The following is a 144,179-nucleotide window of genomic DNA, read 5'->3' as shown; positions in this document are numbered from 1 at the left end:
AGTTGAAAGAGTGGTGGCCGGTAGTCATCAAGTTCACTGTGGCACCTTCCTGGCAAGTAAGGAGATGTGTGTCCAGGATAGGTCACTTGTTAAGTGGACACTCAGGAACTTGATGCACTCTACTCTCTCCTGAGTTATTAATGTGCATTGGAGGATGGTCGTTCCTGGTTCTCCTGAAGTCTACAATCATCTCCTTCATCTTGTCCGTGTTGAGACTCAGGTTGCCACTCTCGCACCATTTCCTGAGATTTCCCACCTCTTCTCTATTGTGCGACTCAGCGTTGTTGCTGGTGAGGCCGACGACGGTCATATCATCTGCAAATATGAGGACACAGTTAGAGCTGGATCTGGCGATCCAGGTGTGGGTCAGTAGTGTGAACAGGAGCAGGCTGAAGTGCACCAGTGTTCAACATGATGGTGCTCGACATTCTGCTGCCATCTGGATACGATCGAGATATTTTGAATATCCCTATTGTACCTCCCTCCACCACCGCCCTCAGCATTCCAGTCACCTTCCTCTCTCTGTCAAAAACCCTACCTCGAATGGCTCCCCGAAACATTTGTCCATTCACCCTAAACGATTTTCTCTGATACCTCCTATTGTCTTCCTAGGAAAAGCTGTTCACCCTTGTGATGTCCCTCGTAATTTTTATCAGACTTATTTCTTTGAAAGATACTAGTGAGTTGTAATGAAAAGCCGACACATTATTCTCACCGTGACTAATCAGTTCCCCTTTCAATTGACCTTAATTTAATTGTTGAATTTAATTTCCCCAGGTGGTCTCCAGATCAATATTTCCGAACTCAATGAATTGAGCAGCATCAGTGAAGAAAAAGAGTGATTGAGCTGAAACACATCATTGAGACTCAAAGCGTCGACCATTCTTACCCTCCCCCTTCCACCCCGATGCTGTTCGACCCACTATGTTCCTCCTGTGTAGAACTATAGAACACTACAACACATAAACCGGCACTTTGGCTCATCTAGTCCAGGCCATACTGTTATTCTGCCTTCTCCCATTGGCCTGCACCCTAAACATAACCATCCATGCTCCCATTTACCTATCTGTTTTTTTTCATATATGTCAAAATCAAGCTCGCATCCACCACTTCAGCTGGCAGCTTGTTCCACACTCTCGCCACTCTGCGTGAAAACAATCCCCTCAGTCTTCCCCTTAAACATTTCATCTTTCACCCTTAACCCATATCCTTTCATTCTTGTGTCGACTAACCTCGTTGGAAAAGCTTGCTTGCATTTAATCAATCAATACTTAATTTCAAGTACCTCAATCAAATCTCTCCTCATTCCCTAATGCACGAGGGCTTAAAGTAAAACCCTGTTTAACCTTTCCCTGTAACTCAGTTCCCGAAGTCCGGCCAACATCCTTGCAAATCTTCACCATACTCTTTCAATCTCTTTCCTGTATTTAGGTGTCTAAAACTGCGCACAATACTCCACATATAGCCTCACCAATGCCTTGTATAGCTTTAACTCCTAACTCCTATACTCAGTACTTTGATTTATGAAGACCAATGTACCAAAAGCTCTCTTTATGACCCTATTAACTTGTGATGATACTTTTAGGGAATTATGTACAGTGAAACCCCATTATAACACGATGGTTGGGGCCCATAAAATGTCATCGCGAAAAAAGCAGCGTCGTGCTAAATCTGTATTTCCCTGTTTAATTTGCACACCTACATCATTTCCATTTCTCCTTTATTTGGAACATCCCCCAGTTATTAAGTATGTTACTGCCATGAGCCCGGTGCCCCCACTCCTGCCAGGGGCCTGATGCCTGAGTCCAATGACTCATAGCGTTTTATCCAAATTTGCGTTAAATCATGGGTGCATAAAATAGGGGTTTCACTGTATCTGCTTTGCCTGATCCATCTGCTCTATTGCATTCCTCAGTTCTCTACCATTTACCTTGAACGTCCTACCTTGTTTTATCCTCCCAAGGTGCCGCACCCAACTCTCTTATTGGATGCAATGGGTCAGACGGTATTCTCCTTGTGGGTTATGGAGAACTGGCACACAATGTGGTGGAATTTCATTTGCCAGGCGCTGGCGACTCTGCAGAATTTGTTTCCACAGGCGTTTGTAGAGCCCAAGACATTGGGTGCATTTAAGGAAGTTTTCGATGAGCCAGGGTATCAAAGACGTCCTGCCTGGAGGTCAGTAAGTAATAGTGGAGTTCCACAAGGATCTGTTTTAGAACCTCTGCTCTTTGTGACCTGGATGAAGAAGCAGATAAATGGACCAGTAAGTTTGCGGATGATACAAAGGTTGGAGGAGATATCATTTTAGGGGAGACATTAGTCATATGTTTTTTAGATAGAGAGTTGTGGATGCCTGGAATGCTTTGCCAGGGATGGTGGTGGAGGCTGAAACATGAGGGGGATTTAAGAGTCGGGCACATAAATGGAAGAAAAATAGAGGGCTACTGGTAAGGAGGGCTTAGGATTTACTTTAAGGAATATACGGGTCTGCAGAAAATCAAGGGCTGAAGGGCCTGTACTGTGCTGTAGTGTTCTATGTTATGGAGAAGGCTGGTCTGTGGCACCGAATGGGAAAATGGATCAGCTCATGATTAAATGGTGGAGCAGAGTCAATGGGGTGAATAACCCTATTTCTGCTCCTCTGGTCTATCTATCCCCTTTGTAATTTTATTTACCTCTGTCAAATCTCCCCTCATTCTTCTGCACTTCAACAAATAAAGTCCTCACCTTTCCCTGTAACTCATTTCTTCAAGTTCCAGCAACATCCTTGTCAATTTTCTCTGCTCTCTTTGTCTTATTGATAACTTTTTTTGTCGGTGGGTGCACAAAACCACACACAAGACTCCAAATCTGGCATCACCAATGTCTTATACAATGGCGTTTAACTCTAGATTCCGGCATCTGCATCCTCCTGTGCAGACTTATTCACATCCTGCTTCTAATACTTTTTTACTGAACACTGCCAAACCTCTGGGTAAACAAGAGGGTTTCTCGCTTAATGGAAGGGTTGACAAGCAAGAGAAGACACCGAAACATTCACCCTTAACGCAGTGGTTCTCACCCTTTTTCTTTCCACTCACATATCATCTTACGTAATCCCTTACTAACCACAGAGCTCCTGTGGCATCCTATGACATGTCTAAAGATTTTTAGATACTGTACATACAACAACAAAAAATAAAGAGCGGCAAAGCACAGGAACAGGCCCATTGGACCTCAATCCTTGTACTAACTGTGATGACAACTTAATCAAATCCCGTCTGTCTGCACATGGTTCATTTCCTGCTTGTTCTATATTCCTCTTGAATACTTATGATTCTACCACTTCTCCTTGCAATATAAGGGGAAAAATTACAGTTAATCGCTGGAAAATATACACTTCCGGTCTCCTACAACTCTGGGTAAGAAAACTGAAGTCTAACTACCTCCCCTATCTGTGCTTCATTATTTTATAAACCTCCATTAGGTCACCCGTAACAACTGTGGGAATGGCCGGAATTCCGTTAATCAAACCTCTGTCAAAGAATGCCACCCTATCGCTAGGAGACAGCAGCATAGAGGAAGCTGTGATCATTTCTAAAACTACCCCTCCGCCCTCGCTGGGAAGACAAGCACTTTTCAAATTGGGAGCTACCATTTATTGCACTCCCCAAGGAATGTTTATGGACATGCCATCGTCATGTGCACCAGCTAGTTTCACGGCTCTATTTCCCTCCCCCCCCCACCACTGCGTGTGCTCCCCAGTTGGCCTCGATTCCCTATTCCCCCGAAAACAAAACCAAGCCCATACTGTATTGCTGGGAGCTGTTTAGTAACCTCTTCACTGAGCTAATACATTATATATAGCAAGAACTGAGCAACATGACGACATCACCTCCTGTGGAAGCCATGCGGGCCCTGCCGCAGGAAGTGTGGTATCACAAACTACTGCATTGCACAGCGTGGTATACCATGCAAGATGATCTCGGTTATCAGGAAAGGGTGTCTGTTTATGAGGGTCAGAAGTTGAAAATACACCCCGAACCCTCCCTCTATTACGGACCAATGGGACTCGCTATCCCAGTACACCTTTCCTTTCAGCAGTGGGAGCTGTATTGTTCAGAGGACATTGTGCCTCATTTAATACTTGCAATACGCCTCCCCTTTTCAAGCAAAACAGATGGGCTTAATAATTAAATAATTACAATCCAGCCCAATATTAGGGTGTGTTGGCAGTTTGCAGTGGTATGGGCCAGAAGAAGGCAGGAGCCTGCCCAAAATCTCCCAGTCACTGGAGGATCCCACAGCTGAGTTTCAGTGGCAACCCCCCCCCTTGCCATCTGATTGCATAGGGCCGGTGGCACTAGACATGGTGGCCACCCACTTATGGCACTCCACAAGACTCATGGAGGCTTTGCAACTTCTGCATAGGACCACAAAGTACAACTAAGGGAGAATTGCCCTGTGTCAGGCCCCAGAAGCAGAGAAAGGCATAACATCTGTGCTGGAGCAAGGGGTACCTAAGCCTACAGTCAGCCCTTGCAATACGCCAATATTGTCCATACCCAAGGTGGGCAGACCCAATGAATGGTGTTTTGTGCAGGACTTGCGGGCCATAAACAACATTGTTATTTCTATTGCCCCTATTGTACCGGATGTTAACAGGGTACTTTCCTCCATTCCATTGGATGCCATGTCATACATTGTGATCGACTTGTGTTCTGCATTCTTCTCTATACCTTTGCACCCAGACAGCCAGCACCTGTATGCATTCATCTACAGGGGGCAACAACACCACAAGGGTACTCTGAGAGCCTGGCGGTCTATGCTGCGGTCATCAAACCTAACCTGGATGAATGCCACCTCGAAGGAAGTTCAATAATAATAAGTATGTCGATGACCTGTTGGTAGCATCCCCCACCCTGGCTGAATGTATACAAGACTCTCTGGCAGTGCTCCATTTTCTAGTAGGATGAGGCCATCGTGTACCCAGAGCCAAGTTACAGTTCTGCCAGCCCCGTGTGCAGTATCTGGGTTTTGCATTGAAAGCAGGAATTCGAGAAATTGGACCAGACAGAGTAAAAGCCATTCTGCAGATGTCACCCCCGAAGACAAAGAACGAGGTTCTTTCCTTTCTGGGGATGGTGGGATACTGTTGGCAATGGATCAGTGAACATATGATGCCGTCCTGAGGTCTGCTGCCTCTAAGGAGGCACCCCTGCTGGTGGACTGGACTCCAGAATGGGAAGCTGCCTTCCAGGCTCTCAAAACCACTGTATAGCGGCCCCTGCACTGGGGCTCCCCAACTACGAACGTCCATTCCAGTTGCACGTTTGTGAGAAGAAGGGATTCGTCATGGGAGTCCTGACCCAGACCCACAGAGGAGGAAAAAGACCAGTTGCCTACGACTCTATCGCTTTACGTGCTGTCGTCGTAGGTACGCCTGCCTACTTTCGTGCAGTAGCGGCCACCGTTATCATATAGTGGAGAAATCCTTGCCGCTGGTTCTCGACCACCCGTGTGAGGTTCGTCTGCCCCATGCTGTGATGCAACTCTTGAACTCTACCACTACTCAGCACTTCACTGCCTCCCGCCGTATGTTCTATGAGGTGATCCTCATGTCAAACTCTAACTACACCTACCAATGTTCGCTGATGGTCAACCCCACCACCTTTGTTCCAGAACTGACGGAAGACTATGACCATGACTGCCTAATAACAGTTCAGCAGTCCACCCCTCCCAGAGTGGACCTACGATCTGACCCTCTGCCAAATCCAGGCCTGATTCTTTTCACCGACAGTTCCTCACATAGACCGCACGATGATCTGCTTCTGGCTGGCTATGCTATAGTGGACCCATATCAGATTGTGGAAGCCTTCGCCCTACCTCGAGGCACTTCAGCGCAAGCAGCCAAACTTTTTGCCTTGACGAGAGCCTGCATATTGGCAAAAGGAAAGTCAGCCAACATATACACAGACTCCTGATATGCCTTCGGTGTGGCGCATGATTTCGGACAGATAGGGAAGAACAAGGGGTTCATCGCCTCATTTTGGAAACCCATCAAACACTTCCAGCTGGTGCTGAATCTACTGGAGGCCATTTAGCAGCCTACTCAGATAGCCATTATTAAGTGTGAAGCGCACACAAACGCAGGCAGTACAGTGTCCTGAGGGAATGAAAGAGCAGATGAGGTTGCCCAATGCGTAGCTGCCACTCAAGATCCGATACTCCCAAATTTCCAAGCCCTTCGTACCCCCCCCCCACCTTGCAGACCCCTGCAAGCGCAGACCCCAACAAGCGCCACAGAATGCCTGCGCGCAAGAGAAATGCAGCTGGGAGCGCGCACAGTGTTCCTCCAAGGATGATTTTCTTTTTCGCCCAGATGGGCATGTGGTGTGTCCTAGAAGCCAGTTTTTGCCCCTTTGCTCACATGGGCAAAGGAGGGAGGCATCATCCAATCGAGCAGCAATGTTATCCCCCGGAATAACACCAATCATTCAAAAGATTGTGCGATCTTGCCCCGCGTGCTAGCAGCACCACAAAGGGAAAGGGGGAGCTGCATATGGATCACCTGCCAATGCCTGAATTACCCTTTGAAAATTTGCAAATTGATTTTGTACCCATGCCCTCAACTTTGGGATACAAGTATATGTTGGTGATAATGGACATGTTTACCCATTGGGTGGAAGCCGATCCTGCCCAGAGGGATGATGTGATAAAAATACTGTGGAAGGAAATAATACCCAGATACGGATACCCATGGGGTAAATAGTGACAGAGGCACCAATTTTACAGGAAAGATAGTAAAGGATTTAACACAGGCCTTGGGGTTCAAACGGAAGATGCATATTCCCTACCAGCCTCAATCCTCAGGGATAATGGAAAGACTAAACGGCGAATTGAAGAACGCCCTGTCTAAGGTATGTCAGGATAATAACTTGCCCTGGTCAGAGGCCCTCCCCATAGTACTATACATATTGCGAATCAGGAATAGCAGGGGTACGGGACTAACGCCCTACTAGGCTCTCATGGGGGATCCAATGACCACAGGGAATTAGCCCTCCAGTGTGCGGAAAAAAGTTGGCCCTGATTTGGAATGACGAACAAATTATGCCCAGGCCATATGCAAAAAGACTTCTGAGCTACATGAGAGAATGAGACAGGCTCACATCCCTCTGGGAAATACCCCTTTGCATGCATTCTGCTCAGGAGACCAGGTGTATGTATAAAGTTTAAGCAAAGACTCTTTTTCTCCTGGGTAGAAGGGACCATACACTGTGCTGCTGACCACCTGAACAGCCCTCAAAGTGGAAGGGAAAGATCAATATATGGAAGAAGATTCACTTAGAAAGGAAAAAAACAAATTACCAACTACCAAAATTATTATTGACGCAAAATCAATTAATCCCTTTCACAGTAGAGACCCTTTCCTTTAGAGAATGGGAGAGAAAAGGAATTAAAAAAATAGAAAATTGTTTTTTAGGGAAATATGAAGAAATGAAGGACATATATGGTATAACTCACGGTACAATGTTTGCATACCATCAACTGAAAACCTACTTAAAGGACAAATTGGAAAGCAGGCTGAGGTTACCAGAAGGAAGTAGCTTTGAATATGTGATTACAGACACAAAGATAATAAAAAGATTTATAACGAACATGTACATCAAGCTGCAGAGAAGGAAAATGATGAAATAAGCTATAAACCCAAACAAAAATGGGAACAAGATCTAAACATAAAGATAAAGAATGAAACATGGGAAAACTTATGCTCCGGAACTACGAGAAATACAATAAACACGAGGTTACGCATGATACAATATAATTGCTTACACAGGCTATATATCACGCCCCAAAAGTTAAATAAATGGGACCCAACATTATCAGATGTTTTCGCTGTAAGAAGGAAACGGGAACAACAGTACTTGCAATTTGGGCATGTGAGAAAGTGGAAACGTTTTGGGAAGATCTAAATCAGGAATTAAATAAAATCACAAAAAGCAACAAACCAAAAAAATCCAGAGATCTTCCTTCTAAGTAATACAAGAAGTAAGGAATTAGGCCTCAAACTGATGAAGCACAAAAAGATTTATTATGATAGCCTTAGCAGTAGCCAAAAAATGTATAATGTCAACTTGGAAATCGGAAGAGAGCCTGAGAGTACAGCAATGGTACATAGAAATGAATAAATGTATTCCATTGGAAAAAATAACATATAATTTAAGAAATAACGTCACATTATTTGAACTAATTTGGGAACCGTGCATGGAACATGACAGAGAGGGCCGACGCGGACCTCCATCCCCTAAAATGACAGAATGAGAAGATGATGAAATGAACTGACCCAGTGTGTAAAAGTAGATGACACAATTTTCTTGTTTATTTTCATTGTGTGATGACATTGTTTAATGGGTTTATTGTATTGTATATATTGAATGTTTAGTGGGTGTGGAGAGGGGTGGGAAGGAGGGAGGGAAGGGAGGCGGGAAAAGGGGAGAAAATAACACTGCGTATATTTAAGAGGGAAATGTTTATATGTATTTTGGTCAATATGGTTCATAGTGTGAAAAATTTAAAAAAAAATAAAAAGTGGAAGGGAAAGGCGACTGGGTCCACGTGGCAAGGTGTAAATGCCACAACCCACTGGAAACAGAGTTGAATTAATTCCCTTTTATGATCACCATATGGAAGAAAACTAAATATATTGTTTGGCCTTATGTCAGTGTGTATGATATTGTCCTCTGCGATATTGTCCTTTGCTCTAAATCTATTCTACCACTCGCATCAAAGACTACATAGAAATCGAACTGCATGCTTCCCATTAGCACAGTCGGTTGAGGCCTTGTTTGTAGTCTCCCCGGGATGGAACCCTAAACCTCTGTATAATCACTGACACTTCAGATGCCCCTTGTCAAGGGAGTACAGGCAAATTCATGCAAGGACTCATAGGACAGTGTGTGGAACTCAATATATAACAGGTGACATGAATCTCCTCGCCCCGACTGTCTCGGGTCTGTGCCCCTTCTGTGAACCAGGGTTGATTGCTCGGAAGCACGAAGCTACCCCTATTGCTTTAATGGGCAGGGGTCGGGATGTGTAATGGTCAAAATTCCCACCAACGCATCCTGTGCCACAACCGACAATGCAGCATAAAAAAATAACTGGTTTGAGTGCATTTGCACTGTACAATGTAGAGGAGGGACCACAAAAGATCTGTGGGGAGTGCAACGGCCCACATGTCACTTCTGGCCCCTTGGTATACCCATATAATACTTCAGATTTTGAACCTTATAAGGGAATGACCAATTGGCATAAAAAGCAAATGACAGGAACTGGAAGAACTAGGATAAAATGTTAAGGGCCAAGGAGGGATTTGTCTTCCATTTTAACGGGACCTATACCACCGCAACACCTACTCTACCAACCTTGCTTGCAGTGAGCATCAATGGACCATTTATGCTTCCCTGCCTAACTTATGTTAGGCGAAGGCTTGTGGCTCGAACTATAAGCCAAGAATTTGGTGCTGACTGGGAGAATCCAAAAGGTTCCCCTATTGGTTATGAGATTCTGAGCTCTCTCACATTAGGAGGTTCAGCAGGAGCCATAGCAACCAAAAATCGGAAATACCTTATTTGTGGCCTGATTATATTAGGAAATAACACCGTGGCAGGACGAGAGGCCATAAATAAGGAAGTGGGAGAGTTGTGCGTGTATGCTCAGCAAACCCGATATGCAGTAGACTACCAGTTAACTCAACAGGGAGGTGTGTGTGCCATAATAGGCGATCAGTGCATCACTCATGTGATAGATGAATCCTACAATATCGCTCATGCAATCTCAATCACATCTAGACAACTTCAAGTTATGAGTTACTGGGCAGGGAGGACGGATCTCTTGGCTCTCAAGGTGGACTTCTGGCTGGGGAGGCTGGATACTGCATGGATTAATCATAGTGGAAGCAGTATGAGTTTTGGGTGTTGTGCATGCAAGTGTACTAAAAGTATGTGGCAGTCAGTTAGTAAAAAAGGCCATGGGAGTTTCCGAAAACATCCCGATGATGTCCCGAATGGCCAGAGACACCACTAGCCAGGAACACTCGTGGGGAGAAAAGGTTTACCTCGCAAAAGAATGACCCTTTCCTGAAAATTACCATGGCCCATACGAAGAGGAGGAAGATATACTCTAGTAAAATGTGTTAATCTAGAAGATTAACAAGGAGGGATTGTGGAGGAAATTTTACGAATTAAAGCTTCACAATTTGCTTTTATTACTTAGTCTCTTACAACATTAAGTTTCACGCATAACTTTACTGACTTCCCAGAACAAAGGGCTAATTACTGTTCTAAAACCCCCACCCTGGCTCCTCAGTCCTGGTATATATCTCCTAGCTGTGAAGCTAGGAGATGGATGAGTTAGACAGTGTTATCTCTCTAACAGGGAGTATTGAATTATTGCCTGTAACTTTCTTTTTGGTTCTTTCTCTGTTTTGATAAGCTTTAAGGAACTTCAAGTTGATGGATGTCTGACACAATTTGTAAAGAGCTTTGTTTTTTCAGTTGCAAATGTTCCTGTTATCACATGTCTTCTGATTATAAATGTACCAATTTCTGTAGCTAAGCAGATACTTGATTCTTCGCTTTTAGATGACACTGGTACCAGGCTTTTTTAAAATAAAGGCTTCCTAACCAGTAATTCCTCTGTGCTTAAGTTTCTTTGTCTGCAACACCCCACAGCTTCCAACACTGCGTCAAGTGCATCTAACCTCTCTATATACTGTGTATACAAGTCGATTAGCAGATAAGTCGGGTCCCAATTTTCAGCTTCATTTTCAGGGTTTTATCATCTATCGGGCACATAAATCGATCCCCAAAAATAGCGGTGATGGAGTTGTTGGGCGTTGGCTGGGGATGCCTGTTATCATGGAGGCTGCAGCATAATGAGCAAAGTATGAAGCGAGTTTTAAGTAAAAAGTAATAGAAATGGCCAAGAAAACCAGCAACTGCGCTACTGCAAGAAGATCTGATGCATATGAGAAGCTGGTAAGAGACTGGAGGAAGAAAGAAGAGTCTTTAAGAAAAATACCAAAAAGGCGATGTTCGTTAAGAAGAGGAATCACTCGTTGGCCAGAGTTGGAAAATCACGTTGCAGAACAGGTACGTGAACAGAGGCGAGATTTCGACATAGTCACCCACAATAAAATAAGAACCTTTGCACTGCCGTGGGTCAAATCTCACTCAGAACCCAGTGGTGATTTTGAGGCTGGTCCAATCGTTTCATGAACAGGAAAATCTTCAACATAAAACAAAAAATTGCTCAGATCTTAATGTTGTAAATTTTCACCAGTTTATTATACGTAACCAGCAGAAACTCCAGTTTGCATTGGCAAATATTGGAAACGTGAATGAAACCCCCATCAGTTTTGACATGATGGGCAATGGAACAGTGGAATGGAAAGTGTGACAAGTTGGCAAACCACAGGTAGGAACAGGTGTTACTGTGCATAGCCAACGGGATGAAGTTAAGACCCATGGTAATCTTCAAACTCACACGCAAAACTAAAATAAAATTCCCAACAGGTATTTGTGTACATTTTCATGAAAAAGGATGGATGGATCAAAATGGGAGTTCACTCCCATCATCCTGGTTGCGGCATACATTCCACCTCAGGCTAACATCAGGCGGGCACTGGAGGGTCTGAGCACTCTGATTCACAGCCATAAGACGGCACATCCTGATGCCTTCCTAATCACTGTAGGGGACTTCAATCAGGCCACCCTGAAGAAGTCTCTGACAGACTATCTCCCACACGTCACATGAGAGACCGGGGAACCAACACACTCGACCACTGTTACATCACCATGAAAACACCCACCTGCAGAGCCAGACCACAAATGCACTTTGGCAAGTCTGATCACCTGGCTGTACTTCTACTCCCAGCATCCAAGCAGAGAGAGAGGACCGCAGCACCAGTGAAAGTATGCTCAAAGGAGGCAGGACTGCCTTGAATCAGTGGACTGGAAACTATTCAAGAACTCATCTACAGTCTTTTTATTACATATAAAACCATATAACCATATAACCACTTACAGCACAGAACAGGCCAGTTCGGCCCTACTAATCCATGCCGTAGCAAATCCCCACCCTCCTAGTCCCACTGACCAGCACCCGGTCCATACCCCTCCAGTCCTCTCCTCTCCATGTAACGATCCTTAAACGTAACCAATGATCCCGCCTCGACCACGTCTGTCGGAAGCTCATTCCACATCCCCACCACCCTCTGCGTAAAGAAATTTCCCCTCATGTTCCCCTTATAATTTTCCCCCTTCAATCTTAAACCATGTCCTCTAGTTTGAATCTCCCCCACTCTTAATTGAAAAAGCCTATCCACATTTACTCTGCCTGTCCCTTTTAAAATCTTAAACACCTCGATCAAGTCCCCTCTCAATCTTCTACGCTCCAGAGAAAAAAGCCCCAGTCTGCACAACCTTTCCCTGTAACTCAGACCGTGAAATTTAAAAGCACAAAATAAACATTTACAATATTTCAAATTCAACCCCAATACACATAAAAAGCAATAAAATTGTTAAAAAGAAACCCCCTACTACCCCCCCCCCACCCTCCTCCCTCTAAACCGTACAAACACAAGGAGGAAGAAAAGAAAAAAGAAAAAGACCAAGACAAGGAACCACATCAGGAATATTTCACTTTTCGATATCTTATGGAGACTTATAAGAGAAAGTTGATGTTTGAGATTCATTTAAATAAGTATATTTGTAAATATGGACACTAGATTTTCCAAAAATATATGGTTCTTATCTCTTAAATTAGAAATAATTTTCTCAAGTAGAATACAACTCCAAACTTCTACATGACATCCATCCATTACCTAATCAATATCCGATTTCCAAGCTGAGGGTCAGACTTGAGCTTAAAAGTCTGCCTCACCACAGGCCTACCCCTAAATATCATTGCGTCTTCCTCTTGTTGTTCCTCTTCCTCTTCCAATCCAGCGATGTCCTCATCCTCCTCCGTCGATACGGAGGTTGCCTCGACCCGACTATAGGCACAAACTCCCCCCCCTCCCCCCGTCAGTCCAGGATCACTGGACTGAGGTAGGTCAGGTCCCTCCGCAGCCTGGGCCGTTTCAAATGTAAGGCACCTGTGTGAAGTTTCGAGCACGTGCAGTTGTTCTTCTTGGTCAGAAGGAGATCGACTTCAGGGACCGGCGCCATCTTACGTAGCAGTACACGAAGTCAGCACCGGTGTAGTGCACACTTTGCCAATGGACTGGCTGTGTAGAAATCAATGCCAGAGGCTCCGTTTGCAAGGTAGGCCGAGATTCTTCAGTAGTTTAGTCGCCATTTTCTTTGCTGTTTGAGCTTTAGTTTTCCTCATCCCTGCTTGTTCAACAATGAAATCAACAGTTTTTTTTTTAATGTAAACTTTTAGATGGGTTTTGAATAGTTCTGCCAGGGGAGGTGTCTTCCCACGTCTTCTCCCTATGCTATCACACCTCGCCCAAGTTATAGGAATACTTTTTCTAGCTATTTCACTTGATAGATCATTAAGTTTTAATTTAGTTTTAACCCAGTAAAAATAGCATTGAATCTTGTTGGAATTTTACCCCATTATTCATTCTAATAAATGACCTATTTCACAACAAAAGGTTTTAATTGTGGAACACGGCCAAGTGGAATGCAGAAATGTATCGACTTCTTGTCCACATCTAAAACATTAATCTGAATAAGTATAGTTCGTTTTATATAACTTTTGTGGTGTCAAATATAACTGATGAATAAAATTATACTGAACTACCCGATATCTTGCATTTATTGCACTTTTCATACTTTCACTACATATCTCAGGTCCATTTATATTCATCTATCTGTTTATAATTCTACTTCCCATCTATAACTTAATTTATAAACCCTTCCTTCTGAGTTTTCTTTTGTAATAATTTATACATACTTGAAATAAATTTCAAGTCTACATCATCATTCATTTGGATCAGTACCTTCCTTCTCCCCATACCCCTTGATCCCCTTAGTCACAAGAGCCAAATCTAACTCCCTCTTAAATAAGGATCAGGAACCGGCTTCAACAACTTCCTGTGGCAAAGAATTCCACAGATTTACCACTCTTTGAGAGAAAAAAAAATCTCATCTCAGTTCTAAAATACTTCCCCCTTATCCTTAAACTGTGACCCCCTGGTTTTGGTTTTCCCCAATATTGGGAACAACCTTCCTACATCTAACCTGTCCAATCCCTTAAGAATTTTATATGTTTCTATAAAATATCCTTCAATCTTCTAAATTCCAGTGAGTATAAGCCTAGTCGCTCCAGCCTTTCTTCATATGTAAGTCCTGCCATCCCTGGTATCAATCTAGTAAACCTTCTTTGCACGTCCTCTATGGCCAGGATGTCTTTCCTCAGGTAAAGAGACCAAAACTAGACACATAACAAAAACTCTGCCCTCATTTCTGCTGGTAATACTAAAAGAGATGATTGTGGACTTCAGGAGGAAGTCAGGAGAACATGATCAAGTCCTCATTGAGGGCTCAGTAGTGGAGAGAGTCAAAAACTCTAAATTCCTGGGTATCAATTTCCCTGAGGATCCGTCCTGGAGCCTCCATGTCGATGCAATCAAAAAGAAGGCTCACCAGCAGCTATAGTTCGTGAGATGCTTGAGGAGATTTGGAATGTCACTGAAGACTCTCGAAAACTTCTACATGTGTACCGTGGAGAGCATTCTGGCGGGTCGCATCACTGTCTGGCATGGTGGCACCAAATCTCAGGACAAGAATAAACTCCAGAAGGTTGTTAACTCAGCCTGCAACATCACAGGCACCAGACTCCACTCCATCAAGATCATCTTGATAAAGCAGCCTCTATTCTCAAAGACCCCCACTACCCAGGCCATGCCCTCTTCCCCTCATACTGATACCATCAGGAATGAGGTACAGGAACCTAAAGACGAACACTCAACAGCACAAGGGCAGTTTCTTCCCCGCTACCATTAGATTCCTGAATTATCAATAAATAAAGACACGGCCTCACTTTATCAATAAATAAAGACACGGCCTCACTTTTCAAGCACTAATTTTATTTTTTGATACAATGTTGAAAGGTAGTTCAGAATATGAATGCTTGCACTGTGACGCTGCCGCAAAACACCGAATTTTGAGACTTGTTCATGACAAATTCTGATTCTGATGGTGTCGAACTATGGAGAGACAACGCGGCCAGGCAGTATATGCAAGTTTGCTGGTCTGGGATACATTTCGTAGCCACTTAACTGAGAACACTAAAAGTAGATTAGTACTAAATAATACTTCCATGGCGATGACCCCGGTTGGCTTGATGTCTCTACTGCAACTATTGAGGTCTCCTTGACCAAGCCATTCAAAGACCATGTGCATGAGGAATGGAATACATGACTGTCGAGTGCAAAAGAGACATTCACAAATGGCGGGGCAATGCGTGCTGCGTCACCTGATGTGCTGTGTGACTTGGTGCTCATGGCGTGGGATAAATTGAAAGTAGAGACTGATAAAATTGTTTAAAAAGTTCAGTATCTCTAGTACAAATGATGGTGTGGAAGATGATTTATTGTGGGACACTGAAAATGGAGCTGAAGCCACCTCATTAGATACAGACTGGGACCCGTGTAATGACTGTTTAAACAGTGAGAGTATGGATCTTTGCCTCAGACGATGATAGCGTGAGTGATTTTGAAGAATTCTAAATATAAGTCAATCGCTATTTCTTGAGAGATTTTTGAAGGTTTCAAGACTCGACATACACCAAAATATACGGTAAAGAAGATAAAGGTAAAATGTCTCAGCCTTGAGCCCTTTACCAAGATGTGAGGAGGTGTAGAGAGTCAGTCCAGCCGAGGGTCCAATCTCCCAAGGTAAAAAACACACAAGGCTGGAGAAACTTAGCAGGTTAACCAGTGTCCTTCACGTAGCAAAGGTAAAAATACATAACTGACGTTTCAGGCTTGAGCCCTTTATCAAGGTATGGAAAAATTTCGGAAGGTGTCCGAGTAAAAGAGTGGGGGGGAATTCATAGTCGCAAAGGCAGGAGGTGATAGGTGAAGAAGCGAGGGAGGGGACAGCAGCAAGCAAGGGGAGGAGGGACGGCTGGATGAATAGAGTGGGAATGGGGCAGGAGAACTAAAAGCGGGAAGATGAGACCAGGTTAACAGAAACCAGAAAATCCGATGTTAATGCCATCCAGCTGCAGGATGCAAGAGATAGAAAATCAGGTGTCGTTCCTCCAATTTACGGGTGATCTTGGTGGGATAGTGCATGAGGCCATGGACAGACATTTGAGTGTGGGAGCAGAATTGAAACGGTTAGCTATTGGGAGCCCAGGTGCTCAGCGAAGTGATCTCCCAGTCTGCGCCCAGTCTCTCCACTGTAGAGAAGGTCACAACGGGAGCTCTGGATGCAGTAAATCAGTCCTGCGGATACATAAATGAAGTGTTGCCTCACCTGGACTGGCACAAGTGTGGCCACAGGGGAAGGTGTTGGGGGTGTGGGGGTTGCGAGTGTTGGGGATGAGGGCACAAGGGAGTCACGGAGGGAGTGATTCCTTCTCCCTCCTTGACTCACTTGTGAGTAGGGACCGCTCCCTCCGTGACTCCCTCCTGCATGCATCCCTCCGCACCAATCACACCCCCCCACCTTGCACCTTCCCCTGTGGCCACAGGAAGTGCCAGACTTGAGCCCACACCTCCTCCCTCACCACGGTCTGCGGCCCAAAACAGACCTTTTAATGGAGGCAACTTTTCACTTATGTATCCACTGGACTCATTTGCTGCATCCGGTGCTCCCTTTGTGGCCTTCTCTACATTGGAGAGACTGGGTACAGACTGGGTGATCACTTCACCTGAGCACCTTCGTTCTGTTCTCCCAGAGACTGACCATTCTGTGTCACACTCCCATACTCACATATGTGCCAATGGCCTCTTGCACTGTCGGACCAAGACCACCCGCAAATTGGAGGAACAACATCTGATTTTCTTTCTGGACACTCTCCAGCCAGAAGGCATTAACATTGACTTTTCCGTTTTCTGCTAACCTATTCTCCTCTCTCCCCCTTGCAGTTCTCCTTACCCCTTCCCTCTTTATTCATCCAGCCGTCCCTCCTCCCCTTGATTGCTGCTGTCCTGCAACTTCCCACCTCCCTTCCCCCCTTCCAGTTCTTCTCCCTCATTTCCCTCTCTATTCACCTATCCATCCCTCCTCCCCTTGATCGCTGCTGTCCCCTCCTGCCCTTCTCCACCTAATACCTCCTGCCTTTGCGACCACCCCTCCCGCTACTCTTTTGCTCGGATGCCTGCCGACAGTTTTTTCCATACCTTGAAGAAGGTCTCAAGCCTGAAATGTCAGTGATGCAATTGTGCTTTTGCTGTGTAAAGGGGACATCGTTTCACCTGCTGAGCTTCTCTAGCATTGTGTGTTTTTACTTCAACGACGGTGTCGACAGATTTTTGTGTTTTGCTTCCAATCTTGCTGAAGACCCTAGTGGTGGAAATCAAGGGCGATGGTGTTTCAAATGGGGGATATACAATAATTTCAGAAAGTTGAAGGGGTCACAGGATATGAAAGTCTCACTAAGTCTTGGCTTTGAAAAGAGTGAATAAATTGGGATATTAATCTTAGACAAACTTTCGGACAATCAATGGAGAGTTTGGAAGATCAAATGTGATCTGATGACTGACTATTCAGTAACTTTCAAGTTCCTCTGACCCTCAAATGCAGTTAGCTATTTGATATTTAATTCCCCGAGGTTTATCTGGATTTCAGCGAGTTTCAGAATCAAAGGTCTGGCCTCTAAACATTTGTCCAATAACTTCATCGGGGTGCATTCAATAACCCGAGACGAGATGTTGCATTCTTTCAATGCTCCCTGCTTTTCGAGTGTGCAGGTCATAGTTTCCCCAAGTAAGAAAGATTAGAGATCTTTAAACTTGGCTGAACAATTAATTTTTGAGGCTCTTTCTGCTTTAAAAAAAAACGTACATACACGCATTCTGATAAAATAGCAACAAAATAACACACCAACATTTCTTCCTCCTTCACTTGAAGATTGTGATTTACCGTCTGCTTTATTTTCTTAACCTTGCGATCGAGCTCATCTTTTAAGACACAAACTGAAAGTATTTTCTTCCAAATAATTAAGGCGTTAAATTGAGAGATAATCTTGACTACATCGTGTTAGATGCTATGATAAATTACTATTTTTCCTCACGTGCACTTCATTTTATTATTAGTTTATCTTTTTAAAAAAACTGGTCTATAATTATGGGCTCATTATTCGTGGACTCTGCTTTATTCACAGAAATAAATAAATTCCTTTGACAGCTTGTTTCACTACAGGCCATGAAACTAGAGTTGATAAACACATTGAATCCTAGTAACACAGTGCTCAGTGCATTTCGCTATAGCAACTAAATCCACACCTAAAGAGAAATGCCCAGTCTCCAAGAGGAGGGAAGTTTAAAACAAGAGGACATGAGTTAAGAATTAAGGGGCAGAGGTTTAGAGGTAACATGAGGGGGAACTTCTTTACTCAGAGAGTGGTAGCTGTGTGGAATGAGCTTCCGGGAGAAATAGTGGCGGCGGAGTCAATTGTATTATTTAAGAAAAGGTTGGACAGGTATATGGATGAGAAGAAGATGGAGGGTTATGGGCATTGTGCAGGGAGGTGGGATTAGAAAGGGGTGTTTGGTTCGGTGCGGACTAGAAGGGCCTAATGGCCTGTTTCTGTGCTGTAATTGTTATGTTATGTTATGTTATGTTATGCCATCGGAATGGTGGGGTGGGGGGGTGGGGGGATGCGAATTGTGATAGGCAAGGGATGGGCTGCAATAATTGACCTTGGAGGTCCAGGCCAAGTGGCCATGGAATTATGGGTCAGATCGCAGTCCAAATGATCTACTAGGACTTGCCATCTAAGGTCTTTTCCAGATGCTGAGACCTTCTAATTTTTTGACAAGGTTATTGTCAGACACAAAATAACAATGTACAAAGGGACTGAAGTTCTTCTTGCATGTATTTGGGTACACAAGATACACGGATAAACAATAAGTATAAACTAAATCGCCTACATATAAATGGAATAAAGCAGACCCTCCTCCTGTCATAACCTTTTCGTGAGGCAGAGCATGTTCTGGCAGAAAGGAGACCTCTCCCAGTGCTGGGATGACCAGGACTCCCAAAAAATAACCTGTCCAGATGGATCAAAACATGGTACAGATCTGCCTAAGACTGCAAGGAACTGCAGCTGGGGTTGTAAACACAGCTCACAACATCATACACAGCGCCCTCTACTCGATCTCTATAAGACCTGAGTTGGAACCCCACTTAAAATATTGTGTACAGTTCTGGTCACCTGGCTGCAGAAAGAATGGACTCTGGCTATGGACAGGGTGCAGAGGAGATATACATGGCTGCTGCCTGGATTGGAGACCATGCCTTATGAGGATAGTTTGAGTGAGTTTAGTCTTGGAGCAATGAAGGATGAGGGGTGACTTGATAGAGGTGTACAAGAAGACAAGAGGCACTGATCAAATGGATGGCCAGAGGCTTTTACTCAGGGCTTAAATGGCCTACATGAGGGGTTATAGTTTTAAGGTGCTTGGGAGTAAGAACAGGGGGCATGTAAAAGGTGTTTTACACACAGAATATAGAACATAGAACACTACAGTGCAGTACAGGCCCTTTTGCCATCAATGTTGGGCTGACCCATATAACCATATAACCATTTAACAATTTACAGTAGGGAAATAGGCCATATCGGCCCTTCTAGCCCGTACCGATTTACGTGAAACTCCACTAATTCCACCTACCCACTCCTTTGTCCATAACCTTCCCACCCCCTCACACCAATGTACTCATCTAACCTCCTCTTAAATGCCAGAATTGACCCTGCCTCAACTACCTCTTCTGGAAGATCATTCCACTCAGCCACCACTCTCTGAGTGAAGAAGCATCCTCTTATATTACTCCTAATGTTTTGCCCCCCTAACACTTAACTTATGACCCCTTGTTCCAATCTCCCCTACTCTCAGGGGAATGAGCCTATTCACATCTACTCTATCTATTCCTTTCATAACTTTAAATACCTCTATCAAATTCCCTCTCAACCTTCTACTTTCCAACAAATAATGTCCCAGTCTACTCAATCAATATACTGCAATCCAGGCAACATTTTGTAAACCTTCTTTGCACCCTCTCTACCTTATTTATATCCTTCCTATAATTTGGAGACCAGAACTGCACACAATATTCGAAACTTGGCCTCACCAATGCCTTGAACGGTCTCAACATCACCTCCTGGCTCCTATATTCTATGCTATGATTTATAAAGGCCAGCATACCAAAAGCCTTCTTCACGACCCTATCTACATGGGAATCTACCTTTAAGAACGCTGAACCATTATTCCAAGATCTCTCTGTTCCTCTGCATTCCTCAATGCCCCCCTCCCCTTCACTGCTAACGTCCTGTTTTGGTTATTCTTCCAAAAATGAATCACTTCACACTTATCTACATTAAGCTCCATCGGCCACCTTTCAGCTCACTTTTCCAAACAGTCCAAATCCTTAAAAATATACTAAACCCTCCCTACCCTGTAACCCTCTATTTTACTTCCATCCACGTTTCTGTCCAAGAGTCTCTTAAATGCCCCTAAAGTTTCAGCCTCCACCACCATCCCTGGCAAGGCATTTCAGGCACCCACTACTCGGTGTGTAAAAAAAACTTACCATTGATGTCTCCCCTAAACATCCCTCCAATCACTTTGTACTCATGTCCTCTGGAGTTTGCCATTCCTGCCCTGGGAAACAGATGCTGGTTGTCCACCCTATCTAAGCCTCTTGTAATCTTGTAGACCACTATCGAGTCTCCTCTTTTCCTTCTGCGCTCCAAAGAGAAAATCCTCTGCTCTGCTAACCTTGCCTCATAAGACTTGTTTTCCAATCCAGGCAATATCCTGGTAAATCTCCTCTGCCCCCTCTCCATAGCAACCACATCCTTCCCACCATTCTATCATTTATCTACACCCTAAGGACCTAGTAAGCCTACCACCTGCATTTCTTTGAGATGTGGGAAGCAGCCAGAGTATTGTGAATAGTTCTGGGCTCCGCATCTGAAGAAGGTGTTGTTGGCATTGGAGAGGGTCTGGAGGAGGTTCACGAGAATGGAATGAAATGGCTGTCAGATGAGTTGCTCTGGGACTCTAATCACTGGAGTTTAAAAGAAAGAGCAGGGGAATCTCATTGGAACCCATCAAATACTGAAAGACTTGGATAGCTAGAGGTGTTTCCTGTGGGTGGGGCAGCCTGAGACCAGAGGGCACAGCCTCAGAATGGAAACAAGTCCCTTTAGATCAGAGACTGGGTGTTTCCCAAACAGGCAGTTGTGATGTTTTGCTCCTGTACAACCTCTTTGAAGGTAGTGTCTCAAAGATACTTCGAGCTGGGTGGGAAGGGTCCTCGACAATTCTCTGTCCCCTCTTAGAGGGGGCAGACTTCTTCAGGGTAATACAGATATAATGAGGTTAATATAGAAAACCTGCAGATGCTATGATTAAGTGCAATATACGGATGAACTGGAGAAATTCAGCACGTCATTAGATTTGCTGAGTTTCTCCAGCATGTTTGTATATTGAAGAGGTACAATTTAATTTATTTTTTAAATTCTTTTTTAAATTTGGACATACAGCATGGTAACAGGCCATTTCAGTCCATGAGCACACACCACACAACAACACCCAATTTATCTACAACCCCCAGTACATTTTGAATGGTGGGAGGAAACCGAAGCCGCCAGGGAAAACCCATGCAGACACGGGGATAAGGTACAAATGCCTCACAGTCAGTGCAGGATTCGAACCCCAGATGGTGTGAATCTGCAGAATTTGTTGCCATGGATAGCTTTTTAGTCCAAGTCGTTGGGGAGATATAAGATTGGGAGAGATAGGTTTTTGTTTAGGAAGGAATTCAAGGGTTACGGGAAGACAGCAGGAGAATGAGTTGAAATGGGTGAAGGACCATAACATATGAACATAAGAAATAGGAAGAGGAGAAGGCCTTTCTGCCCATCAAGACTACTCTGCCTTTCAAAAAGATCATGGCTGATTTGATCATTGACTAATTCTGCATCTAGTCATAGGAACATAGGAAGTAGGAACCGGAGTAGGCCTAAAATGGCCCATCGAGCCTGCTCCGCCATTCAATGAGATCATGGCTGATCTAATTTATGACCTAACTCCACCTACCTGCCTTCTCCCCATATCCCCTAATTCCTCTATCATGTAAAAATGTATCTCACCGAATTTTAAATATGTTTAACGAGGCAGCCTCAACCACTTCCCTGGTTAGAGTCAATCAGAGGAAGCCCATGCGGTCAAAGGGAGAACATGTAAACTCCACACAAGTGGAGTTTTCCATTTCTAACCCCCTCCTACCTGTATTTACCCATCGCCTATTAAACTAGAACCATAGAACACTCAGAACAGAAACAGGCCCCTTTGGCCCTTCTAATTTGTGCTGAAACATTTTTCTTGCCTAGTCCCACTGACCTGCACCCAGTCCATAGCCCTCCACACCTCTCCCATCCATGTACCTGTCCAAATTCCTCTTAAATGTTAAAATTGAGCCTGCATTTACCACCTCAGCAGGCAGCTCGTTCCACACTCCCACCACTCTCTGAGTGAATAAGTTCCCCTTCACATTCACTCTAAACTTTTTCCCCTTTCACTCTGATAAATATCTCACCTACCCTCAGTGGAAAATACCTATCTACATTTACTCTTGTCTATTCCCCTTCCTATATTTCTATCAAATCTCCCCTCATTCTTCTTTTCTACGTTCCAGGAATAATGTCCTAACCTGTTTCACTTTTCCCTGCAACTCTCTTGCTGAAGTCCAGGCAACATCCTTGTAAATCTTCTCTGGGTCTTTCAAACTTATTAATATCTTTCCTGTAGTTAGATGACAATAATTGCACACAATACTCCAAATTTGACTTCACCAATGTCTTATACAACTTTACCATAACATACCAACTCCTGAAATCAGTACTTAGATTTATGAAGGTCATTATGCCAAAAGCTTTCTTTACAACCCTATTCACCTATGACACCACATTCAGGGAATTATGTATCTGTATTTCCAGATCTCTGTTCTACCACACTCCTCAGTGCCCTGCCATTCACCGTGCACTTGTTCTCCTCCTTCTCCTCCCCACCCATCCTTTTATTTGGGTGCTTTGCCCAAACTGTTTACTGTCTATTGCCTTGCCAGGATGCTGCTCGACCCACTGAGATTCTCCAGAATTTTGGATATTGCTCCAGTTTTACAGCTTCTGGAGACTCTGCAACTCACGCAGGGCGTCGGGGAAGCAACACATCACACTTGTGTCAGGAATAGTTTGTTCAAGTCTGCTGTCATCTGATTGTACAGCACCCGAAGTCAAGAATGAACCAGGTGACTCTGGCCCTGTGAAGCAGTGGTTCTGTTAAAAGCAATATCTACCATCCCATGTCATGCCCAGAGAGAATGCTCCACTTACCGAATGAAACACTGATCTAAGGCTCATGGGATTCCACGCCACAAATTTTCACAAGAGCAGAGATTTGTCTCTGGTGGAAATGACGTCTGTGCCTCAGTCAACAACCACAAAAAATATAGTATGTGGAACCTTTGTAAATTGGCAGCTGTATCTCCCCACACTGGAAAAGTAACTACTGGACAGATGTGCAATGGTTTTGAAGAATTCAAATCAACTGCGTTCATTCAAATTATAAAAGGAGCCTCTATGATTGAGCTGAACTGATTCAGAAGGACTGGATCATTAGCTACTGATGGAGGCATGAGTCCCATCATTTCCTTTTGACCAGATAATGAAGAAGGCTTGCCAACAGCTATACATTCCGAGGTGCTTGAGGAGATTCTATAGGTCACCAAAGATTCTCGGAAACTTCTGGCTGGTTTCATCACTGTCTGGTAAAGAGGTGCCAACGCTCAAGTCAAGAAAAAATCTCCGGAGGGTTGTTAACTCGGCCTGTGACATCGCGGGCACCACACTTCACTCAATCAAGAACATCCACAAGAGGTGGTGTCTCCAGAAAGCTGCCCCCATCCTCAAGGATCCCCACCGCCCAGGCCATGTCTTCTTCACTACGCTACCATCGGGAAAAATGCACAGGATTCTGACGACGAGCGCTCAGCGGCACAAGGGCAGCTTCTTCCGCTGTCATCAGATTCCTGAATGATCGATGAGCCAAAGACACTGCCTTACTTTGACATTTTGAACAGTACTTTTATTTAATTTTGTTCGGTGGTTTATATGAATGTTTGCACTGCAAAGCTGCAACAGACCAATGAATTTCATGACTTGTTCATGACCGTAAATTCTGATTCTGATTGTTTCTCTCCCTTACCCTTTCCCCGCCCATAACCTGACCCCAATAACAGCCACACAGATAAAAACAGCTTCATTCGAAAATAAATCTCCATTTCCTGAGTAAGCCACATGTAGCAACAAATGATCAACACTCAACACAGCTGGGAAACACTAATCAGGCAAGCCAAAACCGTGTGCTGGTGTGTGCATAATGAGCACATTATAGAGAGTGAATATAATTCACGATCATCATTTTAAATATTTTACTTGCTGCTTATTAGCTGCCACTGAATACTTACATCCTGATACCTCCAGCCCTCACTGACTCCAATGCTATCTGGGTGGACTCTGCACGCCCCTGGTCAATGCAGTGCTCAGAAGTGTTGGGGGAACTCAGCGGGTCACGCAGTCAAAGTTTCAGGCCCAGAAAATCAGACAGCCACCCCAAATCGACCTCCTCCAGCCACAACCCCCTCCTTCTGCTTTCCCTAGTCTATCTGACTCCCTTCCTCCAGCTCCTCGCCCTCTTCCCTTCCTTTCTGCTGTCAGAGGGCATCTTTCTCGGCCCTCTTCCCCTCCCACTTGTAGACAACTCACAAGATTCACAAGACAAGGGACGGGAGCAGGCCACTAGGCCCATCGAGTCTGTTCCGTAAATCTACACTAAGCTACTCTACGCTAGTTCTAATTTCTGGCCTTTTCCCCAAATCCTTTGATGCCCTCTCTAATGAGATACTTGTCTATTTCTTGTTTAAATACGCCCAGTGATCTGGCAGTGAGTTCCACAGATCCACGACCCTCTGGCTAAAGAAGTTCTTCCTAATCTCCTCCCCCTTCCCTTCCTCCCCACTAACCCCCGTCTGATTTTCAGCGTTCCTGAAGAAGGGCTCAGGCCCGAAACTGCCTTTTGCTTCCCATGGATGGTACATGACCTGCTCAGTTTCTCCAGCACTTTTGTGTTCTGCACTCGACCCCAGCACCTGCAGACTTCTGGTTGAATTCTGTTTCTGGCCACTGGTGAGAGGAGTTCATTTTTCAACTTGATATTAGAATGTGGTAGGAAACGGGAGTGCCCGGAGGAAATCCACAGGGAGAGCGTACAAAACCCTTACACACAGCACTGCAATGGCATTGCACTAACCATCCCATTAACCGTGCCGCCCACCTTATCACCTGCCGTGGCCTACCGTGAACTGTGTTCAATGTGAATTCAACGTGATGCCAGAGTGTGATGATATCTTGCCAGCTGCCCATATCTCACAACACTATGTTTTTCACTGCTTCTCTCTAGGTGTGGCAGCAAATCCTCGTCCAGGCAGCACCGAAGGTCAGGATTGAACCCTGGTCTGTCGAGCTATGTGGCAACAGTGCCAACTCATCCACTTCCTTCTATTTCACTACACGACAGGGAGGTTATTACCAGCCTTCTGTCAATATTTATCCCTCAGCTTCCAAGGCTAAAAGAGATTACTTGGCGCTTTCCACCACTATTTGGGAGAACTTGCCTGCATGCCCATTGGCTGACCCTTGTCAGACAACAGTAACACAAATTCATGGATGAAACTTTCCACCTTGGTTCTTTGCTCCTTTATCTCATGGCCCATGCAACCCTGCTGTGCAAAAGAACTCCCTTTAACAAACTTGAATCAACTTGTCCGTGAACTGTGATGTACATTCAGGACATCCTGAGGACACATCCGATGCACGTGGAAGCATTGAGGCTCTCTTTCCAAGTGAGAATACTTCTGAAATTGGAAGATACAGCTCCAAAAATAATGAAGTTACTACCTCTGACTGGAGATGGTCAGAGGTTAGTGTGGAATGAAGCATGGTGAGCATTTTAATAAGCTTTGATGTATTAAAAAACTTGCGAGCAGGAGAAAACCATGGGAAACCAGTGCAAGAAACTTGGAGCCTTAATTAGACAAGGGACAAAATGAGAACGTGTATTTTTAAAAGAAGCACATGCTCACCATTTGCGCCACAGGCAGGTAAACTAAGCAGTAAAGGAATGATGTGCAATGGTTTCAACTGAAGAATACAAGTAGTCACTCACTGATAAATGTTTAACAGCTTCTTCTAATGGCCCTCGCCTTTTGTATTCGCATTCAAATCGGTTTCCAATGCCCATGAGGTGGAAGAATTTAGAGAGTTTTCCTCAGATGTGACCTGTATTGCACTTCCACATGGATTCTGAGGGGTGCAGAGGGCTTGTATGCACTCTTAGTTCTAGATTCCTGTAACAGCGGGAGGTCCCGGCTCTTTCATGGAGCAAACAAACTCGAGGTGAACATGAACTCAGCATGTCAGACAGCATCCGTAGAGAGAAATGGACAGTCAAGGTTTCGGGTTGCCACTCTGTATCAAAACCTTGATAAAGTATTGATCAGGGCTAACTAGTCTCATTAGAGGGTCCGGACCCGAAACCTTGACTGACCATTTCTCCCCATGGATGCTGTCTGGCCCACTGAAACCCTCCAGATTCTCTTGTTCCCTGCTGTGAGGTTTTTTTTCGTGTGTCTCGAGACCCCAATGCAAAATCTTAATATGACTTCCTTTGATTTTGTTTCAGCAAATGATAATGAACCACATATTAGTCCAAATGGAAATACCTGTTAACAGTGACAGACCTATTCTCCCTTGTCCCTCTCCCGTGTATTTTTTGTTTTGTGTCCTGGGAGGCATGGAGCAAGTGGTTATGCTTGCAATGTCCCTGTAGGAATGCAATGTAGATCATGGATAGTATAGGCCCTTCAGCTCATGATGTTGTGTAAACATTCTTCACAGCAATCTAACCCTTCCTTACCCCACATCCATAGCCCTCTATTTCTAGAGAACAGAGAGATCTTGGAATAGCAGTTAATCATTCTTTGAAAGTGGATTCTTATGTGGATAGGGTGGTGAAGGCGGCTTTTGGTATATAAATCATAGCATAGAATATAGGAGCCAGGAGGTGATGTTGAGACTATTCAAGGCATTGGTGAGGCTAAGTTTGGAATATTGTGTACAGTTCTGGTCTCCAAATTATAGGAAGGATATCAATAAAGTAGAGAGGGTGCAGATAAGATTTACTAAAACATTACCTGGATTGCAGGATCTAGAATTTAAGGAAAGATTGAATAGACTGGGTCTTTATTCATTGGAGGGTAGAAGGTTGAGGGGGGATTTGATAGACATGTTTAAAATTATGAGGGGAATAGATAGAGTAGATGTAAATAGGCTCTTCCCCTTGAGGGTAGGGGAGATTGGAACGAGGGGTCATAAGTTAAGGGTTGGGGGAAAAACTTTAGAAGTAACTTAAGAGGAAGCTTCTTCACTCAGAGGGTGGTGGCTGAGTGGAATGACCTTCTGGAAGAGGTGGTTGCAGCAGGGTCATTTAGGAGAAGGTTAGATGAGTACATAGATGTGAGAGGCTGGTAGAGTTATGGGCAAAGAGCAGATAAGTGGAACTAGTGGAGTTCACTTAAATTGGTGTGGACTAGAAGGGCCGATATGGCCTGGTTCCGTACTGTAATTGTTATATTACATCCATGATCCAGTCTTTTGATTGTCCCGCTAGTTCCAGCCTCCACCCCCACAACTCTCTGTGTAAAACAGAACTTTCGCCTACCATCTCCCTAAACTTTCTTCCCCTCACTTTGCAGAGATGTTCCCTGGTATTTGCTGTTGTCGACCCCCCCCCCCACCACAGGAAAAATGTGCTGGTTGTCCACCCTATCTTTGTTCTGAATATATGGATTTAAATTTAGACATACAGCACGATAACAGGTACTTCCAGCCCAGGTAATCAGAGCGCCCAAAGGAATCAGGTGGCACGGATGGTGTAGCGGTTAGCACAACAGCTTTACAATGCCAGCAATCGGGTCCGGGGTTCAAATCCCGTGCTCTGTCAGGAGATTCCCCCCCATATCTACATGGGTTTTCCCTGGGGACTCCAGTTTCATCCCACTGTTGGAAACGTACCAGGAGTTGTAGGTTAATTGGGTGCAAATTGGGTGGCACCATGCTGTATGTCTACGTTTAATTTAAAATCTAAAACTTAGAAACACACGCAGACACGGGGAGAACGTACACACTCCTTGCAGACAGCATTGAATTCGAACCCAAGTTATTCCTTGCAGACAGCGTCGGATTTGAACCCAGGTTGCAATGCGCCAACCGTGCCTCGAACCATCCTGAATATTATTTACACGTTTATATTTGTTATCTTTTGTTTCTCTGATGTGATAATTTAATTTATACTTCATGTTTCTCTAAGAATCTTACATACCTGCAGTTGGAAGAAGCAAACACTTCAGGGCATCTGTACTTGTGTAGATGACATTAACCCTCATCTCATTAGCAGATAACCCATCATCACAGGAAAGAGAGATTTCCCTCGCTCCGCCATCCTCCGAGCCTTGTTTTAACTCACTCAGCCACTGTGGCTGACCCTAACCCTGCCTGAACTGAGTTACTTACCAGGCCATTGCAGTAATTGTCTGCAGTCACAAAATGGGGAAGAAGAAAAGATTTTCCCACCTCCACACCCCATCCTCCATTGGAGGAATTAGTGGATGTTTTGTTTCTAAAACGACAACCCAATGGGCCCAGTTTTGCTGATGGCAGCCTCATTAAATCAGATGGTGTTAATTACTTACCTTTTCTTTGCTTGTTGCTGGTGGGATTTCATGCCGGGAATCCAGATTATTCACCCAGGATTACTTGCCTCCCAACAGAATCAGTATGGTCCTTTAAGCCATACAAGGCAATCCCATGATCTTCCTTCCATCATTCTCAATATTGCATTCTTGCCCTATGTTCCAGAAGCCAGGCCATTGACTACCCAATGTGATGTTAATGCAAAGCAACCAAAGCACCAGTGACCTGCGTTCAAACCTGGAGCTGTCTGTCATCACTTTGTACGTTCTCCCCATGACTGTGTGCGTTTTCCCCGGGTGCTCCAGTTTCCTAGTATGTTCCAAACAAATGTACAGGTTTGGTCTGTCACTGGGTTTCAATGGCTAGAATCAGTTTCTACTCTTCTGTAAACATTTTTAAAAATGTAGACATACAGCACGGAAACAGGCCATTTCGGCCCATGAGTCCTTCCCGCCCAATTTACACCCAATTGATCTCCACCCCTGCTATTTTTTGAATGGTGGGAAGAAAATGGAGCCCCCGGGTAAAACCCACGCATCCCTGGGGAGAATGCACAGATTCCTTACAGACAGTGCAGGATTTGAACCCCGGTCCAGATCCTCGGCATTGCACTAACCACTTCGTCAACCATGCCACTTAAAAAATTTTAAATTTAACTTGTTCAGTTTAAAACACGATCCCACTTCTAATTCCTCTTTTTTTATTGGTAATCTTTTCTCTCTTTCATGTCCTTCAACCCGCTTTAGATCCTTTTGCCAATAACCTCCACTAAGGGACAAGTCACAGAAGCCGATTAAGCTGGTGTGGGGATAAACTGGGACAACAGAGGAGACCCATATGGTCATGAGGGGAACATGCAAAGCTCACGGAGCCAACAGCGGGTCTTAGGATCGAAGCTGGCTCCCTGGAGATAGGAGGCAGTAGCAGTTGGCTGTGCTAATCTGGCGTCAACACCTTGCCACAAACTATGTTACCCCGTTAATTTCTCTATACGTTTCCCATCCTCATTTCGGACACTTCTTGAGATCTACCTTCTTCAACCAAGTCATGGCGCCATGCAGAATGGGAACTGGTCCTTCAGCCCAACCCTGACCAAGTTTCCTATCTGAGTTAATCCCATGCGCCTGCGCTTGCCTCAAACCCCACCATCCCTTACCCAACCAGACATCTGTCAAAATGTCACAATTGGACCATTTCCTTTCGGAGCTCGTTCCGTACACCCACCACCCTCTGTGTGTAAAAAATGCCCCTCAACTCCTCTTTAAATCTTTCCCCTTTCACCTTGAAACTGAACTCTTATATTTGAGACACCCCTATGCTGGAGAATAGGCTGGATTCATCTTATCCACTGTCCTCCTGATTTTGTATTCTTCGATAAGGTCAACCCCTCAGCTTCCAATGTTCCAGGGAAAAAAGATCTCAGCCTTTCTTACCAACTCATGCCCTGCAGTCCCCATCGCATCCTGATGAATCTATTTTTTTTGCACCCTTTCAATTTTCCATTTTTCCATTTTCTTTATGTCATGGTATTCTCAGGAGGGAGGGTAAGCCACCAGATGTCGTGGTTCATATAGGAACCAATGCCATGGGTAGGAAGGGTTAGGAAGTCCTGCAAGGAGAGTTCAGGGAGTTATGTGCTAGGTTGAAGGACAGGACCTCCAGAGTAGTGAGCTCAGGATTGCAAGCTGTGCCAGGTGCTAGAGGGGTTAGAACTAGGAGGATAATGCAGTTTAACATGTGGCTAAAGACATAATGTAGGAAGGAGGGATTCAGATTTCCGGCTCTTCCAGGGAAGGTTGGATCTGCTCCAAAGGGATAGTCTGCATCTGAACTTGAAGGGGACCAATATCCTTGTGGGAAGATTTGCTTGTGCTGCTCCAGTGGGTTTAAAATAATTTGTTTTAAAGGGTTTGTATGTGACCTACTCTAACAGACCTTTCCCAATTTATTGCCCAAAAACACAACTATATAATCTGTCACAAAAGGGACAGCCATTTTAAAATGATGGAAGAGGGGGGGACGGGGAGCAGAGTGGTAGTAGATAATTGTCTGTCAGGTTGGAGGCCAGCGACCAGTGGTGTGACTCAAGGATCTGTATTGGGCCCATTGTTGTTCGTTATATACATTAATGATCTAGATGATGGGGTGGTGAATTGGATTAGTAAATATGCAGACGATACTAAGATAGGTGGAATAGTGGATAATGAAGAAGGTTTTCAAGGATTGCAGAGGGATTTGGGCTGCTTAGAAAAGTGGGCTGAAAAATGGCAGATGGAATTTAATGCTGATAAGTGTGAGGTGCTTCATTTTGGTAAGAAGAATCAGAATAGGACATACGTGGTAAATGGGAGAGCATTGAGGAATACCGAAGAGCAGAAAGATTTAGGAGTGACGGTACATCGTTCCCTGAAGGTAGAAACTCATGTGAATAGGGTGGTGAAGAAGGCTTTTAGTATGCTGGCCTTTATCAATCATTGCATGGAATATAGGAGTTGGGAGGTGATGTTGAGATTGTATAAGACATTGGTGCGGCCTAATTTGGAGTTCTGTGTGCAGTTCTGGTCGCCTAATTATAGGAAGGATATAAACAGAGTGGAGAGAGTGCAGAGAAGGTTTACCAGAATGTTACCTGGGTTTAAGCATCTCGAGTACAGGGAGAGATTGGATAGATTAGGTCTTTATTCTTTGGAGCGTAGAAGGTTGAGAGGGGATTTGATAGAAGTATTTAAGATTATGAAAGGGATAGACAGAGTGGATGTGGATAGACTATTTCCGTTAAGAGTAGGAGAGATTAAAACAAGAGGACATGAGTTAAGAATTAAGGGGCAGAGGTTTAGAGGTAACATGAGGGGGAACTTCTTTACTCAGAGAGTGGAAGCCGTGTGGAATGATCTTCCGGGAGAAATAGTGGCGGCGGAGTCAATTGTATTATTTAAGAAAAGGTTGGACAGGTCTATGGATGAGAAGAAGATGGAGGGTTATGGGCATTGTGCAGGGAGGTGGGACTAGAAAGGGGTGGTTGGTTCGGTGTGGACTAGAAGGGCCTAATGGCCTATTTCCGTGCTGTAATTGTTATGTTATGTTATGTTATTATGACCTATAGTCCAACTGTTAGACGACAACAATTTATCCACTTTTTCTACTTATTATGAAGCGAGGGACAGCGCTTCGGTCTGTCATGTGGGTCCTTGCACCCAGGACAGCGGCTGTCACGTCAAAATAACCAACAAGGCATTGCAGGCGCTGGAGGCGCTGGAGGGTTACCAGCGCTTGGTAGTGAGTAAGCGGCAGTGGCGGACAGTGGGAGGGAACCTGTTGCTGAGCTCTTACGGGGCAGTGTTGGGGACCGGACCGTGAACCCCTCGTGATCCCTAATCACCCTCTGCTCCCGATCCCCCTCTTCAGCCTCGTCACCTCCACCTGGTTCCCCTTGCCCCTCCAGTTCTTTCCACCTGCCCCCGCCAACCCCCCCCCCCACATTCCCTGTTGTCAAGAAACAATTTCAGGCAGTGCTGCAATGCCGAGGGTTCAAGCTGTAGCTGATGGTGAGTGGTTGGGGAACCGGGCTAGCGCCGAATTGTAAGTGCCAAAAAGTCCAAAGGACTACAAAAGTCCTTTTTTTCACCAAAATGCAAGCACCAAAATGTCCGATTCCGAAGTGCAGGAACTTCAAAGGTAACATTTTGAGAGTACATAGTTTCTATGTTCCTGTCAGGATCAAAGGCGAGGTTAGAAGATATAGAAAACATTGGTTTTCAAAGGATATTGGAGATATGGTTCGGAAAAGACAGGGAACATGGAGCAAATGAGGAACTTGAGGAGTGTAAGAAAAATGAAAGAAAAACTTCAAGAAAGAAATCAGGAAAACTAAACGAAGGCAAGGTTGTGAAAGAAAATCCCAACTGTTTCTACAGGTATATTAAGAGCAAAGGGATAGTAAGGGAAAAAATTCAAAAGAGATGGGGGAGATCTTTTTTTAAAAAACAGTATTCACTCAGTTGTGAGAAGTAAGGAACACAAGCAATGAGGTAATGGAACCTATAGAGATTAAAGAGGAGGAAGTGCTTGCTGCCAAATAAGGGTGGATAAATCCCTAGGCCCTGAAAACATTTCCTTGGAGCTTGAGGGAGGGTAGTGTAGAAATTGCAGGGGCTCTGGCAGAAATATTTCAAATGTCCTGAGCCACAGGTGTGATGTTGGAGAATTGGAGGGTAAATCATGTTGTTCCATTGTTTAAAAAAGGATCCAAAAGTAATCCTGGTAATTATGGTCTGGTGATGTCAGTAGTAGGTAAATTATTGGAAGGTGTTCCTAGAGCTCAGATATACAATTATTTGGATTGCCAGAAACTGATTAGGAATAGTCAACATGGCTTTGTGCATGGTAGGTCATGTTTAACCAATTTTATAGATTTTTTGCAGGAGGTTACCAGGAAAGTTGACAAAGGAAAGGCTGTGGATGTTGTCTAATGGATTTCAGTAAGGCCTTTGATAAAGACCCACATGGAAGGTTAGTCAGGAAGGTTCAGATGCCAGGTATTCATGGTGAATTAGTGACCTGGATTCAACAATGGATAGATGGGAGAAACCAGAGAGTAGTGGTAGATGATTGCATCTTATACAGGAGGTCTGTTGGTGCTGGGAACATTGTTGTTTGTCATCTATATCAATGATCTGGATGATAATGTGGTAAATTGGATCAGCAAGTTTGCAGATGACACGAAGATTGGACGTGTTGTGGACAGTGAGGAAGGTTTTCAAAGATTGATGAGGGATTTGACCAGCTGGAAAAATTGGCTGAAAAATGGCAGGTGGAATTTAATACAGAGAAGTGAGAAGTGTTGCATTTTGGAAGGACAAACCAAGAAAAGACATATTTGGTAAATGCTAGGACACTGAGGAGTGTGATAGAACAAAGGGATCTGGGAAGACAGTTTCTTAATTCCCTGAAAGAGGCATCATAGGTAGACAGGGTTGGAAAGTAATCTTTTGGCATCTTGGCCTTCATAAATCAAAGTATTGATGTTATGTTAAAGTTGTATAATATATTGGGTGAGGCCAAATGTGGAGTATTGTGTGCAGTTTTAGTCACCTAACTACAGGAAAGATATCCTTACAGTAAGATAGAAAGAGGGCAGAGAAGATTTACTCTTCAGGGATTGAGTCAAACAATTTAGGAATTTATTCCCTGGAGTGTAGAAGAATGAGGGGAGATTTGATAGAGGTATTTAAAATTACGAGGGGGATAGACAGTGTAAATGTAGATAGGCTTTTTCCACTGAGGGTAGGTGAGATACAAACTAGAGGACATGGGTTAAGAGTGAAAGTGGAAAAGTTTAGGGGAAACATGAAGAAGAACTTCTTCACAAAGAAAGTGATGGGCTTGTGGAACGAGCTTCCAGCCGAAGTGGTGAATGCGAGCTCAATTTGGGCAGGTACGTGGATGGGAGTAGTATGGAGGGCTATGGACTGGGTGCAGGTCAGTGGGACAAGTCAAAAAAATGTTTTAGCACAGACTAGAAGGGCCAAAGAGACCTGTTTCTCTGCCATAATGTTCTACGGTTCTATGGTAAATTGAGTCAGCAAGTTTGCAGGTGACACAAAGATTGGACGTGTTGTGGGCAGTGAAGACATTTTTCAAAGCTTGTAGAGGGATCGGGACCAGCTGGAAAAATGGGCTGAAAAATGGCAGATGGAGTTTAATGCAGACAAGTGTAAGGTGTTGCATTTTGGAAGGGACAAACCTAGAATGGAGATATGGACATACCTGTACAGAGTAAATGGTTGGGCACTGAGGAGTGATTTGGAACAGAAGGACCTGGGAATACAGATACATAATTCCCTGCAAGTGGCGTCACAGATGATAGGGTCGCAAATGGAGCTTTTGGCATATTTGCCTTCATGAATCAAAGTATTGAGTATAGGTGTTGGGATGTTATGATGAAGTTGTATAAAACATTGGTGAGGCCAAATTTGGAGTATTGTGTGCAGTTCTGGTCACCAAACTACAAGAGAAGATATCAATAAGATAGAAAGAGTGCAGAGACGATTTAATAGGATGTTACAGGGAAAGGTTAAACAGCTAGGACCTTATTCCCTAGAGTATAGGGGAGATTTGATAGAGGTTTTTAAAATTATGAGGGGGATAGACAGAGTAAGTATACATAGGTTTTCTTTTCATTTGAGCATAGATGAGATACAAACCAGAGGATGTGGGTTAAGAGTGAAAGTGGAAAAGCTTAGGGGGAACATGAGGTGTAAATTCTTCACACAGAAAGTGGTGGAAGTATGGAACAAACTGCCAGCACAAGTGGTGAATGCAGGCTCAATTTTAACATAGAAGAGGAATTTTTAAAGCTACATGGATGGGAGAGGGCTATGGACTGGGTGCAGGTCATTGGGACTAGCCAAAAAAAATGGTTTGGCACAGACTAGAAGGACTGAAGGGGCCTATTTGTGTAATGTTCTATGGTTCTATGGAAGAGGCTGATTCCGGCCATTTACACCCAATGTAACCTACAACCCCCGTAAGTTTTAAATGGTAGGAGGAGTCCGGAGCCTCTGGAGGAAACCCATGCAATCACGGGGTAGAGCGTACAAGCTCCTTACAGATGCTGGGAGATTCTAACTGGAGTCGCTGGCACTGTGATAGCATCGTATGAACTGCTGTACCGACCTTTCTAAAGCAAGGTGACCAAGATTTTATGCAATCCTCCAAATGTAGCTTTACAAACATGCTGTTGTAAGCGCTATAAATTAGATCCGACAGACCAGGTTGAGATTAACAGACTTTAATCACTATAAACTTACAGGCAGCACTTACATGTTGTTGGCCCGATTCCAAACCAGTACCGAGGGAGGCGATGGATGGTACCTCCTTTATTAGGAATCCTGGAGGGGGAGGAGTTACAGTATCAGGGGCAGGCCAACCTGTACAATGCCTGTATTATAGTGTTTTATCACATTCGCCCCTTCTTTTAAAACGGTCCAGTGAGGTGACATGTCAGAGTCCATTCAGAGACCAGTGAACTGACCATCACAGTATCGGCCCTGGTGTAGCTGTTGACTCCTGGGCAGTGCTCTGTGTGATGGGCTGCAATTCAGATGACTGAACAGAATCAGTTTGGCTGGGTTGTGGGAGGGTTGTGGATTGGGATTGGGGCAGGACAACGTGTACCAATGGTGGGGTCAGATACCCAACTGTGTCCATGGTAGTTATGGGGGAAGGGGTGCTGGTCAGTTGACTGTCGAGGGGTCTAGTGAGTACTTCAGATGCGGGGGGGCCCTGCATGTACCAGGTCCCGGACAGAGACAGTGTCTCTCCACCCATCCTCCACAGCACATAGGCATACTGGGGATTCGCGTGGAGGAGTGAAACATCTCAACCAGCGCATCTGCTTTATGGGTTCTGGTGTGTCTCCAGAATAGCACAGGTACTGGCATCACCAGCCAAACTGGTAGCGTGGTTCCCAACACTTATCTCCTGGAGAAGGAGAATAATTTTTCATGGAGGGTACCATTTGGGTAACCCTAACCCTAACCCTAATGTGCACAGGAGGGACCTGGTAGCATGGAGCACCTCTTGAAGGAACTCTTGCCACTGGGAGACAGGCAGCCCTTTTTACTTGGTCAGAAGGTCTGCCCTTCAAATGGTGCTGTTGTCCCTTTCCACCTGGCCATTCCCTTGGGGGTTAGAGCTGGTAGTACTGCTGGTGGCCATGTCTTTGGCCAGCAGGTATTGGTGCAACTCCTCACTCATGAATGAGGACCTTTGGTCAATGTGGCTGCAACTAGTGTATCTGAGGGGTGTGAAGAGATTACCCAGGGATTAATAACTGTGGCCTTGGTCATATCTAGGCAGGGGATGGTGAATGGAAATCGTGAGTATTCACCAACAATGTTGAGAAAATACACATTCCAGTTCGTGGAGGGATGGAGGCATTTGAAGTCCATACTTGGTCTTTTGAAGGGGCGGGTGGCCTTGATCAGGTGAGCTTTCCCCAGACTGGGCAGCTGTGGGTCAGCTCCCTAACGTCCTCAACCGAGAATTGGCGGTTATGGGATCTCACAAAGTGATAAAGTCTGGTGACCCCAGAATGGCAGAGGCTTGGAGATAATCTGCTTGCACATTGGCGCAGATAACCTGGGACTAGGCATCGGGAGGTTCAATGAGCTTCTGGGGCCAGTACAAGATCTAGTAGTGGACAGTTCAATTCTCCTCCTCAGGATTTTGTCGTTCTTCATTTTTCCCTACTGTTTATTGTCAAATATGAATGCGACTGTACGTTGGTCAGTCAGCAGGGTGAACAGTTTGGCAGCTAGATAATTCTTCCAGTTGCGCACAGATTCCACTATAGTCTGGGCCTCTTTCTCAATGACTGGGTGCTGGAATTTGGGGCCCTGGAGGGTACAGGAGAAAAATGCCACTGGCTTGCCAGCCAGGGCGTGGTCAGGTGTATCGCTCTCCACCTGGAATGGGATGGATTTTTCTACCTCATGCATCATTGCCTTGGCAATGTCACCTTTGATGTGAGTGAAGGCCACTTGGGCTTCTGCTGACAAGTGGTAGTTTTTAACCAGTCCACATAATTAGGGACCCATTGTGCATAATATAAAAAGAACTGCAGGCATCTTTTTTGGGCCTTGAGGCTTTGGGAAAGGGGGAGCTCCTGCAGGGGTCACATACGCTCAGGGTCGGGTTCAATGACTCCATTCTCCACCATGCACCCTAGTATCGTAAGACGTGAAGTGCGGAACACACATTTCTTCTGGTTGTATGCAAGGTTTAGAACTTTAGCTGTCTGGAGGAAGTTTTCCAGGAAGTATCGTGATCCTGCTGTTCATGGCCATAGGTGATCATGTTCTCCATGTAAGGAAATGTGGCTTTCAGGTGGTGATTGTCCACCATTTGGTCCATCTCCCTCTGGAAGACCAAAACCCCATTTATGACTCCAAAGGGGACCCTGAGGAAATGTTAGAGATGGGCTTCCACCTCGAACGCCATGTATGGGATGTCCTCTGGCCAGATTGGAAGCTGGGGATAGTTCGACCTGAGGTCGATGGTGGAGAAGACCCGGTACTGGGCAATCTCATTCAGCATGTCGGCTATGCAGGGAAGGGGGTAGGCGTCTGAGAGGGTGAACTGGCTGCAGTCTATGACCATCCTGTGCTTCTCTCTGCTCTTCGCCACCGCAGCCTGTGCTGGGCTGTATGATACCCTCGACCAGGAATTGTTTAATCTCAGCCTTGATATAGGCTCTGTCTTTGGGGTGGTATCATCTGCTCTAAGTGGCCACAAGTTTATGGTCGGGAGTAATGTTTTCAAATGGGGGGAGAAGGATGCAGTGGGACCTGGAGGCGGTGACCAGTGGGCGGTGTTCAGGTCGTTGATTGGTGGTGTTCAGGGGATAGGCGTGTGTTTTAAATGTTGGTTATTACGGACCGTGACGGAGGGGTAGGGGCCATCACATTCTATCAGAACACTTTTAAATTGGCACTGGAAGTCCAGTCCTAGTCTGACCGGTGCACAGAGTTGTGGCATCACGAGCAATTTAAAATTCTTGTACTTGGTACCAGCCACGGTTAGCATTTTGGTTCAGTAGGACTTGGAGGCCAAGATTTTACACTGCACTGGGGCCACTGTGAGGGAGAAGCGCTGGACAGTGCCCGGGTGTATAAAACTTTTGGTGCTTCCCGTGTCGAACATGCGGTTTGTAATGCAGCCATTGACCTCGATGTCCATGATGGACCTTGTTAATTGATGAGAGTTGCTCTGGTCCAGAACGATAGATGCCAATGTCAGCTTATTGTCCGACTCACTGTTGCTGTATGTGTGCATCGATGACCTCCAAGAAGTCCATCCCGAAGATGGCTGCCCCCATGTTTCACACGCGGCTGCCGCTGGAAGTAAAGCCAGAAGTGACGCCAACCCATGCCGTCGTCCCCGGGTTCCCAGCACATTGTTCTTTGTGATGGGATGTGGAGCCGGAAATGACCCAGTCTTAGCTGATGATGGCTGCTGTCCGCACACAGAACTGCAGGGGGAAGGTTTGGACCTACATACCCTTGACTAGTGACATTTTTCTTCTGCAGCTGGAGCAGGTCGCACTTCTGGCAGAGCAGTTTTTCCACGGATGTTTCGTCTGGTCTCAGTAATAGCACTTTGAGTGGGGACCCTGCGTCAGGAAGATGAGTCACCTGATTAATATTGGGAATAAAATAAATGATGAAATTGGGACAAGGAGAGCTGTCTGATCTAAAATGTCTCTGATGCAAAATTGACTCATTCCATTTTCAATGAATAATCAAAGTTTAAATATTTGGTTTCAAAAAGGAATTAGATATGTGGAAGATTGCTATGACCAATTAAAAAATAAAAATGGGATACAAAATTATACCTATTTTCGTTTCTCTCAATTACAGGCTTACTTAAGAGATAAACCGGGTCCAACAATGTTATTACCAAAATGTGGTGATGTAGAAATATTAATATGAAGTAGATATAGAAAGACATTAATGTCAGCCATTGAAGAAAGGAATTGTTAAACAGGGGATTCATGTCTAGACAAAGTTGGGAGACAGATTTGAATGTTAATATTGATGAAACTAATTGGTGAGAGTTGTGTCGGGATAGTATGACCAATACTATAAATGTTAGATATAGATTAGCTCAATATAATTTCTTACATCAGTGATATCTTACTCCACAAAAGCTAAATAAACTGAAGTCAGATTTATCCGATCAATGTCTTAGATGCGATCAGGAGGTAGGAACTTATTTTCACTTTACACTTGGCTCCTGCTCCAAAGTGAGACTTTTTGGTCAAATTTGGCAGTTAATCTAGAACGGGTTATGGGCATTAAATTTACAAAAACTCCAATTTAATTTTTATTAGGGAATATTGAAGGGATAAGACCAAAATTGAAATGATTTACATTTCAGAAACATTTTTTTTAAAGATCGCCTTAGCAGTAGCAAGATAATGTATAGCAGCGACATGGAAATCAGGTACGTTGGAATGCAGAAATGCATAGTTGTGTTCTTCTGGAGAAGATCACCTATAATTTGAGAAATAAACACAATATATTTTTGAAATCTTGGCGCCCGTACTTAAGAATTGATGGGATGAATTTATAAATCTCTTCCTTAAGCCTCAAACTTCATTAACCTCCTTGAAAGTATTAGAAGTTAAAATGATTAATTCCATATGGTGAGGGGGCCCTTCTGACAACCAAGTTTCTTTCCTTTCCTTATTTTTATGTTTTATTACGTATTTCATTTATTTTCTCTTTCTTTTTCCTCTTTTGGGGTTAGTTTAGTTGGGGGAGTGGGTTGTAATCGGCTTGATATTAATAATAGACTGTCATACTTTGTACTTGGATATTATTACGTGCATGGACCCCACCACCCCCCCCCCCACCTCCCACCAATTTCAAGAAAAGCTTATGAGGCAAGGTGAGCAGAGCTGGGACTTTTGCTTTAGAGCGTAGAAGGATGAGAGGAGACTTGATAGGACTCTACAAGATTATGATAAACATGGATCGCCAGCACCTGTTTCCCAGGGCGGGGTCAGCAAACACCAGAGGTCATATGCGCAAATTTAATGGAGGGAAGTTTTGAGGCTAAGAGATTCTGAGGCAGGAACATGGATGAAAGAAAAATTGAAGGTTACAGGGTAGGGTGGGTTTAGTATATTTTTATAAGGAGTATAAGGGTTCAGAACAACATAGGCTGAAGGGCCTGTACTGTGCTGTGCTGTTCTATGTTCTATATTTATTTCCTACTGTTCTCAGACTCTAGAAAGAACCCCACTCCAGTAAGATGATGCTGCTCTTGCTCTGCTCTGACTTATCTCTCTCTGTAGCTCTGCACTCTGCCCCACAGAGTGATGCACCCTAACTGGTTTCTTTCCTTGGGAAAGGCACAAATGGAGAGCCAAAACTGTGGTGTTTTATTACTGTACTATTGATGGGTAGACAAGGTGGAATGCTCACCAGACTTTCTCGCCACACCTCTCTGCCTATGACATTGAACCTGAACCTGAACTTGAACTGAGTTTGCTTCAAGATGAGGTGTGAGGGTCAATCTAGCTTTAATGATAGTTATGTGTTATCAGATGCCTGCAACTTTAAGGCAAACAGAAGTGTGAAGTGATGGGATTGTTCACATCCTCTCGATGAGTTGGGAGCTTAATTTTGATGGAATTTGAAAGTAAATTATAAATCTTGATTGGGAGAAGCTGTTTACAGATAAATGGAATTGTGTTTGAGAGTGTTTAGGGCCAAAATATTGAAATTCAGTCTGTTTCATGACCTAACACAATGAGTTACACTGTCATGACAGAACCATAGAACCCCGGAACATTACAGCACAGAAAACCGGTCCTTTGGCCCTTCTCTGTGCGATATCTATAATTTAGACTAATTCCACTGACCTGCACCCAGTCCATACCCCTCCCATCCATGTATCTGTCCAAATTTTTATTAAAAGTTAAAATTGAACCCACATTCACTACTTCAGCTGGCAGCTCGCTTCACACTCCCACCACTCTGTGTGAAGAAATCCCTCCCCCCTTGTAAAGCGCTGTAAAGGTGTCCCCCTGCTGTAAAGGCTTTGCGCTAAATGCTACACCAACCGTGCTGGGCGGCCATAGCAGTTAGCATGATGCCTTTTCAGTGGGAGTGATTGGGACCAGGTTTCGAATCCCGCACTGTCTGTACATACTCCCCATGACTGCGCTCTCCCATTTTCCTCCCACTGTTCAAAACGTACCAAGGGTGAAGATTGATTGGGTGCAAATTGAATGCCACAAACTCGTGTGCTGAATGTCTAAATTAAAAAAAATAAAAAATAAAATTTTAATTTTAAAAATTGAATATTTAAATTTAAACTTCTCTCTCACCCTTACCTCGTGTCCTCTGGTTTGTATCTCACCTAACCTCAGTGGAAAAGCCTATCTACGTTTACTGTATTCCTCATAATTTTGTAAACGTCTATCAAATCTCCCTTCATTATTCACAGTAGGGAATAAAGTCCTAACATTTTCAACCTTCCCCTGTCACTCAAGTTTCTCAAGCCTTGAGAATATCCCAGTAAATCTTCTCTGCCCTCTGTCTATCTTATTGATATCTTTCCTGTATTTAGATGACAAAACTGCATGCAATACTCCAAATTTGGCCTCAACAATGTCTTATACAACTTTACCATAACATCCCAACACCTGTACTCAATACTTTGATTTATGAAGGCTAATATGCCAAAAGCTCTCTTTACAACCCTATCTACCTGTGGCACCACTTTCAAGGAATTATGCATCTGTCTTCCCAGATGCCTCTGTTCTACTTCACTTGTCAGTGCCCAACCATTTACCATGTATGCCCTTTCTTCCAAAATGCACCTCCCACTGGTCTGCATTCGATTCCATCTGCCATTGTGCAGGTCACATTTCCAGCTGGTCCAAGCCCCTCTGCAAGCTTTGAAAGCCTTTGCTCTCCACAATACCTCCAATCTTTGGGTCATCTTCAAACTTGCTGATCCAGTTCACCAGATGATCACCAGGTTACAGAAATGCTAACTGTAAGTCTGTACTGTTCGTGTGCAAAGTAACTCAAAGATGGAATTGCAGAATTGATACAACACAGATGGAGGCCATTTAGACCATCTGATCTCCTTGAGATCCCTTCAGTCACATTTCCCCATATCCCTGCGCTTTATTCTTCATTCAATTTGCTATTAAAATCTCTTTTTGAAACAACACTTCCATCTTACATCCTTGCTCTTCCACTTTGTATGGCTGTGCAGATGTTAGACTTGCAGAAGAAGTGGGAGTAAAACACTGTGACTGAAGTAAAAACACAATGAAGCAGAATTCGAATTCAAGTCATGAAATTTTGTTTTGCTGCAGCGTTATAGTGGAAATATTCATATTATTACCATCTTATGACATTACTATATTAAAAAAATATATAAAAGTGCATGAAAAGTAAGGCAGCATCTTTGGTTCGTTGATTATTCAGGAATCTGCCGGTGGGGGCAAGAAGCTCCCCTTGTGCCACTGAGTGCTCGTCTTTAGGCTCCTTTACCTTTTTCCTGATGGTAGCGGAGTGAAAAGGACATGGACTGGGTCTTTGAGGGTAGAGGCTGCATTTTTAAGACACCGCCTCATGTAGATGTCCTCGATGGAGTGAGGTCTGGTGCCTGTGATGTCGCAGGCTGACTTAAACAAGTTCATTCTTGTCCTGAGAGTTGGCGCCTCCGTACCAGGCAGTGATGCAACCAGCCAGAATGCTCTCCACGGTCCACCTGTAGAAGATTAAGAGAGTCTTCAGGGACGTCGAATCTCCTCAGACACCTCACAAAGTATAGCCACTGGCGAGCCTTTTTTGTGAGTGCTTCAACATGGGGGCTCCAGGACAGATCCTTGGTGATGTTGACACCCAGGAATTTGAAGTCCTTGACCCTCTCCACTACTGAGCCCTCGAGGAGGACTGGGTCATGTTCCCCTGACTTCCTCCTGAAGTCCACAATGCTGGAGAAACTTACCAGGTTGAACAGCGTACTTTATATAGCAAAAATAGATGTATAACCAACAGTTTGGTCTTGAGCCCTTCTCCAAGGTATGAGCAAACTGTAGACAGGTACGTGAAAGTATAGTGTAGAATACAACCCTTCTCCTCCCTCTCCAGCTTCCTTCAGGATCACTCCCTTGTCCACTCATCCCTACCCACTAATCACGCCCTTGGCACCTTCCCATGTCTGCCATGGTTTCATGAACTGTCAAATCAAGCCACCCATAAATTTGAGAAGGGACACCTAATATTCTGACTGGGCACTCTCCAACCAGATGCCATTAACCAGATGAGTTTCTCCAGCATTGTGTTATTGCTCGCAGAAGAACCCTTCACGCTGTACTAGGTATAATGTGATATCAACCCTGAAACTTGAACTTGAATGTGAGAAAGATTGTCCTCACACCAGGAGCTATAGACCATAAGATATAGGAGCAGAAGTTCTATTTGGCCCATGAGGTTCGCTCCACTATCCCAGTCGGTCCCACTCAGCCACACTCACCTGACTTCTCCCCATAACCTTAGATACCCTGAATATTCTGATACCTATAAATTTTTGTCTTTAATACACCCAATGACCTGATCTCCACAGCCACCCATGGTTTCAAATTCTAGAGATTTATCTCTCCCTGACTAAAGAAATTCCTCCACATCCTTATTTTAAATGGACTCCCTTCAATACTGAAGTTGTGCCCTTTTGTTCTGGACTCCTCTGATCAAGAGATACAATCTGGCTGCATCTACTCTGCCCAGGCCTTTCAATGTTCAAAATGCCTCCCTCGTTCTTCTGAACTCCAGGGAATCCAGTCCAAGAGCCATCAAACATTCCTCATATGCCAATCCATTCATTCCAGAAATCATTCTTGTGAATCTTCTCTGAAATCTCTCCAAAGCCAGCACATCCTTTCCTAAATAAGGAGCCCAAAACTGTACCCCGCACTCCAGGTGAGGCCTCACCAGTGCCTTATTAAGCCTCTATATCACATCCCTGCTCTTATATCCTATATCATTACATACGAACGCCAACATTGCCTTCACCTTCTTCACCACCAACTCAGCCTGGAGATTAACCTTTCGGGCATTTCTGAATGACTCTCAAGTTGGTGGAATTATGTTGCCTTTTCTCCTCACAAAAGAGCATTGCAGCAGAGAAAACAGGCCCTTCAGGTCTTCTCATCTGTGCCAAATTATTATTCTGCCTAGTAGTCCCACTGACCAGTCCACAGCCCTTGAAACACCTCCCATCTATGTACCTGTCCAAATTTTTCTTAAATGTTAAAATTGAGCCTGCATTCATTAACTCAGTGTTTCTCAATTGCTTTTTTTCTTTCCACTCACATCCCACGTTAAGTAATCCCTATGCCAATGGTGCTCTGTGATTAGTAAGGGATTGCTTAAGGTGGTCTATGGGTGGAAAGAAAAAGTTTGAACACCACTGATTTAATCGTCCCTAATTGACTCGTAATGTGCTTGGTTTCATAACTCCAAAGGAAAGGGCCAATAACAATATTTCAGCAACAATTGGTTCTTAACCTTACTCTGGGGGCTCCACTTTCCTCCCACCCTTCAAAAATGTACCAGGGATTGTAAGTCAATTGGGTGTAATTGGACAGTATGGGCTTGTGGCTGCAAGGGCCCATTACCATGCTGTATGTCCAAATTTTAAAATTTATATTTGTACTGCATAGTGTGACAGAATATAGATATGTTTTGGGAGATAAATTGGGGCAGGGTATTTTGTGTAGGTCGCATAAAAACACTTTAAAAAAGATCTTTTTTAAAATACTGGAACTCTGTTCATGCTAGACATATTCGGGCCAACAGTCTTTGCAGAAGCTTTGGAGAGTGCCCAAGAGACTTAACTAATGGAATGTTGTTTACAAAAAGGCAACAGATGAAAGAACTTGTCATAACTGCATTCTGACTGGAGTGGAACTTGCTGTTCTGAGAGGTTTACATGGTTTTGCAAGCAGAGAGAGTCAAACAGGCTTTTTCTGTGTGTGTGTGTGTGTGTGTGTGTGTGTGTGTGTGTGTGTGTGTGTGTGTGTGTGTGTGTGTGTGTGTGTGTGTGTGTGTGAGAGAGAGAGAGAGAGAGAGAGAGAGAGAGAGAGAGAGAGATCAGTTCTACAGTTTTACAGTCAACTGGAACTGGAAAAGGGCAAGCTGGCAAGCTTGTGGAAAACCCCATTTGGAAGACAGATTGTGAGTGCTTAGTTCAGCCTGGTCAAAGCCCTTGTGGTTGATGCAAGAGGAGAGGTCTGGCTGTCTAATGTTTCTCTTAAAATAAGTGAAAAAGAAAGGAACTCTGTGGTGACCTGAAAGAAAGACGTTACCATCTGGAGAACCCTGAGGGGCCAAGTTTCTTTGGCAAGACACTGAAGTGGCTGATTAAAAAAAAGAATCAGTTGTGGGTGTCAACTTACAATGAATCTTACAAATCTACAAGAACCTTCCTGAGCGGTAACCTTTTACCTTTCAAGCACCAAAGCCTGGCGAACTTTATAAATGTTAAATTCTGTGCACAGTCTAAGAATGGCCTGCAACCAGTGAACTTGGATGTATGACAAGTGAGATTGGACTGTGAACTCAAGAACTTTTCTGAACCTACTCACACATTACATACACAAGCGCTTAGAATTAGAAGGGGGTTAAGTTAGGTTAGTTAAGTCAATAGTGATAAGTTAAAGTGTGATTCTGTTTTCATGCTTCAAGATCATTAAAAACAACTTTTGTTTAAGAAACCATTTGCCTTGGTGAATATCTATTGCTGCTGGGTTTTGGGGTCCTCTGTGCTCATAACAATAGGTAATTTTTGTCTGTACGTGTGTTATATTTATGTGGATGAGTGCTTTGCCCCTGTTATGTCAGATTGTACTTGACCAATCAGATGATAATAAACTTGAACCAGTTAATGGTCTGTGGAATTGGAAGAACACAGAAGTCTTAAAAGTTTGTGACTCTGGAAGCAGAAATAAAGGAAGAGCATAATAAATCCAGGGAAGGGATTTAAAACACCGGCACACAATTTGTATTGAAGAAGTTTACCTCTTTCAGGTCTTGTTTACTACTCATCACTAGCAGTGTTATTTATTTCCACAATGCCATGATGAATTCTGTGCCCATATCACCCAAGGGCAATGTTCTCAGACACTGTGTATAACTGTGAACCAATGGTCTTCAGTGTTTCTGTTAACCTGCTGCACGCCTGTTATACAGATGCTTGGCATTAAAAAGAAAATTATCATCCGGCACTGTCAAAATGTCCACTAATGAACAAAGAACAAGGCTTTTACAAATATCCAGTCAAAGTAAGATGTTCTGTCATCGCAGTCAGAGCTAATCCATTGCAAACAGGAGTCGGTAACAATTCAAACCTGCAGTTCATTATTCCTTAATTAATCCACTTTGAACGCATTTGAAATGTTATCAAATGGCTACTGCAGAGGGTATGGATTTTTCTTGTGCCTTGATTATAGCTTAATAGCTACTAGTGAGGGTTTGGTTTAAACTTTGCCAGGGTGGAATGGCCCTTCTTTGTAAAAAGCTGAAATGTTTGCGATCGGGTGGACAGCCAGCACCTTTTTTTCCCGGGATGAGAGTAGCAAACACCGGAGGATATTCGTTTAAGGTGAGTGGAAGAACATTTAGGGGAGGCTTTGGAGGTAGGTTTTTTTTCATTTACACAGAGGGTGGTGGGTGCTTGGAATGCATTGCCAGTGGTCATGGTGGAGGCTGGTTCAATAGGGGACATTTAAAAGATTCTTAAACCACTTTTCACACTTGCATCCCAGTAAATCAGTGTCCCGGGATAGGAATGGGGGTTTTGGCCTTTCACACTAGACCACTACTAACTGGGAACACTGAATGCTTTCACACTTGCAAGGGTCTCTCCCTGGCATTCTACCTTTAATAGGAAGTGCCTGCAATGTTGCTGTCTGTTTCACACTTGCCTGATCTCAATACCGGTGTCTGCAGATGCCGGGGATTGTGCTAGGGCCCAAGGCTGTCAATCCCCGGCGTGAGATGGCGTCATCTGGCGTTGAGTAGAATTTGCTTTCACACTTGGTTCTTTAAAGGGCGATTGGTGTTTGATTCTTGGGATCACTAGCAAGTGTAAAAGGGGCTTTAGATTGGCAAGTGGGTGCAGGAAAATTAGCGGGTTATGGGGTGGCATAGGGAAGGTTTAAATTGCTAAGTAGGTTCATGTGGGACAGCATAACATTGAGGGCTACTGTGATGGAATCAGAATCAGAATTAATTCTCATGAACGTGAGTCATGAAATTTGTTGTTTTGTACCAGCATTTAAATTAAATTGCTTTAAATTACACTTAAAATGAACATGAATAAATTAATGTAGAAGAAGAGAAAAAGGCAGGTAATGTCTGTGGTTCATTGACCATTTCATCTGACGGAGGAGGGGAAGAAACTGATATTTTTTTAATCGCTGATCTTCAGGCTCCTGTACCTCCTTCCTGATGGTAGCAGTGAGAAGAGGGCACGGCCTGGCTGGTGAGCTCCCTGAGGATAGAGGTTGCTTTCTTGAGGCATCAATGATGTCCTTAATGGAGTGAAAACTGGTGCCCATGATGGCACCGGCCGAGTTCACAACTCTCTGTAGTTTTTTCTATGTCCTATGTTATTACAATATAAGGCACAATTTTGTTGTTTTTTTTCCCTTTTCTCTTTTTTCATTTAACCAGCAACTAAAGTGGATTACAAGATGGAGAACCCAGGACTGAATCTTAAACACAAGGAGGAGATTTAGGGTGAGTCGCCATAACACTACTGATGGGAGGGGACTGGCTGGATATCATTTGTTCTGGTCGACTTCAAATGCAGGAGTCTTCAGTTAAATCTGCTGAGTAGGTGATCTGATGGCGATTACCAATAACATGAGCACGTGTGGAGTTATGGGTGACAAAGGTGACTAGAAATTTGGGTGGAGATTTGGCGGATGGAAGAACAAGGGTGAGGTGATTGATTTTAGGTCAAATGCAAGAGCAAAGTACAGAGTAAATGTCAGATTCCATGAACAATGTTGCACAGGGTGCAAGTCTATATCCCCGAAAGCAGTAGTAAAGAGGGTATTTCAGTAACAGTTGGGTCTAGACCAGTGATTCTCAACCTTTTTTTTTCCACTCACATCCCACTCTAAGTAATCCCTATGCCATCGGTCCTCTGTGATTAGTAAGGGATTGCTTAAGGTGGTATGTGAGAGGAAAGAAAAGGTTTGAAAACCACTGTTTTAATCGTACCTCATTGACTCATTATGTGCATGGAGTGTCTGGGGAGGGGGGGGTAATCTCTCAGCATTTTGCTGCAGGGTCTGCGGAGGGGGAAGATCCCTCAGCACTGTGCTGGAGTGTCTGCAGAGGGGGAAGGTCCCTCAACACTGCACTGGAGTGTTCGCGGAGGGAGCAGATCCCTCAGCACTCTTCTGGAGTGTCCGCGGAGGGGGAAGATCCCTCAGCACTGTGCTGGAGTGTCAGTGAAGGGGAAAGATCCCTCAACACTCCACGGAGATTTTTCTATGGCATCCAGCCTGAACCCAGAACCTTTTGATTCAAAGGTGGAAAACCTTAGGAAATGGGGAGGGTTGTTGATGCAGTTCAAGCCATCACACAGACCAACCTCTTCTCTCTCAAATCCTTCTGTACCTGCCACTGTCTTGAGAAAGCCACCAACATATGAAAGGTTCCATCCTCCACAATCACACTCTTTGCTCCCCATCTTCTCGCTCCTGCTAAGCAGAAAATAAGTGTGCACGAAAACACTCACCTTCTTTCCTGCTGTTGTCAGATCCTTGAATGGACCTCTCACTTGGCAAAAGATTACGCCCCAATGCTGTTTTCACTCTACACAGCACCTCTTCATTTATTGTAACACGATTCCTTTCACTGTTGATTATTATAATTTTTTAAAAATTTAGATATCCTGCATGGTAACCAGCAAGTTCAGCCCACAACCCTCTGCCGCCCAATTTACACCCAATTAACCTACACCCCCGGTGCATTTCAAGCGGTGGGAGGAAACTGGATCCCCCAGAGAAAATGCACGCAGACACAGGGAGAACGTACAAACTCCTTACTGACAGCACGGGGCTTGAACCCCAGTCCGGTCCCAATCACTGGCGCTGTAGAGTTGTTGTGCAAACTATGCGCCAACCGTTCTAAAATTTCTTTTAAATTTAGAGAGAGAGCTCAGTGACAGGCCCTGTGAGCCTGTGTCGCCCAGATATGCCTGGGTTTGCCTTCGAACCCCGTCTGTCTTTGGCGAGTGGGAGGAAGCCGAAGCAGCCAGAGGAAACCCATACAGATGCAGGGGGAATTGTGCAAACTCCTGACAGACAGGTTAGTGTAGGGGTTAGTAGCGCAACACTGTTGTAGTGCCAGCGCCCCGACTTCGAACCTGGCATGGTCTGTATGGAGTTTGCATGTTTTCCCCATGTCTGCATGGGTTTCCTCTAGGAGCTTCGGATTCCTCCCACCCTTCACAACATACTGTGGTTTTAGCTAAACTGGATGTAATTAGGCCGAAAGGGCCTGTTACCGTGCTGTATATCTAAATTTAATTAAAAAATTAAATTTTAAAGTGCCAGATTTGAACCTGGGTCACTGCTGCCCATTTACTACTGCACTACCTGCCTGGATAGCAGGCAAAACAATGTCTTGGCACACCTAACAATATGATGACTTAGTTCAATGTGGCTGAGTGTTGGTGGAGCAACTTTTGGAGATGTGGAAGGCTTTGTTTTTGTGTTTCCTTTGACCCTTCACATAGCTAATGCCACCGAGCATCGGACTCCAGCTTGACGGAGATTGCAGTTGTACCTCCACATCAACATCAGGCTGAATAGCAGTCATCATACTCAGGGTTCATTTTCTCCGCTAGATTCTGATTGCATCCAAAGGCAATTAATAATGAGTGCACATCTGTTTCTCTGATTTGTTTTTTTTTTGCCAAAACAGGAAGAACTCTAAGTAAACCCAGCTGTTCTCCTATTAACAAAAAAACTTTATAAATAAAAAAAATGGTCCCTGCAATAAAGGCAATTGCATTTCGTTTTCTGTTCTTTCCGGTGCATGCCTCCTTGCGCCAGTGCATGCATTCAGCATCTCTGCATCAGCATGTGTGGTGTGCACCTTTCCCTATTGGTCCGAGCTGTCTCCTTCTTCACAAGAACGAAATGAGACTTCCTCAATGCAAGGCATGTACGCATCTCTTCAAAGAGGTAAACCTTAAGCTCGTTTGCGAATTGTGATCTGCTTGTGTTTATTCACGTGTGAATACATATTTGTGTGTGTGTGTGTGTGTGTGTGTGTGTGTGTGTGTGTGTGTGTGTGTGTGTGTGTGTGTGTGTGTGTGCGTGTGTGTGTGTGTTTTGTGTGTGTGTGTGTGTGTGTGTGTGTGTGTGTGTGTGTGTTTTGTGTGTGTGTGTGTGTTTTTCAACTTGTGTACTGCTTCATTTATTTAGTTTAAGGGTTTATCTGGTTTATCTTGTTTGTTAGTTGTCTATTCCCTGAAATTGTCAGACCCCTTGCCCAGAATCCAAAGTGGAATGATCTTTCATTCTATCATGAGAAATACTGAATAGGCTTGAAGTCTGAATGAGTTTTGCGGTTTGCAGGAGTTTGTGAAGGTTTGGTATGACCTCAGAAGCCCTGCCAGGTTCCTCTATGGCAGCACGGTCTACTATGGGGACACCAACACCCCTGAATGGAAAGCCCTGCTCAAGGTAGTAGACCCAGGTAAAACCCTCCCCACCACTGAGAACATCTACAGGGAACATTGCCATCGGAAAGCAGTAGCAATCATCAAGGATCCCCGCCTCCCAGAACACATTCTGTTCTCTCTGATGCCATCAGGAAAAAGGAATAGGTGCACAAGACTCATGCCCCCAGGTTCATGAACCCCTCCACCATCAGACTCCTCAATGACAAACTCAAAGCCCCATTGAAGGACTCTTGATGTTTTTCTCTGTGTTGCAGTCAGTTTGTTTATATTTCTTTATTTGTTTACATGTTTATGTAAAATTCAGTTTTTTTGCACTACAAATAATTGGTAATTCTGCCTGACCCATAGGAAAAAGATCCTTGGGTTGTATGTGAAGCCATGTATGTACTCTGACAATAAATCTGAACTTTGGTCACCAACTTCCTTTTTTCTTTCTGCCCTCTCGCCATGACTGCTTCCTGCACATCAACCTGATTCCCCTGACCAATTGATGCTCGCGGGCCAGAAGAGATGGTGGAAGTCGTTGACCTATTCAAACCTCGACCAGCTGTTGCACCTTCTACTCTTCGCACAGGCTACCTGCTTTCACCTGCGTGATGTTTCCCCCCAAGTTGGAGAGTTGTAAAGCACGGAAACAGGTCCCACCAAGGTCCAAGGTGCCTTTCTGTACTAGCCCCATATCAAGACTGAAAACTTGGTTTTCCTTTGATTACCCCAGGAAGGCACGGAGAGAGGTGCCACAGCTCACAGAACATTGGGCATTTTAGCACAGGTCCTTCAGTCCGTGATGCAAATCAGAGGACATGGGTTCAGGGTGAAAAGGGAACAGCTTTGGGGGAACATGAGAGTGAACTTCTTCACACAGAGAGTGTGGAATGAGCTGCCAGCTGAAGAGGTGAATTTGGGCTCCATTTTGAGTAGAGTTTGGACAGGTACATGAATGGGAGGGGTATGGAGGGCTGGGTGCAGGTCAGAGGGACTAGGAAAAAAAATGGTTTGGCACAGACTAGAAGGGGCTTATTTCTGTGCTGTAATGTTCTGTGGTGCCATGGTTCTATGTTGTATGTAAGCCCACTCCACAACAATCTCATCCTTCCCAAACCCGCATTCATTGCGGGGATAATGGAGGAGGCTGGTGCAGAGAAGACATTTAAAAACCTCTTAGATGGTCGCGTGGATATATGAAAAATAGAGGATTATGGGTGAGGAGTAGGGAAGGGTTAGATCTAGTGAGACCTCACAGTATTGTGAGCAGTTTTGGGCTCTTCATCGAAGAAGGGATGTGGTGACATCAGAGAGGGTTCAGAGGAAGTTCATGAGGAGGATTCTGGGAATGAAAGGGTTATCATATGAGGAGCATTTGACAGCTCTAGGCCCGTACTTGTTGGAATTGAGGAGGAGGAAGAGGGATCTTATAGAAACATTTTGAATGTTGAAAGGCAAGGACAGAATAGATGTAGAAAGGTTGTTTCCCAGGCTGGGAGAGTCCATGACAACAGGGCACAACTTCAAGATTGAAGGGCATCAACTTCGAACAGAGATACGGAAGAATTTATTTAGTCAGTGAGTGCTAAATCTATGCAATTTGTTGCCACAGGCAGTTGTGGAGTCCAAGTCATGGGATGTATTAGAAGGCAGAAATTGACAATTCTTGATTAGCCAGGGCATCAAAGATTCTGGGAGGGAAGGGTGGACAGTGGGGTTGAGTGGGAAAATGGATCAGCTCATGATTGAATAGTAGGGCAGACTCGATGGGCTGAATAGCCTATTTCTGCTCCTATGTCCTCCGATCTCTATAGATCACTGTGGTTTACATAGCACGGAACCACATTGTGGGCTGAAGAGCCTGCGCTGTGCTGCAACATTCTATGTACCAGTTTGGCTGCAGCAAGCAAGATCTTTGGTGCACCTGCAGGTTGCTTGACAATATGATCGTTGAGATCAGCCCAAATTGAGAAGGAGCTCCCTCCGATATGTCTTTCCTTTTCATTCCCTTTTTTTCGGAAGCTACCAGACCCTGGAAGGCAAAAGAAAGCTTGACACTGTATCTTGGTACATGCGGCCATAATAGGCAAATAAATCTAAATGCATGTGTGATTGTCAGTCAGGAGAAGATGGGCGGAAGAGCCTGTTTCTAGGCCGTATCATTCGGATTCTGTAGAGCACCCAATATGCACCAAATCTTTTCAACTCGTCCTTTAATTTTGACAAGTTCTTGAAAACTCGTCTCCTTATCCTAAAACAAGTTCGGCTGTCATCTTTTGTTTCTTAACACTCGAATAATGTTCAGCTCTGTTAGAGGTCCAGTGTAATTGCAAATTGTTGCCTGCCTACATTGTATCCATGGGGATGAATGTGTATGTAGCGTTGGTATGTGCTTGCCTTCAGCGATATTCAGGAAAGGAAAGGAAAGGCCCAACTTTCAGACTAAAGAGCTGATCAGGAACTGTTTCAGTCGTTTGCGAGGAGATGCTGTAAATCAAACGCAGAAGGAGATTGATGATGTTTGTGGAGCTAACTCTCAGGATACCACCAAGGTGTTTGTTCCAGAGGCATAAGAATTACTTCTGTGGAAGGTGTTTATCATTAAGGTTGATGATGTGCCTGCATTCAGGAAAAAGAGCAGTGTTAGCAGGAGGAAAGTGAATTATATTCTGAACCCTGACAAAAAAACTTTCATCATCCATCCCCTGTGACAACTGTGATTTGGTGGAAGTTTCCTTCAGGGTATTTGAAACAAAAGGTTTTGATTTATTGTTTTGCTGTTTTTGCATCTTTATTTCCATCCCAAATACACCCTGTACTTAAATTGTTAGATATTCATGAACAGCGTGCTGTACATCAAAGAGTCATCCACCTCAGTTATTTCAAGAAGAAAAATCCATTCTACAAGCAGTCCCTGGGTTACGAACATCTGACGTACGGACAACTCGTATTTACGAACAAATTGCACCCCCCAATTTGCACATGTGCATGATGTGGCCTCACGCATGCCCCGTCCAGTACGCAAGACATCAATGGATCGAGAGCAGGCGTTAACTTTTGATCATGATCTTTTTTCTTTTTCTATCTAAACTGTTTCTTTATTTTTGTTTTACAGTACTGACAAATATTTGACTAACTGAAGCTAAATATGAACCGTTTGTACCTGTTCTGACTGATCTACAATTTCGACTTTAAGACAGACGTAGGAACGGATCTCGTTCCTGGGGACTTCCTGTAACAAACAAGGATCGTTATTTACACGCGGGACAAGTAACCACAGGGATCACATTCACACACACAGGCGTAGACACTGCACACAATTGATGCGCTTTGGACGTGGGTTAATCACTGATAATCGGACCTCCTGATAAATCACTTCCAATCGTGGAACAAGGATTAAACAAACAGTACCCAATATCCACATGCACGGTATCTCATTTTTCTAAATGAGGGTTAAAGAAAAAGTGGTCACCACCCACAGACACGGTATCCCTCTTAACTAAACGAAGATTAAACATACTGTGCCCACTACCCACAGGCATAGGTTCCCACTAACTAGTTGAGGGTTAAACAAACAGTACCCACCACCTACAGGCATGGTATCCCACTGAACTAAACGAGGGTGAAACAAACAGTGCCCATCACCCACAGACATGGTATTTAACTAAGATATTTATTCTATTGTAGATCAATAGGAGAGAGAAGTTATGGTATGTATGATCGTCTGATAGTTACTGGAAATTGACGGAATGTCTTGCTCAGTATTAATGCAAGACGGGTGTTCTGCCCTGTTCAGCATTTGCTAATAAACATTGAATGTTACAGCACAATACTGGCTGTCCACCCTATCTCTGCCTCTCATAATCTTGTGGACCTCTATTAAGTCTCCTCTCATCTTTCTACGCTTCAAAGAGAAAAGTCCCAGCTCCGCTAACCTTGCCTCATAAGATATGTTCTCCAATCCAGGCAACATCCTGGTAAATTTCCTCTGCTCCCTCTCCACAGCTTCCACATCCTTCCTGTGATAAGGCAACCAGAACAGAACACAATATTCCAAGTTAGGTATCAGGTATCATTTATTTTGTCTCAATAAACACCATGCAGCATTAAAAACGAGATAATGTCCCTCAACCTGGTACAAAAAGCTGCCTAATGATACAATGCAACATACCATCAATTTTCATAAACAAGACAATGGTACAAGGAGACAGGTTACATCTAGATGTTATAAAATCTCCGCCAGTTTTGAGCGAAGAAGAATATTCCCCGAGCCTGAAGGACAACTGTGGGGTCTGTTCGTGCACCCTTCAACAGGTTGGGTTTCCGACTCTCTCACAGAGGTTAAGTTCACCAGCGGCAAGGAAACCAACTACCACCCAGTCATAAGTTCCCACATCCTGATCCCTTTGGCGTCGTCCTTCCCATGAGGCCCAGATATCAAAGCCTCAAGTCCTCCATTTGTATGATGCTTAGGCACGTCTCTCCTGAACTCTAAGCCCAGCATGACTCCACCACACACGTCCCATCGGATGCCGTCTCTGACTCTGAGGCTCGTCCTTCCACTCATCCCGACAGTAGGCCTCTCCGACAACGCTTCCAAAGAGTAGAAGAACCGCTGACCTCCAATGACACAGCGGCTTGTCTTCCCCTTCTCGGCCACATCTGAAGCTCCATACCTCTGCCAGGTGAGTTCCCCAACTTTGCAGCATTCGCTTGCATGCTCTCCCATTCAGCGCGTTCCACTGGCAACACACAACTTCCTGCAGTTCAATGTCCCCTTTCCTCCAATTACAAGTTGTTCATCAGAGCTTTATAAAGTTGCAACATTACCTCATGAACTCAATCCCCTGACTATTGAAGGCCAGCATCCCATAGGCCTTCTTAACCACACACGGCAACCTTGAGAGAGCTATAGATTTGGAACAAAGATCCCTCAGTGGTTTCACACTGTTAAGTATCCTGCCTTCAAGTTTGACCCTCCAAGAGGCAGACCATTCAGCCCACCATGTCTGTAACAACTATTCATGCTACCTTCATTTACCAGTACTTGGTCCATAGCCTTCTATTACCAAGCAACTCAAGTACTCAACCAGAGACACATCAAATGTTGCGACAGTCTGTTTCTTCCACCTTGTCAGCCAGACCGTTCCAGTTTACAAGCACCTCTGGGTGATTTTTTTTTTAAAAAAGCCTCTGATTCACACGTTCTCCTTAGTTAGAACCTATGTTTTCTTCTTTCCATTGGAAAAGGATTCCCACTATCGACCGTACCTGATCTTTGCCCCTCATAATTACCTCAACAATATGTGTTTAGCACTTTGAATTCTCTGCCGGAGGGAGTGGTTGAAGCAGAAGCAGATTGAAGTGTCGGGACAAACACATCAATTATTCAGGCATGGAAGGCCACAGAACAATTCCTGGAAGGTGGAATTGGAACGTTGTTCACATAGACATGATGGGATGAATGGCCTGCTTCCCTGCTGTATGATTCGAAGACATCTGTGATCATGAGCTTTCTATTTTAACCTCTTTGCATTTCCCAACTAGATGTGGCCTCCTTGGAGTGGTGAATCTTCGGAATCCCCTGTGCGGAGGGCTCATGGAATCTGGGTTTCCATTACTTCCCCCCTCCGCCTCTCTCATTCCCTATCCCTATCTCTCTCATTTCCTCATCCCTTTCTCTATCTCTCTGTTTCCTCCAGTTCTGCATTCACAGAGCTACAATCACTGCCTCTGGCCTCTGGCCTCTTGGCTGTTGCCCCGTTCTCCTGCTTCCCCCTAGCTTTTCACTGCCTGTTCTCTGCTCATACCTTGACGAAAGGCTGAAACGCCAGTTATATATATTTGCCTCCTGTGGGCGATACAGGACCTGCTAATTTACTCTAGCACTTCTGTGTATTTACCAGAATGTTCCTGACTGATGAAGCAGACACGAGGCAACAAATCGCTAACTCCTGCTCCCTTTTCCTATGCGCCTGTAAGTTATCATGCATTTATAGCTCCTACCTATTGAATTGCCTGCAAGGAGCAATATTTCCTCCTTCCAGTGAAAATTTTAATGAACTTCAAGATTTACATTAAGATTGTAGATTCTTCTGCAGGGTGCACAGCTTTTTTTAAACAGTAGCAATGTCAGATACTTTCCTTAACCAAGGCACAAAATAGAAGAATGGGAAGAATGAAACACGATAACAGTGGCCCTTTGGCCCACAATGTTGCGCCGACCCACTCGACAGACCACAGCATACTGGGGATGTTGCAGTCACCACAGTTCAGAAATCCGGCTGATCCAAAGGGTATCCGGTAGGTCTCCCAGATCCAAAATGTTGGTTACCCCTTCCTTCCTACTGGTGCTGTGTGACTTGCTGAGTTTCTCCTGCACTGCTCTCAACCCCAGAATCCAGGGAATCCCGGCCATGGGGAAGATGTACAAACTCCGCACTCTCCTCGAGGGTCAGGATCGGGGCTGGGTCGCTGTCGATAGCTGCACCCACTGCAGTGCTCGGTACAAAGGAGGAGTTGGATAGGCTGGTATGTCTCCTTAGCAAGGAAGACGATCAAGGGGAACAGCAAAGTGGGGTGTGCAAAGAAGTGAGGTGCTTGAAGTTGGGAGATGGAGATTGAGTAAATTCTTCCAGAATATTAATACATATTTATTTTATTTTATATTCTCATGTATATGTGTGATTATTATGAGCTGGGTGAAAAATCTATTATGTCTGTGCTGTGGTCTGGAATAAAAACTGTTTCATTTGGTCGTACATGTACAGTCAGATGATAATGATCTTGAACTGAGGTTTATATATTTGTGAATAGTGAAGGTTAGTGGGAGAAGGCAGGAGAATGGGATTGAAAGGAAAAATATATCAGCACCGATTTGAATGGCAAAAAAGACTTGATGGGCTGAACGGCCTTATTCTGCACCAAAGTCTTATTGCGTAAGGCAGGAATGTGTTGTTTGGCCCAGTGAGGGGTGGGTTAAAATGGTATTGAAGGCGAATGGTAGAATGGACTCAAATGAGTCTTCCCGTGATGCTCTAATTAAAAAGTCCAACAAAACTGGGGACCAATAACTGGAAAAATTGCATATCAGATTTAAGTGACCAGCCTGGATCCCCAAGGATTGAATGAAGTCTTTCTGTGCCTCAGCCTTCTAGGATGGCACGGTTAGCATAGCAATTAGTACCACGCTTTTACAGGCCAGCAACCCAGGTTCGAATCCACCACTGTCTGTAAGGACTTTGTACGTTCTCTTTGTGTCCACGCGTTTCCTCCGGCTGCTCCGGGTTCATCCCACCCTCAAAAGCATACGGGGTGGGGGTACTGCTGGTCAATTGGGTGTAATTGGGTGGCACGGGCTTGGGCCTGTGACTGTACTGTATGTCTAAATTTCAATTGGATAAATTGGCAACAAATGAGCAAAAATTAAACAATGCACTGGGGAGCACTCTGCGGATCGAGATGCGCCTGTGGGAGGAAAAGAACGATCGATGTTCCGGGATCCCTGCACCCAAGCCTCGGACCTTGGAGTCGGAGATCGGCAGTTTTTAAAAGAAGTGTGTCTTACGGCAGCGTCAGACTTTGAGGAGACAGGTGTTGCTCAACGCATTAAGCTTGCTTGCTGACCTCATTGTTGTCTTCTGCTCAGTACCTTGAAAGTAGCCACGAGACAAAGCAATGCATCAGACGCTGCCGACAAAATCCTGCGTCCAACCCCCTTTGAAATAATAAACACAAGTAAAATAAATATACCTCTCCCGCAGCACGGACTTGTTGAAGGGAGATGAGAAGGCTGTTTCTTTTATATGTTATTGTCGACCTCGTGAGAGATTGTAAAAATGATGGATCTGTGAAGGGTGGTGCAGCCCGTGTCATCTAAACTACCTTACAATCAGTGATTAATATCATTCTGCTGTTTTCAACCATGTACAATCATTTAGGGTATTTCAACGTGCTTGTTCTTTGTCAATAAGAAATATCATTGCTATAATAAGTCATTTATTTTATTACAACTATATCATTTCACTGGAGCTATTGATGCATTAACATTTCGTGCTCCTGGCTGCTTTTAAGTTTTCATTTTTGACAGCTCTATGCCATATTTGGAAAACATTTTTTTTTGTGTGGCTCTTTTTATTTTGGTGGATGGCGTTGTTTATGATGGAAACGCTAGGTGAATAACTGATGGGAGTGTGCTTCTCAGGTTGTATTGCTCAGCTCCAGGGTGTGCTAAGAGGCAGGGCTTCAAGCCGGAAGGCAGCTCCTCACCAGCTCGGTCTCATCTCTTCCCCTTTGAGCCTACCCAAGTGAGAGCCCATAGCGGGAGCGAGAAACAGGACAGTCAGCCCCTTCAAGATAACCCTTGATTTCTCCACTTCTCCAGCCAGACCGCATCAACATCGACTTCTCCAATAGAAATGACACCCTGTATTCCATCTGGGCATTTTCCGGCCAGAAAGCATTGGCAATTGACCTCCACTTTCCATTAACACCCCCCTCCCTCCCTAGTCTCTCTCTTTCCTTACCCTACTGTGTCCTTTCCTCCAGTTTCACACCCCCTACCCTTCTCTCCTATCATGGAGCTACCCTTTCCCGCTCTCTCTCCTCCACTTTGTTCTCTCTTCAATCTGCCCTCTTACCTCTTACCCTGTGCTACTCCCCATTCCCCTCCCATCTCCACCACCCCCTCCACCAACCTGCCTCTTTTTGCTCCTGCCAGTTGAAGGGCTCATGCCCGAAACCTTGCTATCCTTTACTTCCTGTCGATGATGTGTGACCTGCTGAGTTGCTCCACTACATTTTTGCACTGCACACAGCACCTGTGGATTTTCCGGTTCACCTTTATAACACTTGATCTGTCTTGGATCCAAAATTCTATCCTCTGCCTTGAAAATATTCAATGGCATGGCATCTATAATCCCATGAAGTCCAAGATTCCTACAAAGGTCGACAATTTCTCATTGGTTTCCTAAATTAATATAATGAATTTCACCTGATTCTCGATTGGCCCCTTGGATGCAAACAACCTCATTGGATACCCCACCTTCAGAAGCCCCTTCAGTTTGATCACTATTTGTTTCTAACCACCAGGCCATAACCCATTTTGCTTCATGTTTCCATGTATTAAACCCCTTTACATCGAGAATCCATGTTTTGAGTCTTTAGGCAGTTTTCCAACCAAGAAGACCTTTCCTCAACAATTAAGGTTTTGTCCAACAATCATGAAGTCTTCGTCTGCAAGATTATGAGAGGCAGAGATAGGGTGGACAGTCATCTCCTGTTCCCCAGGGCAGGAATAGCAAACACCAGAGGGCAAGAGTACAAAGTGAAGGGAGGGAAATTTAGGGGAGACATCAGGGGTAAGTTTTATATGCAGAGAGTTGTGGGCACCTGGGATGCCTTGGTGGTGGAGGCTAAAACATTAGGGGAATTTAATAGCCTCTTAGTCATGGATGGAAGAAAAATAGAGAGTTATAGGGTAAGGAGCATTTAGTACTATTTTTAAGGGTTGGCACAACATCAAGGGCCGAAGGGCCTGTACCGTGCTGTAGTGATCTATGTTCTTTTGGAGATTCATAGAGTTCTCCAGTCTAGAAAAGGCTCTTTGACCCAACTTCAACCATCAGAGCTAATCCTATTTGTCCACATTTGGCCCAAAGCCGTCTAAAACATTCTAATCATATATTTGGTTGCATCACAGTCTGGTTTGCCCAGGAAAGCTATGGAATGTACCAAACATAGCCAAGTCCTTCATTATCCTCCCATCTGTATCCACCTGTCAGCTACAAGCCTCCCTTCTCTCTCCCTTCCCCCCCACCACTCCCCACCCCCACCACCCGCACAATTATTTCAGCATTTATCCTATTTTCAGCTTAACTGTTGAAGGGCTCAGACCATAAACATTAACCGGAAATTCCTTTCCATGCATGCTGTGTGATCTGTTTGAGTATCAGAACATAGAGCATGACTGCACAATGCAGGCCCTCCAGCCCATGATGCTGTGATGACCTACATAAACCTACCCCACAAACATCTAAACTCCTCCCTCAGAGCTTAAACCCTCTATTTATCTTACATTCATGGGCCTATCAAATATTATTTAAAAATATCCCTATTGTCGCAGCCTCCACTACCACCCCAGCAATGCATTCGAGGCGAGGTTCCCCTTGTCTTCACCTGCCACCCCACTGGCCCCTGGATCCAACATTTCTGTCACCTATGGTCCCTTCACCAGACAGGTATTCCAATCTCTTCCCCTCTCCACCAACCGTAAAGATTTCTCCCTCCATGGCTCCCTTGTTCACTCATCCCTTCCTACCTTGGGATCGACCCCTGCGACCACAGATGATGCTCCACTTGCGCCCACACCTCCTCCCTCTCCACCATTCTGGGCCCCAAAGAGTCCTTCCAAGCAGAGCAACACTTAACTTGTGAATCTGCAGGAGTCTGCATCTGGTATTCCCGTTGTGGCCTTCTCTTCATTGAGAGACTGGACGCAGACTGGAAGATCATTCTGTTGAGTGGCTTCACTCTGTCTGCTGCAATGTTTGGGATCTCCCAATGGCCATGCATTTCAATTCCACGCCCCATTTTCATACCAACGTGTCTGTCTGCAATCTCATGTACTGCCAAACCAAGGCCACATGGAAAATTGGAAAAGCAGCACCTAAGATTCACCCTGGGCGCTGTCCAAGCAGATGGCATTAACACTGATTTCTCCAGTTTCTGTTAGGCCCTTCCACATCTCCTCCATCACTCCATCTCATTTCTTCTCCATTAAGAGAGCTATCCCCCCTCCCCCATCACCTTTTTCCTCTTCTGCCCTCCCACTCATCCACGTATGACCTCATGCCTGTGGGTCTACACTTTCCCCCTGCCCCTCCCCCCACCATTTTATTCAGGCACCTGCCTGGATTGTGCCCATACCTTGAGGAAGGGCTCAGGCCTGAAACACTGGTTATGTTTGCTACATAAAGAATGCTGCATGACCTGCTGAGTTTCTCCAGCATTTTTCTGTGTAAACTACAATCTTAGCATCTGCAGATTTTCTTCTTTAAGTGCATTCTCGGCACACACAATTCTCTGTCTTAAAAATAAAATACCTCGGACATCTCCCCTACACTTTTGCCCACTCACTTTAAACAAATGTCCTCTGACATTTCCTATTGTTGCTCCAGGAAAAGTGTGCTCATTGTCCATTTATCTATGCCTCTCTTAATCTTAAAGATCTTGATTATCATCTCTTATCCTTCCTCGTTCCAAAGAGCAAAGCCCTAGCTTGGCCAATCTTGCATCATAAGACTTGTTCTCCAATCTAGGCCACATCCCAGTTTATCTCCCAGGCACCCTCTCTCAAGCTTACACATCCTTCCTGTAATGAGGCAACCAGAACTGAAGGCAATGGTCCGAGTGTGGTCTAACCAGCGTTTTATAGAGCTGCAATATCATCTCACAGCTCTTGAACTCAATCCCCCTGACTAATGAGGATCGGAACTCCATACTCCTTCTTAGCCACCCTTTCAACCTGTGCACCAACCTTGAGAGATCCCTCTGTTTATCCACACTGTTAAGAATCCTGCCATTGAACATGTACTCTGTCATCAAGTTTGATCTTCCACTTGGTATTAATGGAAATTCTGTATTATTAATTATGATTTTTTTTGTATAACAGATATATGATTTTAATATTTGAACTTAGTTTTAAAGTGGATTTCATTTGTTAAATACATGTATTATGTTTGATTTAAATATATGCTTAAGGGTATTATTTTAGTATTGATATTTTTTTTTGTTGTTAAGTTTTATCCTTTTTTTGTAAATGGGGTTTTTTCTATTTTATTTACAACATTGTTAATTAATTCTTCACTCTTTATTTTGGGGGGGAGGGTTGGACTAATTTTAAATTAGACGATTAATGTTGTGTTATAATTATTGGGGGGGTTAATTTGTGTAGTTTAATGATGTAGTATTCTAATTTTTATTATCTTATTTTTTATTATTTCTTTAAATGTAATTTTTATTTTATTCATGTCATAAAATTTTAAATAAAGTTTAAAAAAAAAGTTTGATCTTCCAAAGTGTGTACTCAATGTCACCAAAACTAAGAATTATTGACCTCAGGGAAGGAAAGCCAGAGGTTTACGATCCAGTGATCACTGGGGGATCAGAGATGAAGAGGGTGAGCAAATTTAAGTTCTGTGGAGTCACTATATTGGAGGATCTTTCCTGGACCCATGAAGACAGCATCATGAAGACAGCACATCAGCACCTCTACTTCCTCGAGTGTTTCCAGAAGTTTGGTACAACACCAGAAACCCTGGCAAATTTCTACAGAGGTATGGTAGAAAGTGTGCTGTACCTGGCTGCATCACGCTCTGGTATGGAAAGAAACACCAATACCCCTGAGCGTAAAGCCCTCCAAAAAGTATTGGACACAGCCCAGGATATCACCCTCACCACTATTGAGTACATCTACAGGGAACGCTGCCGTCAGAGAGAAGCAGCAATCATGCTCTGTTCTTGCTGCTGCCAACAGGAAAGAGGTATGGGTAGCACAAGACTCGTCCCACCAGGTTCAGGACCAGCTGCTCCCCCTCCACCATCAGTCTCCTCAACGACAAACTCATTCAGAGACTCATTAAAGGACTCGTACTTGTGCACTTTACTGATTTTCTTTTGGTTCTCTCTGTAATGCACAGGCGGTTTGTTTACAGTTCTTTACAGTTAGATGTTTTATGCTGTGTACAGTTTTTTTCTTATACTACCAATAAGCGGTAATTCTGCCTGTCCCACAGGATAAAGGAATCTTGGGGTTGTACGTGATGTCATGTATGTACTCTGACAATAAATCTGAAATATTGAATCTTTCCCAGTGTTTGACGGCTGACTGCCCACTCACCCCTCCCCAAGCTTTCTCACTCCAAAATTTTTCCCTGTCAAACCTTTGAAGTCTTATCTTAATTCCTTTGTTTCCATGCTTGTTGTTCTCAGGAATTCTGAAAAAAATAGGCTTCAAAAAAGTATCTCAATTGCTTTTGTTGTTATCCAGTTCTAGTTCCCATGAAATCTGCCCACAGTCCCCTGATCTTTGCCAAGCTCAAGCTTTTTCCTAATGTTTCATGTTTACGACTTGAATAAAATTCAAAATGTTCAACCATCCGAAAGTGTTTGTACAGTGGACCAATTCCTTTTTTGGTTCTGGTCCACCTGTATTTTTTTAGACATACAGTATGGTAACGGGCCATTTTGACCCAAGAGTCCGTGCCACCTGATTTACACCCCTTTAACTTACATTTCAAATGGTGGGAGGAAACCGAAGCCCCCGGGGAAAACCCACACTGACACGGGAAGAACGTGCACACTACTTACGGACTGCCTGGGATTAAAACCCCAGTCCCGATCGCAGGTGTTGTCAAGGCATGGCGGAAACCTCTATGCCAAATGTGCCGTCCTCTGGCTGCAGACTTCCAGCTGACAATGGACCAAGAGGTGGGAAGAGTGAGTAATGATAAAGCTTCATCCCACACAGGATGAAAATGATGGCTTTAATGTCCTATTAAATCGTCCCCTTCTCCACAGGAAGTGTTAGACTAACACCCACACCCCCTCCCTCCCCAAACACTCCTTCCAAGTGAAACTACACTTTGCTTGTGTATCCATGGGATTAATCTACCGCAGCTGGTGTTCCCATTGAGGCTTTCCCTGCATTGGAGAGACTGGAGGCAGACTGGGAGATCGCTTCGCTGAGCACCTTCACTCTGTCTGCATCAGTAACAGGGACCTCTCAGTGGCCAACCATTTCAATTCTGCACCCCACTTCAGCCTTGGTACGTCTGTCCGTGCTCTCATTTAGCATCAAGCAAAGAACGCATGTAATTTGGAGGACCAATACCCTATTATTCCTTTGGGCACTCTCCAAACAGATGCTATTAACATCGACCTCTGGTTTCTGCTAGCCTGTTCTCCCTCTGTTCCCCATCCCTCTGCCTTCTTTACTCCAGCTCTCCACACCCTTCCCTCTCCATTCACAGAGCCATTCATCCTCATTTGCTGGTATGAGCTCCGTCCCTTACGACAGTACCTACTGCCTGTGGAACTGTGCTCCTCCTCCTGCCCCTCCCCACCCACTACTTTGATCTGGAACCTGCCGACATTTTGCTCATTCCTTGATGAAGGGTTCAAGCCTGAAAAAAAGATGTGTCCGGCAGATCGCAGCACTTGGAGGTCCCCCGCCGTGGTCACCTATTGCTATTTCTGATGTCCTCGGTTGGGCTGCTGCAGCCCGGAGTCTGCAAACTCTCGAGGCTGAGCACGGGCACCTCCATCCTGAGGACATACCCTGCCATTGCAGAGTCACACTCAAAAACAATGTCACCTGCTTTAACAGGCCACTTAGAGCCTATGCCAACCTGCAGGCATTAGGACTAGGTGGTTGAACCCTTTGGAGCAGCACTGTGTCTCCGCTCCCCGCTCTCCCGGATCCATGCCAACGGCAGCACTGCTGTTATGGCATTGCCGGCATTGCCTCCCCAAGACAGGCCTTTCGACCTACAATGTTGTGCAGACCTATGTAAACCTAACCCTTCCCTACCTAACAGCCCATAACCCTGTAACATCCATGTGCCTATCTTAGAGTTTTACACCAGCCTCTACCATCTTCCCCACCAATGCATTCCAGGCACCCATCACTCTCTGTGTTAAAATCTTAACCCTGATGTCTCTCCGAAACTTTCCTCCACTCACCTTGAACAGATGCCACCCTGGGAAAAATGTGCTGGATATTTATATTCTATTTATATGTAATATTATGCACCTCTATTAATTCTCCTCTCATTGCTCTAAAGCAATCGTTTCAAACTGCCCCCCTAAACTTACATTCCACCTTAAACAATCTTTCTGCCATAAGCTCTCTGTGATCAGTAAGGGATTGCTTAAGGTGGGATGTGGGTTGAGAATCACTGCTCCGGACCCAATTGTTACTGAAATAGTTGGCTTGAGAAAAATTGTCATTTTGCCCCTTTCCTTTGGAGTTCTGAAACCGTGCACATAACGAGAGGATTAAAACAGGGGTTTTCAAACCTTTTTCTTTCCTCTCACATACCACTTTAAGTAATCCCTATGCCATCACTACTCTGTCATTATTAAGAGGTTGCTTAAGGTGGGATGTGGGTGGAAGGAAAAAGTTTGAAAACCCCTGTTTTAATCATCCCTCATTGACTCACGTGCACAGTTTCAGAACTCCAAAGGAAAAGGGCGAAATGACCATTTTTCTCAAGCCAACTATTTCAGTAACAATTGGGTCTGGAGCAGTGATTCCCACCCACATCCCACCTTAAGCAATCCCTTACTAATCACAGAGCACCGATGGCATAGGGATTACTTAAAGTGGGATGTGAGTGGAAGAAAATAGATTGAGAATCTCTGCTCTCGAAAGAAAAGTCCAGGATCCACCTTTACAAGGTGTTAATTTTTTTTAAATTCTAATTTTATTTACATCATGGTAGAAGTCGATTTGGCCCATTTGTATCTTTGCTGCCCAAATGTTCTCTTATCCCTGTAGCATCCTGGTAAATACATCCTGTTGTACTGGTGTGTGGTCCAACGGGTTGGGTAGTGTGTGGAAAGAAACCTTTTCACAATACCTCAGTACCCGTGATAACAAACTTGTCCTTTATCCCAGTATGAGACATTGAAACTGAGATCTCCTCTCCCATCTCTGTCAGATGTGAAGAATGACATGGCAAAGTTGAAAGAATAGCAAGGGCAGATCTCCCTAGTTGATATATTTTTTTCTGACTCAAAATCACCAAGAGAGATTATCTGATCATTTATCATACTGATTTTCTTTCGATTTAGCTGCACAAAATAAATAGCTGTCACATCTCCCACATCTCCACAGTAAATTCATTGTGCTTTGAGGCCATGGAAGAACTGGTATAATTGCGGATTTACTGCCTTTCTCTCATTTGATTACACTTCCAATACACACACTGGGACATCCTAGTTTAAATGCCTGAAAAGCGCTATTGCCTTCGGTGGAAAGGTGTGTGTGTATTTGAATGAGATACTGTTCTGATGTAGCAGGGAGATTGTCATGGGAGCGCACGTCAGACGGAACGGGACAAGAGAACCTCTCTGCAATGCAGACCATAATGATATAAATAATACAAGAGGTAATTTGACAGTGCTTTCTTACCAGCACAGAATCTCACTAACATCAAAGAATGGACCAGCAGGATAACCTGCATCTCGTGAGAGTGTAAACCACTGCGCCCTCCTCAAAAATGAACCGCTAATCACGTCTGAGCTGGAATCAGCATCGCTCAATGGATATTAAAATGAAATATCCTTTCTCGTTTATTCACTCACTTCATGTAGTCTTTGTTCTTCAGTCTGCAGCAATTTCCCAATTCTGAAGCAGGAGATCTCAGAGTAGTTTGACTCTCAAGATGTCTTGCTACCGACTCATATGTCGGATGTGGTGTAGAACAGAGGGAGCTTTCCAGTGCCAGATATCCTATCTTTTGGGGAGATATTCAACTATTAGTCCATTGGAAGGACATTCTTTCCATGGGGGGGGGGGTGGGTGGGAGGTGAAGCGAAGGTTCACCAGAGAGATCCCTGGGATGGAAGGGCTGACATACGAAGAAAGACAGGATGGACTAGGATTACACTCACTGGGATTTGTAAGAATGGGAGGGGGTCTCATTGAAACAGATAAAATTCTGACGGGACTGTATAGATTAGATGCAGGAAGAATGTTCCTGATGATTGGGTCAACGGATCACAATCTAAGGTGAAGGGGGAAGCCATTTAGGACTTGAGATGAAAAGAAACTTCTTCACTCAGAGAGCTGTGAACTTGTGGAACTCCTGACCACAGAAGGTTGTTGAGGCCGGTTCATTAGAGCTATTCAAAAGGGATTTCGATGTGGCTCCATAGGGCTAAAGGGATCAAGGGGTCTGGACAAAAAGAAGGAAAAGGGTACAGTGGTCACATGAGCAGCCATGATCGTACTGTGCAGTGGTACAGGCTCGAAGGGCTGAATGGACTTCTCCTACACCTATATTCTATGCTTCTAGGAATGGCTCTAAAGGTTGTCATAGCCAAAGGGTGGTAATGGGGATGAGCTCTCACAAATGCTCTACAAGGCGTGCGTCTTAAACAGCCTATGACAATCAAGTCCAACCCCTGGCCTTCACATTCTTATGCCCAGCAGAACTGTTCTCACTCACAGGATAAGGGGCAAAGGTGGGCCACTGACACCTCAAAGCCAGTTGCTCTGGGCAGATGGCCCTTGTTAACCATGGATGGCAACTCATCTAGGAGAGGGGAAAACTTCAATTTCAAACCTCCGCTGCCTTGTAGCTATACCTGTTCACAGGAAAGGCTTTGGGAGTAAACCCCAAGGAAAAATCTGAATTGAAGTCCCAAAGTCAGCTGACTGGTGGACCCCTGCAGTGTTGCTGGAACCAAACTGTATCAACGTTCGTCATTCCTTTGGACCTGCCATTAGCATGGAGAGGTGAGGTTTCCCACTGTAAGGCAACAGACAGATCTCCATATCAACTCTGGCTTGTGCCCTGGAGAGGCCATTCCAGCTTCGCTTCCGTGACTATCAGAGGTGCAGTACCCATGATCAACCACGACTGATGGATGCCCACACACACACACACACACACACACACACACACACACACACACACACACACACACACACACACACACACACACACACACACACACACACACACACACACACACGTCTGGTCAGTGATGTGTTACCATTCAATGAGCTGCTTGTGTTTGCAATTTAGCTGCAACAACAATTTCCTCCTTCAAAATTTAACAAGGAGCTGATTGATATGTTCTTGACTAGCCAGTGGATCAAAGGTTATGGGAAGAAGGATGGGCAGTGGGACTCAGTGGCAAAATGGATTGAATGGCAGGACAGATTCGATGGGCTGAATGGACTATTTCTGCTCCCATGCCTTATGGATCGGTGCAATGCAGGGACTCTTCCAGGTAAAGGTACATAACCAATGTTTCGGGCTGGAACTGTTCATCAAGTTGGTTACATATCTTTCGGGTCACCGCCGGATCGAGTGTTAAAGGGGGGCATTAGGGTAACAGTAGGGGGTACACAATGTGACTCTTGGTGGCGGAAGGGTGCTGGTGGATGCTGTTACCTACCTGCCGGATGGATGTAAGCCTCCTCTGTCCCTCCGACAAAACAGCCGAAAGCGCTGCTTTTAATGTGTGGAGAGCACGTGCCAAGCTAGACACTAGTGACACTTGATGCACGCTAGGGATGTGGGAGGGGAGCAGGTCTGAAGGCAAGCAATGGCCACGAGCATATGGAGCCCCCCCCCCCCCACCTTGGCACCACCCCTGCATATCTTTATCTTCGCTGCATTAAGTACTCTGGTAGACCTCTAAATTCAAATAGAAGTTGGATGTGGCCCTTTATAGCTAAAGGGATCAAGGGGTTTGTGGAGAAAGCAGGAATAGGAATGATGGTAACATGCAAAGAGGTTCCCCTACTCATACAATCTATGGGATACCCATGGGATGCTCGGATTCATTAATAGGGGGATTGAATTCAGGAAAAGAGGGGTCATGTTACAAGTCTGCAAATCTCTGGTAAGATCACCTTGGAGTATTGTGTTCAATTCTGGTCACCTCATTATAGGAAGGATGTTATAGAGAAGGTGCAGAGGAGATTTACCAGGATGTTTTCTGGATTGGGAAACAAGTTTTATGAGAAGATAAGCAGAGTTGGAACTTTTCTTTTTGGAGTGTGGAAGGATAAGAGGAGATTTGATAGAGGTCCACAAGATTCTGAAGCATAGATAGGGCAGACAGCAGCCCCTGTTTCCCAGGGCAGGAATAGCAAATACCAGAGGACATGAGTACAATGTGAAGGGGAGAGAGTTGTGGGTGCCTGGAATGCCTTGCCACGGATGGTGGTCGAGACTGAAACATTGGGGGCATTTAAGATATTCTTAGGCACATGGATGAAAGAAAAATAGAGGGTTATGGGGTAGGTTTAGTACTTTTTTAAAGGAATATATGGGCCAGCCCAACATCAAGGGCTGAAGGGTCTGTGCTGTGCTGCAATGTTCTATGTTCTGCATTCATCTACAGGGGCTTCCTTTAATTTCTCTGCCAGAATTTTCACATTTCAGTTTCCACCATGCCGATCTCTGTTAAATAGCTTGTAACCTATCAAAAGTACCAAGCAAATTATAATGGCACCCCACAGAGCAAGGTAGCCTGAGTTGTCTTCGATAAACTCACAACAATTATTTGTCTCTGTCCCAAGATCCTGACATAAATTGGTTTAAAGTGTTGTCAATTTGTCTTGTGCCGTGAAGATTAATCCCCTAACGAAAGCTCCAGTGCAATTGGCAAGAGTTAAATTGAAGAGGGGGGAAAAAAAAATCTCCCGATTGGAGAATGGTTCAGAAGGCACCAGAACGGCTGGTCGGAAAGCCAACCCGTTTGACTGTCAGGGAGAGGGTCATTATTCTGCCCACTGTCCAGTCCTTTCATTGCTTCCCTGTAGATGAGAGGCTGCATCGTAGATGCCCCTCAAAGCGCAATGACACATGGTGACTGGAAGCATTTGCTAAGTGACAGCTGAGGAGGAATTGCACTCTTCGACAAATTTCCACTTCCCTTATGCCATCGCACTCCCTCTTTTTTTAAAATGTATATTTGATCAGCAGCGTGGTGTGGAGGCGGAAGGGAATGAATAATGGAAGGGAGTTAGGCTTGTTAAAATAGCTGTGCTCTTTACACCCCCAGTGTTTCCCTGTCCGGCTGCCGTCAGTTTCCACATGATGAGGTGTCCAAGGTGTGGCGATATGTATACACTGCTGTGGACGAGTGGCTGGCCCGTCCACTGATAACGCACCCCAGTCGTTCCTCCCCTTGTGACCTGGCCATAAAGGTTAGCCTCCCTCCCCCCCTCTCCATTTACATGGAGTCGGGCCAGCTACAATGTATTAAAGCGTAATCGTCTCCCTCTCAGTCTTCGGAGTCATTGATGGAGCATATCACAAGGTTACGGGAAGAAAGCAGGAGAATGGAGCAGAAAAGATACACCTGCCATGATTTGACTTACTCAATGGCCTAATTCTGCCTCAAAGGCTTACGGTCTTGAGGTTTAATTTGAGTCTTGATACTGGAAACATTGACAAAAGAACATAAAAATAAGAGCAGGAGACGGCCATACGGCCATTAAACAAGATCACAGCCGATCTGATGTTAGGCTCATCTCTACTAACCTGCCTTTTCCCCTTAATTCCCCACTAGGTAAATATCTATCCAACCTTGTCAATATATTTACTGAGTTTGCCTCCACTGCTTTGATGGGAAGCAAATCTCCCCCCCCTCCCCACCGCCATCACCCCTTATTCTTCCCTCATCATCTTTCCCTAAGGTCTGTCTGTTTCTCTCTCTCTCTCTCTCTCTCTCTCTCTCTTTCTCTCTCTCTTCCCTCTGTCTCCCTTCACAGAGCCAAAATCATTTCTCATCTCTCCTCTAATCATACCCTATTAAAACTTTTTAATGGTCTAGACTCCTCCCCCGGCTAGTCTTCAGACTTTATTGTGACGCCTTTCCTGTTCTTTGCTTACACCTTGAAGAAGAAGGACTCAGGCCCGACAACATTGGGCAGATCTTTACCTGCTAGGAACGCTGTGACAACGTCTGAGTTCCTCCACTGTTTCACTACAATCACATCGTCTGCAGTCTTTCGTGTTTCACCATGAAGTTTGAAACTGATAGCCCTGGGTCAGCTGCAGGTGACGAGATTGCAAATTGGTTCCGCGTTCACGAGCTTGGTTTGATAATGAGCTGAGAGGGCAAAAGGAAAATCTGTTTCAGCTGGCAGCTGCAATAGATTTCCCCTTGCAATAAATTCTGGCATGTTAAATCCAGTTGATTGTAGGCTATAACACAAAAAGCACCCTTGGTCCAGGCTGTACATTTTGCCTTGGCAAGAGATATCAAGTGGAATGTATCCACTGCAATTACAGCACTCAAGAGACTTTTGAACAAGTATATGGATAGGAAGGGTGTCGACCAAGTGCAGGCAAATGGGACGAGCCCAGAAGGCCACTTTGGTCAGCATGGAATCTGAAGGATCTGTTCCACACTGTAACGTTCTATGACAATGAGGTCATAGAATCTAAGAGCCTGAGAAGGTTCCTATGAGGAGAAGAGCACTTCTGGGTGATAGGACCTTCTAATTTATGGTCATTGTTGACGTCAACATAATATGGAGTTACAGCCTGGGGTGCATTCGAGAATGCAAAGGGAAAAACAAATTTGTGTACGAAATGATAAAAATGACATCAATATGTCCAGATTATCCAACCCACTGGGTCACCCTCAATCACTGGAAGGGTATTTGCAACGGCTGTCTTGCTTACTGAAAGCATCTCTGTCAAGTCATTGCCCATCTCACATTATCTGGCAACAACTTGGAATAAAATGCAAAAAAGTGCTGGAGAAACTCACCCCATCAAACAGCCCCCATAGGACAAAGGGCTTAGGCCCAAACAATTGATTACCCTTTAGTTCCTATGACTGCTGTGTCACCTGCTGAATTTCCCCAGCACTTTTGAGCATTGGACTACAAACACAAGAGTATGCAAACTTTCCTGTTTAAGAACATAAGGAATGGGAGCAGGAGTCAGGCATCCTACCCGTTGAGACTGGTCCATCATTCATTGAGACCATGGCTGATCTAATGAGGGGCTCATTTTCACCTACTGTGACAGAGTATCTAGTGGTGTTTGGGAGATAAATTGGGAAAGGTTTGTTGGAGCACACAAACACTTTAAAACACAGAATTTTTGCAGGAGATTTTGCAATAGAGCTCACAGACTCATGATAGACTGTTATTTGCAAAAGACATAAGACATCAAATGTAACAACAGGCAGTGGCAGCTCTGTCTGGAAAAGAGAACTTGCTGTCTGGAAGGTCATGTGATCTTTGCAGGCGTTGAAAAAAAAAGAGAGAGAGAGAGAGAGATAAAGATTGGTTCCAGAGGGAGAATCTTACAAGTTTTGGAAGACAGCCTGGTCAAAGGAGAGGACTGGCTGTTCGGTGTCTCCCTTGGAATAGGAGAAACAGAAAGGAAATCTGTGGTGACCTGAAAGAAAGAGGTTATCATCTGGAAAACCCTGAATGGGGCAAGTTTCGTCAGCAAGACACAGGAGTGGCTGATTAAAAAGGAATCAGTTGTAGATGTTCTGGAACAAAAAAAACTCTCTCTCTGAAAACCAACAAGAATCCTCTGAGTGGTAACCATTTACCTGTTAAGCACCAAAGCCTGGTGAACTTTATTAATGTTAACTTCTGAGCACAGTACAACTATTGCCTACAACCAGTGAGATTGGACTGTAAACTAAAGAACTTACACATACATTACATACACATGCGCATAGAGTAAGAAGGGGGTTAAGTAGGTTAAGTGAATCAATAGAGATGTTAAAGTTTGATTCTATTTTCATGTTCAAAGATAAATAAAAGCAACTTTTGATTAAGTGACCCTTTATCATGGTGCATGTCTATTGCTGCTGGATTTTGAGGTCCTCTGGACTCATAAACACTACCCTGCCTTTGCCCCATATCCCTTAATTCTCCTACTATGTAGAAATCTACCCAACCTTGTCTTAAATATATTTACTGAGGTCGTCTCCACTGCTTCAATGGGCAGTGAATTCCACCGATTCACCCCCCTCAGGGAAAAACAGTTCCTCCTCATCTCCATCCTAAATTTACTACCCTGAATCCTGAGGTTATTTCTCCTAGTTCTTACCTCTGCCACCAATGGAAACATCTGACCTACCTCTTCCTTATGCCTTTCATAATTTTGTACGTCTCCTCTAAATTCCATGAGTACAGTCCCAGACGACTCAATCTCTCCTCACAGGCTCACCTCTAATCTCTGGAATCAACCTGGTGAACCTCCTCTGCACCGCCTCTAAAGCCAGTACTTTCTTCCTTAATTAAGGAGATAGAGCTGCCAGCAGTACTCCAGATGCAGCCTCACCGGTATCCTGTGCAATTGCCGTAAAACCTCCTTACTCCTAAATTCAATCCTTCTAACGACGAAGGCCAACATTCCAATTGGCTTTTTGATAGGGGCACCTGCAAACAAACCTTTTATGATCTATACAACTCCCAACTCCTTCTGAATGGCAGCACACTGCAATTGCTGGCTATTGAAATAATAATCTGATCTTCCACTTTTCCTTCCAAAGTGGATAACCTCAGTTTAAGAGAATACCTTGTCGTGTGGTACAAAGCATCAGAGTGACCAATTGCATCATCAAAAGATTGGATGAGTGTAAAGTTGATCAGTATTTACAGGAATGAGAATGATTCCACGAGATCTGAGCCAGGGCCACCCCATTTTATTTGCGAAGACTTCAGCCAACTCAGAAGCACGCAGACAATATTGGAGCAACACCCAAAGTGCTGGAGCAACTCAGCACACTCAGCCCATGGAAGACAAAAGACAGCCGCCATTTTGGGCTGAAATCCTTAATTGGGAATAGAAAAACATAGAAACATAGAAAATAGATGCAGGAGGAGGCCATTTGGCCCTTCAAGCCTACACTGCCATTCAATTTGATCATGGCTGATAAGTACCTGATTCCTGCCTTCTCCCCATACCCCTTGATCCCCTTAGCCACAAGGGCCAAATCTAACCAACTCTTAAATATTGTCGAGGAACCGGCCCAAATAAAAGGGTGGGGGTTCAGGAGTGCAGGTAATGAAGGTGGGAGGGGGAAGAAATTGGGAAAAAAAGGTATTTTTTTTATATGTAAGGACATTGGAAAGACTTTTAAATAGGCATATGGAAGTAAGAAAAATAGGGGGGGGGTAATGTATTGTGATGGAAGGAAGGGTTAATTTGATGTTGGAGTTGGATTTTATGGGTTGGCTCAACAATGTGGAAAGAAGGCTCCAAAAGTTGCTGCACTGATTTTTGTAAGTTCAAGGCGAAAAGAGGAAGAGGGTGAGGATGAGCATGAGGGAAGGTTAGGGGGTGCGGGAAGGAAGGGGCGGCCTCTCCGCTCTGGAGTTTCCAGCCTCCTGTTGCACAAGGGAGATTGTTCTTGGCAACGGCCCAACCTAGGGTCTGGTCTTCACCCACCAAAATACGCTTACCTCGGACTGCATAGCTGTGATCTATTTCGAGGCATTGTTTATTCTTCTACCTTGCCCTGCCAGGTTCGGGCAGATTTCCGTATCACGCACATCTCCCTAATCCCAGTATCGCTCTTACCCACACATACATCTCCCTCAGGTTGAAGCAGAGCTGATGTGGAATGACTGAAGAGCCAAGAAAGTCAGTTTTTAGCTTTCTATCTGCAAGCAACTGTTAGAAAATTGTCCAGGTGCCTGTTTTTGAAGTTGTAATGTAAAAGGCCCTCAGTGAATTCAGCCAATATATTGTCTCTCCTTGGAAAAAAAAGGGATGGGAGCATCTTAATTGAATCAATACAGTCCATTTTGTGAAGGTACTCACATAGCGCTGTTCAGATTTATCTGATTCCTTCTTTGATGCTCCAATTAACCTGACTATAAATACACTTGTTTGGTCATGCAATCTATATCCTGCTGCCTTCTGCATGAAACCTGCTTATATTTTTATCTTTTGCAATGTCCCCGATTTTCACAGAGCAGTGAATAATTATTGGTTTTGGAATGCCCACCAAATAGAAAGACCATGTGTTCTTCGCATTACAGGAAGAAAATAATCCAAATCGTAAATGGTCCTGCACAGATTTGAAATATCCATTGTGGTCACCAGTTAAATTGCAATTTAATTGGCTCAGGTTTGATTGGTGGGGAAGAAATGCTTCACAACCTGTTTTTTTTTCCCCAAATGCAGCTCTCATTAGATTCCCAGTTTCTAATTGCATGCTTGTTTATCTCCCATGGAGCTTTACTGTTGGGAAAAAAAAGTTTCGATATTTCATTTTATTGTTCTCTAACCGGAAACTAATTTGGCTCATTATCCAAAAGCAGTGCCTCAGATATTATAATAAAGCTCAATATGAGATGATAATCCAAAATGAAAGTGGACTCTTGCTATCGAATTCAATTAATCTGAAGGGTTGTAAATGTGCAGGAGCCTCGGTGGTTCACCAGCTGAATCCCTCTTGTGTTTTGTTGCCGTCTAAAAAAATCACTGAGGACTCAAAGCTCCATTCATAACCAAGCAACCAGAGTTTAACAAAGCATTATGGTGTGGAATCTCCAAAATTCCCAATGATCTTATTTTATTATTCCGCTACCAGCCAGTCTCTGGAGAACAAATTAGGGAGCTTGCTGTGAAGAGAGCATGTTTAGGGATTGCGGGAGTATTGTTTAAGCAGCTTTGTTGTGTGGTGAAAAGTTATGCTTCTTTTATTTAACATATAGGTAGCAGAACATTACCCAGTAATTGGATTAACAACTCTCTCTTAAAATCATCCACCCTTCATTAATTTTTACACATCTCTGTTGTGTTTCTGGGCTGCTGTGATTCCTGGAGTAACAATGTTGATGGAGACTTGCACATGTTGAGTCCTTTCTCTGTCTTCACTCTACTTGTCGAATGCCTGTCTCTTATTCAAATCCCCCTCTCCCACCTGCTGACCTCTCTCCCTCCCTCTCTTGTTCTCTCATTTCTCTCTTCATCTCTTGCCCTCTCTTCTCCCTCCCCTTTTTTCATCTCACTTTCTCTTCTCCGTCTCCTTCCCTCTCTTTCCTCCTCCTTCTTCCCTCTCTTTCCTCCTCCTTCTTTCCTCTCTAATCCTCCTCCCATCTCCCTCTCACACCTCCTTCTCTCCTCACTTTCCTCCCCTCCTTACTTTCCTCTTCCCTCCTCTTACTTCTTCCCTTCTATTGCCTCGTTCATCCACTCCTTACTTCTCTCTCTCTCTCTCTGTCTCTCTCTCTCTCTCTCTCTCTCTCTCTCTCTCTCTCTCTCTTCCTCTCTCTTCCCCTTCATCCAGTTGGATAATTCAATCCTCTGCATTGGTCTCATTAGAAGTAAATGATCCGATGACAATTTTTCTGCATGAACTGCTGAGAAGTTCATCTGATGACCTGGCCAACAATTATATCTCAACCGGCATCGTTAACGCAGCTGATCTGGAGCACAAGAAGGACGCTGTGTTTCCGACGTTACGGCGAAGATGATGCCCATAAAAGGGCTTTATCAGCTGGTAAACATTTTGAGAAATCCTGAAACTCGTCCTTTTTAGATCACATTGTAATCGACCTCTGTAAAGAAATCCAGTAAAACATTATCAAATGAGAGGAGTGAGAGCTGACGAGGAGAGATCCAACAAACGAGTTTCATTTACACAGCACCTTTTATGACTTTGGAAGCTATTTATCTCTTTTTCTTGGTTGAAAAATTTATTTATTGAATCATGACGTTTTATATTAATGATTAAAACTTAAAACTGATCCCCTACAACACCCCCCCTGCCCTCCTTCCCTAGCCCACCCATCCCAACCCAACCACCCCAATCTACCCCAACAAAAAAAGGAAGAGGAGATCTCATAACATCAAAATTTGTCAGTTAATTACCATAGTTTGGAGCAACACCACTAACGTGCAGGGCAGGGATTTAATCATTCAACCCCATATAATCCAAATGTGGGCTTCAAGTTTTACTATAAAAAAAGATAATTATCATGTAAAAATTAAGGAAATATAATTTTTTTTCTTCGGATTTATGTTTTAGATGTCATAAGGAGGTAGGTTCCTTTCTACATTCTACTTGGTCATGTGAGACAGTGCAATCCTTTTGGAATAAACTTAAGGAATTTCTCGAAGTAATTTTGAAAGTGAAATTTCTATTGATTTCAAATCACTATTTTGAGATCGGCTTGAGCTGTGGCCAGAATATGTTTGGCAATTACTTGGAAAAATGAGACTGGTTTGAGTATTCTGAGATGGCATATGGAGTTGAGGTCTTGTATTCCATTGGAAATGATAACATTTAACCTGTTTTAACCAATAAAACTCAGCCACCTCCCCCAAAAGGTCAGTCCGCTGTTACTTCGGCCGAGTTTCCAGAAATGCTCTTCATTTAGTGTGATTCTTCCACAGGACGCAGTGGTTCAGGGTAGATGGGAATGGATGTGGTTGGCTGGGGTGCCCTGACACTATAGGTGCCTGGCACAGGATGCCAAGAGCAGTAGTGCAAGCAGATACAGTAGCAGTGATAGCTTATTCCTGCAGGCTGTAAGAATGATGAACAGTATCCTGAAGGCTTGGGTCTCCATGTTGGGCGCTATCAGTAGCCCCAATAATGACTCAGACAGAAGACTGAGGGGAACGGTAGACTTTATTGAGCTAGAGACTGCTGGCCCAGGTCCAGGCTAAGAAAATGAGTGGGAAGGAGAGGGGACTCGACCTTTATGGCCCGGGGTCACATGGGCAGAATTAAGGGAAGAGCTAAGGCAGGGAGACACCCAGAGGCCGGGCCAGCCAGTACATACAATCATATCACCACATTCCAAGATACATTTTAAAATTTAGACACACAGGACAGTAACAGGCCCTTCCAGCCCTCAAGCCCGTGCCACCAAAATACACAATTAACCTACAAACCCAGTATGTTTTGGAAGAGTGAGAGGAAACTGAAGCTCCCAGAAAAAAGCCACACAAACACGGGGAAAACCCAGGTCACTGGCATAGTAACAGCGTTACGCTAACTACTATGTTAACCGTGCTGCGTTTTTGTTTGCATCCGATATACATCATTATTTTTAATTATATTTTATGTATGTACATGCAGTGGCACAAAATTTAAATTAAATTTAAATTTAGGCAATACTGCACGGTAACAGGCTTATTCGGCCCTGTGCCCGTGCTACCCAATTTACACCCAATTAACCTTCAACTCCTGTTTTGAAGAGCGGGTGGAAACTGGGCCCCCCTGGAGGAAATCCATGCACACACGGGGAGAACATGCAAACTCCTTATGGACAGCGTGGGATTCTAACCCCTGTCGCAGGCATCGTAACAGCAGCGCATTAACGGCTACGCTAACTGTCCCGCATCTTTGTATGTCTGATAGGCATCTTTATTTTATATGACATTTTACCTATGGATGCTGTGCGAGAAATATTTTGTGTGTGTGTAGGTGTGGTCTATTGAAACCCTTTATTATCCAGTTGTGTAAGTATAGATGGACGGGTGGTCAGCGACAACACCGGCTCCCCGACCCGGCTTTCCTGGTGCGGAGGGTGGCTAGATGCCCTGCAGGATGAAAAACCAGATCCATCAAAGGGTGGACAAACCCTCTCGTAGGGTCACAGCCATCTAGCAAACACGTGCCATGAAGTGCGGAATGGGCAGCCCTTGCATCAAAACTTAGTCTGGCAACTCACTGCAACAGAACATTCCCCAGCCATCTTGGACCTCACCATGCCCCTGGATCCAGGAGGGGATATCAAGAGGGTGGGTCTCGACCTGTACATTCATGCACACACTATTCCTTTCTGAGGAGTGTAATATCCTCATATCAAACCCCACAAACCGACTGAAAGGAACCTATGGGATGGATCGCCAGAAGAATATGTATAGTCTGAAGGTATTTTAAAAATGAACTTGAGAGACTTTCAGACAGAGACCTGAATACGCAGGGAAATGAGGGATATGAATCAGGGGAAAGCAGCAGATGGTTTCTTCCACTTGGGCATCATGTTCAGATCAGACATGTGGGCTAGTTCCTGTGCTATTTGTGCTACTTTCTATGAATCCGTCACATCAGGAGATAAGGTTCAAGGTTCACATTCCTTTCCTTGTCACTTAATGAAGCACTGAATATGCAACACACTGTATCATAATTCATTGAAGCGAACATGTCACGAAATTTTGTGGTTCTGCGCAGCATCTGTAAACCACATTTTGAAATAAAGAGAGTGCAAGAAAAAGAAAAGAGACTAAGCAAAGCAGTGACTACCATCCGCAGTTTATTTTCCTCTGAGTGAGAGCTGAAGCATCCCAGAGCCAGGATGAGTTCAGCAGGATGACGTGGCCAATGTCAGCGAATCAATGAGATTGTTACCCGATCACAGCACTTCCCCCAACAGCTCTCAAGAGATCACGATTACCACCTTCTCTTCTTAGCCTCTACTTACACACTGGACATCAAATTTGTTCGAAAGGTTTGCTTCTTGAGAATAAACTAGGGATTACGATAGACAATTTCAAGCTGAACACGAAGATCATTTCAGATTTTCTGTGTCATGTAGGAGGTTGGAGAAACATTAAGTTAACTTTTATTGAATTTAGAATTTAGCATCTTGATGCTGACACGTTGCGTAAGTTCAACAGACTAAAAATATTTTGCCGCTGGCTCTCACTTGTACTCAGCATCTGATGCCTCTCATGTGAGTGTCCAACAATAGTCGGCCAACACTGAGGGATTCCAGTTGTCCTGATACTCCATGGTTGCAATGTCCTGGTGAAACCTTTCACCGTGTTCGTCACTGACCGCACCAGGATCAGCGGGGAAGACGTCCAAGTGTAAATGTAGAATATGATTTTTCAGTGACATGCTGCACTTCATAGTTTTGTCTGCTTGAAGTAGACTTAAAATATGACAGGAAATCACAAAAATTAGTTCTACCTAAAACAACGATGCATGTTAGGAAATGTTTTCAGGTGATTTTCGAGATCAGCAGCCCACGGCCCAAAAGTTTTCAGGAAGCAAAATCTTCATCGTCATCTCTCGGATCAAACTCTGTGCCTCATCTTCCACCCGATCCCTTTATTTGTCCCAATCAACCGTCTCCATCCGTCAACCTTCATTCCTCTCTGGTTCACCAAACCCCACTGTACCCTGTCAAAATCCTTCCACTCTGTCAGAATCAGAATGAGAATTTCCTTTCATGAACCTGTCACAAAATATGTTGTTTTGCAGTAGCATTACTGGCTGAAATATTGCTATAGATAACATTTTTTTTTTAATAAACTAAATTAGTGTGAAAGAAGTGTAAATTTATTGTCCATTCAGAAATCTGATGGCAGAGGCGGGAAACCTGCTTTTGTACCATTGGGAGCTGATCTTCAGGCTCCTGTACCTCCTTCCTGACTGTAGCAGTGTGAAGTGGGCATAGCCTGGGTGGTGAGGGTCCTTTAGGACAGAGGCTGCTTTCTTGAGACCTCACTCCATGTAGATGTCCTCGATTAATTGAAGTCTGGTGCCCGTTATACCCACTCTCTTCCCTCTGCATGCTTAGCCCTGATGAAGGTTTCTGCCCAAAAACGTTGGCCGTTCTTTGTCTCCAGGAGCTCCTCCGACAGACAGCGTGTGGCTATGCGAAACCCGATCGGCCGCAGTCACTGTGATTATAGTAAAATCATTGAAATGATGGAGGAACTCAGCTGGTCTATTCAGCAAAAAATAAGTACCGCACGGGGAGTGGGCCGACAATGTCTACGTGGACGCCCTCGGATCTGCGTTGCATCAGCTTGAAAGCCTGGAGTGCGGCTTTCGCATGCTGGTGTAACTTGGTGCACTGGCACTGTGAGCAGGTTCAGGCCTACGGGGTCACGTCTCGGCGGAGGCCAAGCCACACAAACTTGTCGGACAGCAGGTGGACCGTGGACCATATGCAGGGGTGGGATAGGCCGTGGATTTGGTCGAAATCCCCTGTCGCCAGGTCACGGGTAGGATGGGTCTGGGAAACCCTGGGGAGACATCGCACAGCAGGGATGGTGAGGGACAGAAAACGGTGACCTTCAGGCTGGTGATGGTCATCCTGTAGGCCTGGACCCCCCCCCCAGTCCTCCATCTGGTCCTTGGTAATCTGGGTGACGTCGAGCCCTCCTGAGATTGCGGCGATCTTGGTTGTGGACAACACATCGGCCACCACGTTGGACTTGCCTGCCACGTAACGAATGTCCGTGGTACACTCTGGAATGAGAACTGGCTGACAGAGAGTTGGGATAAATGGCTCATTTTCTGAGTGGCAGGCGGTGACCAGTGGGGTGCCACAGGGATCTGTACTGGGACCCCAGCTTTTCATAATTTACATTAATGATCTGGATGAGGGGATTGGATGTAATATCTCCAAATTTGCAGATGACACTAAGCTAGGAGGGGTTGTGTGCACGGAAGAGGGGGTCAGGAAGCTCCAGTGTGATTTGGATCAATTGGGGGACTGGGCAGATCCATGGCAAATGCACTACAATGTGGATAAATGTGAGGTTCGCCACTTTGGTAATACAAACCGGAGGATAGATTACTATTTGAATGGCAAAAGATTGGGAGATGGGCAAGTGCAGAGAGACCTAGGGGTTCTTGTGCATCAGTCTCTGAAGGCGAGCATGCAGATACAGCAGGCGGTTAAAAAGGCAAATGGTATGTTGGCCTTCATATCAAGAGGGTTTGAGTCTAGGAACAAGGATACCTTACTGCAGCTGTACAGGGCCTTGGTGAGACCCCACCTGGAGTATTGTGTGCAGTTTTGGTCACCTTATCTAAGGAAGGATGTTCTTGCAATGGAGGGAGTGCAGAGGCGATTCACCAGGCTGATACCTGGAATGGCAGGAATGACTTATGAGGAAAGATTGGGCAAATTGGGATTGTACTCGCTGGAGTTGAGAAGATTGAGAGGGGATCTCATAGAGACCTATAAAATTCTGGCAGGACTGGACAGAATGGATGCAGATGGGATGTTTCCAATGGTGGCCATGGTTCGAGGATAATAGGCAAACCATTTAGGACCGAGATGAGGAGGAGTTTCTTGACCCAGAGGGTGGTGAATCTGTGGAATTCATTGCCACAGAGGGCAGTAGAGGCAGGTTCATTAAATCTATTTAAGAGGGAATTAGATCTATTTCTTCAGTATAAGGGTATTAAAGGTTACGGAGAGAAAGCGGGGACGGGGTACTGAACTTTAAGATCAGCCATGATCTCGTTGAATGGCGGAGCAGGCTCGAAGGGTCGAATGTCCTACTCCTGCTCCTATCTTCTGTGTTTCTATGTTTCTATGGATTGTGAGCAGGCGGGTCCCATAGCTTGGGATGGAGGATCCATTAGCTTCTTGGAAGGGGAGGCCCTTGGGGTTGTGTCTGGCCTCAAAATACATTGGCAGGATGAGGCTGATGTCTGCGCTTATGTCGACGAGGAAGTCCTTCTTTGTCCGTTGGTCTCTGAGGTAGAGTAGGCCTTTCAGAGAACCAACCCCCGAGGCCAGTATCAGCAGCCTGGTTTTCCCATTTCCTGTCGCCGTGTTACGTTTGATAGTGGGGTATGAGCACGGGGGTGTGGGGTGCACCGCTAGGCATTCCGGCCCCATCAGCCGTGCTTCTCTGTGAGCCCAACACATTGCTGCTGTGCCACGACAACTGTTGGGCTTTCCAGTGGGCTGGTCATGATGGTGGTGCTGACGCGTAGATGGGCTGCATGAGGAGCGAGCTCTGTTGTGCAGTGCAAAAGATCCTGTCTGTTTCCTTGGCTCCCAGGTGTGGGGCACTGAAACCCATGTCCAAAACCGCCGAAGAAATGTGTACTGGCAGCTTGGAGATGAACAGGGCCTCAAAGAGGAAACAGTCTGTCTCCCCATTCACTAGGGCCACCATCTCGTGCATGAGCTTGCAGGGATTCCTGTTGCCCAGGCACTGCATGTTTAAGATCCGAACAGCACACTTGTGCTGGCTGAGTTCTAGGGAGTCAAGGAGGCTCCACTGGAACTGTTCGTATTTACACTCCATAGGCCAGTTCTCCATGAAAAAGCTTACCTTGGCAGCAGTGGTGGCATCCAGATAGGCCAGAACTTGGCATCCTCTGAGACAATTCCCAGATGTGGAACTGGGACTCAGCCTGTAACAGCCAGATCCTGGGCTGGTTTGCCCAGAAGGTCAGCAAATGCACGCCCACCACATTGGTCGCAGCTGTTGCGTCTGTAGTAGCAGCGGATTTTGATGCATTTTGGTGCATTCGATGCGGGTTCCAAGGCATTGGAACCATCGGGGGTCACCACTGTAGCGACTATTGCGGCCGCGCTACGGAATGAAGGGACATCCACACAGTACAAGGGTGAACCAAAAATTGTCTTTGCTATTTGAATTCACCGCCTTGCTCCATGGGGAATGCCCACTTCCGCCGACGTGTGTGCCTGCTTCCGAAAGTGATGTCAGTGTGCTGCTATGTCACCCCTCATCCGGCAATGCACAACATAGAAGTGTAGACAGGAGGGTTCCCTTAGCTCGCACGTGACGTCAACCGCAAGCTTCACTTTGGGAGTGAAGGAGGGCCCGCGCCATCTTTGGACTGCTGGCTGTGGCGGCCCCTCCATCCACCCGGGGTCGCTCGGCCCGCTGCCATCTCTCCATTACAACGAGCCAATGCTTTCTTTGCCCTTGGCATCGATTCGTTGCAGCAAGGGATGTTTGACACAAAGGGTTTTTTTTCAATTGATGCTCGGCCAAAGACGGCGCTTCAAGAATGGAAGGTCGACAAATGAAACAAACCTCACACCGTTCTAAGTGTGATGTCAAAATTGCTTGTATGATGTAGAGATTTCAACAATGCCTTTCAGTTGCTCCAGGGATCTGGCATTAAAAGTCAGATATATTTATACAACAGATTGAGAACCAGGTGTGGCTCATTGTAGTGTTTTGCCGGAAGGTTAGTGACATTCAATTGACTTGTGGGAAGCATATGGCTTACTGCCTTTGACTGTGGCTCTCCAATTACAGTCATCAACAGCGAAGAGTTTATAATGACTTGCACTATCTGTGTTCTAGCTTCAGTTCCATTAGAACGTCATTTCATTCTCGTCAGAGAGCTCTGTTTGTAGTTAAGAGCACCATTGTTCTCTTTTCACAGGAGCCTCAGCTGATGCAGTTTGAGTTGTGTTGTGTCTGCGACAGTGTTCTGCAGAAAAATCTGAAGGAACTAAGAAAGATAATGGCTCGGGGTATCAAGACATTGGTTAAACATGGCGTCAGATTGCCGGGGGTGCTGTAAACATAGCAAGGGATGAGTAACAGAAAAGGCTGCAAGATCACACTTCATCCTGCAATTAAATTGTGTTATGACTAACTTGAAAGGCTTCTCATCAAATAAGCTGTGTCCAAAAATGAACCCTCTTGCAATCCAGACAGTCACCCCTGCTGCTGGAGACTGGCTCATGCGAACCAAGTGTCGGAGACAGGATTCGACGGGAGTCGGGAAGGTGGGGGGATGAGTGCGAGAAGGGGTCCCCAAGGTTCTTGGGCGCTGAAGGCTTCCTGATCGTGTCGGAGGTTTGGACCTGGAGCTTGGGTGGCCGATGGATCGAACAGGAGTCTGTGCAACTGCATAGGCCGTGGAGAACTGGAGGTGAATCCACGGACACCCAGCATCTCTGAAGGGGCGCTCTTTTGCTTCTCTTTCTCCTATAGTTAGGGGCGCCGGGCAATGCTCACGGTGAGTCTTTTATGTTTTTTACATAGGCTTCACAGGATTTCACCATTAGGAAGAGTCTCCCGACATCCCAGCAGTGGTCGTTCACACAGGAGCGACCAGAATTTCAAATGTCCGATTCTGTCCGTGAGTTTGGATGGCATCCCGGCAGTGTATTATTGCCACAGTTCAGTTTAGACAGCAGGAGTTCCAGTAAAATGTCTGAGCAGGAATGACACCCTCATTCCCGTTCTGAGCTTTTTTAACATAGCATGCCTTGTGGGAAAATGGGAATATATTTGTTTGCCTAAGGGAGACCAAAGTTAATCATGTATGTCTCACTCCATTGAAGATATCTAGAAGAGGTGGTGTCTTAAAAAAGCAGCCTCTATCCTCAAGGACCCCCACCACTCTCATTCTGCCACCATCGGGGATAAAAGTACAGGATCTTGAAGACTCACCACCACAAAAACAATGTCCTCCCCTCCGACAGAAGATTCCTGAATGAACAATGAACCACGAGCCCCTTTCACACTTGCAGGTGATCCCAAGAATTAACTGCCAGTCGGCCTTTAAAGTGTGAAAGCAAAATCAGTTCAATGCCGGCATCAGATGACATCATCTCACGCCGGTATTGACGGCCTTCACCCCAGCCCCTTTCACACTAGTGTCCGTTCAGTGTCCCGGGATAGGAATGGGGATTTGACAAATGTAATAGGGCAACTGCACACAGATAAGGCTGAGCCAGTTTTGTACAGCTGAATCCTGCATTTTATACTCAATACTTCAATCAACAAATACAGATTTCAGGTTCATTGTGAGAGAACATACATGATGTCACGTACAACCCTGAGATTCATTTTTTTCTTTTTCCTGGGAGCGCGGTAGAATTACCACTAATTGGTAGTGAAAAAGTTAACTGCACATGGCGGAAACATGTAAATGACCAAAAGAACAGGTAACAAATCTAAACAAACTGACTGTTCAATACAGGAAGAGCAAAGAAAATCAATAAAGTGCTCAGTGAAGTGTCCTTAAATGAGTCCTTGATTGAGTTTGTCATTGAGGAGTCTGAAGGTGGAGGGGGAGCAGCTCTTCCTGAGTCTTGTGGCCCCTACACCTCTTTCTTGATGGCAGCAGCAAGAACAGAGCAAGTGCTGGGTGGTGAGGGTCTTTGATGATGGCTGCTGCTCTCTAGCGGCAGCGTTCCCCATAGACGTACTCGGTAGTGGGGAGGGTTTTGCCTGTGATGTCCTGGGCTGTGTCCACTACCTTTTGCAGGGCTTTACACTCAGGGATATTGGTGTCCCCAGACCAGACAGATGCAGCCGGACAGCACACTTTCTGCCATACATCTGTAGAAGTTTGCCAGGGTTTATGATATCATACCAAACCGCCACAAACTCCTGAGGAAGTAGAAGTATTGTCGTGTCTTCTTCATGATGCCATTAGTGTGTTCGGTCCAGGAAAGATCCTCTGAGATAGTGACGCTCAAGAACCTAAATTTGCTCACCCTCTCCACCTCTAATCTCCCAATGATCATTGGATTGTCAACCTCTGGCTTTCCTTTCCTGAAGTCAACAATCAAGTCCTTAGCTTTGGTGACATCGAGTACAAGGTGGTTGTTGGTACACCATTCAGCCAAGTTTTCAATCTCTATCCTGTGTGCTTACTTATCCCCTTCCTTTATACAATCCACTACCATGGTATTGTCGACAAATTTGTAGATGGCGTTATTGTCAAACCAAGCTACACATAGACATAAAGTGAGTAGAGCAGGGGGATAAGAACACAGCCCTGTGGTGCTCCGGTACTGATGGAGATTGTGGAGGAGAAGTTCTTACCAATCTTCACTGATTGTGGTCTGGAGGTGAGAAAATCCATGATCCAATTGCAGGACTTGGAGTTTGCTGATCAATTTTGAGGGGATGATGGTGTTAAATGCCGAACTGTAGTCAATAAAGAGCATCCTGTTGCATGTTTGCTGTCCAGAGGTTCCAGTAAAAAACATAATGCTGGAGAAACTCAGCAGGTCAAACAGTGTCCTTTATATAGCTAAGATAAAAACACATCACCAACGTTTTGGGCTTGAGCCTTTCATCAAGGTATGGAAAAATGTCGGGAGGTATCTGAATAAAAAGGTAAAAGGCGTAAGATAGTTTGGAGGCAGCAGGGTTGGTGTAGCAGTTAGTGCAACGCCAGCGATCGGAACTATGGCTTGAATCCCGTGCGGTCCGTCAGGAGTTTGTACATTCTCCCCGTGCCTGCGTGGGTTTCCTCCGGACATTCAGGTTCACTCCCGCTGTTCGAAACGTACCAGGTGTTGTAGGTCAATTGGGTGTAAATTGGGCCACACGGACTCTTGGGTCAAAATGGCCTGTTACTGTGCTGTATGTTTAAATTTCTTTGAAAAATTTAGTGGCAATGTTGCGATCCTCGTAAGACCACAAGCTCTCAGGAGCAGAAGTAGGCCATGCTTCTTGTGGAATCCACTCATGAGCTGATCCTTTCTCTCACTCAGCCTCACTCTTCCACCTTCTCCCCATAACCTTTGATACCCTGACTATTCAGATGCCTTTCAATCTAGCAAATTCTAGAGATTCACCACTCCCTGGCTAAGAAATCCCTCCACATCTGTTTTAGATGGGTGCCCTTCAAACCTGCCGTTGTTCCCTCTTGTCCTTGATGCCACCTCCCTGGGAAACAACTTTGCCATATCTACTCTGTTCAGGCCTTTCAACATTCAAAATGCTTCTATGAGGAAATCCTCATTCTTCTGAACTCCAAGGAGTACAGTCCAAGTACAGCCGTCAAATGTTCCTCATACGCTAATTCCTTCATTCTCTATTTTGTCCATCCCTTAATTTCCTTCATGAGTCTGGAGTCACATTAAAGCATTATGCGTAAAATTGACAGAGTGAGGGAAATTTTACATTACAATCCAGTTACTTTAGCTTTATCATTGATCCTATTCTCTCACCACCATTCAGGGCTCCAAACGTCCTCCTCTTGTGAATCTTCAGGGGTTATCTACTACATCTGGTACTCCCATTTTGGTCTCCTCTACGTTGGCGAGACTGGATGCAGGCTGGAAGATCGCTTCATTGAGCACCTTGGCTGTGTCTGCCGCAATAGTGGCCATCTCCTAGCGGCCTTTAGCTCCAGCATTGTGTTCACGGTGGTGGTGCGCTGTTTGACAGAATCAGACACACACAAAGATAAAGACTGTACAACAGGCTTTAATCCACAAAGTCTTCCACAGAGCCAGGCTGGCTGTAGCTGCAGCAACTCTGAGAGAGACCCCGGGAGGCCGGCGCATGCTTATATCCCGGAAGGTGATTGACACCCGACCGGGTGGGGCTTGAACCCTTCAGGCCGACTGATTGACAGCCGGCCAGGTGTTGTCCTGTCCCCTTACACTCTTGCAGATACAGAAGTTTCCCCCTGAAGAAGGCTGGTGGTGTACCACCACAACGGTGTCTACAGGTTTTCATCTTTTAGATCTCCCAGTGGCCACCCGTTTCAATTTTCTGCTCTATTTCCACACCAACATGTCTCTCCATGGTCTCGTGTACTCCCAGAATTTGTGTCCTGAACATTTGACTTCACTCTACTCCATTCTGTTTTAGATTTTGTTTCCCATTCTTCTTGCAAGGATCACCACCCTCCATTTCTTTTTGATCCCTCCCCCAATATCCCCAGGAAACAAATCTACCGAGGACATTGACGTGAATCTCTCAGAATTCTTCACGCCTGCGAGCGTAATAACTTCATCTGGGTACATGTAACATGGGAAGCCCTGAGCACCTCAAATCCTGCTCTCCCTTGTGATTTAGCCAAAGTCAAGAACAAACCTATTTTTTTAGTCATTGTTTAAATCTGTAGACCTTGTCATCTGAGATGGAGTAACTGAACTGTAGCTCCAGCTGCTCTGAGGCCAGGTGCAATAGGGTTACCTTCTGTGACCCATCCTTCCACCTCATGATCCAAGTCACTTATAAAAATGGCAAAGAGCAGGGGTCCCAGAACAGATCCTTGTGGCGTTCCACTAGCCATAAACCTCCTTCCACACTACTCTCTGCTTTCTTCCTGCAAGCCAATTTTTTACCCATACAACCAAGGTTCCACTGATCCCCTGCCTCATCATTTTCTGGAGGAGTCTCTCAAGGGGGAATGTTGTCAAATGCTTTGCTAAAATCCATGTAGATCACATCTACCACCTTACCCTCATCATTTGTTACCTCCTCAAAAAACTCATGAGGCAAGACCTTCCCTTCCACTTCTCCAAATTCTCAAAAAATCCTCTCCACTAGTTGGCACACCACTGAAGTAAGACTCACCAGTCTATAATTCCCAAGATTCTCCCTATTACCTTTTTTAAACAAGGGGCTACACAGTTGCCCCAGTGGCTAGCGCAGGACCTTGATAGCGCCGGCGATCGGGACCAGGGTTCAAATCCCCTGCTCTCTGTAAGGAGTTTGTATCTTCTCCCCATGTCTGCATGGGTTTTCCCCGGGGGCTCCGGTTACCTCCCACCATTCGAAATGTGACGGAGGTGTAGGTGGATTGGGTGTAAATTGGGCGGCATGGACTCGTGGGCCAAAATCTTCAAGTCAGCCATTATTTGTCATTTTAAGACCCCAGTTAAAAACAGGACAACATTCCTCCAAAATCAGTGGTGCTACATTTAAATGGCACATGACTGCACAAAACAGCATTTGACTACAATAGGGTAACACTGTTTCCACACAAGACAAAGCTGCATAAAGCGAATACAAAGAAACTGTGCAACAGTATAGTCATTAACAAAAAAAACTAGACAATAGGGCACAGTAGAAACAATCTGCAAAATAATATGCTCTGGATATTAAGAGTCTGTTAGCTCGAATAAATAATCTGTCTCCAGGACAGAAGAGGTCGCTGTGGGATGTTGCTGTACCGCCATCTTGAACCAGGCTTGCAGGAATTCTACTAGACTCTAGATTTTAAAGCTCTGATCGCTAAATGAAGAAACCACCACACAGTTCACAATCCATAGGAGCTCAAAAGCCTTGGCACCATCTGTCACAGGGCTCCTTGATCCAAGACAGCGCAACTTCCAGGACCCCTGAACTGGACGCAGAGTGCCGCTGCTCCGGACACCATGGCACACCTTCCGCAGAACACACCACGACATCCCCTGCCTTGGCCACCAGCAACAAGTGATGCCACAGATTGGAGGCCTTGTCCCTGCAACAGAGGCTCTTCCCCACAACAGAGGGTGGGGCCACTGAAGGATAAAGGAAGCAACATGTGCCTGGAGACAGAGGAGGTCCTAAATGAATACTTAGCTTCAGTATTCACAAAAGGGTGAGGTCGGAATAGAACAGGCCTGTGGGATGGACAATGTGGAGATTAAGAAGAGGAAGTGTTGGATTTTCTTAAAAACATCAAGATCGATAAGCCAGGTTGCTGAGGCAGTAGCTATTATCTCTAAATTCTCTTTGGCTGCAGGGGCGGTACCAAAGGATTGGATAATGGCAAATGTAGTCCCTTGTATAAATAAGGTAATAGTTAGAATCTTGGGAAGTACAGACCAGTGAGTATTACGTCAGTGGCGTGCCAATTATATAACCATATAAACATTTACAGCACAGATACAGGCCAATTTGGCCCTACAAGTCCGTGCCAAACATCATCTCCCACCTAGTCCCATTGACCTGCATTTGGCCCTTTACCCTCCACACCTTCTCCCATCTATAAACCTATCAACCTATCCTTGAATATTAACATCGATTTTGCTTCTTCCACAATTGCCGGAAATTCATTCCATACCCCCACCACCCTTGACGTGAAGAAATTTCCCCTTATGTTTCCATTAAACTTTTCCCCTTTTACTCTCAATCTATTCCCCCTTGTTTGAATCTCTCCCATTCTCAGGGAAAAAGTCTATCCACATTAACTCTATCCATCAAATAACCATATAACCATTTAACAATTACAGTACAGAAACAGGGCATCTCGGCCCCTCTAGGCCTTAAGTGATCTCCTCTAGTCCCACTTAGAAGCACTTTACCCATAACCGTCCAATCCCCTCACATCCAACTTGTCCTTAAATGACAACATTGACCCTGCTGCATCCATCACTTCCGAAAGGTCATTCAACTCAGCCACCACTCTCTGATTGAAGAAGCTCCCTCTCATGTTACTTCTAAACTTTTGCCCCCTAACCCTTAACTCATGACCTCTAATTTCAATCTCATCTACCCACAAGGGGAAGAGCCTATTCACATCTACTGTATCAATCCCTCTCATAATTTTAAATACCTCTATCAAATCTCCCCTTAACTTTCTATGCTCCAATGAATAAAGACCCAATCTAATCAATCTTTCTTTGTATTCTAGATACCCCGTAATCCAGGCAACATTTTAGTAAATATTCTCTGCACCCTCTCTACCTTATTGATATCCTTCCTATAATTTGGAGACTAGAACTGCATGCAATATTCCGAACTTGGCCTCAACTTCACTTCCCAACTCCTATATTCTATGCTTTGATTTATGAAGGCTAGCATACCAAAAGCCGCCTTCACCACCCTATCTACATGAGAATCCACTTTCATAGAACGCTGAACCATTATTCCAAGATCTCTCTGTTCCTCTGCATTCCTCAATGCCCTGAATACATCCTATTCTTCCCAAAATGAAGCACCTCACGATTATCTACATTAAACTCTATCTGCCACCTTTCAGCCTTCTAAGCAGTCCAAATCCTTCTGCAGTCCACGAAAACCCTCCTCACTATCCACAACTCCCCCTATTTTTGTATCATCTGCATATTTACTAACCCAATTTACCACCCCATCATCCAAATCATTAATGTAAATGACAAACAACAAGGGACCCAACACCAATCCCTGAACCACACCGCTCATCACTGGCTTTCATCCTCACAGACAATTATCCACCATGACACTTTGGCATCTACCTTCTAGCCACTGTTGAACCCATTTGACTATCTCAACATTAATACATAGCTCCTGAACCTTCCTTACCAACCTTCCATGTGGAACCTTATCGAAGGCCTTACTGAAATCCATATAGACAACATCTACTGTTCTAACCTCATCAACCTTCCTAGTTACTTCCTCAAAAAATTCAACAAGATTTGTCAAACATGACCTTCCCCTCACAAACCCATGTTGAGTGTTCCTAATCAGTCCCTGCCTCTCTAGATACTTATACATATTATCTCTAAGAATACTTTACATTAAATCAAACCTAAAGGCCTTTCATTGGTATGCCTCCACCTGGAGTCCTTTTTAAACAGAGGAACTATGTTTGCGATACGTCAATCCTGCGGCACCATGCCCCCCTCTGTTGAAAAATCACTGTCAGAGCCTCTGCTATTTCCTCCCTGACTTCCCTCAAGGTCCTGGAGAAAATCCCATCAGGACCCAGAGACTTATGCACCTTTATATGCCTCAAAAGTTCCAACATCCCCTCTTTCCTAATCCCTACATTTTCCTTAATTATGCCTTTTGCTTTTCTTATCCTACACGATTCCATATCCTTTTCCCTAGTGAATAACAAAGAGAAGAACTTGATCAATAATAATTTTGAATACCTCTATCAAATCACCCCTCAACCTTTTATGGTCCAGAGAATAAAATCCCAGCCTGCTCAACCGTTCCCTGCAACTCAAATCTTGAAACCCTGACAACATTTTGTTAAATCTCCTCTGAATTCTCTCAATACTGTTAATATCCTTCCTGAAATTTAGCGACCAAAACTGCACATAATATTCCAAATTTGGCGTCACCAATTTCAACATTACATCCCAACTCCTATGTTCTGTACCCTGATTTATAAAAGCCAACATACAAAATGCCTTCTTCATCACCCTATCCACGTGATTCAACGTTCAGAGAATTATGACCCTAAATCTCTTTGTTCCACTGCACTCCTCAATTGTCGACCATTTAAAGTGTATGTCCTATTTTGATTAGTCCTGCCAAAATGTGGAACCAAACATTTATCAGTATTAAACTCCATCTGCCATCTTTCAGCCCATTCTTCTAACTGCCCTATATCACCCTGTAAGCTTTGATCATTTTCATCACCGTCCACAACACCGTCAACTTTTGCATCAAATGTACTAATCCAGTTTGCCACCCTATCATCTAGATTGTTAATATATATGACAAACAGCTGTAATGGAGATGATTCATAAGAATAGGATCTGTGAACATTTGGAGAAGTCCAGTCTACTCAAGGATATTCAGCATGGCTTTATGAAGGGAATGTTGAGCTTCATGAGTCTAATTGAGTTTTTTGAGGAGGTACCAAAAGAAATTGATGAGGTAGGATGGCCTACATGGATCTTAGTAAGGAATTTAGTAAGGCGGGAAAAGTTTAAAAAGAAGACCGCCATATCCAGTGGGCAGTGATCAGAGCAGGTAGTGGAGTGAGTGGGTAGCACAGTGGTACGGCTTTGGCTTGATGGGCTTAGGCGGTAACAAGGCAAAGTAGGTTTGCCTGTGTTAATTGCAGACAGGACGTACGTGTATCAGGCCAGTGATCTGCGCTCGGTGTCAGATGTGGGAGGTCCTGGAGTCTCCAAGCCATCCGGACGGCCATATCTGCACCCGGTGTGCCGAGCTGCAGCCTCTAAGGACCGCTTTAGGGAACTGGAGTTATAGCTCGATGACCTACATCTGGTCAGGGAGAGTGAGGAGGTGATATAGAGGAGTTATAGGTAGGTGGTCATACTGGAGCCATGGTAGACAGACAAGGAGGGAGAAGGGGAAGAGTCAGGTATTAGAGTGTACCCCTGTGGCTATACCCCTTCACAATAAGTACTCCTGTTTGAGTACTGTTGTTGGGGGGGGGGGGAGGAACAGCCTATCTGGGAGAAGCAATAGTGGCCATGCCTATGGCACAGAGTCCAGCCCTGTGGCTCAGAAGGATAGGGAAAGGAAGAACAAGGCAGTAGTGATAGGGGACTCTATAGTTAGGGGGTCAGACAGGCGATTCTGTGGATGTAGGAAAGAAACTCAGATGGTAGTTTGCCTCCCAGATGCCATGGTCCGGATGTTTCTGATCGTGTCCAAGATATGTGGACGGTACAAAACTAGGGGGAGTGGTGGATAGTGAGGTAGATTTTCTTGGATTACAGAAGGATTTAGTTTGTTTGGAAGAGTGGGCTAAAAGATGGCAGATGGAATTCAATGTAGACAAGTGCGAGGTGTTGCATTTCGGTAACAATAACCAGAATAAGACATATACAGTTAAGGGGAGGGCATTGAGGCACCCAGAGGAGCAGAGGGACCTGGGGTTTACGGTACAGAGTTCACTGAAGGTGGATTCCCATGTAGACAGGGTGGTTTAGAAGGCATATGGTATGCTGGCCTTCATAAATCATACTATAGAGTATAGGAGCTGGGAGGTGATGCTGCAGCTGTTTAAGGCATTGGTGAGGCCAGGTTTGGAGTATTGTGCTCAGTTCTGGTCTCCAAATTATAGAAAGGATATAGATAAGGTGGAGAGGGTGCAGAGAAGGTTTACAAGGATGTTGCCTGGCTTACAGCATCTGGATTAGAGGGAGAGATTAAGGAGACTGGGACTTTATTCGCTGGAACATAGACGACTGAGAGGGAACTTGATAGAGGTATTTAAAATTATGAAAGGAATAGATAGAATAGACATAAACAGAGTCTTTCCCCAGAGGGCAGGGGAGGTTGGAACAAGAGGCCATGAGTTAAGGGTAAGGGGGCAACACTTTAGGAGAAATATTTGAGGTGGCTTTTTCACTCAACGAATGGTGGCAGAATGGAATGATCTTCCGAATGAGATAGTTGCGGCAGGGTCCCTTCTGTCATTTAAGAGAAGGTTGGATGTGTACATGGAGGTGAGGGGGGGGGGGGTCGGATGGTTATGGGCAGAGTGTGGGAGGGTTGAGCTGGTAGAGTTGTTCTAGTGAACCGGTGCAGACTCGAAATGCCGACATGGCCTGTTTCCTCTCCGTATATGGTTATATGGTTATATCCCGCAGTGAGAAGGAGAACAGCTAGAGGTTGTGATACATATTGGTACCAATAACATAGGTAGGAAAAGGGAAGAATATCTGAAAAAAGACTAGAGGGAGTTAGGAAAGAAGTTGAGAAGCAGGACGGCAAAGATAGTAATCTCAGGATCACTGCTTGTGCCAAGCGACAGTGAGTATAGGAATAGAATGAGGTGGAGGATAATCATGTGGCTGAGGGATTGGAGCAAGGGCCAGGGATTCCGATTTCTGGACTATTGGGGCCAGTTTGACCTGTACAAAAAGGACAGGTTGCACTTGAATCCCTGGGGGACCAATATCCTGGTGGGGAGGTTTGCTAAGGCTCCTGGGGAGAGTTTAAACTAAGATTGTTGGATGGTGGGAACTGAACTGAAGAGATTGGGAAAGAGATGATTGGCTCACAAATAGAGAAAGCTTGGAGACAGCGGATGAGGGAGGAGAGGCAGGTGATAGAGAAGGAATGTGCTCAGATGGACGCTTTGAGATGTGTCTACTTTAGCACAAGCAGTATTATGAACAAAGTGGATGAGCTTATAGCGTGGATCATTTCTTGGAGCTATGATGTGGTGACTTGGATGGCTCAGGGATGGGAATGGTTATTTCAAGTGCCGGGACAGGGAGGAAGCCAAAAGAGTGGGGTCTCAGCGCTGTTGATCAGAGATAGTGTCACGGATGCAGAAAATGGAGGTCTAGGGAGGCTCTGTGGGTATTTTTTTATAGGCCGCCCAATAGGAACAGGGATATCAAGGAGCAAATGGGGAAACAGATCCTTATTATCTGCAATAATAACAGAGTTAATTTCCCAAAAATCGATGGACTTCTCCTTGGAGCAAGGGGTTTAGATGGGGTGGAGTTGGTTAGGTCTGTTCAGGAAGGTTTCTTGACACAATATGTCAATAGGTCTACATGAAAGAGACTGTACTTGATTTTGTATTGGGAAATGAACCTGGTCAGGTGTCAGATCTCTCAATGGGTGAGCATTTTGTAGATAGTGATCATAATTCTATCTCCTTTACAATAGCATTGGAGAGAGAGAGAAAGAGAGAGAGAGAGAGAGGAAGAGACAAGTTAGAAAAGTGTTTAATTGGAGTAAGGGGAATTGTGAGGCTATCAGGCAGGAAATTGGGATCAGGTGTTCTCAGGGAGAAGTACGAGAGAAATGTGGCAAATATTCAGGTGATATTTGTGTGAAGATCTGAATAGGTATGTTCCAGTGAGACAGAGAAATTATGGTAGGGTGTAGGAACCGTGGTGGTACAAATGCAGTAATAAATCTAGTGAAGAAGAAAATAAAAGCTTACAGAAGGTTCCGAGTCCTAGGTAATGTTTGAGGCTAACAGGAAGGAGCTTAAAAAAGAAATTAGGAAAGCCAGAAGGGGCCATGAGAAGGCCTTGTTGGAAGGACTAAGAAAAACCCCAAGGCAGTCTACAAGTATGTGAAGAACAAATGGATTCAATGTGAAAGAATAGGAATATCAAATATGACAGTGGGAAAGTGTGTATGGAACTGGAAGAATTAACAGAGGGACTTAATGAATACTTTACCTCAGTCTCTTTTGGCTTGGCTTCGTGGAAGAAGATTTATGGAGGGGTAATGTCCACGTCAGCTGCAGGCTCGTTTGTGGCTGACAAGTCCGATGTGGGACAGGCAGACACGGTTGCAGCGGTTGCAGGGGAAAATTGGTTGGTTGGGGTTGGGTGTTGGGTTTTTCCTCCTTTGTCTTTTGTCAGTGAGGTGGGCTCTGCGGTCTTCTTCAAAGGAGGTTGCTGCCCGCCGAACTGTGAGGTGCCAAGGTGCACAGTTTGAGACGATATCAGCCCACTGGTGGTGATCAATGTGGCAGGCACCAAGAAATTTCTTTAGGCAGTCCTTGTACCTCTTCTTTGGTGCACCTCTGTCTCGGTGGCCAGTGGAGAGCTCGCCATATAACATGATCTCGGGAAGGCGATGGTCCTCCATTCTGGAGACGTGACCTACCCAGCACAGCTGGATCTTCAGCAGCGTGGATTCGATGCTGACGGCCTCTGCCATCTCGAGTACTTCGATGTTGGAGATGAAGTCGCTCCAATGAATGTTGAGGATGGAGCGGAGACAACGCTGGTGGAAGCGTTCTAGGAGCCATAGGTGATGCCGGTAGAGGACCCATGATTCGGAGCCGAACAGGAGTGTGGGTATGACAACAGCTCTGTATACGCTAATCCTTGTGAGGTTTTTCAGCTGGTTGTTATTCCAGTCTCTTTTGTGTAGTCTTCCAAAGGCGCTATTTGCCTTGGCGAGTCTGTTGTCTATCTCGTTGTCGATCCTTGCATCCGATGAAATGGTGCAGCCGAGATAGGTAAACTGGTTGACCGTTTTGAGTTTTGTGTGCCCGATGGAGATGTGGGGGGGCTGGTAGTCATGGTGGGGAGCTGGCTGATGGAGGACCTCAGTTTTCTTCAGGCTGACTTCCAGGCCAAACATTTTGGCAGTTTCCGCAAAACAGGACGTCAAGCGCTGAAGAGCTGGCTCTGAATGGGCAACTAAAGCGGCATCGTCTGCAAAGAGTAGTTCACGGACAAGTTGCTCTTGTGTCTTGGTGTGAGCTTGCAGGCGCCTCAGATTGAAGAGACTGCCATCCGTGCGGTACCGGATGTAAACAGCGTCTTCATTGTTGAGGTCTTTCATGGCTTGTTTCAGCATCACGCTGAAGAAGATTCTTCAGTATTAATGACGGAAAAGGATCTTGGTGTTTGTAGTGATGACTTGCAGCGGACTGAAAAGCTTGAGCATGGAGAAATTAAGAGAGAGGATGTGTTGGAGGATTTTTTAAAATTTAGATATACAGCACAGTAACAGGCCATTTCAGCCCATGAGTCCATGCTGTCCAATTAATCTACACCATTTCAAATGGTGGGAAGAAACCGGAATCCCCTGGGAAAACCCACACAGACATGGGGTGAATGTGCAAACTCCTTACATAGAGCATGGGATTCAAACTCTGGTCCTGATCACTCTAACCGCTACACCAACCCTACTGCCACTTTTGGATAGCATCAAGTTGGGTAAGTAGCTGGGACCGGATGAGATGTACCCTAGGCTACTGTGAGAGGCGAGGGAGGAGATTGCTAAACCTCTGGCGATGATCTTTGAACTATCAATGGGGATGGGAGAAGTTCTGGAGGATTGGAGGGTTGAGAATGTTTTCCTTAATTCAAGAAAGGGAGTAGAGAGAGGCCAGGAAATTATACACCAGTGAGTCTTACTTCAGTGGTTGGTAAGTTGATGGTAAGTTGAGAGAGAGGATTTATGAACATTAGGAAAGATGCAATATGATTAGAAAGAATCAGCATAGCTTTTTCAATGTCTTATGAGAATGACTGAAAGTTTTGAAGATGTAACTAAACACATTGATGAAGGAAGAGCAGTAGATGTTGTGTATATGGACTTCAGCAAGGCATTTGATAAGGTCCTGTTTCGAGCCCAGAGGACCCCAAAACCCAGCAGCAATAGATATTCACCAAGATAAATGGTTACTTAAACAAAAGTTGCTTTTAATATTTTTAAACATGAAAACAGGATCAAACTTTAACTTATTACTATTAACTTAACTAACCCAACTTAACCCCCTTTTAACTCCAAGTGCACATATATGTAATTTGTGGGGAGCAGGCCTTATGAAATCTGATTGAGAAAACTTGGCCTTTTCTCCTTGGAGCTACAAAGGTTGAGAGGTGACCTGATAGAGATGCATAAGATGATGAGACGCATTGATTGTGCGGATAGTCAGAGGATTTTTCCCAAGGCTGAAATGGTTGCCACAAGAGGACACAGGTTTAAGGTGCTCAGGGGTAGGTACAGAGGAGATGTCAGGGGTCGATATTTTACACAGAAGTTGGTCATTAGGCCCATCAAGTCTGCTCTGTCATTCCATCATTAGCTGATCCATTCTCCCACTCAGTCCCACTCCCCTGCTTCTCCTCATAGGCTTGGCACCCTTACTATTCAGATAACTGGGAGTGGGAGAACATGCCAGGGCTGCTGTAACAACAGCACTGTTGCAGGTCCAGACCCACGGGGAGCAGAGAGTGGAGACACAGCACTTCTCCACGAGGTCCTACCACCGCATCTAACTGCTGTCAGCTTTAAATGACCTGTAAATTGAGCCGACAGTGGTTTTATTTGAAAATACTCCAACCTTGGGGTCCGCCTCTATGATTGGCAGCAGGCACGAGAGGTTACAGACTCCAGAGAAGCAGATGACTGGCACGGGGCACCAGAAAATGGGGAGATCACCCTGCGTTTGAGAAAAAGAAACAGAGGAGATGAGCCACAGGATGGTGCCCACACTGGTGGACCAGTGTGGGGTTCTGCGGTTGAACACACAGGAAGCGGACAGTTGGCGATTCGAGGCAAGGAAACTACTCAGGCTGTGGGAACCAGGCGACCGTGGTCAAGGGATTCACACCAGGCCATGGACAGCAGGAGACTGGCTCAAGACTGGCTGAAAGGGTACATGGAATGCGAGAGGGTCTCACCTCCCCTGTCACTAGCAGGGCCATATTAATGAAGTGGAAAGATGCTGTCGCTCCCACTGCCACTCAGTGGTCATCCGATACGAAGTGATGTCCGACTCTGGAAGAATTTAGATGTTCCACTACTGAAATGAATGTTTCCTTATGGGGTTCATTTCTTATGACTTGCAAAATTTGCAAGATGAACTCGTTTTTTTGGTTTTTGAACCAAATGTTTACCTTTTTTTTAATATTAGTAGTGGATTGTTTATGTTGGTCAGTCACCTCCGAAGGGAAAAACCCTACAGTGTTTTTCTTTTTATCTCAACATGGGGCTCAGTACTATTTGTACTGCTGTACAAGATTTGTTAATACTTTATTGTTATGTACCTACGGAACATTAATTTAACAAAACCAATAAAAATATTGAAGAAGAAGAAGATTGTTATGGTGGCGGTCAGAACAATCGTGGGATGAAGGCTGTAATGATCTGTGTTCAGTGCTGTCGGACTCATGAGGGCAATTCCAACAGTCCCAGTCTGGATGGTGACAAAGATGGGGGCAGATGTGAGCTTTGCTGAGGCCCCCTGCTTCAGCTCCAACTCCTCCCAAAAAGGCTTGCGCGTGACGTACATGGCTTAATGTTCTCTCATGGTTTTGTATTTACTTACGACATGAAAGGAGGGGTCTTGAGCTCTGCTTCCCTATTCTCTCCTAACAACTGATCATATTTGCTGAACCATTGTAATTCAACCCAGTTTTTATTTCCAGAATCTACTATGGCGTTTTCCAAAAAACAAAATTATTTCCTGCTACTCAGATCTTTTCATAAAGTGTCCCAATGTGGAAACAGGCTCTTTGGGCCAACTTCAGATTTCAGATTTGTTGTCAAGAGTACATCACATACAACGCTGAGATCCTGTTTCCTGTGGGCGCGGCAGAATTACCACTTATTGGTAATGCAAAAAAGAGCTGTAAACTCAACGCACACATGTAAACGAATAAAGAATTGGAAACAAACTGTGCAATACAGATTCAGGTTTATTGTCAGGTACACACATGACATCACATAAAACCACAAGATTCAAATTTTCTTGTGGGCCAGGCAGAATTACCACTAATTGGCAATGCAAAACAAAAAAATTAAACGTAAACAATGTACAATACAGTAAAAATAAAGTGCAAACGTAAGAATCCTCAAATAAATTCCAATTGGGTTTGTGTTGAGGAGGATTATCAGCTCTTCCTGAACCTGGTGGTGCGAGTCTTGTGGCACCGACACCTCTTTCCCGATGGCAGCAGCGAGAAGAGAGCATGTGTTGAGTGGGGTGGATCCATGATGATTGACAGCAGCGTTCCCTGTAGATGATCTCAATGATGGGGAGAGTTTTACCTGTGCAATCCTGGGCTGTCTCCACTACCTCTTGCAGGGCTTTACGTTCAGAGATATTTGTGTCCCCATACCAGTCCGTGATGGAGCCAGTCAGCTCACTTTCCACCACACATCCAGGGTTTCTGGTTTCATACCGAACCACCGCAAACTCTATGCGTCTTTGCTTTACAGGTGTTCCAGGACTGGTATAATTGATCCCTGTTTGAAACAGGAGGGTAACCTGTTCAGCCAGAGTGAATGTCCGTGAATACATTGGCACGTTGGTAAGTTCAGAGCTTTAACACTCAGCCGGGTACTCCATCCGGACTGGATGCTTTCCTCGGATCGGATTTACTGTCCTGAAGGCAGCCCAGATGTCATAGAGAGGAGAGGATCATCAGGGGAGCACGCTGTGGTTGTTCTTCCTTGTTCTTTTAGTCAAATCTGGCATAGAAGGCATCAGGTTCAACTGGGAATGAAGCTTTGCTGTTTCCCGACTGCACTGGATGTGGGTTTGCATTTACACCCTGCCAAAGCTGTCAGGCATCCTTCAATGGTTTCCGTTTTTGTCCAGAAACTCTACCTCACCCAGCTCATACAAGCCCTTTCTATATTTTTCTGGATCTCCAGAAAATGCCTCAGCAGGTCCCAGATTTCATTGTTCATCCAGGGCTTCTGGTTGGGGAAAACTCCAAGTGATTTAGTAGGGACACCATCAGCCACAATTGTTTTGATAAAGTCTGTTTATCTTGACATGACCATTGACTGCCCAAAGTATATCTTCCTCTACAGTAAAAACAGATAAGTACTCATTAAGGACGTTGCTGGTGGCTCCACACAGATTATTGCCCACATTGATTCCTGGGGAGGTGGGGGGGGTCTTATTTTTTCATCTGGTTACCATTTTTCCAATTCCGTTCCTACAAAATCTCTTGGGATTATTTTGCGATGTTATCTGCCATTTTGGCTCTCCTGATTTCCTTTTTTAACTTGCTCCTCAGTTCCTGAAACTCCTCCAGGTATACACTTGATCCCAGCAGCTTTTATCTGCCCCATGCTCTTGACCAGGGCCGGAATTACCCCCATCATCTATGCTGCCTGATGCTTGCATGTCTGACCCTTCACTCTAACAGGAATGCAAATATCCTGGACTCTTGTCAAAGCCCCTCCTGATCCCAATTCCTGATGTTCCGCTTCCTTCTAATAATCTGTTCCATCAAACAGCAAGATTTTGTCTTATACATTGGCCTTGCTCCAATTCTAAATATTAAGTTGTGGCCTTGCCCTGTCTCCTTCCATAGCTTTCTTTAACCTCATTGAACAATGGTCACTGGTACCCAAAGGCTCCTCCACATAGACTTCATCGACTTTCCCAATTCCTCAGGACTAGATTGATCACTCCTCTTTCCCATGTGGCAACCCTTATCAGTGGTTCTCAACCTTTACCTTCCAATGCACATACCACTTAAAGTAATCCCTATGCCATCGGTGCTCTGAGATTAGGAACGGACTACTTAAGGTGGGATGTGACTGCTCTACACCAATTGTTACTGAAATCTTCTGTTTGAGAAAAATTGAAATTGGCCCATTTCCTTTGGCGTTATGACGAGTCAATGAGGGACAATTAAAACAGTGGTTTTCAAACTTTTTCTTTCCATCCACATCCCACTTTAAGCAATCCCTTACTAATCACAGAGCTCCGATGGCCTAGGGATTACTTAAAGTGTTATATGTGTGCAAGGAAATAGGTTGAGAACCACTGCTCTACATATATTCCTGAACACATTTGACAAATTCAACACCATTGGAACTTTTCACATTGACTTTTCCGGTCAATATTTGGAATGCTAAAAACCTCAACTATGACATCCCCTACTAATTTGATTTGCATCGCCTGTGCCTTTCTTGTTCCCCAGCTCCACTCATGCAGCTTCACCAGCTTTGATCACAGCCGTGACATTCTCCCTAACCAATAATGTGACTTCCCTGTCTTTCCTGAAGCAACTGTACCCTGGAATGTGGAGCTACCAGACCTGCCCCCCAGATTTCAGATTTGTTATCAGCGTACATACATGACATCACATACAACCCTGAGGTTCTTTTTTCTGGGGCCAGGCAGAATTACACTTATTAGCAGTGCAGAATTAAACTGTAGGCAATGTCTACATGTAAACAAATAAATGTAAACAAACTGAAATACAGAGAGAGAAAAAAAAACAATAATGTAAAAGTCATTAAATGATTGAGTTTGTCGTTGAGGAGTCTGATGGTGGAGGGGGAGCAGCTGTTCCTGAACCTGGGGGTGCGAGTCTTGTGGCACCTACCCTTTCTTGATGGCAGCAGCGAGAACAGAGCGAGGTTGGGGGTGGTGAGGACCTTTGATGGTCGCTGCTGCTCTCTGACGGCAGCGTTCCTTTTAGATGTACTCAATAGTGGGGAAGGTTTTGCCTGTGATGTCCTGAGTTGTGTCCATTACTGATTTCAGGGCTTTACGCTGGTATGGTAATCCCATACCATCAGCATATTTGTAGATGGTGTCGTCATTCAGAGCCAGACAGTCATTGGTGTTCAGCGAGTAGAGCAGGAGGCTACGAAATCAGCCCCGTGGTTCTCCGATGCTGATAGAGATTGTGGAGGAGAAGGATCTGACTAAACCTCACTGATTGTGGTCTGGAGGTGAGGAAAATCCAGGATTCAGTTACACGTTAGGGTGTTGAGTCTCAGGTCTTGGAGTTTGTTGATCAGGTGGTTATACCTGACCTCAGTTTATCTGTCTTACCCTCTCACATTAAACTAAGCACAAGTGATACCAACAATCCTTCCTCATACCCTGCAATTCTCCTCCCAATTAAACTTTCTATCATCACCCACCAGGCCAACTTCTAACTCCTCTCCTACAAAGGATCCCATCCCCTGCTAATCTCATTATAACTCATCTGTGCAGCAGCCATCGATCTGTCGGAGGCACCTGCGGAGAGAAAGGTCCATCCATGAAGTTCTCAGCATCCTGAAAAATGCTAAGTATAGGTGACACTTTCCAGCTTCTAGTATTTCCTAATTTCAAAACATGTCATCTTCAAGGAAACATGAAGACAATATTCCGAATTACTCCCTTATTAATCCAAAAAACCAAACTTTGTAGATGCAGCTTTATGTAGCTTTAATTCGCTGACAAAACTGATGTGGACTGGGCCTTTAATGCATAATTTCGCATTAAAGTTATTTATTTTCAGAACATTGAATAACAAAGCATTCGGCTATATTTAAAGACTGAATTATATTCAAATTTAAAAAGATATACAAAAGAAATAAGACAAAATAAGATGAAATAAGACTAATTCAAAGAAGATTATCTCAAGCTCATGTCTCCTTCATGGTTTGTCAAATGAGCTGCAAGCTCTTAGTCTGCACGGATATTACAGCAGATTACGTCATAAGTCACTCTGGTAACACACAAACGATACCTTTATTATTAAAGAGATAGGTACAAAATTAACTAAGAATCAAAAATACAATGTTTTAACCTTTACACTAAATGAATCCAATTGTAGCTCCATTTCCTTGACCCAATATGTCAAGAGCTGGAACAGGGTACATTTCGCAGACGTTGACAGCGGGGAGAATCCCTGACTTCCAAATCCAGCAGGATCAACAATCCGACAGGAGGCCCATTCCACATCTGGCAGGAGACCCATTGCACAACCAGAAGATGTCCATTCTACATCCACCAAGACGTCTATTCAAATCCGACAGGAGGTCCATTCCACATCTGGCAGGAGTCCCATTCCACAGCCAGCAGGAGATTTATTTCACATCAGGCAGGAGATCCATCACACATCCAGCAGTTGCCCATTCTACATCCACCAAGACCTCTATTCAAATCCGGCAGGAGGTCCATTACACATCTGGCAGGAGGTCCATTCCACAACCAGCAGGAGATTAAATTCACATCAGGCAGGAGACCCATTGCACAACCAGAAGATGTCCATTCTACATCCACCAAGACATCTATTTAAATCCGACAAGAGGTCCATTCCACATCTGGCAGGAGTCCCATTCCACAGCCAGCAGGAGATTCAATTCACATCAGGCAGGAGACCCATTGCACATCCAACAGATGCCCATTCTACATCCACCAAGATGTCTATTCAAATCCGACAGGAGGTTCATTCCACATCTGGCAGGAGGTCCATTCCACATCCGGCAGGAGGCCCTTTCCACATCCGGCAGGGGGCCCATTCGACTTCCAGCAGGAGATGCATTCCACTGCCCTGATTGCAGGCAATGCTTCAGGAATCTATCTCCATCTCTGCTTGCTCAAGCTCCTTGTACCAAAGCCTTCCAGTTGAATTCATGCATTGAACCATCCAGCATTGGCCACTTCTCTGTTGACTCCATTTTATTGGCTGCAGGGCCAGCTCACCTCCTTTTGTTACTCCAACAGTGATTTTTACCATTCTGATTAGACTTAGACGTAATTTTCCTGTTGTGTAGAGTGGACGTGATGATGAAGAGATTTGGGGTGATTTTCATCAGAAAGCTCCATAAATCAGCTCCAAAATTAATGATCAAAGAGTCTGGATCACAAGTCCTAGGAGCAGAAATAGACCCATTAACCCATCGAGTCTGCTCTGCCATTCTGGTCATGAGCCAATCCATCCACCCACTCAGCCCACTCCCTGGCCTTTTTCCATTACCCTTGATGCTCTGACTGATCAAATACATGTCAATCTCTGCTTTAAATGGCAACAAGTTCCACAGTCTTGAAAATTTTCCGCATCTCTGTAGTAAATTGATACTCTTTTATCATGAAATTATGCCCTCTTGTCCTGGAATCCTCTTACATGGGAAACATCCTTGTCACATCTACACTGTCCAGGCCTTTCTATCTTGATGAGATCCCCTTCTCATCCAACAAGTATAGTCATGAGCTGACAATCCTCAAATACTAACACTTTAATTCCTGGTGTTATTCTAGTCAATCTTCTCTGAATTCTCCCCAACGCCAACACATATTTTCTCAAATAAGGTGCACAAAAATGTACACAATACTCCAAGTGAGGTCTCACTAGTGCTTGTATTCTGTCCGTCTAGAAGTGATCACATCAGCATTGCATTCGCCTTCTTTACAACTGAATGGGTTGTTGTAGAACTCATCGAGATGACAGATGATCTTCATCACAATCCCTCAACTCCTGATGGTGACTTGAGGTGGGATTGCGATGAAGAAATCAGAACATCCATGTTGTCTTTTGAATGTCTCTATTGTTCCAGGTTCCATCACTACCCTCTGCAATGCATTCCATGCACGCACCACTTGCTGTGTAGAATAAAAACTTATTTCTGGATATCTCCACTAAACTTTCCTCCACTCGCCTTCAACAGGTGTCCTCTCATATGTTGCCCCTGTATACATCTTGATAATTTAAAATTTTAATGTCTTTAACTTCTATTCTAACTGCTATTTGTAACCGACACACACACACACACACACACACACACACACACAGACACACACACACACACACACACACACACACACACACACACACACACACACACACACACACACACACACACACACACACACACACACACACAGTGTGGCAGGTTAAGCTTACTCCTTTATTAGGGCTGTAAAGACTGTTTTTATACTGTTCACGTTCCCGCCGTTTTTGCTGATCGATTGAGTCATCCACATGAATAACCATAGCGGACAGGAATGTCCATGCATATGAATGCCCTTCTTCCCCAGCCTGTTTCTGCTGAGTTAGCTGGGCAGCTTGACCAATGCCAGTTTATGGCTGTTGGTCTGATGCTGCCCCAGCTTCTACCCCCACCCGTTCATTGTCCTGGGAGTCACTCTAGCGATATCTGTCCACATCCACTGCTGCGCGATGTGCTAGCCCGATCTCTGCAATTGCGGAACACCACATATTCTTATATTTATGCAAATATGCTCTGTAGTCCTGGAGAAATGTTATTTTTCCGTCCAAATAAGGTATGAATGATAAATAAAGGTGACGACTTGACTTGAAAGGGATGTTGGCTCCCCACTCCATCAAAGCCCTTCATAATCTTGTATACCTCTGTTAAGTCTCCTCTCGTCCTCTGTGGTGCACAGTGAGGAGATGGGTGATCAGCTATTGTACTTGATACAAGGTAACGAGAGAGTCGTGAAGGCAAGAGAGATGTGAGGAATGTCTGGAATGAATCACTGAGGAAATGATAGCAAACATGGTGATACAATTAGATAGAGGCAGCATAAACTGTGTTTGTTCCATCGATTCAGTCCTTTTGAGGATGTAATGATCAGATTAGATGAGAGGGAGCCAGATTTGGTGTTTCTGAATTTTGGGTAGATGCTGCAAATCCATCTTAAATGTTAAAATTGAGCCCGTGTTCACCATCTCAGCTGGCAGCTCGTTCCACACCCCCACCACTCTCTGTGTGAAGAAGTTCCCCCTCATGTTTCCCATAAAAATTTCCCCTTTAACTCTTAACCCATGTCCTCTGGTTTAGCCTACCCTCAGAGGAAAAAAGCCTATCTATATTTACTCTTTCTAACCCTTCATAATTTTAAATACCTCTATCAAATCTCCCCTCATTCTTCTATGGTCCAGGAATAGAGACCTTACCGGTTTAACCTTTCCCTGTAACTCAGTTCCTGAAGTTCAGGCAACATCCTAGTAAATCTTCTCTGTGCTCTTTTTATCTTATTGATATCTTTCCTGTAGTTAGATGATCAAGGTTGCACCCAATACTCCAAATATGGCCTCACCAATGTCTTATACAACAGGGGTGGCCAAATTTGCTTAATATGAGAGCCACAAACAATAAAGCTCAGATGCTTGAGAGCCACAGGACAAGAACAAAATTCACATGGACGTTTTTATTGTTACAAAAATGTTATATAAATTACAAGAAATGCTTATTAAATGCAGTAATATTTATTCCTGCCTGCAGTTTTTAAACTGTTAATTTCTATTAGTTTCTGTAATCACAAAGGCATAAATATATATAAAAAAAGTTTTCAGAGCCACTTTAAATAAGATTTCTATCTGAAGTGTACCAGCAAGGTTTGCACGGTTCAACGTCTGCACTTACACAGGTACACAATCCTTTATTTGAACATCTAAAATCTGGAAAGCTCCGAAATCCAGCAAGAGGGGAGAGAGACGGCAGCGCGAGTCGAGCGGGTGAGAGACCGGCAGCGTGAGTTAGGCAGGCGAGAGACTGGCAGCACGTCAAGTGGGCGAGGGGGAGTCAAAATTTCTAGAATATTTGAATTTTCCACGAGCCGCGTATTAAAGGTCAAAGAGCCGCATGTGGCTCGCGAGCCACGGTTTGGCTATCCCTGTTTTACAACTTTACCATACATCCAAATTCCTGTACTCAGTGATTTGAGAAGGCAAATATTCCAACCCTATTCACCTGTGACACCACTTTCAAGGAATTATGAATTCCCAGATCCCTCCGTTCTGCCACATTCCTCAGTCCCCGACCATACACCGTGTACGTCCTTCCTTGGTTTGTCCTTCCAAAATGCAACACCTCACTCTTGTCTGCATTAAATTCCATCTGCCCTTTTTCAGCCCATTTTTCCACTTGGTCCAGATCCCTCTGCAAGCTTTGAAAATCTTCTTCGCTGTCCACAATGCCTCCAATCTTCATGTCATCTGCAAACTTGCTGATCCAATTTACTGCATTATCATCCAGATCATTGATATAGATGACAAACATATCATCTTAAATAATGTCCATGCTTCATTAAAGTTCTTTTTATCCTTTTCCTGACAAAACTTTGTCAATGTTTATCTCCCTCACATTGAACTGCCCTTTCATGATTCTATGCCATTAATCTCAGAAGTTTCTTCTAAATTCAAGAACATTTTGAACCATAGAACACTATTATTCTGCATGGTCTCATTGATCTGCACCTGGACCACAACCCTCACATCCATGCTTCTCTTCAGTATGGAAATCAAACACATATCCACCACCTCTGCTGGCAACTCATTCCACACTGTCACCACCCTCTGAATGGAGAAGGTCCCCTCAACATTCCCCTGAAACATTTCACCTTTCTCTCTTAACCCTTAACCCATGTCATCTCATTCTTGTCTCATTTAAATTCAGTGGAAAAAGCCTATGCCACTCATCATTTTATACACCTCTATCAAACCTCCCCTCGTTCTCGGACATTCCAAGGAATAAATTGTTAGCCTGTTTGACCTTTTCCTATAACTCAGTTCCTGAAGTCCTGGCAACATCCAAGTTGATTTTCTCTGCACTCTTTCAATCTTCAGTGAGGTTATTCCATATTTCTGGTCTCATATATCTGTAGAACTATCTGAAAATCAACCCCATTAAAGACGTTCTTTTCTTCATTCTGAGAGTTCATTTTGCTCATGCAAGCTCTCAGAGTGCACTTATTAAGACCATAAGGCATTCAGTAGGATCCAAAATAGGCTATTCAGCCCATTGAGTCATCCCCACCATTTAATTAGGAACAGACCCATTTTCATACTCAGGTACGGTCTTCACCCCATAACCTTTGATGCCATGGCTAATCAAGAACCTCTTAATTCCTTCCTCAAAAACATCCAATAATCTGACCTCCGCAACCACCCATGGCAACAAATTCCACAGATTCACCATTATTCCACCATTAATTTTTCTGCAACCAATTCTCTCACATGAACTCCAATCACCAACACTAAAATGTGCTCCTGGGTAGCAGAGTTGTGGGAGGAAACTCCTGGCAGAACCCCACATGGTTACTGGGAGAACATGCAAACTCCACACAGGGAGAACTCGAAGTCAGGATCAAACCTGGATCACTGGAGCCATGAGACAAGGCTTTCCCTGTTCCCAATGAGATCCAATTAAGATACTTCACCACCACGTCAAATCAAGTTAAGTTTATTATCATCTGATTGCACAAGTACCACCTGAAGAAACAGCGTTCTCCAGTCCTCTGTGAAAAACACGCAGACACACAACCAGACATGACACATAAGAAGGACATATATATATATATATATAGTTTCAAGAATATGAGAGTCTCGGAGGGTCAGTGTGAGCAGTTCCTTTGGTCGTTCAGCGTTCTCACTGCCCGTGGGAAAATGCTGTTCCTTAGCCTGGTGATGCTGGCTCTCTTTCCCAATGGTAGCAGCTGAAAGATGCTGTGTGCGGGGTGGAAGGGGTCCTCAATGATTTTATACGCCCTCTTCAGGCAACGATCCCGGTAGATCACATCAATGTGGTGGGGGTGGGGGGGGGGTAGAGACTCCAGTGATCCTCTCTGCCACTCTTATGGTCCTGTGGAATGACCTCTGATTCATTTCTGTTCAGCAGCCGTACCACACTGTGATACAGCCGACCGGAATGCTCTCGAAAGAGCTCCTAAAGAAGGTTGGCATAATGGCCTTGCCGGCTTCAGGCTTCTCAGAAGGTGCAGTCACTGTTGCACCTTCCTGACAAGTGAGGAGATGTTGTGAGTCCACAATAGGTCATCAGTAAAGTTAACTCCAAAGAACATCTCCATCCTTTTTTGCTTGCTGGAACAAGCGAGAGAGCTGACACCAGTTACCTCAGCAAGCCATGAACAGGATTGCAAATGATGGCAGCCCGTCGGGAGTTGAGATGAAAAAGAGAGGGTTTTGTGTTTCAAAAAAAAATTGAAAGGATTGGCAGCCTTCCAGGAACTTGACTTAGCCTTACTGAATTCACTTCGCCTGCAGGGACAGACCTGATGAGCTCGATTAATTGCCACAAATCAAATGTCTGGCTGCAGGGGAGAGTCTTCAGCAAAGCCAAGAGACAGGCACAGAACCGGGGCTGAAGGAAGGAGAAAGAAGGGCACTGCTGGGATTGGGTTCCACATCGGACTCAGAGGCAGACACTCTGATGTCAACACTTGGATTTGACTGTGTGATCGTGATGGAACTCCAAGAGCTGGACTTCCTTCGCAGAGCAGTTCCTGCAGGCTTGCTTAAGGGCCTTTATTGCTTAGTTGTTTTCACCAGAAGAGCGTTTATATGTGAAATCATGAGAATAGAGTATTAAGAATGTGACAGGATGCTCCAGAACTTCGGTTCACGAGATGAGACGAAACCTCTTCACTCAGACAGTCGTGAACTCCCTCCCACAGAAAGTTATTGAGGCCTTTTCGTCTGAAACAGCAGTGACTCTTAACCTTTTTCTTTCCCCTCACATCCCACCTTAAGCAATCCCTTACTAATCACAGAGCACCTATGGCCTAGGGATTATTTAAAGTGGGATGTGAGGGGAAAGAAAAAGGTTGAGGACCACTGTGAAATAGTATATTCAAAGGAGACAAAGCAAACTCAATGGGCCAATGGCCCTACCCCTGCAACTATATCTTGTGAAGTTGGACATAGCCTCATGGCAAAAGGGATCAATGGATATCCAGAGAAAGCAAGAATAGGACACTGAGTTTGCCCAATCAGCCATGATTGTGTTGAATGATGGAGCAGGATCAAAGAGCTGAATGGCCTTCTCCATTCTGTTATGGCAGTCTATGTGAGCCATTTCCAACCTTTCTATTCAGCGATAACCCCCCTCCCCCACCCCCAGGACTCTGCTCAAAGTTTATAGGCCCTCTTCCCTGTGAAGCAGCCTAGTTTAGTTGAAGTTCGCCTTTGCTCTCCGTAGGGAGTCCTGCGGGAACATCTCTCTCTGCTCCCCACCTGAAATCCTTGCTTTCCTCAAGCTCGACGACCACGTTCGGCTCAAGCCCGAAACGTCGGTGATGTATCTTTACCTTTGCTACATAAAGGCACTGTTTGACCTGCTGAGTTTCTCCAGCATTTTGTGTTTACAGTCAAGTTTAGTTGGTTTCTTCCATACTCTCCCCTACTGACTCCAAAATAAAAGAAAAAATTATTGATGTTACGCATGGTGGAAAGAAAACAAGGGTTTTACGTCAATGTGCTGTGGTCTCTGCGGGGATGGGTGGGGAAGTAGGCGAGGAGGAGTTGGGCTGGGTTGGCTGGAGGGCCCCCGTTGAGAATGGCTGCACTCTAAATAACCATCAGCGTTTGGGAAAGTGAACATATTCAGTTAAAAAAAAAACCTGTTTCTATTTCAGAACTTTGGAGTTGAAGGCAGCACAGTGTCCCAGCAGAGAGATGTTAATGATGAGACTTTATCATTACATCCGCAGGTACAATGGCGTTCATTCTTGCAGCAACCATAAAGATTCCTCCCAGCCCATTGCCCCATCTTCCAGAACACATCCCTGAGAGTAAAAAAACGCACTGCTGAAGAAACTTAGCAGGTCGAACAGTCTACTCCATACAGCCAATGTTTCAGGCTTGAGCTCTTACATCGTGGTATGGACAAAATGTTGACAGGTGTCTGAACAAAAGGGAGGTGGAGGAGGATGATCCCAAAGGCAGGAGATAATAGATGGATAGGGAAGGGAGGGCATACCAGCGAGTGGGGGGAGGAGGGATGGCTCAGTGAATGGAGAGAAAAGAGGGTGGAGAGCTGGAGGAAAGACAACAGAGGGAGAGAGAATTGAGATTAGCTTGGAAGAAAGGGGAAGTCTCTCGCCACCACTCAGTTTTCCATCCGGGCACTCTCCGACTGGAGAGCATCAACATCGGCCTCTCCGGGATCTGCTAGCCTAATCTCTAGTCTCCCTCCCTTTCTTCCCCTCCCCATCTTCTTTCCAACAGCTCTCCACCCCCTTCCCTCTCTATTCACACAGCCATCTCTCCTCCCCCTGTTTGCTGCTATGCCCTCCCTCCCTTATCCATCCATTACCTCCTACCTGTTGGCTGATGCTTCTCCCCGTCCCTCTACCCCCACCACTTTGTCGGATACCTGCTTACATTTTGCTCGTACCGCAAGCCCAAAATTTTATTTCTGTATCTTTACCTTTGCTATATTGACCTGCTGAGTTTCTCCAGCATTGTGTTTTTACTTCAGTCATGGTGTCTGCAGATTTCTGTGTTTTATTCCTGAGAGTCGAAGTCCTTCAATAGACATTTTAAGTCTGGCCAGGGTTTCTCCCGACACCACAAATGTTCTCTCTCATCTTCCAGAGGGAAAACAAGTTCCCAATACTTCATGGATAATGTGTTACCTCATCCTTCAAAACTTCACGAGCTCATCTGCAACACTATACCCTTTATAGCAGCTTACTTTGGGAATAATCTCCTCCTGGGACACCACAAACCTATTTAATTAGTCATAAAGTAGTTTTTTTTAGACCTGAAGCACGGTAACTGGGGCTTTCGGCCCACGGGCCTGTGCCGCCCAATTACATGCAATTGACCTACAATCCCTGGTGCATTTCAAACGGTGGGAGGAAACTGGAGCCTCCAGGAAAATCCACACTGACAAGGGGAGAACACATGGGCTACTTACAGACAGATTCAAACCCTCGTCCTAATTGCTGGTGACGTTAAAGTGTTGCACTAACTGCTACACCAACCGTGATGCCCAAGCTTCATTTTTCATGCTATCCAGGCATGTCAACTCAGACCTGAGATAGTGAGTTAATAACAAATACATAGACTAATCAATAAGGATGTCATTTTATAGGGTATCGAGGAAAGCACAGTTATAAAACACTAGGGCATCACTGTGGTAGACACTGTATTACAGGCATTGTACAGGCTGTCCCACTCCTGATACTGTAAGCCCTCCCCATCAGGATCGCTAATAATGGTGGCATCTCCCAATCCCCTCCCTTAGTACTGCCTTGGAATTGGGCCATCAGCATGTAAGAGATGCCTGTCAGTTTATACCGATTAAAGCCTGTTAATCTCAACCTCTGCTCTGTCGGGTCTAATTTAATTGCTATACCTTCATTCCATGGACAAGGCTATTCAAGGGAAGAAGCTGGATTCTAAGGATCCAGAGGCCTCTGTAAAATTCGACCAGGCTGCACTGCCTGAATGGCGGTGACATGACATTCGAGAACAAAATCAACAAGAAGAGAGACCTGCTTTTTGCACTGCCCCTACCCCAACTCACACCAACCCCCCCCCCCCACCATGACCCAGCCCTAACTGATTCTGTTCAGCCATCTGAATCACAGCCCATCATAAACAGCATTTCCCAGGAGCCTACAGCAACACCACAGCCGGCATTGCGACGGTCAGGTCGACGGAAAAAATCTCCAGACAAGCTGAACCTGTAAATAGACACTGAATGGATTCAGTCACTTCACCCCACTGGACTCTGTTTCAGAAGAAGGAATGAATGTGGTGGAACCTTGGCATTTTACATGTTGATCCGCCCCGATCCTGTAACTCCTTCCCCTCATTTTTTCTTAGTGAAGGCGATGTCGCCCAATCCCCTCCCTCAGTACTGCCTTGGAATCGGGCCAACAGCATGGAGGCAATGTCTGTAAGTTTATAGTGATTAAAGCCTTGTCTGCAGGGTCTAATTGATAATGCTACAATCATATTATGCCAGTGTGAGTTTGATGACAGTGGGAAAGAATCTGTCTTTGAATCCTGACGTCCATGTTTTCAAGTGCATGTATCTTCTGCAGGCAGAAGAGAGTGTGATGAGGTAAGGATGTGTTCTTCAGTAAGTTATCAGCTTTCACAGACAGCAGGAGGTACGGACGGAGTTGAGGGAGGGGGAAGAGATGGGGAAGATGGTTGCCATGAGGGCCTGAGTTGTGTTCAAAACGCTTCATTTTTAATTTCGCAGCATGGTTAAAGACCCTTTCGGCCCAAATACAAACATGTAACCAGTAACTCCAAATCACATACATCTTTGGAATGAGGGAAGAAAACCCTTGCAGCTTCAGGGAGAATATACAAGTTCCTTATAGTCAGCAATGGATTCGAACCCCGGGTCACTGGTTCTGCACTATTCGTGCACTGACTGCAGCGCTAACTGTGCCTCCCCCCCACCTCAGGTTTCGTCTGATCTTCGGCAGAGTCCCTTTTCTTTTATTCCTATGCCCTGTAATTCAATGAACGCTGATGGGCATAAAGGCATCTTTCCGTTTGCTTCTGGGGTGACTCTAAAAATGACTTTCAGTTGAGGTGGAGAGACTTTCAACTGGAAATATCTTTGACAGGCTTCTTGTCCCAGTGTTCCACTTGCTTCTTGCTAGCGGAGAATCCGGCTCCTTGATGTTGATGTATTCCTGGCTTTAAGCCAGTTTGTTGTCTCTCCTTCCACAAAGAGCAGTGCTAAAGTTTGGAGCCATCTCCTGCAGCAAATTTGTGAGCCCAAGAGCTTTCGTGATCTTCACCCCCCCCCAGCAACCTGAACAAGGTTAGCAGAATGAGACACGGCTGGTACTCCAGTAGGACTGTTTCACATGACATCTTGACGGTTGAATCAAATGACTGCTTCAAGACTGGTCAAGTGTATCGCTGAGACCCCTCTGTTACATGCAGTGGTGTCTCGCACACTGTTAATACAGCGTCAGTGACCTGGGTTAGAATTTGCCATAGTCTGAAAGGAGCTTGTGTGTTCTCACTGGGCCCATATAAGTTTTCCTCTGGGATCTCCAGTTTCCTCCCATGTTCCAGGAACATATGGCATTAGTAGGCTAATTAATCACATGGGTGGATTAGGGAGGTGTAGCTTCATGGGCTGGAAGGGCCTGTAACCGTGCTGGATCTCCTCAGGTCTGCGTGGGTTTTCTCCGGGGGCTCCTGTTTCTTCCCATTGTTCAAAAACGTACCAAGGGTGTAGATTGATGGGGTGCACGTTGAGCGGTACAGACTCGTGGGCCGAAATGACCCATTACCGTGCTGTATGTCTAAATGTAAAATTTAATCTAAATTCTTTTTTTAGATGTAAACATTTCCTAGTTTCCAAGCACACGATAGGACATCATTCAGCCCATCAAGGCGATTCTGATTATCACCAGGACCTCATCAACCCTCACTCCCCTTTATTTCCAATCCTTCCACAACCATCCCCAGCACACCAACCCTAAGTGGTAATTTATGCTAACCCATTAACTTTAAGAGACCGTGAGAGTCGTGGATGAAGTCCGGGTTGATGGAGAGACTACTATTTCCCTTTGTACAACAGCAGATATGTTGAAAAAGCAGCCAACACATTAAAAGACTCATCCCACTGTTAATGAAATTAATTGATTTGGAGAACTTGCGTATCGTTTCACTGTCTTTATTTCACATGATATATTATGGGGAGTAGGTGGAAGTCTCCACCGCTTACCGAATCTGAAATCTGCTTCTACAAACAAGACAAACAAGCTGATGCCGGAAATAAGATTGAATCATGGAATAAACCCATCGAAAACTACATCAAGACCTTTACAAATTTAGTGCCGTGTCTTTTCTTAAACTTATTCAACCAGACTTCAATTTTCAGTTCATCTTTTTTTCAATCTTTTTATTATACAATACATGAGGAGAATAGAATCCAGAATCGAATAGTGAACATAAAACTGTCAATATAGTACAATGCATAATACATCGTATCACATTATAACATATTGAAAAATATTGTCCTTTCTCCTCAATTTGGAATATTCAAAAGAGAGAAAAAAATTATATATCTTAACAAAATAAACAAAAACAAGCAAAAGTTAAAAGACTGGGCGAGCCGAAACCGAAGATTCACGACAACAGATCAATACAAACTATTTATCTGGTCCAATTTTCAGTCCAACATGGCAGAACTTTGGTTGTTTCATTAACTGGCACGTGTTTACTGTGACGGTGATGGACCCAGCCCATCAATACACCATCGAGATTTTACCTTTACGCAGCGTTCTTTTTCTAGTTTTCATTAACTTCTGTTCATCATTTTCAGCACAGAACTTAGACCATTTATCCTTCTGTTCCTTCAGGCCGCAGATGGTGGTCACTCCAAAACCATGCTCCTCTGTAAGACGTTTCAGGCTTACACTGCTCCACAGCTTGACTTTCTGTACTGTCGATAAACATAAATGCTCCCTCCTTATCTTATCACTATCACCCATAGGCCTTTTTGACATTTTCAACAATATTTTTTTCATATGCTTTGGTCACGATCCTGGTTTTCCAATTATTGGGTAAGTTTTTTCCGGACCTTGTCTTTAGTTCTTAATATTAATTTGGCTTTAGTAAAGCTTTTGACAAAGTTCCCCACAGGAGGTTAGGAAAAAAGGTGGAGGCATTAGGTATAAATGAGGAGGTAGTGAAATGGATTCAGCAATGGTTGGATGGGAGGTGTCAGAGAGTAGAGGTAGAAAATTGTTTATCCAATTGGAGGCCAGTGACTAGTGGAGTTCCTCAGGGTTCGGTCCTGGGTCCACTATTATTTGTTATATATATTAACGATCTGGATGTAGGGGTGGAGAATTGGATAAGCAAGTTTGCGGATGACACAAAGATTGGTGGTGTTGTGGACAGTGAGGTAGATTACCGTAGATTAAAAGGTGATTTAGGAAGGCTGGAGGTGTGGGCTGAGAAATGGCTGATGGAATTTAATACAGATAAGTGTGAGGTGTTACATTTTGGAAAGGCAAATCTAAATAGGTCATATACATTGAATGGTAGACAATTGAGGCGTGAAGAGCAACAAAGGGATTTAGGAGTGATGGTAAATAGTACCCTCAAGGCTGATACTCAGGTAGATGGTGTGGTGAAGAAGGCATTTGGAATGTTGGCCTTCATAAATCGGAGTATTGAATTCAAGAGTAGGGAGGTTATGATGAAATTGTACAAGGCATTGGTGAGGCAAAATTTGGAGTACTGTGTACAGTTTTGGTCACCAAATTATAGGAAAGATATAAACAAAATAGAGAGAGTGCAGAGAAGGTTCACGAGAATGTTGACAGGATTTCAGGGTTTGAGTTACAGGGAAAGGATGTGCAGACTGGGGCTTTTTTCTCTGGAGCGTAGAAGATTGAGAGGGGACTTGATAGAGGTGTTTAAGATTTTAAAAGGGACAGACAGTGTAAATGTGGATAGGCTTTTTCAATTAAGAGTGGGGGAGATTCAAACTAGAGGGCATGGTTTAAGATTGAAGGGGGAAAATTATAAGGGGAACATGAGGGGAAATTTCTTTACGCAGAGGGTGGTGGGGATGTGGAATGAGCTTCCGACAGACGTGGTCGAGGCGGGATCATTGGTTACATTTAAGGAAAGACTGGATCGTTACATGGATAGGAGGGGACTGGAGGGGTATGGACCGGGTGCTGGTCAGTGGGACTAGGAGGGTGGGGATTTGCTACAGCATGGACTAGTAGGGCCGAACTGGCCTGTTCTGTGCTGTAAGTGGTTATATGGTTATATGGTTATATGGCTCCTAATCCTTTTCTTGCCCTGTTTTGAGTGAGTAAGTCTGGGCTCCAATCACATGGAATTGCCTTTTCTCTTCTTATTGCCAGAAGAGCTGTGCTTATGAGATGGAAGGATGCTGTCCCTCCAACACACATTCAGTGGTTATGTGATGTGATGGCATGCTTGGCTCTGGAAAAAATAAAGTGCTCCACTAAGGTAATGAACCTTAATTTTCTAAATTTATGGGGTCCTTTCCTTAATTATTTTCAGAATTTATAAGATTATTGGATGGCATTTTACAGGTTTGTTGTCCTTTCATTCAAGCATGAATGCAGTGGTTTTCAAACTGCCCCCTTAAAATACATCCCACTTTAAGTAATCTCTATGCCATCAGTGCTCTGTGCTTGCTTAAGGTGGGATGTGAGTGGGAAGGGAAGGTTGAGAATCACTGCTCTAGACCCAGTTGTTACTGAAATCTTTTGCTTGGGAAAAATGGTCATTGGCCCATTTCCTTTGGAGTTCTGAAACCGTGCACATAACGAGTCAATGAAGTACAATTTAAAGCAGTGGTTTAAAACTTTTTCTTTCCACTCACAGACCATCTTAAGCAATGCCTTAAGCATGAGCACCTTTGGCATAGAGAATGCTTAAGGTGGAACGTGAGTTCAGGGAGGCAGTTTGAAAATCACTGCTTTAATGGAACATTTAACTTCACAAGGGAAGGGTTAGATTATTAGAATAGTTTTTTTTTAATTTTGTTTTTTTGTCTCTTTCATAGATTGTTTACAGCTAATTGTTAATATATGTTTACTTTGTGGATATATATTCTTGTTATTACCTATGTATGAGCACACACATATATATATATATATATATATTTATATAGATATATAAAACTCAATAGAAATGTTGAAAAGAGAACAATATCTTAGTACCGCAGAGCAGAAAATAAGCAAAAAACACAGTGAATAATGCACATAGGTCAGGTGGTGAAGATGGTTGGTAACAAACGGACGCCAACCGAGTGTCAGAGCCCCGCATAGGCATATGAAGTCAGGTGGCCAGGTGTGGAATTTTACCCTTGTGGTGTCAGGTCAGTGCTCAAAATGTTTCGGATGTTGGAGGTTTTCTGATTTCGGATTTTCGGATGGGGGTAATCGATCTGTTTCAAAATCTTATTATGAAGGAGAGAGTGTCAATAATCACTCTTATTGTCAACAACCACTGCTAGCGCCCTGACAAAGGCTTAACATGGGTGGCCTGGTAAGCACAGCGCTGCTACAACACCAGCGATCAGGACTGGGGTTCGAATCCCGCACTGTCTGTAGGGAGTTTGCACGTTATCCCCGTGTCTGCGTGGGTTTTCCTCAAGGCTGTGGAGTGGATTCCTCCCACCATTTGAAATGTTCTGGGGATTGTAGGTTAATTGGGTGTAAATTGGGTGGCATGAACTCATGGATTGAAAAGCCCAGCTGTATGTCTAATTTTTTTTTAATTACAAATTTTAATTTAATGTTAAATTTAAAATTTAACTTCAAAATCATATCTCGCTGAAGAGACGCTGTATTAAAACAGGTTGTTTGCCAACTGTTTTGTGTCAATATCAAAACTGCAGCACAAACTTTCTTTCATGGAGTGTGAATTTTATAGACTTTCTTCCACATTCACCCCGGGCAATCTCTCTTTACCCCACTCCTATCAGGAAGAAGATTCGTGAGTGTTATGGAATGAGAGTAATTCAGTGGGACTAGCTAGTTTTAGTGGTCACCCCAGACTGGAAGGGTCAAATAGCTTTTGTTTCTGTGCTGTAACATTCTATGTATGATTATGTACTGCCTGGTTCAAAGGACAGTTTCTTTCCTATTGTTATAACCATATAGCAATTACAGCACAGAAGCAGGCTGATTTAGCCCTTCTAGCCCACGCTGAAAACTTTCTCCCACCTCACCCCACTGACCTACACTCAACCCACAACCCTCCATTTCTTTCCCATTCATAGACATATCCAACTTCTCCTTAAGTGCTAATATCAAGCCTGCCTCCCCCACTTTGTCAGGAAGCTCGTTCCACACACCCGTCATTCTCTGTGTAAAGAAGCCCCCCCTCATGTTTCCTCTAAATTTTTCCTCCTAATTCGCAGCTCATGTCCTCTCGTTTGTATCTAACCCATTCTCAAAGGAAAAAAAAACCTCCCCACATCCACTCTATCTCTATACCTAATCATTTTAAATCCCTCAATCAAATTCCCTTTCAACCTTCTATGCTCCAAAAAATAAAGACCTCACTTATTTAACCTTTCCCTACAACTTAGGCCCTGTAACCCCCGGCAACATTCTAGCAAATCTTCTCTGCACTCTCACCACATTGTTGATATCTTTCCAATACTTTGGTGACCAAAACTTGCACACGATACTCCAAATTTGGCCTCACCGATGCCTTGTACAATTTTAACATAACATCCCAGCATGCCCCGTCCTGTGGCTGGACCCTTGGCTCTTACCACAACCCCTCTCCAGAAAGCCTGGGTCATAGCACAGGATGACCTTCAAGTTCATTGTATGTAAAAGTCTATTGTTCCATAACTCTGGTCTTTTGAGTTATTCATTGTGGATCATTTTTATTTACAATAATTTTTTTCCAACTATGGAACAACTCTTGAAGCCTGATAAGCTGGAGATTGACCCACAATCACTAGAAGCCTCAGGCTGCTTTGAACTCTGGCTAGGTTGCTTTGAGGATCTTCTAAGGAACTCCACCATTGTAGGCCAACAAGCTGCACCTACTCTTCTCCTGGGTCAGCCATTGAATATTCCCGATGATCAAGGATGCCTCAGTGTACAAGGAGGCATTAAATATACTCAAGGACCAGTATAGGGAGAAAGTTAATTAGGTATACTCCAGGCACATGCTGGCTACCCGCTGACAGTGACCGGGTGAATCGAGCAACGAGTTTCTCCGGGCCCTGCGTGGACTCGCACAAGTGTGCAACTTCCAGTTGGCAGCCCAAATACGGAGGAGATTATCTGGGACGCATATTTTCCAGGTGTCAGGTCGGGCTACATGTGTGAGAGGCTACTTCAGCAGGAGTAAGTTGGACTTAAAAGAGGCGATTGACCTTTAGAAATCATTGGAAGCATACTCGCCGAATGGCATGGGGTCCACACGAGGGCTGCCACATTGGGTCTTGCGTCCACAGGCCAGCAGCCCGCTACCACGTTCGATGAGTGATCTCATCACAGCCACTGTCTTCCAGGTGCACCCGAAGTGCTACTTTTGCGGTCAACCGAAGCATCCTCAAAAACGCTGCCTGGCGAAAGACATTGCGTGCACGAAGTGCAGAAAGAAGGGGCACTACGCAAAGGTATGTCGATCGCAGCCACCTGCTAGATCCGCAACACGGGGTGGGGGGGCATCATATTGGGCGCTGTCATCTTCCAGGGATAACCACGCTGTTGCCATTATGCATCAAGGGCTCGATCGCTGAAGAAAAGGTCATTTTATATCATCCAGTTTTTTTTGCGGGGGATGTCACAGAGTAGTTTATTAGAGTGTGGTAAGTTTATCAACCTTAGTCTTAAATGAAACAAATCTGTGCATGTCCTAAACAAAATCAGTGCATGAATTTGATTCCGGTTTTATGATTGACCTATGTGCTACTACTAACACGGTTGACATAGTGTTTAGCGTGACGCCTATTACAGCACCAGCGATCCGGTGCTGTCGGGAAGGAGTTTGTACATTCCCCTTGTGACCTGTGTGGGTTTTCTTTGGATACTTCCGTTTCCTCCCACCTTCCAAAACAATCTGGGGATTGTAGGTCAATAGGGACAGGCACGTGGTGCTAGATGGGCTGTATGTCTAAATTAAAATTTAAAATAGTTGATATTGAGGCATATTTTTGGAAACTACTGGTTGAATTCAGAATTCACTGAGGTTGCAAAATGAGGAGCACTGAGCTAACTGAGGCAAAACTTGCAGCAAAACATTAAGAGGATAGTACACATGATGAAGCAAAGCCTTGGCTGCAGCAAGGCAACGTAAAGTCAAGTTTACTGTCATCTGATTGTACAAGTACAATCTGACAAAACAGTGTTCTCATGAAGATACACAACTAGACATGACACATTTCTTTGGCTTGGCTTCGCGGACGAAGATTTATGGAGGGGGGTAAATGTCCACGTAAACTGCAGGCTCGTTTGTGGCTGACAAGTCCGATGCGGGACAGGCAGACACGGTTGCAGCGGCTGCAGGGGAAAATTGGTGGGTTGGGGTTGGGTGTTGGGTTTTTCCTCCTTTGTCTTTTGTCAGTGAGGTGGGCTCTGCGGTCTTCTTCCAAGGAGGTTGCTGCCCGCCGAACTGTGAGGCGCCAAGATGCACGGTTTGAGGCGATATCAGCCCACTGGCGGTGGTCAATGTGGCAGGCACCAAGAGATTTCTTTAGGCAGTCCTTGTACCTCTTCTTTGGTGCACCTCTGTCACGGTGGCCAGTGGAGAGCTCGCCATAGAACACGATCTTGGGAAGGCGATGGTCCTCCATTCTGGAGATGTGACCTACCCAGCGCAGTTGGATCTTCAGCAGCGTGGATTCGATGCTGTCGGCCTCTGCCATCTCGAGTACTTCGATGTTAGGGATGAGGTCGCTCCAATGAATGTTGAGGATGGAGCGGAGACAACGCTGGTGGAAGCGTTCTAGGAGCCGTAGGTGATGCCGGTAGAGGACCCATGGTTCGGAGCCGACAAAAAAAATACATATGTAGGATAAGTATTCATGTATACAAATTAATTAAATATTGTTTTGTGAATATGAGAGCCTTGGATGGCTGGTGTGAGCCGTTCCTTTAGTCGTTCAGCGTTCTCTCTGCCCGTGGGAAGAAGTTGTTCCTCAGCCTGGTGGTGCTGGTTCTGATCCTCCTGTATCTCTTTGCCGACAAGAGCAGCTGAAAGATGTTTTATCCGGGGTGGAAGGGTTTGTGCGCATTCTTCAGACAACAATCCTGGTCGATCACATCGATCGGGGTAAGGGAGACTCCAGTAAAGGGGATAAAACACAGAAATGCTGGAAGAACTCAGCCGATCTCACAGTTTCCATAGGATGTAAAGATATATAAACGTCAGTTTTATAGAAAAGCTACATCGATGACCACTTTGGTGCTGCCCTTATGCCCCCATGATGACCTCATGGATTTCATCTACTTTGTTACCAATTGCCATCCTGCCCTCAAATTCACTTGGCCCATCTCTAGCAAACTTTTTGTTTCTCTCCAGGGTAAAGGGGATGGTCTTGAGGAATGATGAGTGCCAGGGTAAAGGGGATGGTCTTGAGGAATGATGAGTGCCAGGGTAAAGGGGATGGTCTTGAGGAATGATGAGTGCCAGGGTAAAGGGGATGGTCTTGAGGAATGATGAGTGCCAGGGTAAAGGGGATGGTCTTGAGGAATGATGAGTGCCAGGGTAAAGGGGATGGTCTTGAGGAATGATGAGTGCCAGGATAAAGGGGATGGTCTTGAGGAATGATGAGTGCCAGGGTAAAGGGGATGGTCTTGAGGAATGATGAGTGCCAGGGTAAAGGAGATGGTCTTGAGGAATGATGAGTGCCAGGGTAAAGGGGATGGTCTTGAGGAATGATGAGTGCCAGGGTAAAGGGGATGGTCTTGAGGAATGATGAGTGCCAGGGTAAAGGGGATGGTCTTGAGGAATGATGAGTGCCCAGTGAGCCCTTTGCTGAAGAGTTTATGCGATGGAACGGTGTCATGCAAGTTCATAGGGAATGGTTAAAATATGTTCTACCACCCCTTCTCCCTTGTCCTCACTCCCCTCTACCCCTCCGTCTACCCTTCAATCTCCCATCCCCTTCCCTTCCTCCTTCCCCCTTACCCTGCCTCTCTCTCCCATCAACTCCTCCCTCTCCCTCAACTTTCCCTCCCCACTCCTCTTGGTCCTCCCCCTACTACTCCCCCTCTCTCCTGCCATTCTGAATATTCCCAGCATTTACATTGGAAAGGTCAATGTCTCCTTGTCACTGGAAAAGACGGATCTAATTTCCAGCTTCTAGCTCAACTGTGTATTTTCCCACTATTCACTTGGGAGAATTCCATCTGATTTGCAGATGGACACTTGTCACATGACTCCAGCTGTAGATGCCATTTTGTTTTTGTTTAAACTCCGCGTGTCAATCAATACTTCGGGTTACTTCTCTGCAATAATATTGGTGACAGCTGAGAAGAAACAGCTGCCAGCACATGAAGTAGGAACATTAATAAGTTTCTTACTTGATATTCCAACTCTCTCCATAGTTATTGGATTTGAAATTAATGCAAACTGAACAGTGATAAAGTTTCATGCAAATCTGCCATACCTAGACACTCTCTTATACTTTCTGGTCTACATAAGAACGTAAGAAGTCGGATCAGGAGACCGCCATCTGGCCCATCGAGCCTGTTCTACTGTTCAATAAGAATGTGGTTGATTTGGCTATGGATTCAGCTCCATATTTCCCCATTAGCCTTTATTCTCCTACAATGCAAAAATCTAACTGTGTCTGAAATACATTTCATGAGACAGCTTCCATTGCTTCCTTACGTAGAGAATTCCACAGACTCACTCCTTTATGGGAAAAGAAGTTCCTTCTCATCTCCATCCGAAATCTACTCCACTCAATCTTGAGACTAACTCCCCTGGTTCTAGTCTCACCTACCCATTGAAACAATTTACCTGCCTCTATCTTATAATTCAATTGCATAATATAATCGCATAAGATTCATCCCCTCAGCACCTAATAGCCTGAGTACACCTAAGATTGTCTGATCTCGGAAGCTAAGCAGGCTCAGGCCTGGTCAGTACTTGGAGGGGAGACCGCCCAGGAACACCAGTGCTGTGGCTTTCTGGGAGGGGTGTTAGATGACTCTCTATCTGTCTTATGGTAGACAAAAGTTAAAGTATTTCATGGAGGTTAAATGTAATATTATGTGAAAACAAAAGAACCTTTACACATTCTTCTGAATTCCTTTTTAGATCTCCTTTCATAGAGTCACTGTGATTTACCCTCAAACAGAGATGAATATTGGAAGAACAGTACAACAGGTGGCAGGGAGAAAAATACTTCCTTAGCACTTGTAATCGAAGGTTCCATTCTATCCCATTGTATCGTTGCTAAGTTTAGCTCTGTCTATATAGCTTGGGTCATGGAATTTTGGACCTGACCCTACAGGGTGCCCAGTTGAAACTTGTTCATCTGAATCTCACAGATATCAATTGTCAGTGAGGTCTTCAGTCAAGTGGTTGTCTCACTAGAGTAACACAGGCTAACAGGTAAGAACAAAACATGAATGTTTGCAGACGCTGTGAATGATGTTTGCTAAGTTTAGCTCTGTCTATATAGCTTGGGTCATGGAATTTTGGACCTGACCCTATAGGGTGGCCGGTTGAAACGACCTGCGTTACTTGTCCATCTGAATCTCACAGATATCAATTGTCAGTGAGGCCTTCTATTCGTGACCAAAGTGTCTGGGTCCTAATTCATCAATGGGACCCACTGATAATTTTAGCATTGCCAGAGAAACAGAGGACATTGCAGCTCAGAAGTAAAACAGGAAAAACTGCAGACACCGTAGATGAAGTAAAAACTCAACACTGGAGAACCTCAGCAGCTCAAACTGTATCCTCGATATGGCAGAGTTAAAGATGCATGGCCAACTTTTTGAGCTTGTGTTCTTCATGAAGTTATGGAAAAATGTTGTCAGGCATCTGAATAAAATGGTAAAGGGTAGGCGTGATCGCCAAGGCAGGAGGTAATAGGTGGAGAAGGGAGGAGGGCACAGCAGTTATCACGGGGAGTAGGGATGGCTGGGTGAATAGAGAGAGAAGGGAAGGGGGGGGATAGGAGAGCAGACGAGCAGAAACCAGAAAAGTCAATGTTAATACCATCCAGCCGGAGGGTGCCCAGATGAAAAATCAGGTGTTATTCCTCCATTTTATGGGTGGGTCTTAGTGGAATAGTACATGAGGCCATGGACGGACATGTGAGTGTGGGAGTGGGACACGGAACTGAAATAATTGGGCCACTGGGAGGTCCCTGTCACTAGTGGAGACAGAGTGAAGGTGCTCAGCGATCTCCTAATCAGCGCCCAGTCTGTCCGATGTAGAGAAGGCCACAAAAGGGAGTCCCTGATGCAGTAAATCTGTCCCGCTGATACACGTGAAGTGTTCCTTCACATGAAAGGCCTTTTTTTGGGGGAGGAGGTGTAGGTGCAAGTGTGGCACCTCCTGAGGCCACAGGGGAAGGTACTGGTGGGGTGAGGTGATTGAAGGGGAGGGATGAGTGCACAAGGGAGTCACAGAGGGAGTGGTCCCTATGGAAGGCAGAGAGAGGAGAGGGGAAAACGTGTTTGGTGGTGGGATCCTTTTGTAAGTGCTGGAAATTCCAAAGGATAATGTGTGGGGTGCAGAGGCTGATGGACTGGTAGGTGAGGATTGCGGGCATTCGATGTTTGCTGCACCTGGGGGCAGAGGGGCCCAGGGCAGACGAGCGGGAAGTGGAGGAGATGTGGGTGAGTCAATGGAGGTGGAGGGGAAGCCACATTTGTGGAAGAAAGCAGACATTTCAGAAGAACTGGACTAGCACAGAAACAGACCCTTTGGCCCATCTATTTCATGCTGAATTAATATTCTGCCTCAACTCATTGACCTGCAGCCAGACCACTGCCCTCCATATCCCTCCCTACCTATCCAAATTTTTCTTGACTGTCGAAATTGAGCCCTCATTCACCACTTCAGCTCATTGAATGCTCTCCCCATTCTGCGTGAGGAAGTTCCCCCCACTAATGTTCTATTCAAACATTTCACCTTTCACCCTTAACCCATGTCCTCTAGTAAAGTGAACACCCCAGTGAAAGAAAATAGAATAGTTCAGCACAGGAACCGGCCTCACAATATCTATGCCAAACATGATGACCAAATGGAACTGAACCTCTTCTTCTTGCATTTAATCCATATCCTTCCATTCCCTGAATATCCATATCTCTGTCTGAAAGCCACATCAACTCTACTATGCCATTTGCTTCCACCACTACACCCTGCAGCTGGTTTCAGGCACTTGCAATTCACTCTCTAGCCCCACACACTGATTTTAAACTTTGCTCTCTCTGTGAAAACTAGAAGGTTAAGGTTAAGGTTGGAGGAGAAAAAATGTAAAGGGGACTTGAGGAATTCCTTTTACACATGGAGGGGGACAGGTTCATGGAATGAGTTGCCATAGGAAGTAGCAGAGGTGGGTACACTTGTAGCCTTCAAAAGATATTTGGACTGGTACGTAAGGGTCACGTTCCGGGACGCCCATCATCAGTTGAAAAAATCATGTCGATAAAGGGCAGTGGGGACTGACAGGGCTGTGGGGAGAGAGTGGGGCAGTGGGATCAGTGTGGGGACTGACATGGCTGTGGGGAGAGAGTGGGGCAGTGGGATCAGTGTGGGGACTGACAGGGCTGTGGGGAGAGAGTGGAGTAGAGGGAACAGTGTGGGAACTGACAGGGCTGTGGGGAGAGAGTGGTGCAGTGGGATCAGTGTGGGGACTGACAGGGCTGTGGGGAGAAAGTGGGGCAGTGGGATCAGTGTGGGGATTGACAGGGCTGTGGGGAGAGAGTGGGGCAGTGGGATCAGTGTGGGGACTGACAGGGCTGTGGGGAGAGAGTGGAGCAGTGGGATCAGTGTGGGGACTGACAGGGCTGTGGGGAGAGAGTGGGGCAGTGGGATCAGTGTGGGAACTGACAGGGCTGTGGGGAGAGAGTGGGACAGTGGGATCAGTGTGGGGACTGACAGGGCTATGGGGAGAAGTGGGGCAGTGGGATCAGTGTGGGGACAGACAGGGCTGTGGGGAGAGAGTGGGCAGTGGGATCAGTGTGGGGACTGACAGGGCTGTGGGGAGAGAGTGGAGTACAGGGATCAGTCAGTGTGGGAACTGACAGGGCTGTGAGGAGAGAGTGGGGCAGTGGGATCAGTTTGGGGACTGATACAGTGCTGTTGGGAGAGAGGGAGGGGCAGTGGGATCAGTGTGGGGACTGACAGGGCTGTGGGGAGAGAGTGGGGCAGTGGGATCAGTGTGGGAACTGACAGGGCTGTGGGGAGAGAGTGGGACAGTGGGATCAGTGTGGGGACACACAGGGCTGTGGGGAGAGAGTGGGGCAGTGGGATCAGTTTGGGGACTGATACAGTGCTGTTGGGAGAGAGGGAGGGGCAGTGGGATCAGTGTGGGGACTGACAGGGCTGTGGGGAGAGAGTGGGGCAGTGGGATCAGTGTGGGAACTGACAGGGCTGTGGGGAGAGAGTGGGACAGTTGGATCAGTGTGGGGACTGACAGGGCTGTGGGAAGAGAGTGGGGCAGTGGGATCAGTGTGGGGACTGACAGGGCTGTGGGGAGAGAGTGGAGTAGAGGGATCAGTGTGGGAACTGACAGGGCTGTGGTGAGAGAGAGTGGGGCAGTGGGATCAGTGTGGGGACTGACAGGGCTGTGGGGAGAGAGTGGGACAGTGGGATCAGTGTGGGGACTGACAGGGCTGTGGGGAGAGAGTGGGACAGTGGGATCAGTGTGGGGACTGACAGGGCTGTGGGGAGAGAGTGGAGTAGAGGGATCAGTGTGGGAACTGACAGGGCTGTGAGGAGAGAGTCGGGCAGTGGGATCAGTTTGGGGACTGATACAGTGCTGTTGGGAGAGAGGGAGGGGCAGTGGGATCAGTGTGGGGACTGACAGGGCTGTGGGGAGAGAGTGGAGTAGAGGGATCAGTGTGGGAACTGACAGGGCTGTGAGGAGAGAGTGGGGCAGTGGGATCAGTTTGGGGACTGATACAGTGCTGTTGGGAGAGAGGGAGGGGCAGTGGTATCAGTGTGGGGACTGACAGGGCTGTGGGGAGAGAGTGGGGCAGTGGGATCAGTGTGGGAACTGACAGGGCTGTGGGGAGAGAGTGGGACAGTGGGATCAGTGTGGGGACTGACAGGGCTGTGGGGAGAGAGTGGGGCAGTGGGATCAGTGTGGGGACTGACAGGGCTGTGGGGAGAGAGTGGAGTAGAGGGATCAGTGTGGGAACTGACAGGGCTGTGGGGAGAGAGTGGGGCAGTGGGATCAGTGTGGGGACTGACAGGGCAGTGGGGAGAGAGTGGGACAGTGGGATCAGTGTGGGGACTGACAGGGCTGTGGGGAGAGAGTGGGGCAGTGTGATCAGTGTGGGGACTGACAGGGCTGTGGGGAAAGAGTGGAGTAGAGGGATCAGTGTGGGAACTGACAGGGCTGTGAGGAGAGAGTGGGGCAGTGGGATCAGTTTGGGGACTGATACAGTGCTGTTGGGAGAGAGGGAGGGGCAGTGGGATCAGTGTGGGGACTGACAGGGCTGTGGGGAGAGAGTGGAGTACAGGGATCAGTGTGGGAACTGACAGGGCTGTGAGGAGAGAGTGGGGCAGTGAGATCAGTTTGGGGACTGATACAGTGCTGTTGGGAGAGAGGGAGGGGCAGTGGGATCAGTGTGGGGACTGACAGGGCTGTGGGGAGAGAGTGGGGCAGTGGGATCAGTGTGGGAACTGACAGGGCTGTGGGGAGAGAGTGGGACAGTGGGATCAGTGTGGGGACTGACAGGGCTGTGGGGAGAGAGTGGGGCAGTGGGATCAGTGTGGGGACTGACAGGGCTGTGGGGAGAGAGTGGGGCAGTGGGATCAGTGTGGGGACTGACAGGGCTGTGGGGAGAGAGTGGGACAGTGGGATCAGTGTGGGGACTGCCAGGGCTGTGGGGAGAGAGTGGGGCAGTGGGATCAGTGTGGGGACTGACAGGGCTGTGGGGAGAGAGTGGAGTAGAGGGATCAGTGTGGGAACTGACAGGGCTGTGAGGAGAAAGTGGGGCAGTGGGATCAGTTTGGGGACTGATACAGTGCTGTTGGGAGAGAGGGAGGGGCAGTGGGATCAGTGTGGGGACTGACAGGGCTGTGGGGAGAGAGTGGAGTACAGGGATCAGTGTGGGAACTGACAGGGCTGTGAGGAGAGAGTGGGGCAGTGGGATCAGTGTGGGGACTGACAGGGCTGTGGGGAGAGAGTGGGACAGTGGGATCAGTGTGGGGACTGACAGGGCTGTGGGGAGAGAGTGGGGCAGTGGGATCAGTGTGGGGACTGACAGGGCTGTGGGGAGAGAGTGGAGTAGAGGTATCAGTGTGGGAACTGACAGGGCTGTGAGGAGAGAGTGGGGCAGTGGGATCAGTGTGGGGACTGACAGGGCTGTGGGGAGAGAGTGGGGCAGTGGGATCAGTGTGGGGACTGACAGGGCTGTGGGGAGAGAGTGGAGTACAGGGATCAGTGTGGGAACTGACAGGGCTGTGAGGAGAGAGTGGGGCAGTGGGATCAGTGTGGGGACTGACAGGGCTGTGGGGAGAGAGTGGGGCAGTGGGATCAGTGTGGGGACTGACAGGGCTGTGGGGAGAGAGTGGAGTAGAGGGATCATTGTGGGAACTGACAGGGCTGTGAGGAGAGAGTGGGGCAGTGGGATCAGTTTGGGGACTGATACAGTGCTGTTGGGAGAGAGGGAGGGGCAGTGGGATCAGTGTGGGGACTGACAGGGCTGTGGGGAGAGAGTGGAGTAGAGGGATCAGTGTGGGAACTGACAGGGCTGTGGGGAGAGGGTGGGGCAGTGGGATCAGTGTGGGGACTGATACTTCTGTTTGGAGAGAGGGAGGGGCAGTGGGATCAGTGTGGGGACCAACTCAAGGCTCTGGGGAGAGAGTGGGGCAGTGGGATTAGTGTGGGGATCGACCTGGGGCTGTGGGGGAGTGGGATCAATGTGGGGACCGATATAGCGCGGTCATGAGTCACTGAATATCATAACCTAGCCAAAATTTGAAGTATAGTATGGATTCAAATGATCATAACTTCGAAAAATTGTAAGTCAAACCATCGTAAGTTGTGGACTTATCTGTAGATGGGAATGGTTGGGAGGGAAATGGGTCAAATGCAGGGAAATGGGACTTGTCACAACTTAGTTGGAATGGAGAAGTTGGTCGTATAGTCCTTTTCCGTGTTCTGAAATGCTATGGAGTCAAAGACTGGAGCCATGGAGTCACGTTGCACAGAAATGACCCTTCAATGCAACGTGAAAACACAGTGCTGGAGAAACTCAACAGGTCACATACTTTCTTTAGCAAAGATAAAGGATAATAACCAATGCTTCGGGCTGGAGACCATCATCAAGGTGGGAGCAAAATGTAAGCAGGAGCCGGAATAAAATGGCGGTGGGGAAGGGGCAGAGAGAGGATCACAGGCAGGAGGTAGTAATGGAGGGAGGACACACCAGCAAATGGGCAGGGGAGAATGATAATGGTTCACTTTATTGTTATTGTCTCGTATAATTAGCATCGAAACACTCAAAAAAATCCCAGCTAGACAATTATGTTATTAGAGTTAGATGTGATACAATAAGTCAGGCTGCAACAAGATGTTAAAATGTCCACCATTCAGATGGAAAAGAACACTTCCCCTAATCTCTGATAATAGACAATAGACAATAGGAGCTGGAGTAGGCCATTTGGCCCGTCGGGCGAGCACCGCCATTTTAGATCATGCCAGGTTCCGTGACTCCCTGTGGACTAGATATTATAAATTACACTGGCGTTAGGGAAAGAATACACTGCGCAGTCACGGAGCCTCACGAACTCTAGCATTGGCTGCCGCGAGGCCCAGAACAAAGCAACCTCCAGACCTCTATAATGGCCGCAAGGCCCAGGGTAGAATGCCTCTGAGTCTTTCAATTCTGGTATGGCTTTGCAGCTCCTGGTCACACCCGTGCACCTCACCGGCTCTGCTGTTCCACCTTCAGTCTTCACCCTTCAATACCAGGAACCCCGAAGAAGTCAGAAAACCCCTGGCCGCCATGGCACAAGGGGTCCGACCCCTCCGCTGGGCCGCATCTGGAGCTCCATTTTCTTCAGCGATCGAGCCCTTCATGAATCCGCACATATCGGCTCCTGTTCAGCGCATGACTCCCTGCAGTCCGATGTCCAACTTCGTCGAACTAAAAGGTGGTACAGCTCCAGCACCCATGTTTGATTTGCGGCAAATGCAGCTGAGAAAAGCCACAGCAGGCCTGGTCGGCGCTGCCATCTCTGTCAGTGGAGGGAGAAAGGGGTAGATAACTGAAGGAAAGGAGACAGAGGGACAGGGAAGAGAGGGAGAAAATCTTCACACTTAGTACCGTTTATATAGGTTGACATAAAACTGCACAGAGTTAGACTAGCTCATATCTTTCCTAACGATAGATGCAATACTGAGGTGGCTTCGTGGACTCGTATGTTCCCTGTGGTACAAAAATTTTGGAAAACTCTATCAGTGAATGCTAGTCATTCAATTACAACCTCACCCCTTAACTGCTCTTTTTGGAATTAAGATGTAGTTTGTTTACCTACTCCTGTGGATCGAGTTATAGCTTTTTCTACACGATGACCAAGGAGAGCCGTTTTACTTAAAGGGGAAAACTCTGATTCTCCTCCAGCTATCCCACGTTATGCCTTTCTTAAATCTAGAATGTTGTACTGTAGATACGATGACTAAATTTGAAGAAACAGGGAAACCATTTATTGATGACTTGCATGGGATACAGTTCCACCTCTCGTAAACATCTTGTTATATTCTGATTGCCCTGATAGTTGCTAGCCTTGTTTTGGCTGTGTCAGTAAATTCTCAATGCTATTTATTTGACCATTTTATGTTTTGTTTGCAGTAGAATTGCTTGTTTGCTTTATTGTTACCCTAGAAGTTGTTCTTTTAATATTAACCCAACTTCTACCGGGGGAGACTGTAATGAATCTGTGTCGTGCTGTCAGTCTTTCACTGTACTTAGTCTGCTCTACTGACATTGGACGTGTAATATCTATACCACTATAGACACGGCTATAACTGTGTATATATCATTCATTATATATCAATATATTATCATTCATTATTGTATTATTGAGTTTCTACTAATTAAATTGAGGTGCCAGTTAATGAAAAAATCGAAGGCTGTGTAGTTAACCAGGAATCATGGTTAACTATACCTGGACTGCATTCACACCAGCCTACCCTTTAAAATAGGAAACAATAACTGTGCCAGCAGAATCTCTGCCGCTGTAGTTAATCAGATTGCCTTCAAGTTTCTCAAATCTTGTCGTCAGTGGAACCTGGAGGATTTTGAACAGATTGACTCAATCCCTTATTGCACTGACGACAGAGCCTACCCGGAGAGTACAAGGTCAAAGGCAAAGCCCCAAATTGGCCTTCGAGCATGTGGTTAGGTGAAAATAATTAACATTGTTTGCAAACTTCCGCCAATTGAAGGCTGCAGTGGAAATTTGCGCCTCGATTCTGCAGACAGCGCACCAAATGGGAAAAAGATTAACTTGCTGTAGGGGGAATAATTAAAGGCATGGAAGAGAATCTTAATGTTGTTTTGCAGTTGCTAGTGACTGCATATTAATTCCCCCAGTGAAACAGGGGTCATGACCAGAATCTGGTCAGGGACCGCCCTGATTATCTTGGTTATTCATAACTGCTATTTCTGCTGCAGGGTCCATCAAGCATATCTTCTCAAAGGCGAGCTAAACCCAGCATTCGGGAAGGTTTCGCTCAGCAAATTCTAATGATAAAGTTAACTAAAATTGTTGAAGATACCATCAATAATTTGGGTAAAAATGTAAGCAGGCTTTATTGAAATTTTGCTTTGTGAAAATATGAATGTTATCACTGGATGGCCTCAGCATTGTTAATATTGTTAATACATTTGTTTAAGGACCCTGGATAAAGTCGATGATATATGGGGAAGGAGATAGGAATTGTAGCCCACACATAAGGTGCATTATGTTGGCATATTTATTTAAGAGACAATGTTGTTGCCAGCCAAATGCAGGGAAAGTGACGGTTGGCGGTGAGTGTAATTAGAGAGCACCGAACAAAGGGAAGAGGTGGAGCCAGGTCCGTGACTTCAGTCACCTGACTACTCTGACCCCAAGTGAACTCCAAGCTGTGAAGAAGGCTAATAGCATGTTGGCTTTCATAAAGAGGGGATTGGAGTATAGGAACAGAGACGTCCTTCTGCAGTTGTACAGGGCCCTGGTGAGACCCCACCTGGAGTATTGCGTCCAGTTCTGGTCTCCAAACTTGAGGAAGGACATACTAGCTATAGAGGGTGTGCAGCGCAGATTTACAAGGTTAGTTCCAGGGATGGCGGGGTTGACATATGCTGAAAGGCTAGAAAAACTGGACTTGTATCCGATGGAGTTTAGAAGGATGAGGGGGGGACATGATTGAGGTATACAAAATCATCAGGGGGATAGACAAGGTGAAGTCTGATTACTTGTTCCCAATGATGGGGGAGACGAGGACTAGAGGGCATAGTTTAAGAATACAGGGTAGGCCCTTTAGGACGGAGATGAGAAAACATTGTTTTACCCAGAGAAGTGTGAATCTGTGGAATGCTCTGCCACAGAGGGTGGTAGAGGCAGATTCGCTGATTATGTTCAAAAGAGAGTTAGATAAGACTCTAGTGGGCAAAGGAGTTAAGGGTTATGGGGATAAGGCTGGAAAGGGGTACTGATGGTAGTGATCAGCCATGATCTGTAAAATGGCGGTGCTGGCTCGACGGGCCGAAGGGCCTACTCCAGCTCCTATTGTCTATTGTCTATTGTCTATTGTCTATAAACTAGAAATCTCCTAAGTGCTGCTCTCGCTGCAACTTTGGCAGAAGCCTGGAGAACTTGTGTGTGTAACCATTCACGTAATTTATCAAAGGTCTCCACAGTTCACCTGCCAGCGATGCCTACCTGCTGTGTGGTATCCCATCTTGAGTGATGATCTGTAACTTTTTGTGAGACATTCAACTTCCATGTTTTTTTTTCACTTGGATGGACTGAAAGTGAGGTGGGAGTAAAATTGGATTGGGGGCTGGAGAACTTAAGGAAAGAAGTACCTAGAACACTACAGCACAGGTCCTTCAGCCCATATTGTGGTGCTGACCTATATTAACCTACTCAACAAACAAAACCTTCCCAACCTCACACCTGTAAACTTCCATGGTTTAAGAGGCATTTAAATGTCCCAATTGTACCACCCTCCACCCCTCCACCCCCTTGCCTGGCAATACATTCCAGGCACCCATCACTCTTTGAGAAAAAAATCGTACCCCTGATATCTCCCCAAATCTATCTGCTCCTCGCTTTACACAGATGTCCTCTGGTGTTTGCTGCTTCCACACTGGAATCAGGTGTTGGCTGTCCACCCTATCAAAACTCTCATAATCTTATAGACCTCTATTAGTCACTCAACATCAGAGTTTATACTCAAATCTTTGACATTTTGCAGTTCGTTCATGGTTTCTCATCCTCTAGGTTCATGCTGGTATATTAGTTCTGACTCAAAGAGGGAAGGATGGGCTTCTAACTCCATACTAGATATCAACAATAAATCTTCTAATCTGGGGGTATCTACTATGGGTTAGAAGCCAAACTTTGACTTTGAGATGGAACCATGATATGAGAATGAGGGGAGATCTGATAGAGGAACACAAAATTATGAGGGGTATACAAACTGCAGAACATAGGTTAAGGGTGAAAGGCGGAAGATGTGGGGAAAACTTCTAGAAGAGAGGGGTGAGATTGCAGTCAGCTGAAGTGGTTAATGTGGGCTCAATTTTGAATTTTTAGGCAATTTTGGACAGGTATGTGGATAAGAGGGGTATGGATGGCTATGGACTGGGTGCAAGTCGGTGGAATAAGGCAGAATAATAGTTTGGTACATTCTAGAAGGGCTGAAGGGCTTTTTTCCATGCAGTAGATTTCACTCGATCTACTGCAGGTTGGCAAACCATGAACTAATGACAAAAATGTCCATTGAATGCAGATTGGATGATATTGACATCCGCCACATGCACAAACTGTGGAAGGTTTCGTACCTGGGCAGTCTGAACTTCTTGGAGAAAGGCAGTTTAATCTTTAAAACAAAACCAGCTCATTGGTCCCACAAGCCTGGAATGAACAGGAGTGCAAGGTTGAAGTATTGCCAAATGCCTGACTATGAGCAAGGGGATTCATGAGGTTACTGGAATTTGACCTTGTCTGAGCAGGTATGGAAGAGTGCTTAGACTGAAATTTATTGGTCTAAAAATAATTGAACCAGAGTTAACCTTTTTAAAGTTTGCAGAAGTAAATACATCATAATGGAAAGAATGTGTTGGGTTCCACATCATCAACTTGGATGCATTTTGTTTCTCGATTGGGGAATCTAGTTTTATCTACCTTAATGGAACATGTCAGACTGAGTGTAAACCAGAAAATTGTCAACACCAAGTCTGGAGTTAGTTCTGTCAGACACTGACAATCTGTGGGAACAATCCACTTTGAGCCAAAGAGACAGCTTGAACTCACAGATATAAGCACCCACACACACACACACACACACACACACACACACACACACACACACACACACACACACACATACAGACAAACACACAAATGCACACACAAATACACAACTACACACACATATAGACAAACACACAGACACATACAGAAACACACATGGAAATCTCAAAGACACACAGACACACTTGCACAGACACACACACACACACACATACAAACACATTCACACACACACTCTCTCTTACACGTACACACAAACACACAGTCACAGACAAACATACACTTACACAGACACTCTCAAGCACACACTCCCACACACACCCACACACACACACTCCCTCTCTCATACTTACACACACACCCACGCACACCCACATACACACTCACACTCACACACAGACACAAACAGACACTCTCAAACACACACACATACTCAATCTCAGTCACACTCTTTCTCTCATATACACTCACATACACCCACATATACACACAGAAACACACACACCCACACACTCATACACCCACATACACACACAGAAACACACACACCCACACACTCATACACCCACATACACACACAGAAACACACACACCCACACACTCATACACCCACATATACACACAGAAACACACACACACTCACACACTCATACACCCACATACACACACACCCACACACCACATATGACTTATAACATTTTGAAACTGAACTCAACAGAATTCTTGTTCGGTAAGTCCATTGAGGGACTTGGTGCTTCAGTGGATAAATGGGAAATAAATGAGAAGTGCAGAATGACAGTGTTAATTTAAGAGGATGACCGGCCCCGTCCTATTCCAAATGCACCTGATCCACCACCATAACAAATTCCCAGCACATTAATCCCATTTAAAGTTATAGCATTTATAGAACATTACAACACAGTGCAAGCTCCTTAGCCCACGATATTGTCCTGACCGATATAAATCAACCCTATGATCAGTCTCCCCTTGCCCTCCCCCATTTTCCATAATTCCACCCCAGTCCATTTTCCTTGCATTCATGTGCTATCTAAGAAATTAATGTCCCTATTTGTATGGAAATCCACCACCTTGACTGGTAATGTATTCCAGGTGCCCACCAGTCTCGGCTTCAAACCGAGGTATACCTCACCTAAACTTTCCTCCACTCACCGAGCACAGATAGCCTCTAGTATTGACCATTGGCACCCTATGAAAAATGTGCTGGCTGTCTCCTCTATCTCTGCTCCTTGTCGTGTTATACACCTCCTTTAAGTCACATCTCATCCCTGTCATTCCAATGACAAAAGCTTAAGCTTGCACAACCTTTCCTTGTTTCTTTTTTGCTTGTCATACATGGTAAATGGACTGAGTTTGTTATGTTACAAACACATTTTCTTGGTGTTGGTGGCCACTTATAACTTCCAAGAATATCCATTATCACTTCTTCCAGAAGTATTCCCAGAGTCACCATGTGTTCCCCACGGGATGGGTAATCCTGTCATCTTTGGGATTCACACATGGTACGATCTCAGTTCTTCAAGCAAAAGTGGAGAGAGGGGATGAAAGAATGTGGCTTCAAAGTCTTAGGGACACAGGTCAATTAAGAGCCATGGGGCAATGAATCAGTGAACAGAGATAACTAAAAGATAACCGAGATGATACAGAGTCTTTGGCAAAATAGGAGGCAAATCTGTTAGCTGAGTCCATGCCAACTCTGAGTGGAATAGTAAGGGTTATGGGGAATGGGCAGGTAGGTGGCACAGATCAAAATTAGCGATGATTTCATTGAATGGTGAAGCATTGAATGGCTGACTCGTTCTCTTTCATCTTATTTGAATCTTTTTTAAAATTTAGTAGACACAGCCCAGGACATCACAGCCAAAGCCCTCCCCATTATCGAGAACATCTACAGGGAATACTGCCATCGGAGAGCAGCAACAATCGTCAAAGACCCTCACCACCCAGCGCACGCTCTGTTCTCGTTGCTGCCATCAGGAAAGAGATCTAGGTGCCACAAGACTCACACCACCAAATTCAGGAACAGCTGCTACCGCTCCATCATCAGACCACTCAACGACATACTCAGTCAGACTTAAGAGCTCTTACTTGTGCACTTCATTGATTTTCTTTTTGTTCTCTCTGTATTGCAGTCAGTTTGTTTACATTTGTTATCTGTTTACAGCTCTTTGTTTACATGTTTTACACTGTGAACAGTTTATTTTTTGCACTACCAATTAGGGGCAATTCTGCCTGGCCCACAGGAAAGAGGAATCTCAGGGTTATATGTGATGTCATGTATATACTCTAGCAATAAATAACCCTCTTTTCAATCTTCTTCAGCATGATGCTGAACCAAGCCATGAAAGACCTCAACAATGAAGACGCTGTTTACATCCGGTACCACACGGATGGCAGTCTCTTCAATCTGAGGCGCCTGCAAGCTCACACCAAGACACAAGAGCAACTTGTCCGTGAACTACTCTTTGCAGACGATGCCGCTTTAGTTGCCCATTCAGAGCCAGCTCTTCAGCTTTTGACGTCCTGTTTTGCGGAAACTGCCAAAATGTTTGGCCTGGAAGTCAGCCTGAAGAAAACTGAGGTCCTCCATCAGCCAGCTCCCCACCATGACTACCAGCCCCCCCACATCTCCATCGGGCACACAAAACTCAAAACGGACAACCAGTTTACCTATCTCGGCTGCACCATTTCATCAGATGCAAGGATCGACAATGAGATAGACAACAGACTCGCCAAGGCAAATAGCGCCTTTGGAAGACTACACAAAAGAGTCTGGAAAAACAACCAACAGAAAAACCTCACAAAGATAAGCGTATACAGAGCCGCTGTCATACCCACACTCCTGTTCGGCTCCGAATCATGGGTCCTCTACCGGCATTACCTATGGCTCCTAGAACGCTTCCACCAGCGTTGTCTCCACTCCATCCTCAACATTCATTGGAGCGCTTTCATCCCTAACGTCGAAGTACTCGAGATGGCAGAGGTCGACAGCATCGAGTCCATGCTGCTGAAGATCCAGCTGCGCTGGGTGGGTCACGTCTCCAGAATGGAGGACCATCACCTTCACAAGATCGTGTTATATGGCGAGCTCTCCACTGGCCACCGTGACAGAGGTGCACCAAAGAAAAGGTACAAGGACTGCCTAAAGAAATCTCTTGGTGCCTGCCACATTGACCACCGCCAGTGGGCTGATATCGCCTCAAACCGTGCATCTTGGCGCCTCACAGTTTGGCGGGCAGCAACCTCCTTTGAAGAAGACCGCAGAGCCCTCCTCACTGACAAAAGGCAAAGGAGGAAAAACCCAACACCCAACCCCAACCAACCAATTTTCCCTTGCAGCCGCTGCAACCGTGTCTGCCTGTCCCGCATCGGACTTGTCAGCCACAAACGAGCCTGCAGCTGACGTGGACTTTTACCCTCTCCATAAATCTTCGTCCGCGAAGCCAAGCCAAAGAAATCTGAAATCTGATACACCACAGTAGCAGCCCTCAACCCCATACCACCCAACTTCACCCAATCAATCTACAACCTGGTACGTTTCGAACAGCAGGAGGAAACTGGAGTCCCCGGGGAAAACCCACGCAAGAACGGGGAAAACCTACCAACGCCTTATAGACAGGGCGGGATCCGAAGCCCCAGTCCCAATTACTGGCGCTGTAAAGGCACTGCACTAACTGCTCGGCTAACTATGCTCCGTTGTTATGTCATGTAAGCAGCTCATCTTCTACCTGAGGTGTTGCAGTTTTTCAGGCAATATTGAATTCTGCAACACCCGAGAAAGAAATCAATCATCCATTTGTGATTTTAGTACAGTTGGTTTTATTTTTCCTGTCTTTTCTACTTCTTCTCTTCTTTTAATTCAGAGAGATTCAGCCCTTCTGGCCCATGAGGCCACACCGCCAAGATGTAGCAATTAACCAACTAATCCCATATTTCCTTGGAACGTCAGAAGAAACCCATGACACACGGAAAATGAGCAAACTTCCGACGGGCAGTGGTGGATTTGAACCCTGTGTTGCCACCACCGTAATAGCATTACACTTACCTCTGCGCTAACTGTGCTGTCCCTCTCTCTGGGAGTGGGGGATGTTCCCAGCCTGCCCTGCCGAGCTTGTCCACCCCCTGCTCTGCATTTCACCACTTCTACACTCTTTTGTTCTCAGTTTACAACTGTTCCCCTGTCCTTGTTTAGAGTTGATCAGCCTACAGAGATCACGCCCTCCCACACCCTTCCTAGAGTGAAGCAATATTCTTAATTCCCACCCCCCCCCCCCCCCACTGGACCTCGCAAAGGGACATTGATCTGAAATATTAACTCTGTTTCTTTTCCCTCAGACCTGCTGAGCATTTCCAGCATTTCTCTTTTTAAAAAAAAATTATCTCAATCTTAATGTCCTGTTTTTCTTGCACTTTGAATTTCACAAATCAGCATGGATTTGGAAGGAATTTGGAGCCACAATGACCTTTGCAATGGGTGTTCAAAGTGTAGATTTATTGTCAGACATCACATACAACCCTGAGATTCTTTTCCTGTGGGCCAGGCAGAGTTTCTACTTATTGGGAGTGCAAAGAAAACTGTACTCAAGACAAAAGAGAGAACTTTAAAGAAAGAAGGACGTGCAAACAAACTGACTGGAAAACAGAAACGAAATATTCATTAATAAATAATGTGCAAAGTAAATGAGTCCCTGAATGAGTTTGTCGTTGAGGAGTCTGATGGAGGAGGGGGAGCAACTATTCCTGAACCTGGTGGGGCGAGTCTTGTGGCCCCTGCACCTCTTTCCTGATGGCAGCAGCGAGAACAGAGCATGTGCTGGGTGGTGTGGGTCCTTGATGATTGCCGCTTGCTCTCCGATGCCAGCGCTCCCTGTAGATGTTCTCGATGGTGGGAAGAGTTTTTCCTTTGATGTCCTGGGCCATGTCCACTACCTATTGCAGGGCTTTCCACTCAGAAGTGCCGATCCCTTCATCACTGTGTATGTGTGTCCCACAGGTCAGCAGTTATTTAGGCAGAGCTGAGAATGAACAAAGAAGCTGCAAATTCCAAGCCCCTGCAATGGTGCACCACATTAACCCAAGGAATGAGCCATCACACAGCAGTGCCTTTTACACATTGAATAGGTAGGAAAGGTTGACAGTAAACCTTGATGTGTGAACCATGTGGAACAGAGGCAGGAGCAGGTTAATTGTTTCACTGAGCTTGCTCCAACACTCAGTAATATAACTGCTGCTTCCTTTATCTAAATTGTACCTTCCAGCTTGACCCTTGTATCCTCTGACTGATCGAAAAATTCACTCGTCACTGCAATGACAAAGCGTCCATTGTCTCCTTGGGTAAAAATGTCCCGATGCTCACAACCTGAAGATAAAAAAACAAATTGAATTCCAATCCTCTATGGCCGACCTCCCCAATTCTGACAGGATGTCCCTGTTTTTGGAAACAATAAAGCTTCCACAATAAGTCCCTAGAGAGTGCTGTAGAACAGTGAGACTTGGGGTTACAGGTACCTAGTCACCTAAACGTCATCATGCAGGTTGGTAAGGTGTCGAAGAAGCCACTGGGAACACTTGCCTTCATCGATCAGAACATTGAGGAGAGGAGTTGGGACATCATTTTTATTATTTTTTACATATGTTAATACAGCACTGGAATATGCCATTTCAGCCCCAAGAATCCGTGCTGCCCCAATTTACGCGCCATTTCGTTTTTGTAGGCTGGGAGAAAAACCGGAGACCCCGGGGAAACACAGATGCGGGGAGAACAGACTGCATGGGATTCGAACCCCCATCCCGATCACTGGTGCCGTAAAAGCAACGCCAACCATGCCTCCCTTGATACAATTGTACAAGATGTTGCTGGGACCGCTGTTGGAATATCGGCATGCACAAAAGTGTAGGAGAAGCTCCAAAGCTTAATTAGGGTCCATACAAGAGAACTTCCATCAGGGTAATCACCTCTTGGAGTGATGCTGCAGGGGAGCAGCCAGGGGAACTTTGTCTGCATTAAGTGACAGAGAGGATGCTATTGAGCTGGGAATGCCCACACAAGGTTTGTGGGAATGTTAACAAGACTGGAGGTACAAAGAGAAACCAGGATAGGCCGGGATATTATTCTCTGGTGTGTGAAACGATTTTGAGTAACTTTATGGAGGCTTATTAAATCATGAATGGCAGAGATAATGTAAATAGTCGACAAGACTTTCCAGTCTCTCGTATTTCCCAATTTCAAATCATGTCATTCTCACTGAAACATAAGTGAGAATTACTATCTTAATATTCGAAATAAATCAAACTTCGTAATTGCAGCGTTATTGGTTATTGGTTGATAAAACATCTTTCGTAACTTTGCATTGAGATTTTCATAATTTGAGTAAACAAAGCAAACTGGGTAATAATGATATTTAAATTTAAACAATAAGTAAAGAAACAAAATAAGATGAAATAAGATTAATTCAAAGAAAAATATCTTGACATTACAACCCTGTCACGACTCTTCGAGGGATGAGAGCAAGTTCCCCGTTTGCCCAGATATTATGACAAATGATGTCATAAATTAACTACAAATGAAAAGCACAAGATTTTAACCTTTACAAGTCCCCCCACCCACCCCACCAGAATAGAGAATTCTAAAACAAGAGGGCAGGATTTAAAGTGAAGGAAGAAAAATTGAAAAGGGAACCGAGGGACACCTTTTTCATACAGAGGGTCGAAATGGAACGAGCTGTGAGAGGAAGTGGGAACATTCTACCATTTAAAAGATAGTTAGACATTTACATGGATAGGATGGGTTCATGGGCTGAATGGAGGCATTTTTTTTAAAATGTAG

Source organism: Narcine bancroftii, chromosome 5 (assembly GCF_036971445.1).
Source record: "Narcine bancroftii isolate sNarBan1 chromosome 5, sNarBan1.hap1, whole genome shotgun sequence".
Classification (NCBI taxonomy): domain Eukaryota; kingdom Metazoa; phylum Chordata; class Chondrichthyes; order Torpediniformes; family Narcinidae; genus Narcine; species Narcine bancroftii.
The sequence above is the reverse complement of the archived record's forward strand: the minus strand, read 5'-3'. Positions refer to the sequence as shown.